Below are 112,807 nucleotides of genomic sequence, written 5' to 3' on the forward strand. Positions count from 1 at the left end.
CTGCATTTAATTATGAGGTATTATTAATCTCTGACTCTTGTCCACGGTGTGTCTTTTGTCTTGTGTCCTTCCCCACGCGCTCAACAGGTCGCAGTAGATGGCTGCCCCTCCCTGAGCCTGGTTCTACCAGAGGTGTCTTCCTGTTAAAAGGCAGTTTTTCCTTCCCACTGTCGCCAAGTGCTCGCTCATGGAGTGTTGTCTTATTGTTGGGGGTTTCTCTGTATTGTTGCTAGGTCTGTAACCTGAAACGTAAAGGGCCTTAAGGGAACTGTTGTTGTGATTTGGCGCTATTATAAATAAAATTGAAAAACACATCAGGGTATGGACACCAGTCCTTTGGGGTCCTGACACTGGCAGACAGGCAGATTCTGTGGAACCTATGAGTTTTACAGTTGAGCCTCTGTGGATCCTGAATTGGATTTGAATGTGTGTGCACACTATCCTGCTAAGGGAGCCCACCGTTAGCAGATGGAATTGCAGTGGGACTGGTGGGTGCATTTGTTATGTATCAAAGAAAGATCCACGTGATTGCAACCAAGGTTTCCCAAGAGAACGTTGCACTACAGTGAGATGCTCAATGCTATCTGCTTCACATCTCAGTGGCTTTAACGATTTGGCTGATTGGTATGTTATGAGTGGCATATGTTTTTTGAGCTAATAATACTGCGGGACAATGTTAGTCCAAGCACATCACCACATATAGTTAGTGTTGTTTGATCAGTTTATTGGACATGCTGCACTGACTCTAATACCTTGGACCAGATTGTTTGTATTTCATTGCAACACAGTGGCAACAAAGTAAAGCCAGGAGGTTATGATGCAGCTGTTTAAGCACCCACTGTAGGGACTTTCTTCCTTTTTTTTTGTTATACAAAAACACAAGTGGGTGAGCAACAAGCGAACAAATCGAATGGCTGCCAAGGTCATGGCTCAGACATAGTTTGGTGCCTCTTAACCAACAGCTGTTAAAATTGCACCAGTTGTGGTTTATTTTCACACAAATCAGATCTAAGTTGAGGTAGCTGGTTGCATGCGTGCATTTCATCGATCAAGTATTTTAATCTTCAAAGGACATGTTGAAAGGTTCTCCCAAGGACAGGACAATGAAAAGTCTCTATTGATTACCAGAGCATTGATCAATCAGTCCCAGACGGATAACAAGATGTACAAGTCTTGAGTAACAATAGGCATGTTGTAGGATATGAACTGCAAGTTTGATCTTTATTTCATATTTTAGCATCCCAGAGTGGAGCCCACACATGAAATCCACAATCATCCTGATTCGTAGGTTGGTCTTGGCAAGTGTACTGCCTCTGCTGCACACAAACCCTGTGCATGAAGCACTCAACCCACGTATGACTTTTCAAATCAGCTGACTACTCCATAGATTAGGAGACCCATACACGTCATTACCGAGACCTGGAATCACACCAGGCCTCATACAGTCTGAATGACAAGCGGGGCTGAAGTTTTGACACAACATGTATGTCCTTGTGCAATATAAAGGATTTCTTTGTTCTTTCGCCAATGAAAAAGTTAATGCAACCACAGCGATGAGAACAGCTGAGCAACTTAATGGCTGAAAGTGCTCCACATCTAAAGACTCTGGAGACAGTCATTCTGTTGTTCTATGCTTACAACTTATGTTGCTAGGGGGTAAAAATTTAATTATGAAAGCATTTCTTTACTGGAGGTTGTATGGCTCTCCTAATAATGACATATCTTATTTGGAAGATGAAAAAATATGTTATTGATATCCCTTTGTAGGAATTATAATGGTATCCAGGCTTCTAATAGCTTCCCTCCAAGCCTCAGCCACTATAGGCTGTATAGACACCTGTATTCTTATTTCCATCAGGATACTACATATCCATGCATACACAAAAATCTGATTGTAAACAATATCTTAGGTGAAATTATCGCTGTGTCTGATGTTTGTTCTTTGGGCTTAAAATGAAGCCATTCCACTGCATGAACCTTTGACACACATGAATGGTGTGGTATGACAGTTATGAACTTACTTATGGCAGTGTCAGGCTATTAAGGAACAAAGAATGAGAGACTAAGATTAAATCTGGAAAATGTTGCTGTTAGTTTGGGGGAAGGAGGAGGTAAATGTGTTCTATTCTGTTGACAACATATTAGAAGCATTATGTGCATTCCTGCGCACTGCGTCTCATTGGCTACAATACCCGTCCGTCATTCCGCTAACGACTCGACTCCGCCCTTGTAGCTCGGATCTGAGGAATGATTGGTTACTCTGTAAAGCAAGATGTCCAATGAGCGTTAAGGAGGGCGGACCCTTTCCGGTGGAACAGGCTCTCGCGCCTACAGTGGTGGAATCGAACGTCCCCGAGCGCACACGGCGTAGAGGAGAGTACAGCGCACGAGTCTGTGGAAGGGAGATAACGGTTTCTTTTTTTTGTCCCCCCTCTCCACTCAAACAACAAGAACAAACCAAACCTGATTTTAGGGGGGTCTCACAGAGTCTTCTGATTATCAGGAGGAGGGAAACGAGGAGCCGCAAGTTTTTTTTTTCTTTTTTCGTTTTTTTTCTCTTTTCCTTAAAAGAGGATTCTGTGCTTCGCGGTGGTTTGTTCTCCGCTCTCGCCGCAAATATGATGGTCGGAGAGGTCGAAGTGAAGGAGCGACCGAGGCCGAGTCCCGACTATTTAATGCAATTATTGAACGAGAAGAAGCTCATGACCAGTTTGCCAAATCTCTGCGGCATCTTCACACACCTAGAGAGGCTTCTGGATGAAGGTAAGTGGCCTTCTGGAGAGACACCCTCCTCGTTGGAGAGGTGGGGGAGTGGGTTAAAGCATGACCACGGTGCAGTCCGGTGTCGGCACGGCTTCGCTGGGCATCCCTGCCGCAAATCGTTAGCGAAACCCGGGGATACACTAGCAGAGGGCACCCCGATATTCCAGGCGGTGGCAGGCGTAGTAGTACCAACTTCCAGTGAGAATTGCCCCACAATACAACCCAAGAAACGCACTAGTATCCTACCGGAGCGAGTTTGTTTCTCCCTGAGCTCCGAGTCCACCGGAGTTTTCTGCTGCTCTCTTGACTTTGTGACGACGAGATGAAAACTTTCTCTTACTTGCCTAAGAAATAAAAATCGCATATCACTGTCATGTTGTCAGACGTGTTAACAGGCAAGTTTATAAAAATAAATAAAGATATAAAAATATCTTTATTTATTTCAGGTTATACAAATGTTGTTCTCAGTTAAAAAAAAAAAAAGAACAATCTCTGGGGCCCTGGTTCCACATGTTCCACACAGCAGTTTAGCCGCTCGGGTTAGCAACATTTTCAGCTAGCCTGTCTGGGTGTCTGCTGAACTCTTCAAGAACCAGGCAGTGGCGTTAACTTGGCCACGTATGTAATAAACAGACTGCAATTGCTGTGCTTAACACTGCTATAAACACACGTTGGGGGGTGTTTGGGTTTGCTCGTGTTCCTCTCCTTTTGCCTTACTCCGAGGGTCGTGTTAGTTGTTGCCCAGCGGCCGAGTCTAACAGCACGGCGGAATGTCTCTGCTTGTTGCCCAAACAATGGCCACTGAGTTGCTGCGAGGAGGGGGGGGGGCCGTACTCGGAAGATTATTTCAGCCGTCTAACTTTTTCATTAAACGCGGCACCGCTGTCTTTCTCCCTCTTCTTTTGGCTACTACAACATTTGCCTTAAAACCTAGAAGGGGGGCTTGTCTGTATTTCCTTCCCCTGCTGCAGCTGCCGTCGTGTTTTCTTTTTTCCCCTCTTTTTTTTTTTTTTTTTTAACCAGTCAAGCTTGCCCTACCAAAACTGCGTCGCCCTTTTTTTTTGTCAGCGGCGCCGTCCAGGCTGGATTTGGCAGCCAGAATTTGTTTCCTGCGCCCTGTCACTGATTTTGGCACCCCCTGTGGCTTTGATAACCCAGGATTGTTTGCCGTTTATGTTGATAGTATCATTATCATAAGCTGGTCTAAGCGGAAGGTTGGACCTGTGGTTTATGTAACTGAGCTGGGGACACTAGAGAGCGCCACAGCCCCCTGGCAGACTGTCCCCATGCATTTTGTGTGTAGCTTTGGATCGGACATCACGATGAATTTAAAAATAAGACTACCCCGTAAGCTACAGCATGAACGGGCTATTTCTTAAGAGGAAAGAGGACCTGAAAGTAGCGCATGCCTATGAGTTTCGGTAACATGTCTGGATGAGTAGGCTCTGTAGTATGTAGTTGCTAAACCGGTCTGCAAAGATTTTCTGGCCGTCTTGATGGGCGATAAACAAGACAAATGCGGAGCTGTTTACTTATTGCCACTATGAAACTAAAGCTTGCATAACGCTAAACGGATGTACATTGACTTTAAGTTTAAGCCTGGGTGCTGCTTTGGTGCAGTAAATAGTGAAGTCTTCTCATTTGCCTATAGGACATTTTTATAGTGCTTTTTTATTAGTAGAAAATTGCACTTCTTCATCTTTTTTATTTAGTTTGAGGCTTGCTAAAGTCTCTTATGCATGATGTTCTCAGAAAATCTGCAGCTCTGCAATGCACACGTATTTTTTTGTTTTTAATGATTTCGGCCTCCAATTTGATCGTCTCCACACCCCATAAATACTTCACAAAACTGATGAAATATCTTGCACTTTTATTGTAGTCATGTGGGACTGCTGGGTGTGTTGGTGTTTTCATTTGAGGGAGAGTTAGGAAGCAGATGTATTCTCCTATTTTTTTTTTCCTCTCATCCACACTGTTAACAGCTCAGCCCTGCTGCTTTTGGTAAACTTTTGAGTTAACCCCTCAAAAAGAAAGAACTCCATGCAAATAATGCATTTCTGTCTATTGACTTTTTATACATGGGGCCAACTAAAATGTATCTGTTTGCATCTCAGGAATACTAAAAAGGCTGAGCTGATAAAGGTTCCCAGTTGTGTTCATTAAACGGACTCTTAAGTCAAGGAGGAGTTGGATAAAAATTGCATTTGCTTTCTGCAAGCGACTCGGTGCTCTGGTCTGATGCTTCGTTGCAGCGCCCGTTGTTAAAAAACTTGCAAAACCATCCAGTCCTCTGGTGTTTAAGAAATCACTTGTAACTTCCCAGTCTCGCTCCTCTAAAACGGCACATCTGATGTTTTTGAGGGTTTCCACGGCACCAGCCCAAACTTTACCCTGCTGCTAAAAGTTGCATGTGTGTATCAGATGATGGTAGTGAAGGCCTGTCTGACTGACTGTCTGGCTTCTTCTGTTGTTTGGTTTCATCTCCCTGTGGAGGGGGCCAAAACTCTGATGTGGTATTTGGAGCAGACCTCCTCTCGGTCCCCTCGTCCCCTTGTATATATTGTAAGCAGGCCCCACCACATCTAGTAGAATCAGGCTTGTTTATGTTGCGTTTCATGTGATGTTGGATGTCTGCTCCTCCCGAAGTTCAGAAAAGTAGTGTAGAGTTGTGATTTAAAAAAAAAAAAAAAAAAGTTTTTAATGGCGGTTGGTAGTTGACATTTGAGTAGTAAAGATAGCATCTCTCTTTCCTTTCTAGTCAGACTGGATAGACTGAGGTCTGACTTGTATTTGACCTAACAAGTTACGCTGTTTTCCCCACGGAGTATGCTACGTGCCTTCGATATCTCAGCCATTTCTTGCACATTGAAGGTGTCCCATGAAGGCAAGTATACTGTGCCAAACAACAAAAAGTTAATGACTGTGCTAATTTGTTGATAAAGCTTTACATTAGTGTTGGACGTTTTTTGTGTATTGTTTAAAACTAATTCTCAGAGGATGGGCTTTGCTTTCTGAGTCTGTTTTGTGGGCTTAAATGTGACTGAACGGCTTAAACGCCTTCCTTTGTCAGATTTAAGTGCTGCTAATGAGAGCAAAAATATAACCAGTTGCAGTTGAATATTTTAAACTCTCCCAATTCCTCCCATCTCTCAGTGCACCCTTCCGACAGCTGCTCATCTCCCCCACCCCACCCTCCCGCCCAGCATTTTGTGCATGTCTACACAGCTGTTTCCATGTGCGCAAGAAAGCCGACACCACCCTCCTGTGTGACCACCGCTCCCGCCCTGTTTTAGCAAGCCTGCGTGCACGGACGACCCCGTTACTTTCCCAGCATGCATGTTGTCCCTCAAGGTCACTCTGGCCGATTGACGTGCCCCCCTTTTTGAAATCCCCTTCCGTTGCAGTTGTTCATCTCCCTGAGGTGACACCTGCTGTGGAGTTTTTTTTATTTCTCTTTACGATCTGCCTGCCAACAAGCTGCTTCAAATTGCTATATTTTCTCTTGGTAGAAGGAGACAGACTGTATAACATCTAGAAATGCAGTCCTAGTAGTGAAGTACGGGAAATGTTGAAGGCAAGATTTTTATTAGTTGTTGCCATGAAGTTTGATGAGTGTCTGTGGGTGGGCAAAATAGTCAGATTTCTCAGCAATATATTTATTCTGAGCTCCTGTTATGATGAAATGAAGATGAAGAAATGTAGTCAGATTACTCCACAGATATAAAAATTGGTCAGTTTTGCAAAGACATGTAAAGTTTTTGAAAACTAACTGCAGCTGCACAGCAGAGCTGCTCAGGACTTTAGACAAAGGCATGTTGTAAAATGGGAGCAATGCAATTCACATGTTAGCTTCTGTTTCAATTCCAAAACCACAGTTTAAAAATGGCTAACATTAGTGGTCTTACTTTCATTTTGTGTAACAAGACCGGGCACCAGCAAAGAGAAATTACACAAGCATTAGCTTGGTGGGAATAACATTGTACTCCCTCTCGCTATTTTGTTATTGTTGCCCAGCTGCTCTTAGTGTTTTTCTTTATAATTGCAATATGTAAACATTAGCAGTTGCTAGTGGTGCTGTTTTCTTTGTTTGTTTTGTGCAGGCCTTCAGTTTTATTTTAATAAGCTGTTTTTGAGTCACGATTTGTCTTGAGTGGCGAGTAAACTAATACATTGACGTAGTAAATCATCCATTAGCCTCCAAAATGGAAAATCAGCATTTTGGGCCACAATACCCAGCCTTAGCAATGTGCCTATTTTTGTGGATTGTTGCTATAATAGATTAAATGTGCAATTGTGCGGTGAAGCCACGTGGTGCAATGTGCCACTTGTTCCTAGCTACATCATTTCCCTTTGCATACAGTTTTAGTGTCTGCTTGTTTATTTCTGTGTGTCATGTTTTAACAGGACATTCCTGTGAGAGCTGTCAGCATTCTGGAGGACAAACAGTCTGCTGTCCACTGTGGTGCGTTTGTGGGGAATTGGTCTTCAGGGAACAGCTGTTTTAGTGAACAGATTGTGATAAATGGGTGACTGCTGGAAGTCTGAATTCTGTTCTCTACCTGACGTCCCACATTTCTGTCAGTCTTTCGTGTATAGCAGTCCCCCCTCTCCTCCCCCTGTATTCCTGTGTCTGCCATTGCTGCACTGCCCTCCCACTGTAGCTTGACCCTTGGCGTTCCTCGGCACAGGGCTGGACCTGCAGTAACCTCTGACATGCAATCAATTTAGCAGCTAACAAGATTGAGCACAGCTCACAAAGTGAGATAGTGCTCAGAGCTGTAAGGGAACACAGATAAAGTTGGGGGGTGTTAGGCCAAGGCTGTTGTTGCAAGCAGAAACCTGTTAAATCCCCTAGAGCGGAATCCAATAACTATTTTGATTGCTCAATAAGTATATTATGATTATTGGTTATTCTGCATATGACCCACACAGTGCCTCTTATATAGCTGTCGGCAGGTAAATTACTCTGAAGGGTTTTTTCTGCATATGTTATCTAACAATAAAGAACTACGGTAAACTGATCATTACTTTGCCTTTCTCGGTGTCTATAGCAGGGATGTTCCTGGTTGTCCCAGCTCCAGATGCTCAGCTAGTCTAAAAGTATTTAACAGTTCTCTAAAACATTTAATTATATTCTTATAGAATAAAATTGTGTTTTAAATGTTGCTGAATTCTGTGGCTCTTTGATCCATGCATCGCATTGCATGCACACAATATTAGATAAGAGCGGCAAGCATTAGCAGCTGCAGTTTTTCTTTCTTCCAAGCTTGCACCCAGACACCTGTACAGTAGCTATATTGCTACTTTTGCGTAGTTAAATACTAGTTTACTGCAGTTGTCATACATCTGGTCATTTTTCTACAGGTACAACAACAGGACCACAATGGTTTCTGTCAGAGAGAGAGGGCGAGAAAGAAGCGCCAGCGTCCATTGGGGCCGCAGCTACGGCTAGCAACAGGCAGTGTCGTAACATGATAGTTCCACTAGTTCCCTTGTGTCGTATGTTAACAAAACATGAAATAATCTCAAGCAAGCTCTATTTCAGATACCAGCTAATGAGGGCAGCAATGTTTAACCTTTTAACTTCTTTGTTTTAACTTCTCATATCTACCGATAATCTAGAAATGCTAGGAGTGTACCACTACAGCGTTTCATTGAACCAGTGTTCCTCCAGTTCTCATGTGCTGAGATCAGCACTAAACTTGGTTCACCTTCCAGCATACGTCCCGTGACTTTGAAAACGTGCTCTTGCTGTTATATGTGGGTTTTTTCAGCATATGAATATTGTTTTTGTTTTTTAAAACACTTTCTACCAAGGAAAAAACTCTTTAAACAGCAGTCAAAGGAGCTTGCAAAGAAAAGCGTCTGGACTTCTTTAAGTTGCTTGAAGACGTTTCACCTCTCATCCGAGAAGCTTCTTCCGTTCTAAGGTCAAATGGTGGAGAGTCCCAGATTTAAACCTAGTGGGAGTATCCCCCCACAGAGGGACAAAAGGACCCCCTGATGATCCTCTAATCGCCTGAGCCTAGGTGTGAAACTGGGTGTGGGTCCCAATCAGCCAGAGTTTCGGGTGTGTTCATTGTGAAACCTGGCCCCACCTTATCATGCGAATTCCTGAGGTCAGATGGCCCAGGATGTGAGTGGGCGTTAAGGTGTCTGGGAAGGGATCTCAAAACTGGATTATAGATGGCAGAGAGTTGGTGTCGTAAACCCCCGCCTCTGTTCAAAGATGGTTGCTCACAGTGGACATAGATGGCTTCTTTCACTCCTCTTTCAAGCCATCTGTCCTCTCTCTTTAAACAGCATTTTTACCAGAAATATCAGGGAAATAAACAGATCTTTGTTTAGTACAGTAACACAGACTCATTCCCTTAACTACATTTGGCCCAGTTGTGCTTGCTGTACATGTGTTTTCATCCACCCCTTCCCCCTAAAGTCCGATTTTGAGACAGGAGAAACTCTGTATATAATCCAGTAGAGAATCATACCTGATGTACCACAAACAGTTGCATATATACGATTGTGCATGCACATCAGGTAGACACACTAGTGGGCCTTACTCTGGCCCTAATGTGGTTCCTTTACGCGGTCTCTCCTCCCTGGTAATAAATTAGGTGGTGGCACAAGTCTGACAGGGTGATGTGGAGGGTTTGTAGAAGGAAACAGAGTCACAGCATTTGCTTGACACTTTCTTCTGTTGTACCTCTGCCTACCCCCACCGCAGCTTCTGGCCCTGGAGCCATCTTGCTCCCCTGGTGCTGCTCTCGCCCTGAGAAAACCACTCCCACCCTGTGGATGCTGTATGATAAAGTCATCCACTGACAGTTCCAGGGTCTTATCTCAGGACTCAATCCCGTGAGTGCTGGGGACTCCTTATCAGCGATTTCTCTGCCTGGCCTCCTGTCTTCGTGCCCTGCCCCAACTGCCTGGCTGACTATCAGGCTTGTGTCGCCAAGACTAAGTGTCTTTCCTTATGATGCTGCTGGCTGTTAGGCCACACATGGCTGCAGGCAGTTTTATCTCTCTTTATTTTTCCCTAAAAGCAGAGCCATTGCATCAGAATGAGCAATAAGAGAGTAAGGTAACCAGATGGACCGGAAATCTTCCTGGAAAATCGTGGTTCTTGTTAAAGTGGGAGTCATACTTGTTTCTGTGTTTCATTAGATGATGACAAGCAGGATTAAAGCGGAAGATGAACTGAGGGATGTCGTAATCTTACAACAGCTTCCTGACACAGACTTGTTCAGTAAATTGGGTTACTTGTTCCCGTCTCTAAAACTAGAGCTCCACCATTGCATTTGACCCAAGTTTTGTCAGCTTTTACAATCTGTCTTAAATTTTTGTGTCTGATGGAATAACATATCCAGGAAGTCATGCCTGCTTCAGACAGGAAAGTGCTATAAAGAGGGGGACTCAGTGGTTTGTTTTCCTTCAGACAGGCACGGGGAGGGAGGGGGAGCTGTTTTCTTGCTGTGGTGACAAGCTCTGTTTTTGTTTTGTTTTTGTTTCCAGACCCACAGAGGTGAGCCTGTCTGTTTATTTTATTTTTATTACTTATTTTAGATTACACAATGAATCACCTCTTATCTGGTTCCTCCGTTGCACATTTATATAAATACGCAACTTGCGCTATATTTCTCAGTTACAGAAGTATGGGCCCCACCCTGCTACATTCTTTGCATGCCTCAAACAGCTCTCCCACTGGCCTCACTCACAGAAGTCCACCTCATTTTCTCTCTTTTTCCCCTTTCCACTCTGTTTTTAAAGTCTGAACTGTCCCAACACATACACTGGTTATAATTGACCAGCACCATATCCTGTTTTCGTCCCCTATTTTTATCATAAAAGGAGATGAGGGGGAAAAAAAAGAAGAGCTGAATGCTCACTCTGTTCCCGTCTCACTCGCCCACCGATCTGCATTCATTTTCTTTCTCCTTTCAGAGGAGGAATGGCAAAGCGAACGTTGGCAGCCAGCTCAGGAATTTCACCGGAGCACAGTCAGAACACTTAACCTCCAGCCTGGTGTTTGTTTTCCCCACACTTGCTCTCATAGAGTGTTTTAGCTCGGCTTAATGCGAATGCCACCGTGACACGTAGGAATTACTCCTTTGCTTTAAATGCCTGGAAATGCTCGATGAATAATTTTGTCTTTGACTCTGTGAAATTTTTTTTCCCTAACAGCCAGCAACAGGAAACTTGATTCAACTCCTGTGGAAATATCAAAGTGCAGAAACGTTCTTTCTTACCCCCCCCCCCTTTTTTTTTTTTTTTTTTTTTTTAGCTTTGTAACGTTTCTATACTCTCATATAACCCCCGTTTGCCCAAAGCGTCCTCTGGCCCTTTCCTATTCATAACACCCAGCGTTAAATCAGTCTGCCTGTGGTTTTCAGCCTTTGCAGGGGTTTCTAACTAGTCGCAGGCTGATGAATCTGAGATGAATAATTTAACTGTTCCTCAGCAGCCCTTGTTGTTTCTGTGAAGCTTGGCAAGAGCAGGCAGTGCTGCCATAACCTCCTGTAGGGGCCAAAGAAAGTGAAGTAGGAGGAGGCAGTGAGATCACTACTGAGCATTTTGCCACCGTGCTTTCAACACGTTTTCCGTCCTTGCATTTCAAAAGCCATACTCTACTATTCACAGTACTGTTGCTTGTTAGTTGTGTCATTGTGCAACGTGCTGTAAAAATTTCACTGTAAATTGCATAATTTTGCAAAATGATGCCTTTAGCCTGTATACTGCGCCATTTGCTTCAATGCCAACTTTTAATCTGGCATCTGCACTGCTGCCTTAAAGCTGCAGTTTTTATATATTGTTATTATGAGTTATTATGGTTTTTGTATTTTTCACCTGTTTCTTATATTTTAATTTCAAACGTGTCATTGTCTTAAAGACATTTCTAAACAAGCTTTCTGGCGTCCAGTTTGATAAGGCAGAGATTGAGATGTCGTTTGATGTGTCCTTCACAGACTTTTTCTGGTTTGGGAGCTCTAATTACACAATGATGCAGAATTTTGCGAGTCGTGTTTTGTTTGTATTTTTACCCAGGGCAGTCGGCTTTTCATCTTGAATGCAGTCGATCTCTTGTAAAGACGCTTGCTGCATTGTTCTTTAGATGTTGTTGTCCCTTTAGATTTCTCCGGTCCTGCTTTGAACAGAATTGACAGTTCTGAGAAAAAAAAACAAACCGGTGCCAGAAATAATGTCAGCATTGTTCCAAACAATTGTAAATATAATAAATATTTTCAGGATGTTGTTTGAAGTCCCAAACCCCCACAAAAAAGTTGAGTTCATCTTGTAGAAATCTCCTCAATGTTAAGTAGGGCTGCACGATTTTGCATAAAATGAGAATCACGATTTTTTTGGCTTAGAATTGAGATCACGATTCTCTCACGATTTTCTTTTCCAGTGATAGGTTTGTAGCTTGAACCCATCCGCTGGAACGTTGAAGGCAATATAATTACACTGCAAAGCAAGACACAAGTAGGCAAGCTTCTTCATGTTTCTCGTGCACGGGAGAGAACCGGACAGGCACCGTTCCTTCGCTTGACCCCAGTTGCTCTCGTCCGTTCTCCCGTACCACTGTTCTTTTATTGAGGTTACATGAATATGCATAAGTTCATTAACATATGACGTCTACATACACACAAAGAGTACCTTGCCTGTGTGTGTGTGTGTGTGTGTGTGTACTGCTGATCAAAGGGTCAAACATCCTTGGTCAGGAAGAGGGTAGCCTCCCCCTCACCCTAGATGGTTCATCCTAGATAACACGGTGAGGAAGTCCTGCAGTTCATCTAAACAAAGAGCACTTAGACTAGAACAGACGCAACTACGTTAATCCTACCATAAAATAATAAGACACGGTATGACCTCTCATGCTCCCAAAGTGCTGTCTAATACACACAAAGTTTGCAGACTATCAAGGATCAAAACCTCTACCAATCTACAACTAATTACAAAACTCTAAGCATATATAAGTAAATATTTCTAAGCATAAATGACAATCAACAATACAAATCTAACATCCAGTATAAATATTTATTGCACTTATTAACTGCACATCAACTTCCTAACAGTTGAGACTGAACATAAAAACAATAAATAAACATAAAAACAACAAATTTCTCACGTTTTGTTGTTGCCGCAAAATGTTGTACTGCTTGAAATTCCGTCTCCACCGTTGCTCGACACTGCATGTATAGAGCAGGTAGTGCAACAATAGAAAAATAGTTGCAGGACGGCACTGTGTAGCGTTTGTCTAGGGTGTTGATCATTTTCCTAAATCCCTCGTTTTGCACAGTGTCGATGGGAGCCATATCTTTGGTCAGGTGATAAGTAATAGCCTCCGTAATTTCTTTGTGCCTGCGGGAGTTCGACAGGTATAGGGAAGCGCTGTATAAGGTTCCCGTTATTGATGTTTGGGTGGTTGACTGGGACGGATTTTCTCCTGTCACTTTCTCGTCATCCCTGATGTGCTCTCCGTTGTTTTTTCCCTGCTAATTTTAGCATCACACGGCACAGCTTCTGTATCACGTGGTATAAGGCTCCGCCCTTGTCATTTGTTGAGCAGGAAGAGTGAGCGCTTGTTTTCATGCAGAGTACGTCCCGGATCAAAATGCGGTACAATCGTCGTCTTTTTTTCTTTTTCTTTTTCTTTTTAAAATCGTTGTCATTTGGAAATGAGATCGCACATAAGTATGAATCGAGATCGCGGTTTTCTAACGATTAATCGTGCAGCCCTAATGTTAAGGATTTCACATGCATGCAGACTTCTCTTAAATGCTTATATACTGGGTAAAAGCTTCGATATTGTGTTATATGAGTACTAAATTACTTTCGTTTTTAATCAAGAGAGGCCTTTGACATATTTAACTTTTACCAGTTATAAAGATAGTTTGAAAGACTGTGAAACTGGTTTTGTCACACATGTCAGCAGAGTGAAGGAGGATGTCCTCTATCAAATCATGCAGGAAGGCTTTTTTTATGTACCGTATTTCCCGGACTACAAAGCGCACCTGAATATTAGCCGCACAAGCTAAAATCAGGGGAAAATCCTGTTTTGTACATACATTAGCCGCACCTGACCAAAAGCCGCAGGTGTTTCAATGTTGACTTATCATATGTAAGAGAATATGCACAAAGCGAATTGTCAGGAAAGAGATGGCTGTTTGGAGACACACCCCTTTTATTAATATTTTGAAAATCAAGTTATGGGTACATATTTGCACATGTGCTGTGCTTCATAAATGAGTAACAAATGTAGTACATAACAGTAACCTACAGCACACCAGAAAAATAGATTCGGACTACCTTTTAGGCTCAGGTGCAGTGACACGGCTTTAACAAGAAGAAAAGTCAGTCATTCACCACCATCTTCCTGCGCACTAAAACCACCAAAGTCCTCTTCTCCAGTGTCGGATACGAACAGGCTCAGGATGGCTACGTCATCCACTCTCAGCTTCTTTCCTTCGTTGTCACTTTCAAAACCAAAGATAATCCTCATTGTCATTGTCAGTGTCGGAGTCGAACACCCTCTGAAGGGCCGTGGCGGTGTCCTCCTCTTCATCATGCAGCAGTCCAGCCCTTCGAAATCCGTTGGTGATCGTGGATGTTTGCACACTTTTCCACGCTGTCAGAATCCACCGGTGGAGTTGAGCACAACTTGCTTTTCGCAAGTTTATCGCCGCTCGTCATCCACGACTCCCGCTGAACGCATAGCGCTACTTTGAAGTTTGTTTTTCGCGCTACTTGTACGGCACTATGTTGCCTGGCGGATGGACATGTGACCAACATACCACTCTTGAACCCCGATCCTTCCGCCAGGCAACGTAGTGCCGTACAACAGCGGAACAAACAAAACAAATCGTCTTACGATATGACAAAAATCATGGAAAATCTATAGAAAAGCCGCACCTGACTAAAAGCCGCAGGGTTCAAAGCTTGTGCAAAAAGTAGCGGCTTATAGCCCGACAATTACGGTATTTATTTTAGGCGTAGATCAGCAGTCCCCAACCTTTTTTGCGCCACGGACCGGTTTATGCCCGACAATATTTTCAGGGACCGGCCTTTAAGGTGTTGCGGATAAATACAACAAAATAAAACTAGTACCGGTACCGAAAAAAAAGAAGATTTATTCATAACACACATGAAAAGACCCAGGAAAACAGAGTTAACGATAAAAACGATAACAAAATAACGCTAAAAACCCTGAAAACCATACATTTCACACCTGAGCCTCAACTCTCGCGGCCCGGTACCAAACGACTCACGGACCAGTACCGGTCCGAGGCCCGGGGGTTGGGGGACCGCTGGCGTAGATGACATAGGCATATGAACTCTCTTAGTTTACAAGCTAAGATGCTGGTAAAGGAGCATCATTTTTTTTAGCAGATATTCAAGTTTAAAGTGTTTCTATTACTAATACCAGGCAACATTTGTCCCTCTTATCTAATAAAACAGCACGTTACCAGTAGCAGACCTGTAACATGTGGTGGGGAAAAGATTTTTATGTGGCATGAGATGGTCTTAATTTTTAGACAGGTTAGAGATTTGGGATCAGGCGCATAAACAGATGTTGTTTATTGTATTTAAATGCACATTTTACAACTTCCTACGAGGATAAATAAAAGCTAAAAATTGCTTTAATGCCCCTGAGTGATAGTCTTACAGTTTTAATGTCATCACAGTGTTACAGTGGTTTAAAAGTGTTACTTCAGCTTCTGTTCTTTCTGCTAATTATCTCTGAGTTTTTCTATTTATTCATCCATAAACGGCTCATGTCTTTGGCAGCCATGTTTCTTGTGAGACTCGCGTGTTGAATTTTGTTAGCTTGAACCAATCCAAGTGTGGTATGTTGTCTCAATATGTGGGTCGGGGAGACGAGGGATAAAAATGCTGTGCAGCCATACATTAAGTGGGACACCTGGTCACACTAATTGCAGGTAGCAGTCCCTGTACTGTCCTTGTTGTTGGTGTTCTCATTCGTGTTTGTAGTGATGGAGTTATGTTGTCTTGGATAGAGGTGCACACATTTCTTTTACAAACAGCAGTCTTTTTTTTTGTCCTCTGTAGATTTTTATGTCATTGTTCCTTCAACCTGTACAGCAGTGGTTCAGTTGATTGAACAGGGTTTACTCTGACTCAGTGACACAGTCACACATAGTAACTGTCTGGCCCAACTCCAATTACATGTGTTGCACAGTTGTATTTTACAGTGGCTGTCTGCCCTGCAGTCTTCTGCTGTAATACAAAACATGGTTTGCTTAGCATAATTTATGCCCATGTGCAGCACATGCAGCCCACGGTGACAGGAGCAGCTCATGAACTAAGTTCTGTGACAGAAAGTGAACCAGTTTTGAGCCTGTTGTGTTCGTTTAGTGTTTGTTGCTGCTTGTCTGTTTGTAGCGAGGCTTAAGTCTGCCTATCCTTATCAGTGCATGGGTTGGGAGGAGATTACACAGCAGAAACAATAGGTGTTTTCATATGATTAGGCTTTAATTGGCGAAACAAAGAGTCCCTGTCACACTTTGTGCAACATGGGAAAGACTGGCATAAAAAACATGGATAACTGGCAGGAAAGAATGTGTCGTCTATATGAAAGGGTTAGGGCATGAGCTTGTCCCCACTCAGTTAATTTATTGTGTTCGCTGAAAGCAAAAAAGGCGAGTTAGGCTTCCGAGAGCAATGGGAGGATGGTGAGTGTGATAAAGAACAGTGGGGGGAGACAGAGGATTCCTATGTGCTGTGAATGAGGTCATCTGGTTGGTTATGAAGAAGGTCACTGACCCCTCCCTCAGCTCCACACGCCACCCCTCTGTCTCCCCATTCCTCCTCTCAGCAAATGATGCACAATGGCTTTTTGTGCTCTAATGGGCCAGACTCACACACTGGGTCATTCCTACCGGTTCACATAGCAGCATGCACACAAGTGCTATCTGTCAAAAAAGCCCAGAGGATTGCAGTTAATTTTTTACACTCTGTATTTACCACTTGGTTAATAATGTGACCTGGATGTACCACTTTATAAAGCTGCTGCATACTGCTGGTGGTATTCCTGACACAATATCATACATTATATAGGTGAGCAGAAAAAAAGACCACCATGGCAGATCAAAGAGTTTATAGTCTATTAATGTCAATTTGTATGTATAAGGCAATTGATATTATGTAACCAATTCTACTGAACTATGAGTTCTGTAATTTGTAACACAAACTATTTGTACCACCAAAAACTGCACATTTGCTAAATTTCACCACCTACATAATGCTAGTTAGCCAAGTGGCAGTCTGAGACTCTGTTGCTACATTCAGAAGCGATAAAGACAGATGGAAGATGAAAAATATAACAGGAAGGAGTTGGGTCAGCTCTTTGTAAGGTTTTCAGTCTCAAAATGAGACTCGTCTTGTCTCATTCCTGGACAGGCTCCCTCCATGCTTAAAGTTCACTGCAGGCGGGGTACAGACAGCTCCAGATGAGGCCAGCATAATGAACATGTTACTCTAGGTTAATAAATGCGCTTCCTGCATTGAAAAACAAACTTGGTACCCACCCTTCCACCAAAGGAAAATCACCAGAACTGTGATTTTTATTTTTTTTATTATTTATTTAAAAAAGAATAAGTAGACAGCTGTTTTGATTTAAGTGTAGTTTAATTTGGATAAGATTAAAATGCTTTATTTTATTTTGTCAAGTGGCCAGAAATAACAGGAAACAATACAGGCTTCTGCTAAGTAAGTTAACACGCTTGTTCCCTTAACTATAAGCGGACCAATCGTGCTTATGAGCGTAACCCCAAAGGCTCATTTTGCCAGGAGAAACCCAGCTAGAGGCTAACAGGTGCTTTTTCCTGGCAATACAATCATTTTGTGCTGCAAAGTTTGGAAGAATAAGTCCAAACAGAGTTTGTTTGAAAGCTGCTCTCGGCTGTGGACACATTAATGCTAACGAGCCAGATGTTGACATTGTTTAAAAACAGTGGCAAACAAAAAGTGCCATTACATCTAACAGAAACCATAACAGGTACTCTGTTATGGCCTGACTCTAGTATTTATTTTGTGTTCAAATCTTAGAGGTTAGAAGAGCAGATTTATTAGTTTGGCCACATGCTTTTATTTTATTATCTCTGTTTAATTAATGTTTTATATTCCATACATGCCTGTCAGAAGAATGAGCCTATTAATTAAATAGTATCAATAAATAATAAACTGTGACATACAGTAAAACTGCCACAATAAAACCAAAAAATATAATTTGGTCACTGTTTAATGATTAATGTGGTTTATTGAAGGAGCTTCAAATCTATAAGCACTTTCTCTGTCAAAGTAGTGGTTGAAAAAGGCTTTTAAGTCCTTTTTTCCTGTATTTGTGGCACTTGTGGTTGCTGGACGAGAAAAACGTGTTGTTTAAATAAAAATAAACAACACTGTTTGACAGTATGCTGAAGTACTGCCCGCCCCTTTGCGTCAGTACATCCTGGGTACGAATACAGCCGCTTCTCTCCGGCTGGTGTGTATAGATTTTATTACAGAAGGTGCCAGCATAAGCTCGCTGACATTGAAAATGGTGATTTAAGAGATTTTTTTTTTTTGATTACCAGCATTGTGTTGGTGTGTGTGTATATATATATATATATATATATATATATATATATATATATATATATATATATATATATATATATATATATATATATATATATATTTTATTTATTTATTTTTTTCTCTTTTTAGTTGCCTTTTTAGTTGCCTTCCTTCCAAGGGAAGAAAAGATTTATTGCAGCTGGGGATGGAAGGTGTGTAGACCCAGCAGGAGAGACAGGTGTGGCCATGAGCAGGGTGCCAAGGTGCCAGCTGCTGTTGACACCTTAAGGTAGAGCTGGGCGATAGAACGATAACGATATGTATCGCGATATAACTTTTACTCGATAGAGAAATTAAGCTATCGCGATAGACCTCGCCGCTCTTGTCCTCTTAAAAAAAAAAAGAAAAAAGGTCAGCCAATCCAAATTAAGCAGCGCAGAGCCGAACCAATCACAGCCGCAGCGTCACGTCGCGTGACTTGTTACGTACAGCACAAGTGCCAAGCCGCACGTGTGTTTGTTTGGGAAACAGCCAGCGGGTAATGGAGCCAGCGCGTAATGGAGGAAATGAGTGTGCCGACTAGAAAAATCAACCGAGCGTGACCGAAGAGAAAACAGATGATGGTTCCAATGCCGGAGAGATTGTCGAACGGAAGAGCCATAGAAGTTCCGTAGTGTGAAGGTATTTCGGCTATTTCAAGTCTGACAAAAACAGAGTAGCGTGCACTGTAAATGTGCCGAAAGCAAGTCTGGAAATACAATAAACTGGTGCATGCGTCACACTGTGCGCCGCGTTATTGTTTCGGTGAAATGAATTTCTACAATACTGTTACTGTTAATTCTACTCTCTGCAGTGTTTAAATGCTTACACATACACACAGTTACTGTCGGTCCACACATACGACTCGGTTCTGCTTCTATGCCCCAGCTTTGTTTACTTTTTCCCACCGAGGCTTCTAGACTTCTGATTGGCCAACATTTCTGCACGGTTAGGAATCTAGCGCCACCTGCTGCTTTGGCATGTTCATAGCAGCGTTTTCCTTCATTTCTGCCTTTATGTGTGGACGGGATTATTTTTTAAAACGAAAACGGAAAATCTCCGTTTTCAAAAATACCCGTGTACGTGTGGACGTAGCCTCAGTCTCTGACTGGAAGCGCTAATTCATCATTCGGCTTTTGTCAGACTAAAGTAACTGTTAAAACTGTTTGAAAAGCTAAGCTATACAACAAGGAGAGATTGAGAATTTCCTTTTAGTTCTCAGTTTATTTGATATTGACAAAGGTTAGTCAGTTTTGTCTGTTCTTCTGTAAAACAAACTAAGATTTATTTTTAGAATTAATACTTTATTTCTAAGTGGAATTGACAATTTAGTTTGTTTCGTTTATTCTATTTTGAAACTTAAACGCTTTAGCGGCTGCCTTTTGTGTAGTTTGCAATATTTGCCTTTATTTATCTGAAAAAGTCTCATGTTCCTTAAGTACATCTACCCTGTTGAACTTATTATGGGAAATAAATATTTAAATAAAAACAAGCTGCTGATTATTTCACATTTTACTTGTGAGCAACGGCACATTTAAATCTTACAAATATAGTTATTTGGCTTATATTGTGATAGATATCGTTATCGCCTGAAATGAAAAAAACATATCGTGATATGAAAAAAATCTCATATCGCCCAGCTCTACCTTAAGGTGAAGAATAGTCTGCTAGGAGATGGACTTGTCTCTCTCTGTGTCCCCTTTAATCCCCTCTCTTCAGCTCCCTGCTCTGCTTTCCTGGAGAGTATTTGTCTGACACTACTTTAGGCTGTTTGTGATGGGAGTTCTTCCTGAAACCTTATTTTTATTGAGCGTCTGACACTCTGAATGAACCAGACCTTGGTTCTGTCTCCTCCTCCCTCATCACCATTTGAAATCTTGCTCTGTCTGCATCTCTAAAATGCACATACACATAGTTTTTTTTCCTTATTTCCCCCTCCCATTTCTTCCTTTCTGCCTCAAACATGTACATGCATCCGTCTCATCTATTTGTGTTACGTTGCCTTCCATTTTGATAACGTGTTGCTCGGCAAAAGCAACGTTTTCATTGTTGGGGAAAAATCGGTATCTGTTCTCCCCAGGGAGTGACTCATTTTTCCTAGTTTTGTCTTTTCACCTATTTATTTTATCAGGCTGACTATACAGCTTCCCATCATTGTTTTTTTCCCCTCTGCCTTTTGTTCTCCCCTCTCATCTCCTGTTTCTCCAGATTTTTTATTTTATTTTCTTCTCCCACTCTCTGCTTCCATTTGTTTTCACTTCTCCAGCCTCCCTCTGTACTCGCATGTGTGGCAAAAATCCAGCCTTGGGGCTACATTGCCTCTTTCATGTGAGGACCAGTGGTGACATTAAAGGCCTGTAACGTTGTCTGTCGGTTTGCATCAGCCCAGCTCTAACTGTCTGCGCCCAGGACCCAAGCGTGCACTCAGCTTTCCACTCACTCACTGCCAAGCTCAATCGTCGTTTGGTAGGAAACAACATGCCTGCGTCCGCTGGCTGTAATTGTGCACATGTACATTGCACTTGCAGATTTGTTAAGCCCACCCCACCCCACACCCAAGCACTTTGAGGCAGATCAGTGTTTAAAGGCTTAAACATTGTGGAAGCTTGGTTAATGACAGTTGAGTCAGCGACAGCGCTTCCCACTTTTTTTTTCTTCTTCTTCATATTCCTCTCCTCCCTTTTTGACACTCTGACCTAGTTGTTGTAGCTCTTCAAAATCTTAAAATCCTTCTGTTTAAATACTCTGAAAGGTACATGACTTGGCAGACAAAACAGATCAAATGGCTGATCTGTGGGGCAGCCAGACCAAACAGATGCATAGCTAAAGTGCAGTTTTTCTTATGATCTACAGATAGAAGAGAGGGTAGGTGAGGGGGAGCCCTTTCCTTTTTTGAAATTTATTTTTTGTTGTTGTGTGTCCTTCAAGATAAGCAATCTGGAAGTACATCCCATAGCAGGAGAGTTTTTAAGTGTGTCTGCATCGTGCCAGGCCTGTTTAGTACATACAGCTACTCTATAAAGAACAGTCCGAGTTATGACTATCTAACACTTACACAATGCGTCCTTGGATACTTAGTCCAGAATAATTCCTGTTCTGGCAGAGGACCATGCATATCTATACAGATATTTAACACATTTGTTTTTGTATGCCTAATTTGTTTTGAACAAGTGTAGGCGTTTAAAGTGGTAAGATTTAAATACTGGAGGAAAAAAAGGGCCCATCAGACTGCAAAGCTGATGAAGAGCCAGCACAAAGACACAATAGCAGCTGGGATGTCTGTGTGTTGTCACACCCAGGGACAGCGACTGAGTGGCTGTTGGACTGGAACTTAAGATGGTAGCTACAAGCCCCAGCAGGCCCAGCGCCTGGGGATAAAAGAAGCTGACATACAGACACACAACATGCATATAATCTGTGATGTAACCTGTTTGTCTTCCTGTATGTATAACTCATATCCTTCTCAAGCTTTTTCTGCACACAGACTATAGGCACGCACCTTACTTAATTTCAGCGTTAGATTGAAATGCTTCATTAAAGCTTGTATTGCTATAATGGCAGGTGAATATAGCTGTCATAGCAGGGTGACTACTAATGTGCATTGGCACAAATTTGAGTTTAGTAAAAAATGTGGAGTGCAGGAAAGAGCAGGGCAAAGCGCCAGCCTTACAGATCATTTGTTAACTTATGGATTGACTAAATGTTTCAGTGGTTTCTGTTATTTGTGGTACACAATACATGCGTAGTCTTCCTGTCTTGTTGTATACTGTCTGACACTCATTAGAGAGGAGGTAAGGGAAGTTAATTGTCATTTTTAAAGCTTAACGTTCTCATTTGGTGGATTAAAAGGCGTTTAAAATACGTGCTCAAACGTCTGTATTGCTTATATGAAAGAGCAGACTGCATTTGTTATGGTTGCACTTACCTATTGAACCAGTAACTGGTTATGACAAGATCCATAAAGCCAGGAGTTATTGCACTGCTTTTTAATTTAATTGCATCATATTTTATTTTGTATTTTCCTCGTAATATTTATTGTAAATATTTTATGTCGGCTTCATCTTTTGAGCCAGATCAAAAGATAAAGCTGACTTGCTTGCCTTGCTTTAAGAAAGTGTTGAGGTTGAGTTTGCTCTGTGGACACCTGAAGAGACCCTTAACTCCCCCCCCCCCCCCCCCCCCCCCCCCCCCCCCCCAATATTGTTCCATGGAAATGGATATGAATAAAACATACTTAGTCTTCCATCTTTTATTCAAAATTATAAGGAAAATGTGTCTATTTCTGTACTTATTTCAATAAGGGTCCTATAACACTGGATATTTGGAGACATCCGGTTTCTGAAATCATGACCAGGTTACTCAGAAATTCACCAGCCAACCCTCTCACCCCACAGAGGGAAGCACACACCTACATGCGTTGAGAAGGGTCATCATCGTCTATAATGGCGTCCATTTTGCCGACTCTGTAATATAAGCTCGGTGCATACCACTTTTGCCGTGGGATGCAGTTTGCTACAAATAAAATCATTTCCACATGAAAGTGCAGATAATGTTTAAATGTTTTTTGAATAACCAGGTTGTGATTTTAGGAAACAGACTTTATTTTTACTTTTAATGAAAGAAAACTGTTCCTACACTAAGTTCCTATATGAAACCGCTTACTAGGCGAATTTAGTATTTTTGAGTTATGATTTCTTAAAATAGAGACTTCTGCTCAGTTTTTTTCGTCTATATTCTTCTGGTATTTTGAGATAAAAATCACTACAGGCAAATGGAAAATGTGCCAATGTGATTTAGAAGTGAAATTCCCCTTTTTAAATAAACATTTTTGTTTCTGTTTGACATTCTCAGTGCCGCACTTCTTGCAAGCTTCTGCTCCCATCTGTTCTTTGCCAAAAATCAGAAGTCTCAGTTGATGTTAGGCTTTGCCCAAGGTTTACAGTTAAAATGTGCATCTGTCTGAGACTCTCTCTGTGCCGTCACTTGGCAGCGTTTACGTGATGGAATGATCTTTGAATATGCCAATCTTCCACTGCACGACCTTCAGGTAAACCAGCTTTTTGTCGGCTTCCTGTGGGTTCTGATCGGTTTGTAGGAAAGAGTTGAAGCATGGGTAAATTGTATAGTCAGGGGAAAAACATCTGAGGAAGAGATCGGTTCACAAAGACGACGTAGGGGGTATTACAAATTATCCAAATAATCCTCCCTTCCATCCTCGCCATTGGTTGTGTGCACTGTGGTCTCCTTAGTTACAGGGGTGGGGACAGGAAGCACAGCGCGTGTTATCTCCTCCAGTCACATTGACAGTCGGAGCCTTTCCTTCCCCTCACTTCCTCTTCTGACAGCTGGACCTTTCCTTGAATTGTTGCGTGACAAAAGGGGGCAGCTGTGTGCACACACAGCAAAAATATATTATGAAATGAACGGCGGCTCACCATCTAAGTGGTTGTGTATTTTTAAGCTCAAAGTTATTCTGCCAGACACTGGGTTGCGTCTTTGAGGCATAGCGTTGTATCTGGCCACTGACAGGAAATGATACTTTTCTTGAACTCCCTCCCGCCCCTTCCAGGTTGTGGAAAGAGGAAAAGGATACCTCCTTTTTTCACCGTCCAGAAGGCGAGCGTCAACACAAAACGGGCCAAGACACACACACACACACACACACACACACACACACACACACACACACACACACACACACACACACACACACACACACACCACATCAGCAAGCTTCCTGACTCTTCATCCTGTTATTCTTCCCATTCCTTATCTCATACTCTCACATCTTGTGGAGCTCAAAGAATGCATCCTGTGCTTCACTTTACATAGCATCCTCTGCATTGTTGTGAGGTGTGTGTGTGTGTGTCTGTCTCAAATGTAAGTCCTGATTTGTAAGCATAATGCCTGGGGCGTTGGCGGATGAAATGCCTGTTTGCGTCTACATTGACTGAAACATTAAAAGTTGAGTTAAATGGGCAACAAGCAAAGTAAGAGAAGGGTTCTTGTGTGTCACCGCACAGCACAGTCAATCTTTTGTCTGCCAGGTGGAGAAATGAGTTCCCGCAGGATGCAGAAGAACAATCTAGTTTTTCTGTGTGCTTGGGTTAATACTAATTAACCCACAAGTTTTAACAGTTCCCATCATAACTAAGCATAGTTTGTAGGGTCTATGTAAGGGAAGCAGATGCGCTTTCTCCTTGTGCTGCTGCTTTTTTGGGGACAAAGTATTTCCTCTCAAATTTGTGAAACCATTTTCAGCTCATGAGGCTTCTCTCTTAAAGCCAGCCTGTTAAATGACTTTTGCTTTGGCTTCCAATTTAACGCTACATATCGTTCCCTCTTTAGATGGCAAAAGCAGCAGTAAAATAGCCTTTGCCTGGTATTTTAGAAGCAGTCTGAGTCTGCATTTGTGTGCATTAGGTTGTCTTTTTTTCTCTTTTTTTTTTTCTAGCTGAGCTAGCATGTTGGGCTACTTTTAAAGGTTAACTGAGGAGAGTATTAGCACCAAACTTTTTTTTTTTTTTTCAAAACTGCTGAATAATTAGCAATGAGAAAGAGGTTTAAGCTTTCTGTTAAGTACCGTGCTCTCCAGTGCTTCCTGTAAGGGAATTGTATCTGTGTGAGTGTGTGAAGGAAAGTAAACAGTTTCCACAGCTTTCCACCTTGCTCACTCCCCTTGGGGTGCCTCCCTGAAGTGTAAATGTGTGAGTGCGATTGCACTTATACGTTTCGACCGATCAGAAGTCCCGCCACGCAGGGAGTAATGAACTTTGGCCCCTCGCGGGCAGCTATTAAGAGTAAACCATTATGGTTCGGTATTGAGCTGCCCTCCCCTGCCTCACTCTGTATGGTAGACCCCACGGAGTGCACAAAACTGGCACACCTCTGGCTCATTGAGCTGCCAGCTTGCCCCCCACCAACAGACAGCCCCATAAAGCAGTTCCACATCATCAAATGTGATGATCCCCTTTTCTAATTTTAGACTGAAGTCCTAATAGCTCTGCAGATACTGTGTGAAACAGTAATTTCAGCCTTGAGCTGAGGGAAGTGAGGAGGATAGGGCTTTGCAGTGTCTCATCTGGGAAACATGTAAATTATTCACCTTGTTATTTTGGCCACATATGATTGATTGGATATCAGACATCTTTTCTTTTTTTCAAATTTGTCATTAAATAATGATTTTATTTCATTATTACGCTACGGTATGCTATCATTTCTGTTTGCGTGTTTCCCCCCAAAAAACTACCACATATGGTGCCTGTTTGGGCTATTTTGTTTAGAATTGGGTTTTAAATGTGCTCACTATTTATTTGATTTACACTGAATCATTACTGTAGGTTAATCAAACCTTTAAATTATCTGAATACTGCTACAAAAAAAATGTCCATCATGCCACTCTTGTATTAATCTATGCGCTGACTGAAGCATATTTGTAGTAATGGATGTGAAAGTTTGCTAATACTATTCTTAAGTATTTTATTTATTGATTTTATTGTTTTATTTATATTTTGATATTGTTAGGGATGATGCACTGATTGGGGACCATTTTTAATTTCGTTGTACCTGTAACAATGACACTAAAGACATTCTGATTCTGATTCTATCCCAGTTGTTGTTATATTTGTCATATGACTTTCTTCTTTGGACACTTTGTTTGCATGTAACACAACTGAAAATGTCATTTTGGTGCAGATGAAAGGCGGTCCTGATGTGAGGACAGGAGTTTTGGAGACATATTCCTCTTTTTACCATAAATTTGGTACTTTGTTTTAAAATGTAGTGCCATATGTAAACAAATATGGCAGGTTTTAAAAAGAAAATGTTGTGGAATGGCAAAAGATGGCAAATAAATTTTCTGCTTGTCTTATTTATTTATTTATTTTTACATTTTTTTTCTTCCAGACCATCCCAAAGGCATTAACCTTGAATGTCTTTGCAGCTTAATAGCTTTAGTAATCACCTTTTAGTAATAATCCTGTTCTTTTTTTATTTGAGATATGTACTAAAACAAAAGGTGCCAGCTGTGAGATCACAAAAGGATATTTGTCTTAACTTTTTCAGGGGTATCTGCACCTGTTCAGCTTTCACTGCTGATGGGAGTTATCAAGTGACAGCAGTCACTCTAATCAAATGGCCTCTTTTGTTTTACAAGGGCTGTTTGCTGCTGTGAGACGGTAAAGACATTTTGTTGATTTGTTAGACAACCCCGAGTCTTTCAAAGTTCACGCACAGAACTATGTGCACGCTGCTAATGTGGTGCTTTTTTTTGACTGTTCACAGCACTTTGCAAGAATAGAAAATGTCACTGAAATTAAAGTGATGATGCTTTTTAAAAATGAGATGGATAGTTTTTTTTATTCGTCTTCGAAATGCTGTAAACAGGAAAAAAAAAATCTAAATCTGATGATTATTGGGTCTGCCCAGTGTTTGTTTGTTTTTAAAATAACAGCAAGCATCCTAGGTATACTTGTGCAGTTTTAAACCCCTTGTAGAGCTTTTTTCTGTTTTTTTGTTGTTTTTCTTTTTTTTACTGTTCTCTGGATTTTAGGCTCTCTTTATTTTCTCTCATTATTATACCATCTGTTGTAGAGCTTGTTGTTTATGTATGTGACGATTTTTTTTTTTCAAACATTACAGTCATTATCAATCTGTAGAAGGAATTTGTGGCCAGTCAAATGCAGATCTGCAGGCTGTTCCTGCTTCTCTATCGCCTCACCCTTGGCCACACCTTTCCTGTGGATCCTCTCTCCTCTTCTTCACTGTCTGTTTACGCAGTTTAATCACCAAACTAATGTGCAATGACACACATTTTTTACAGCATACCGTCACTGTTTGTGTCAGCAGCCGCAGAAAGCCATACTCAGTCTGGCACTTCTTCCCCCTTCCTGCATGCAGTCACTCTGACAGCCTCAGGAAACCTAGCATTTGCTACAGGTTAATGGCTTTACTGATTGCTGTTTTTTTTTTTTTTTTTTTTTTTTTTTTTTTTTGGCCACAAAGACACCTACACACCCCACTTTGAGCATATATATTTTCTTAGGTGACTAGAGAAGGCGGTAAACCATGACACCCGACGTCACAGTGTTCTGACGTATTTGTGTGCAGTTTAGTCTGACTTGATGACTTCTGAGATTAGTTTCGCCACCAACTCTGTTTTCTGTGCACATAAATCTTTTGCTTTCTGTTTCAAGCATGCACACATTTGTTGTAATAATCCTAATGCTCAGCTATTAAAAGTAGATGACGTTATATTAACAGGCTCACCTTTGTTACAAACTACAACTTTGCAGCTCAGTTTTCCCCCTGCTCTCAGTCATCATGATAAAATAAATTCACCAGTCAAGAGTCGTGAGACTGTGGAGAACAGCGTAATGTAGAGCAGCTGTGTGTTTCTCTAATCTCTGTTTTTAATCTGTCTTTTTGTCACCAGACTAAATATAAAGCAGTGGCTATTAAGGCAAGCTAGAGGAGAGATGTAGCACCATTTCCTTCTTGTTTCCTGCTGTATTTGTTCAGCAGATATTCTCCGAGGCAGTTTCCCTCCTCCTTCCGTGTGTAGTGTTATTTCTGTGGGTTCACTGTCTCAGGGGAGCCTTGCCTATAAACACACACAGGCTCATTAGCTTGTGCGTGTGTGGGTGTTTTAATGTTCGGCTGGATGTTTGTTTTTATGTGTATCATATGTGCTTATGTGTGCATTTGTGCGCATGATATCAGAGCATTGGTGAGCCCATAGCTTAAATGTTGTGTGAGTTATTATCTACGTGTGTGTGTGTTTTCGGGCAGCTTCTGCTCATTATTGATAATCAGAGAGCAGAACGTGCTGCTTTCAGGGAGTGAGTTGGCTGAGATATAGACGTGTGTGTACAATCGCACAGCATTTATGTTTGCTGCTGTTTCCCAGCTATAGTTTATGTCCCAGACAGAAATTGTTACCGTTGCTGTATGTAAGGTTTTTTTGTCGTTGTTCGTCCATCCCTAATTTGGCTGAAAGTGTAGCTCCACTCTCTCGTGGCTTGCACTTTAACCAAGTGATGGGTAAAAGTGTGTTTGTGAATGTGTTTTCTGTGTTTCTTTTTTCTCTCCCTCTTTCTTTTTTTTTTTTTTTAAATTTTTTTATTTTTTTAAACCAGGCACAGGCAGGAAAGAATCCAGAAACCTTGTTATGCCAGTCGTTTATTTAGTGGCCTATCTACTTAAAGACCTGACGCTGGAGCTTTCTACCCAGCCTGCCTCAGGAAAATCCCTGACACACAACATAAATCTCTCCCTCTGGCTGCAAACCGCACCGTCATTTCTGTCTAGAGCCTTTTAGTCCCCCCTCAGCCTGTGGGGGTCAGCGCTTATATCCACATGTCAGGGTTAAGCAACTGTGTAGATAAGTCGCTGTAAAGTAAAATTGAGATATACTGTATTTTTTTTGTGTGCTACCTAGAATTTGACAGTTGAGATGCATTAGCATTCACAGAGACCTCTTGGCACAAATTTTAAATTTAATGAGTACTCTTCCGAGCCTTTCTCAGTACTCTCGTACAATAAAAAGTTGTTAGTCGCTGCAGTTGCATATCATTTCTCCTGTCCTGGTAGAATGTTGAGCAGCCCCCTATTATTGGAGCAACCCGTATGTAAGGGATGGGTGACAAAATCCTTTGGCCTCATTCTGCCCCGAAATGTTCTGTGCCAAAGTTTATATTGTGCTTCAGCTGTCTGGGTTGCTCAGACTAAGTGTATATCTTCCAGCAATAAAATTGTATTGTGCAAAATTGCCTCTCTGTATTGCTGTTGCTGCAGGTCAGCAAAGAGACAAACTGTGAATTTTGTGCTTAAAAGACAAATCTTTGTGCGGTCTGCCGGGGACAAATAACACTGTGCTTTGCTCAATATAGCCACATAATCATTGCAAGAAACACGGCTACGCTGCTAATAGACACACTCGGGTGAAGCTTTCGCAAATGATCGGTGTGTTTGATATAGCCATTTCCAAAGGCACAATACTGGCTTAATTGGCTTGAATAATGTTGATCCACAGTTATCTAAATCCTCTTTGTTCAGTGTTGCTGCTGTTTACTTGGAAACCATAAAGTCACATGAGCCGTGATTACCTTATTCACGGGGACTATCAATGCGCAACAAATGACATTTCAGACATAACATTCGGCACTGATTAATAAAGATTAATACACTAATTAATAATGATTAAATTACATTTGTTTCCCAGAGTAAAGAATTTTATATTTCAAAATGTAAACTTATTTTGGTTACTATGTATATAAGACAGCACTCATTAACGGCGCAGGAATAGACTGTGCATGAACATCAAAGGATTTAGCAGTGTAGGCCTACTGTTAAATCAAAGATATGTAAGTAAAAATAAGACGGAAGCATAGGGAAACTTTTTTTTTTCTCCCCTCCACAAACAGGGAGGGGTAGCGAGAGACAGCTGTGAGTTGACGATAAGACCCAGAAATGCATACGTTTTCATGGCTCAGTCAGCCCCACCAGTGCGCGCTATACTTCTGCTCTCTGCTTTAAAAGAAACCCCCGTCTTTCATATGCTTGGCCTGCCAAACCCCTAAACTGTTGAAGTGGAGTGTCGTCTTGGATAAAGTCGTCTGTGCCGTGAATAAAGGGCAGGAATGCATTAAATGCCCAAATCCTTTCGCTTGCAAGGGGTACCCAGGCTTTGTGATTGCTGAAGTGCGCAGCTTTTAAGTGAAAAGGCTTGTTCCTCGCCCGAGTCTTGTTTCACTCGGCACCGCCACATTTAGGTGTATCTTTGATTGCTGTAGTTTTTTGGATGCGACCGCATTCAGTCTATATTTACCCGAGATCCCAGTCACTCCCCCCTCCCCTGTTTAAAACATGAATTGAGCATTCATGCACGTGCAAGCATGAAGAGGATTATTATTATTTTTAACACTACAGGTTTTTGATCTTAAATCATCCTAAACTGGAAGGACTGGCTATGTCTCTCTGCAGGGTTGAACATTTGATCATTTTGGCTTGAAGATTAATTGGTGTTGGACTGGATCTGCTTCAGGTGCCAGATAATATCAGGCTAATGCCAGGCATCACTAGGCATCTAAAGCAGCTTTCCTTAGGCAAAGCTGATCACACTGATTGCTCAACCATTATATTTCTTTTGCTTTCACTCCCGCTCTTGACAGTCTCTCACACATGCAGAGTACTTACTGGGACAGATGTGCTCTGCATGGTCAGAGGACGGTTTGCTGTGAGCTACAGGGTGAAGACAAAGCATTTATGGAACGTGTCTATTTTTGGGCTCTTAATGGACTTGCTCCCATTCTCTTATGGAGCAGGTCTAGTTGAGTGATGTTCACCTGTCCTAAACCTGATTACAGGATCTCCTGCTGGACCTCTCCATTGTTTTTAATTTTACTCTCGCTCTTCTATTTCCTCTCTCTTTGCTCCAATTTTGATCTCCCTTCCTCTCTGTTTCACTCACTGTGTTTTCTTCATGCTGTGGTTGAATACATTACCTCAGATTCCAAACTTGACCTACCTCACTTGGCTATTCTTTCTCGTCGTGTGCCTTTTCTCATCACAGGCTCATGAATTGTTTGCCCTAGTTCAGCATGTGCTGCCCCTGTGTGATCATGTTTTTAAACATCTGGCTGGGTAAATACAAGAAAAGCTTCTCTGTCCATGTCTGTGAGTTTGCAGTGGCCAATTGTGATTGGCTGACAGTGTCACAGACACTTAAATAACTCGATACACATAATGGATTTGCGCTCGATCTTTTGCTTCAGTGTGCACATAATTCCCAAGTCTACCCCCCCCCCCCTTTTTTTTTTTTTGGTGCTGTGCCCTGACAGGGATATGGTTTCTGTTTGGGACTGCTAGTCTGACTTCCTGCTAAAGAACCAGTTAGAAGCAAAGGTGGCACAGTGACGCTGCCTTTTCTCTTCAAGGCTTGTTGTTTTGTTATATGAGAATGAGATTTTTTGTCATTCTGTGATGTAGCTTCACCTAATTCATCTACATTTTCATTAAATGTCGAGGCCTGAGACGATCAAAATCACGAGGCATTATCTTGAGGATCAATTGGCTTTAAAAATCACCACATGTATGGCTTTTGTTTTGTTACACGATGTCACCATATTTTATTTTGCCGTAACTTTAGATTCAAATTAAATCTACAAGTAAATAAAACCAAGAGTCATCAAGTGGCTTATATCTTAAGGGTAAATTAGGATTAAAAACACCATATGTATGGTCCTTATGGTCTCTACAGATCACTTACAGTGACATCAGGGTTCCCAAGAGGTTTTCTGCCAAACAAAAATGACCTGTGCGATATCAGAATTTTTTTTTAAAGGGTTTTATTTATTTCCTCATTACATACATGTTTAATTTATAAAATTCTCCAACATAGCAGGAAATTCACTGACCTCTACATTTACCCAGGTGTGTTTTTAATTGTCAGGGGCAAAAAACACCCCCTGAAATATGTACGTTCTAGTAATATGACCCCTTGAAATGGACACTGAAAATCAGGCATCTTCTTAAATTTCAATAAAACAAAATCAAATGTGATTTCTTTAACTTCTCACAAACTTTGTCAAAGAGTTTGATGTTATCACATGATGAGGCCGTGTACAAAAAAGTGCATTTAAGCCAAATGGAGACAGCCACACACTGATGGTAGGCTCAAATAATTGAGCAGATGTTGATTTAAGATTTTTCTTTTTTCCCGATCAGTTTTTTCTTCCAAGGTCAAGAATGAACATTTCAGTTAATATCCACTCCCCAAACCTCACTGAATATGGGCTCCCATCTTACAGACACTTCCTCTCCCATATTTCTCTGTCCACTGCCTTTTAAAAGCGCTTCACCTGCTCTTCCTCACTCCCACACCCTTCCCTTTAGTTACACGTCTCTAACCATTGCTAAGATCACGGCAAAGATGAGGAGAAATTGTCTCTTTTGCTTGACAAAGGGCAGACAGATATGCAGCCTCAGTCTGTGACATTTTCTTTTTTCACCGCAAAATTGAGAAGAAAGGGCAGAAGCTGAGAGAAACAAAAGAAAGAGAACGATAAAGTGAAATGCTTCTAAAAAAAAAAAAACTTAAATTGAGGCAGAAAAGAGCAGCGTGAGTCTAGAAGAATTCAGCTGCACTCTGCTTGCTCAGCACTGTGGTTATAATTCTCTGTCTTTGTATCATCAAACCCTCCGCTGTGCCCTCACCCTGCTCTCAAGGTCGATACTTGTTTCTTCTTGACAGATGTCTGAGTAAAAAAACTAAACAGATATATTATGCTTTCTTCCTGTGTCTATGTGGAGCCACCCCCACAGGTAAATAAACACACAACTCTTTCTGTCAGAGTTGTCTGTGTGAAGAGCTGAGTCAGGTTGGAGATGACACACTGAGCTGGGTGATGTGTGACCATAGTTGCAGGGTTTACTGTGGCATTAGTAGGGTTTTGCATTTAATACCACTTATCAAGAAAAAGTCTCATTCAGCGGCTAACGTCTTTTCTCACTCCACTTGATTGTCTCGTCTTTTTACCCCCGTCTCTTTTCTTTTCCAAGAGGGTGACACCCTCCCAACCCCCATCCAAGATAGTGATCCCACATGCACGCTTTGTTACAAAATCAGCCTTTTCTGCCGGGGTGGACAGCTAGACAAATGATTTTGTCGGCCGTGCGAGGCAGGGGGTAATTTTTAGGTGAGCGCAGCGCTTCAGAAAAGAGTTGGCGCACAGAAATTAGAGGTTGTCAAATGCCGCACGTCTCCATTGATGGCCCAGCGCGGCCTCCTTATGTTAATGTGACATTTCAGCAAGAGGAAATAGAATTAGAAGAAGGGGGTGGGGAGGCCGCTGGTGGTTGTTGGATTGCATTGTCACATATGAATACCACCTTTGGTTTTCTTTTGTTATCTTGAAGAAAAAAATAGTTCCCGGATGCAGACCTAGTGTAATAAAAAAAAAAAATGTAGATATAGGTGTAATGGTACGTGTATTTTTCTTGAATTACCTCATAACAAGAGTGGTTACGATACAGTTACAATAAGGATAATAATACAGAGGATTCTGCTGATACAGTATCGGTACAGTATCTGTCAAATAGAAGCAACAAGCAGGAGATGTTTATTTATTCACTTCAGTTGTGTTGTTATGTTATGTTGCATTCTTCTTTACTGTGTTTTTTTGTTTGATTTGTTTTATGCTTGACACTAAACCGAGTTTCTCTTCATTGACTGTTCACAGCATTTGAGTGCCTTTATTGTTACAGTTGAACTTTTGCCAGTCGAGCACGTGTGAATGCATTTGTAAAGTTTTAAAAAGTTAATGGATTTTTTTGTGTGTGGATGATTTCTCTGCTGTAGAGAAAACATACCGAACCATGACTCCAAATATAAAATTCATATCAAGCACAGTTACGCCCTCGTATACAGAGAAGTGATTTCTTAATTTAAGTTACAGATCTCTTCTTTAGTTGTCATTGACTTGCTTTTACTGGTGTTGAATAACTCTTTTTTTCGCTCATTGTCTTGAGAAGGCTTATAGAACTTGGTTTTAGTTGCACTTTAGTGGTGATTACTTATTTTTAAGGAACGAAATTAAACCTGCTCGTGTTCAGGTTTTTCTGATTCAAGGGTTCTTTAAAACACAATACATGTTGATTTGTTGTCAACTATGTTGCCTTTCCTGTATGTTGTTTGTTTTGTCCTTCTGTCGTGGTCTACTCCCCGTATAATGTGTCAAACCAAAGCTAAGACGTTGCCTGGCTGCTGTTTTGGTTAGGAGTGATGTAATCTGTTTTCTGTGCAAGATACCATGAGGATGAATTCATCTTTGGGAAGGGCTGGGAGTATCTGTGGTCCTCACAGTACTGAGGTCATGTGGTTTGGAAAGGAGTTGGGCCGAGTCTCCTGGCTGCCTGTTTGTACTCTTCCAATGTCTTCTGCAGGTGCTGTCCACACAGCTGCAGACCAGATGTTTTTTAGCTGTGTGCTGGTCAGTGTCTGTGACCTCACTGGTGACAAATTTTTAGTCTCATTGCCATGTCCGGAGATAACTCTTTTTCAGTTTAGCAGTAAAAATGTTGTATCTAGGTGTCTTGTAGGACATAAAGTCAATATATGAGGAAATATATTTTCTCCACTGTCCAAAAATTAAAACATTTTGTTGGCACTTTTAAACCACAGCACCGGTTGCTGTTCATAATACGAAATTAGATAAAAATGCAGGAAATTTCTTTTCTTCCTGCACCAAGTTTGGAAATGTGTCACAATTATGTGATCCAACAGGAACATTGACGGGTAAAATAAGGATGACTTTATTTTTGACCACTCATTACGTTACTGTGAGTGTAGTAAAAGGTTTCCAACAAGTATTAATCTGCTTAAGATGACAGGAAGAGAAAGACATGCCTGTGAATGTAATTGAGACATCGTCAGGGAAAACTGCTTTGCTGAGATTTGTCGGGACGTTTTTGCCCTTTCTAATGCTGCTATTTTGTCTTTTGTTATAATTGCAAATTTTAACAAGCAGCTGATGATGCAAGTTTCACCCCACCTATCCAGTTTTGCATAGGTGCAGGGTTATGCTTCGCCTGTCATGCATGCCTTACTGAGGGCATCTATAGTTGAGTGTCAGGTTCCCCTGCTGCAGTTTAATATAGAGCTCCCTACTGCCAGAAGGTCTCATGGGTGATGGAAAAAGTGCCTAGCAGCCGCCCCCACTCCACCCTGCACACACGGTTCCTTGAGGCCTCGCCAGCTCTACAATTTAGTTCATGCTGTTTCATACTAGAGGTGGGTGACATAGCCACAAAATGATATCACAGTATTTCAGGAAAAGTTGCAATAGTGATATTTATGAAAATATAGAAAACAAAACTACTGAACAATGTTTTATTGCTTGCAGCTTGCAGGCAGCAGCATTTAGAAGTGCAAGAAATGAAGGGTATTTGTCATTAATGACAAACTGCCTAATTCAAAGTGTGACTCTATTGGGGAAAAAAGGTGTCAGTGTCTTGGGTTGAGCTCTTTAACATTGCTTAAAGGTCTCCTTTACAACCATGTACCTGCTACAGTAACATCCATTCACTGTTTGCTCTTCTTGTCATATGGAGTGCAACCACTGAGTTCTCTAGCAATGCTTGGTTGACTCATTTGTTTACTTTGGGGTCACATATGACCATCTGCTAGAATGTGCTCCTCACGTGCCTTCTTAGCCTGGTTGTACTCGAAGGCGTGTTTTCCTGTACGTGCTATGGTGGAGAATGTTGAAGTAGCTTAGTTTTATGTGCTAAATCATCATCAGAGGTTTGCTGTCAAACATGTAAGAGCTTGTCTTGTTGTGCACGCTGGGGGAAGGTAAACACTGTCTTACTATGTCAGTGATATTGTTATATGACAATTAATTTTTTAACATTTTGTCACGTTAACTTGTATACCAGTGTTATCGCAGATCATATGATTATGGCACAAACGTCAGAGTGCGTCGTCTTTGCACTTTTGGATTCACTATGACCGTACTCTGAGGGTAACCTGGAAAGCAGAAATATGCCCTGCAGCAGCTGACCCTCGTTTCACTGTCACATACCAGGACTTGCAGACACACTGGTTTGATTGTATGCATCGGGCTACACATGGAGTAAAAATGGGGTGTGCTGCTTGAACATGTGTATGAGTGAGTCGGCAGCATGTGCGTGTGGAAGAGAGAGAGGTCCATTAGTTTTATCTGATAGGGGGATCAGATCTAAAGGCGGCATATACTTAAGCCTTAGTAATTCCCCTGTATCTGGTCTCCTGCTCAGGCTCTTGCACAGGCTGCTCTGTTAGAGAACAACCTCTGAGGGGAAAGAACAGAAAGTCGGTGGCCTTAACTAGGGCTGGGCGATATATCGAGTTTTTTTTAAAAATATCGATATATTTTCATACGAGATATAAGATGTGACAATATCGTTTATATCGATATAGTCTATGTTACGTTATAATTATACTTGTGGAGCCGCAGGTTTGCCTCTCTTTCGTCCACTTTTGTCTCTACGCAACGTTACTCGGCCTCGCCTCTCCTTCACTGAACACAACTCCGCCTCCCCCATAGCTTCACCTGCAGGCAATGACAAGATGAAAGCGGAAAATCTTCGTTAGCGAGTTACCGTGCGTGGGGCTGGACGGCGTCAACGTGTTAGCGAGCTAACCGCGCTAACGAGCTAACCGCGCTAACGACATGCAGCCAGGAGGGGCTGCACGGCCTAAAATCCTTTCATTTTCTCAAAACTCGACAGTGCGCCTTATGTATGAATTCTGGTTGTGCTTACTGACCGCGAACCGATTTTATGTGGTATACAGCGCTCAGCAATCTGTCAAAAAATGTTTTAATATGACTTTGCTAAGCTACGGAGCTGCACCGCTTGATGGATTGTCTTGGGGGATTAGGGCTACCGGGGAGGAGCCTCGCGGAGTGATACGTACTGTGCTTCAACGTAATATTACCGTACTGTGTGTGTATAAGGACCACAAACGGCACCTGTTCAGAGACGTGGTGCAGCTGTGAAATCTGTCTCTTTGTTACTATGCTCAGCGTCTATTAGTTTACATTTTGACTGCACAATTGTGAGCTTTTTGTTATGCACAAAAAAACATTGTTTTCTTTTATTTATGGACCATGATTATTTAATAAATGCTGATAATTTATTTTTGAATAATTTCTTCATGTACATCTACGCTGTATATAAATAAAAGCGCCCACATCTGGGACACAGTGTGACTAGAACTCTCTTTTTGTTCTTAACTTATGGCTTTAAAAAAAAAAAAATCGAGATATATATCTTATATCGCCATCCAGCTAAAAAATATCGAGATATGAATTCTTGGTCATATCGCCCAGCCCTAGCCTTAACCTGTAAATAGTGCAGTGTTTAACTTTTGTCTCCGGCTCATAGACTAACTTGCACACAATCACAGATTTGTTGTTTCTACTCAGAGCAGTTTGTAGTAGGAAAAAATGCCTTTTTCTGTAGAAAGCAGGAAACATTAATGCTCACACGTTTTTATACTCAAAGGCTATGTTAATATTAGCCAAGTTACGCAGTTGTTTATCTGTAAAAGACAAACATTACGCAAGGCAAAGATTTGTATGCTACATTAGGCTTTTCCCCATAAGTCAAAATCAATATGACAGTGATATATCTAGCACCGTTCTTTTTAAGTGTCACTGCTCTGTTTTTATGCAGTTGCTTACCGCACTTTACATATTTTTGTCTTTCAGAGATCAACAGAGTGCGTAAAGACATGTACAGCGACACAGTGAATGGCCTTGTGGACAAACACCCACTGGAGCTGCCCGAACCAGTCGGACCCATCGTTCACCTGCAGGAAAAACTGTTTGTGCCTGTCAAAGAGTACCCAGATGTGAGTATCAGGGTTACACGTCTCTCACATTTGCTGTTGCATCACATTGCTAATAATATCAGAGCATTTGCCTGAATGGTTGCTGGATTAATATTTAGACTGGAGCCAGAGGAAAGTGTATTAAAGAAGAAATCTTAATCTTATCGAGAAACTAGATTTTATTTTTCATATAAGTTCATGTTAACAGATAAAGACATTCTTTCACATACTGGTCCTTGTGCAGAAATACCTCTACACACACTGTTGGTCCTCTTGCCTTAGGCCATGTGTCTTTGTGATGTGTCATCATGGGAACGACAGCTGCTGATAGTTCTGCAGTCTGTCAGCACTGAAGACATATCTCATGACTGTTGTAAGCACTTGCTCACTGCTCATGCACTCTGCTCTCAGTTCTGTTCTTTTTCCTTTCAGTTTTTTGCTCTTTTAAAAAAATATATTTTAGTTGATAAACATGCAGTCCTTGACTTGTTCTTTTTACTTTATTAGCTGCCCGACTTACACTGTGTGCACCAAGTTGTTAATGTACTACTGATACAACTTTGTCAGACTGCACACTAATTTGGTCCTGGTCTGTGGAAAACGCAGCATGCTGGGGTGTTTATGAGCCAACTCAGCAGCAGATTAGTGCTGCGAGAGAAAGCGGGGGATTGAAAAAAGAAGCATCAAGAAAAGTAAACTGCAATTTCATAAATATTCAGTAAAAGGGAATGAAAATCTTTTAGAGTAACCACTTGGTTTTTACTGTGATGGAGAGATGGATACACACAGTTGGGGCAGGGGGGGAAGCAGCACACGGTGGAGGTACCATGGTGTTTCTAGAGATGAGGAGGATGGTGGCAGCACAGAGCAGAGTGATATGTGTGTCTGCGTGTAAAGCTTTGGGACGTGTGTGTAAGGCGTTTACCACAGTCGGCCACATTTATGTGCTCATGGTAATCTTTGACGCACACATGAATGATTGTGTCACGTCCTGAGAAACAGCGTTTCTCTTCATAATCCCAGCAGCTGGCAGCAAGGAAATGAATGGAGGGAGGTGACGAGGATAAGAGACACCGTAGAGCAGGCCAAGGCTCAGTCGGGCATGGATTGCATTTTCCCCCTGACAGAATTGATAAAAGGCACCAGGGACTGGCTAGGATCAGCTTAGCTCCATCTCACCCTGAGACCAGGCCCAGCGTCTGCGCTCAGGCTCTTAAGGGACTTCCAGCCAGTTTAAGTGACCCTTAAGTGTTTGCCTTGTAATTGTGACATGTGTGGTCATAGCTGATGTGCAGTTGCCTTTAAGAGCATGGTGGTCGTCTTAGCATGTCACAGTCGATGATCTCACTGTTTAGAGATGATGCCTGCTTTCAGTTACTGCAGAAGTTTCTGTGTTCTTTGTGTGTGGGTTTTGTGCTGCACAGGAATGCAATTTTTTTTTTTTTTTTAAGCGAAGAAGTTCAATAAAAATGTGTGAAGCAGTGGGTGCCACCTGTGACTGTAGAGATGCTAATGAAATAACACACACACAATCTATTAAAAGTGCAGCATCCGCAGATGACCCTTGGTGTACCCTTCACTCGCTTTGCTGCACTGCTTTGAGCAGAGCAGGGCTGTAACTCTTGTATTCTGTTTATAAGCTGTTTGGAAAGCTACTAAATTAATTAGGCTTCCCCCTGGTGGTCAAGATGACTCACTGATGACCTTATCAGACACAAATTAGCACACCCACTGACATGCACATAAAGAAGTGTGAGCACAGATGAACACTGAAACTCAGTGACACAAAAATAGGACATTTTTCAAATTATTTGTTTTCTGCTTTCATTTGGTGAACACATTCAAGCATGGCCATTCAGTCTGTCAGCAGGGAAAGAGGACAATGGCAGACTTACTGTTAAATTTAGATGTGGTGACTGCAGTTGGGAGAAATCAGCAGCAAGTCCAGATTAAATGATTGTTATTTTATTTATTTATTTCTTTATTTTAGCTCTCCTGTTTGGAACACGTGCAAAACTTCCTCAGCATGATTGCCAAATCATATTTGTGTAGGTGCCAACAGTAATCTTGTGCCAGATATGTAATTTTTTTTAAGGCTACCAGTTGAAGTTGAAGAGTAGTCATCCGTTTGATTGTGCTGCTGCTCTCGCTGCTGTTTAGGATTTTTAAGTTAGTGGACAGAGAGGAAATGAAATCTGGCATTGACTATTTGAGCAGCAGACAATAGGAGATAAAGTGTTGCTGCGCGTTAAACTGATTTCCCAATAAAACAGTTAAAATGGTTGTCTTAACACGGAGAGACAGCGGTTCTACAGTTTGTGCTTTTAAAGATGATAAAAAGAAGAAGCCTTTAGTCTTTTAAGAAAAAGGGGGAGGAAGCACGAGAGGATAGAAAAGAAGCAAAAGGGAAAAATGTCCCTTTTATCCCCATCTGCCCACTTCTAACGGATAGGAAAGTGTAATGAAAGATTATTAGACTGGGGAATTTCACCATCCTTTTTACATTTCTGTCTGATTTCCCAGAGTCCTCCCACTGAAAATCCATGTATGTGTGGCTTGCTGATACAAGTCTAGGCTCTCCCAAGAAAACGGAGAATGATGTTCCAAGTCTCCTGTTTTGTGTTGTTGGCATCTACTCACCTGCCGTGGAACATTTGTCATCATTCATGCCGTTTCCCCATCTGTGGAACTCTTGGCATCTACTTTTTCTCCTCTCAGTTTTCACTTCCATTTAAAAACTCCCTTTATTCATACTATATCCTTAGGCTGAGGTTACGCGCTCTCTTACGCTTTCTCTGTCAGATCACCTATGTTTACCCTGCTCAGGTTTCACCAGTAGATAATTAGATTGTCCTGGTGCCTGGATGCAGTGCGGCATGTCAATTCTACCAAAATAACTTGCCTCGCCAGCACACTCCTACTCTAATTCCCTTAAGTGTGTCCCTCTTCTGGCCTGTGTGCCCCACATCTGTCTGTAAATGTGTTTGTGTATGCGTGCGCCTCCATCACTCAGTCTGCCTGCGCGTCTGTCTCCCCCACCCCCTCGCCATTCTTCAAAGTCAGCCATTTCCCGATGTCGTCAGCGGTGCAGAACACTGCGAAGCGTCACTGTGGTGACTGCATCTTGACTGACAGCTGAGTCGCAGGCTATCTGATAACTTCAACCTTCAATTAAATGCTATCTGTGGCTCCGCTTCTCTTCCAAGCACACGCTCGCATACACATTGATAGGCAGCTGACTGACAGCTCAGCATGTCATTTCCGTTGACCTTGAGGCGTCTGATAGGATGTGTGACATATCTTTTTAAGATGGTGTCTGTCTCCACTTTATTCCCAGTGTATTTGTATGTGCCAACTCTTAAATGCCCAGGTGGGTTGTGGGCAGGTCACCTGGTGTTGAGAAATGCTTAGGACTGAAAACACACGCGAGAGGTGGGGGGAGACACCTCTGCTGTGCTGACTCTGTGAAATGAGACCCTCAGTTGGATGTAAGCTGTTGAGCAAGTGGTAAACAGGACCGTCTGAACTTGTCACAAGCTCGGGGGCATCCACAAGACGAAAATGATCACTTGTATAGCCAAAATTGTTTATTTAAAAAAAAAGGGGAAAAAACCTAGCTAGGGACACCCTAGCTAAGTCTCTGCTGTTGGTCTTTTCTGTTTGTCTAGTGTTCTGGGTGTTGTCATGGCACTTAAGGTTGTTTAAGCCCCTGTCCCATTTCCGCTCTCTCACCACACCAGCTGTCTCCAAACCAAAGAACCTCACAGGAGCAGATGTTTGAAGTCCATGCGAGTTTCTATTTTTTCTTATTTTTTAAAGTTTCTAAAAGCAAATTAGTCGATCTGTAAACTGCAAATAACTCGTCTCCTTAATAGAAGCAAATATTTTCTCTCCTTATATTTGGAGAAAGCACCGGGGGGATCACCAGCCTTTCATTGTTCCAAAGAATTTAAGCTTCAAATGAGGTTTTTAACTGTAAATCTTGTTGCAAATAAGAAAAAAAAGACAATAGAAAGATACTATATTTTCTATACATTGATGAGTTGGTTTAAAAAAAAAAAAAAAGGGAGAGAGAGGGAGAAAAAGTCCATTAACTATTTGAATTCTGAGTGTGTTTGTGTGTGTGTTCATGTGTTCTGTTGGATCATGGTGCTTCACTGCAAGGCACCCAGATTTGCGAACAGCAAAGAAAGAGGCTCTGGTGGTTTGAGCAGACAGAATGTCCTGGCCCTCTCTCTTTCACTGCGGAAAAATTGCCCGGCCAAACCAGCCAGGTCCCTGCACAGGGAAAGTCATTAAGCTTGCTCCCATGAGGGTGTCATCACTTATCATGCCAGCTCCTGATATCCTTCTGACCCCCTTAAGTCATTACGAGTCCTGGAAATGTACCGCCCCGCACCTCACCTCGACACACTGGTAGAGCGGCAGAGAGGAGGATTTTGATAACTATAGCTAGCCAGCCATGCGTGATGCTGATAATTTGATGAACGGATGGTTTTCCAGTTAGCCGTTTGATAAGAAGGTAATTACAATAATAATTTAAGCAGCGAGAACTCTATTTGTTGTTGTCAGTTAAAATGACGAAGAGCAAAAGTATAAGCTATTAGACGTGCTTCCGTTACCGCACTAATGCCAGCTTGTGTAGCAGCAGCGTGTGCTTGCATACTTTGGGTGGATGGTGCCACGTGCTGCTTTGGCCCGTCCGTCTGTGCATCATTAAGCTGACAGATACGGAGGGTGAAAAGTGAGAATCAAGGACAAAATGAAGCAGGTCGACCACACCGGAATCAAAGACTGCACTGCACTGTCGTGTTAGCTTGTACCAATAGTGCTACACTACCTGCATACATATACTAGATCACACTGATACAGGATTTTTGAGCAAATACTAATATCCATGCCTTTGACTTAAAAAAAACAAAAAAACAGAGATAGCTGGCAAGACCTGTCCTGTTTGGACTCTGGCTCAGGTAATAGAGCGTTTCGTCTAACAGTCGTAAGGTCAGTGGTTTGATCCCAGAGTGTCCAAGTCACCCCTGATGGGTCCATCAATTTGCATGTGTGCGATAACTGGAAAGCACTTGAAGGCACTGAAAAAAGCACTGTATCAATGTGTGGGAGAAAATCACTTTTAATGCTTGAAGAGTGCTGTGTAAGTACCAGGATTTTACTGCTGAACAAAAATCTTGGATGTAAATATCAACTATACTAATTTGATATCTGTGTCAGTACCAACATTATTTGTTTTATTTTTTATTTTTTTGAAAGACAATCTCCTGAAGGAATCAACAATTTATTGGAAATAGCTCATAATGAGAGACACTGCTGGGAGATCTAATACGCCAGGATAAATGCTGGATATCAACATCAACATTACCGAAAACTTAACAGGAAGTTGTTGCTAGAAGCAGATAAGGCTATGAATGTGTATGACTAGCTGTTATCAGTTACATGGTTGGCTGTCATATTATGAATCAGTACAAGTGAGTAAAGAAGCTGATGACTAATCAGCTGATGCAAGTGTGATTTCACAGCTTTACCTGAATTTGCATAATTCTGTTAAACTGAATGGATATTGGTGAGATGTAACTAACCGGCATCAAGTTTTCCTGAGAAAGCTAGCATCACACGAATAACAGTAATCCACATCTTTCTCGGTCTTCTATTGATTCATTGTGATTATGTAACGTTTAACCATAGGGGTGAGGCTGAATGTAACTGAGCATGTTTCTACTTGTTTATTTTTTATCCCAGCTTCTTGTTTATCTAAAGGGTTACAAACTTTGCTCGCTGCTTTCTTTACTCACATCTTCCAAACTTTGAGCCAATATCAATCTTTATGCTTTCCATCTCTCCGTCCTCACTCGTCTGTATTTCCACCCTGCCTGCAACCCCGAAATAAACCCAAACAGAATTAAAGCTGCAAGCAGCGTTATGAGGGCCCTCGCACCCCCGGCGTGTCGAGCCATGCCCAACACCTGAAACCAGCACGTCCGATCTGATGTCACATTGATGGAATTCATGCATTTAACCACCAGTTAACATTTCATTTGGTTCAACCATGAGTATAGTCGTCCCACTAGGTGGCGCTCTAACCATTATAGACAAAGGGCATAACAAACATTTCCGAGCTCGAGTCTCATCACGCCTGCGACCTTTGGGAGAGATTGGACTTTGTGTCTTTGAGTGACAGCATATTACTGCTTTTTGGCGAGTGATTGAAACTCCACGTTCCGCCATGACCACCCCGTTTCCTTGAACGTAAAAAGCTTCGCAATTTAACATCACAAAGGTCTTTAGATTCCACACACTGGAGAATGGTTCAATATGATGAAATCCCTTGGAGGAGTTCGTCAAAGTATGAAGCCTGAAAAGAGGGGAAAATGTCGCCAAAATTACACATTAATTTTAAAATGGCTGACTTCCTGTTGGATTTGGGATATTGCTCCAAGAGACTTTTTTGTACATCTTGATATTTTCCATAAGCTTACCAGGTTTCAGACTCATAGATGAAACACAGAGCTGGGGCTGACTTTTTGAAATTTTGTAGGGGGCGCTGTGGAGCAATTTCGCGCTATTCAATGAAAATGATCACATGACAACAAAGCCTACACCCATTTGGAGGTGTGTGCCAAATTTCAAGCCTCTATAAACTTTCCAAGCCCCTCAAAAGCCACTTCATCTTTCATGGTGAACCGCGTTGCCACCAGGGTGCGCCGTTCAGTTTAAAGTCACAATTTTTGCACTGAAGCATCACGAGGGACTGATGTTGATATTCACCGCTTTTGAGGTGGCCACGATGAACCTGTGAAAATCAGTACAACAAAGTGTAAGACGTGACATTTCCTGTTCCCACTAGGTGGCGCTGTACGTATTCCCGACAATGGGCACATCAATCTGTTCAGGGCGGGTCTGACATCATGCCTGTAAAGTCTGGTACTGATCAGACTGGATTTCATTGAGTTATACTAATTTGTTTCTTCATGGCGTGACATCAAAGTTCGCCATGCCGCTGGTGTCACACCCTTTTGCGAAAAGTCACAGTTTTCACTGTAACCCAAGACCAACTCCTTAAGGCTTTCCTGGAGAAATTTGAGGCTGCAGATGTCACCCATCACAATACTGTACCCCAAAGTGTAAAACATGACATTTCCTGTTCCCACTAGGTGGCGCTGTCCCTGATGTAAAATATGGCAGTTGAAATATGTTCAGGGATGGAGCCTTATCATATGTGTTCACTTTGGTCAAGGTCAGAAAATCTATGACAGAATGAGAGGCAATAAGATTTTCATGGCGAGTCATCGAAATTCGCCATGGCGCCACGGCCTCATGGTATTGTGAAAACTCAAAAGCTCCGCAATTTAACATGGCATAAGGGTGTAGTTGGCACTGACCAAATATGAAGGTTATGAAATCAAACCCCAAGGAGGAGTTCGTCAAAGTTCGAGGCATGGAAATGGTAAAATCAGAGCCAAAATGTCACCTTCAATCCAAAATGGCGGACTTCCTGTTGGGTTTAGGACATTGCCATAATAGACTTTTTTGTTCGACTCTGAACATTATATAGGTGTACCGACTTTCAAACATGTAGGTCATACCCATACCGGGGGCTCGCGTTTTTCATTTTTCTAGGTGGCGCTACTGAGCTAATTTTCCCTGGCCATGTCTGAGAACATTAAAATACGTAAATTTTCACCAGACCTGACGCGTGTGCAAAATTTCATGAGTTTTCGAGCATGTTTAGGCCCTCAAACGGCCAATTCATTTGCCGAAATAATAATAATAATAATAATAATTAAAGCTGCAAGCAGCGTTATGAGGGCCCGAGCACCCCCGGCGCGTCGAGCCACGCCCAACACCTAAAACCAGCACGTCCGATCTGATGTCACATTGATGGAATTCATGCATTTAACCACCAGCTAACATTTCATTTGGTTCAACCATGAGTATAGTCGTCCCACTAGGTGGCGCTCTAACCATTATAGACAAAGGGCATAACAAACATTTCCGAGCTCGAGTCTCATCACGCCTGCGACCTTTGGGAGAGATTAGACTTTGTGTCTTTGAGTGACAGCATATTACTGCTTTTTGGCCAGTGATTGAAACTCCACGTGCCGCCATGACCACCCCGTTTCCTTGAACGTAAAAAGCTTCGCAATTTAACATCACAAAGGTCTTTAGATTCCACACACTGGAGAATGGTTCAATATGATGAAATCCCTTGGAGGAGTTCGTCAAAGAAAGAAGCCTGAAAAGAGGGGAAAATGTCGCCAAAATTACACATTAATTTTAAAATGGCTGACTTCCTGTTGGATTTGGGATATTGCTCCAAGAGACTTCTTTGTACATCTTGATATTTTCCATAAGCTTACCAGGTTTCAGACTCATAGATGAAACACAGAGCAGGGGCTGTTGTTTTGAAATTTTGTAGGGGGCGCTGTGGAGCCATTTTGGGATATTCAATGAAAATGATCACATAACAACAAAGCCTTCGTCACATTGGAGGTGTGTGCCAAATTTCAAGCCTCTATAAACTTTCCAAGCCCCTCAAAAGCCACTTCATCTTTCATCGTGAACAGCGTTGCCACCAGGGTGCGCCGTTCAGTTTAAAGTCACAATTTTTGCACTGAAGCATCACGAGGGACTGATGGTGATATTCACCGCTTTTGAGGTGGCCACGATGAACCTGTGAAAATCAGTACAACAAAATGAAAGCCATGACATTTCCTGTTGCCACTAGGTGGCGCTGTCCGTATTTCCGACAATGGGCACATCAATCTGTTCAGGGCGCGTCTGACATCATGCCTGTAAAGTCTGGTACTGATCAGACTGGATTTCATTGAGTTATACTAATTTGTTTCTTCATGGCGTGACATCAAAGTTCGCCATGCTGCTGGGGTCACACCCTTTCGCGAAAACTCACAGTTTTCACTGTAACCCAAGACCAACTCCTTAAGGCTTTCCTGGAGAAATTTGAGGCTGCAGATGTCACCCATCACTATACTGTACCCCAAAGTGTAAAACATGACATTTCCTGTTCCCACTAGGTGGCGCTGTCCCTGGTGTCAAATATGGCAGTTGAAATATGTTCAGGGGTGGAGCCTTATCATATGTGTTCACTTTGGTCAAGGTCAGAAAATCTATGACAGAATGAGAGGCAATAAGATTTTCATGGCGAGTCATCGAAATTCGCCATGGCGCCACGGCCTCATGGTATTGTGAAAACTCAAAAGCTCCGCAATTTAACATGGCCCAGGTGTGTAGTTGACACTGACCAAAGATGAAGCTTATACGACCAAATCCCAAGGAGGAGTTCGAAAAAGTTCGAGGCATGGAAATGGCAAAATTAGAGCCAAAATGTCACCTTCTCTTCCAAATGGCGGACTTCCTGTTGGGTTTGCGTCAATGGGCCCACAGACTTTTTTGTTCGTCTTGGCATGATACACATGTGTGCCAAATTTCATACATGTAGCTCAAACGATGTGGTCGTAGGGCTGCATTTAACAAGGCATAGGTGGCGCTGTAGAGCCATTTCCCAGTGCTCATATGTAAAACCATTAAAATACAAAATTTTTCACCAGACCTGGCATGTGTGCAAAATTTCATGAGTTTTTGAGCATGTTTAGGCCCTCAAAAAGGCCCTTGTTTTGCCTGAATAATAATAATAATAATAATTAAAGCTGCAAGCAGCGTTATGAGGGCCCTCGCACCCCCGGCGCGTCGAGCCACGCCCAACACCTAAAACCAGCACGTCCGATCTGATGTCACATTGATGGAATTCATGCATTTAACCACCAGCTAACATTTCAACTCATTCATTCATGATTAGTTAGTCGTTCCACTAGGTGGCGCTCTAACCATTATGTACAAATGGCATAACAAACATTTCCGAGCTCGAGTCTCATCACACCTGAGACGTTTGGGAGAGATTGGACATTGTGTTTTTGAGTGACAGCAGATTACTGCTTTTTGGCGAGTGATTCAAACTCTAAGTGCCGCCATAACCAGCCCGTTTCCCTGGACGTAAAAAGCTTCGCAATTTAACATCACAAAGGTCTTTAGATTCCACACACTGGAGATTGGTTCAATATGATGAAATCCCTTGGAGGAGTTCGTCAAAGAACGGTGCCTGGAAAGAGGGGAAAATGTCACAAAAATTACACATTAATTTTAAAATGGCTGACTTCCTGTTAGATTTGGGATATTGCTCCAAGAGACTTTTTTGTACATCTTGATATCTCCTATAAGCTTACCAGGTTTCAGACTCATACATAAAACACAGAGCTGGGGCTGATGTTTTGAAATTTTGTAGGGGGCGCTGTGGAGCCATTTTGCGCTATTCAATGAAAATGATCACATAACAACAAAGCCTTAAGCACAATGGAGGTGTGCGCCAAATTTCAAGCCTCTATAAACTTTCCAAGCCCCTCAAAAGCCACTTCATTTTTCACGGTGAACAGCGTTGCCACCAGGGTGCGCCGTTCAGTTTAAAGTCACAATTTTTGCACTAAAGCATCATCAAGGACTGATGGTGATATTCACCGCTTTTGAGGTGGCCACTATGAACCTGTGAAAATCAGTACAACAAAGTGTAAGACATGACATTTCCTGTTCCCACTAGGTGGCGCTCTTCATATTCCTGACAATGGGCACATCAATCTGTTCAGGGCGGGTGTGACATCATGCCTGTAAAGTCTGGTACTAATCAGACTGGATTTCATGGAGTTATACTAATTTGTTTCTTCATGGCAAGATATCAAAGTTCGCCATGCTGCTGAGGTCACACCCTTTCGTGAAAAGCCACAGTTTTCACTGTACCCCAAGACCAACTCCTTAAGGCTTTCCTGGAGAAATTTGAGGCTGCAGATGTCACCCATCACTATACTGTACCCCAAAGTGTAAAACATGACATTTCCTGTTCCCACTAGGTGGCGCTGTCCTTGATGTCAAATATGGCAGTTGAAATATGTTCAGGGGTGGAGCCTTATCATATGTGTTCACTTTGGTCAAGGTCAGAAAATGTATGACAAAATGAGAGGCAATAAGATTTTCATGGCGAGTCATCGAAATTCGCCGTGGCGCCACGGCCTCATGGTATTGTGAAAACTCAAAAGCTCCGCAATTTAACATGGCACAAGGGTGTAGTTGGCACTGACCAAATATGAAGGTTATGAAATCAAACCCCAAGGAGGAGTTCGTTAAAGTTCGAGGCATGGAAACGGTAAAATCAGAGCCAAAATGTCACCTTCAATCCAAAATGGCGGACTTCCTGTTGGGTTTAGGACATTGCCATAATAGACTTTTTTGTTCGACTCTGAACGTTATATAGGTGTACCGACTTTCAAACGTGTAGGTCATACCCATACCGGGGGCTCGCGTTTTTCATTTTTCTAGGTGGCGCTACTGAGCTAATTTTCCCTGGCCATGTCTGGGAACATTAAAATACGTAAATTTTCACCAGACCTGACGCGTGTGCAAAATTTCATGAGTTTTCGAGCATGTTTAGGCCCTCAAACGGCCAATTCATTTGCCGAAATAATAATAATAATAATAATAATAATAAACAGAGCAATTACAATAGGGCCTTCGCACTGTCAGTGCTCGGGCCCTAATTAAAGCTGCAAGCAGCGTTATGAGGGCCCTCGCACCCCCGGCACGTCGAGCCACTGCCAACACCTCAAACCGGCACGTCCGATGTGATGTCACATTGATGGATTTCATGCTTTTAATCACCAGCTAACATTTCATCTTATTCAACCAGGATTATAGTCATGCCACTAGGTGGCGCTCTAACCATTATTGACAAATAGCATAACAAACATTTCCAAGCTCGAGTCTCATCACACCTGCGACCTTTGGGAGAGATTGGACATTGTGTTTTTTAGTGACAGCAGATTACTGCTTTTTGCGAGTGATTGAAACTCTACGTGCCGCCATGACCACCCCGTTTCCCTTAACGGAAAAAGCTTCGCAATTTAACATCACAAAGGTCTTTAGATTCTACACACTGAAGAATGCTTCAATATGATGAAATCCCTTGGAGGAGTTCGTCAAAGTATGAGGCCTGAAAAGAGGGGAAAATGTCATCAAAATTACACATTAATTTTAAAATGGCTGACTTCCTGTTGGATTTGGGATATTGCTCCAAGAGACTTTTTTGTACATCTTGATATCTTACACAAGCTTACCAAGTGTCAGACTCATAGATGAAACACAGAGCAGGGGCTGATGTTTTGAAATATTGTAGGGGGCGCTGTGGAGCCATTTTGCGCTATTCAAGGAAAATGGTTACATAACAACAATGCCTTCATCCATTTGGAGGTGTGTGCCAAATTTCAAGCCTCTATAAACTTTCCAAGCCCCTCAAAAGCCACTTCATCTTTCATGGTGAACCGCGTTGCCACCAGGGTGCGCCGTTCAGTTTAAAGTCACAATTTTTGCACTGAAGCATCACGAGGGACTGATGTTGATATTCACCGCTTTTGAGGTGGCCACGATGAACCTGTGAAAATCAGTACAACAAAATTAAAGCCATGACATTTCCTGTTGCCATTAGGTGGCGCTGTCCGTATTTCCGACAATGGGCACATCAATCTGTTCAGGGCGGGTCTGCCATCATGCCTGTAAAGTCTGGTACTGATCAGACTGGATTTCATTGAGTTATACTAATTTGTTTATTCATGGCGTGACATCAAAGTTCGCCATGCTGCTGGGGTCACACCCTTTTGCGAAAAGTCACAGTTTTCACTGTAACCCAAGACCAACTCCTTAAGGCTTTCCTGGAGAAATTTGAGGCTGCAGATGTCACCCATCACTATACTGTACCCCAAAGTGTAAAACATGACATTTCCTGTTCCCACTAGGTGGCGCTGTCCTTGATGTCAAATATGGCAGTTGAAATATGTTCAGGGGTGGAGCCTTATCATATGTGTGCTGTTTGGTCCAGATAGGAACATGTATGACAAAATGAGAGGCAATAAGATTTTCATGGCGAGTCATCGAAATTCGCCATGGCGCCACGGCCTCATAGTATTGTGAAAACTCAAAAGCTCCGCAATTTAACATGGCACAAGGGTGTAGTTGGCACTGACCAAATATGAAGGTTATGAAATCAAACCCCAAGGAGGAGTTCGTCAAAGTTCGAGGCATGGAAATGGTAAAATCAGAGCCAAAATGTCACCTTCAATCCAAAATGGCGGACTTCCTGTTGGGTTTAGGACATTGCCATAATAGACTTTTTTGTTCGACTCTGAACATTATATAGGTGTACCGACTTTCAAACATGTAGGTCATACCCATACCGGGGGCTCGCGTTTTTCATTTTTCTAGGTGGCGCTACTGAGCTAATTTTCCCTGGCCATGTCTGAGAACATTAAAATACGTAAATTTTCACCAGACCTGACGCGTGTGCAAAATTTCATGAGTTTTCGAGCATGTTTAGGCCCTCAAACGGCCAATTCATTTGCCGAAATAATAATAATAATAATAATAATAATAATAATAATAATAATAATAAACAGAGCAATTACAATAGGGCCTTCGCACTATCAGTGCTCGGGCCCTAATAATAATAATAAGAAACGGAGCAGATACAATAGGGCCTTCGCACTCTCAGTGCTCGGGCCCTAATTAAAGCTGCAAGCAGCGTTATGAGGGCCCTCGCACCCCCGGCGTGTCGAGCCATGCCCAACACCTGAAACCAGCATGTCCGATCTGATGTCACATTGATGGAATTCATGCATTTAACCACCAGTTAACATTTCATTTGGTTCAACCATGAGTATAGTCGTTCCACTAGGTGGCTCTCTAACCATTATAGACAAAGGGCATACCAAACATTTCCGAGCTCGAGTCTCATCACGCCTGTGACCTTTGGGAGAGATTGGACTTTGTGTCTTTGAGTGACAGCATATTACTGCTTTTTGGCGAGTGATTGAAACTCCACGTGCCGCCATGACCACCCCGTTTCCTTGAACGTAAAAAGCTTCGCAATTTAACATCACAAAGGTCTTTAGATTCCACACACTGGAGAATGGTTCAATATGATGAAATCCCTTGGAGGAGTTCGTCAAAGTATGAAGCCTGAAAAGAGGGGAAAATGTCGCCAAAATTACACATTAATTTTAAAATGGCTGACTTCCTGTTGGATTTGGGATATTGCTCCAAGAGACTTTTTTGTACATCTTGATATCTCCTATAAGCCTACCAGGTTTCAGATTCATACATAAAACACAGAGCAGGGGCTGTGGTTTTGAAATTTTGTAGGGGGCGCTGTGGAGCAATTTCGCGCTATTCAATGAAAATGATCACATGCCAACAAAGCCTTCATCCATTTGGAGGTGTGTGCCAAATTTCAAGCCTCTATAAACTTGCCAAGACCCTCAAAAGCCACTTCATCTTTCATGTTGAACAGCGTTGCCACCAGGGTGCGCCGTTCAGTTTAAACTCACAATTTTTGCACTGAAGCATCACGAGGGACTGATGGTGATATTCACCGCTTTTGAGGTGGCCAAGATGAACCTGTGAAAATCAGTACAACAAAATTAAAGCCATGACATTTCCTGTTGCCACTAGGTGGCGCTGTCCGTATTTCCGACAATGGGCACATCAATCTGTTCAGGGCGGGTCTGACATCATGCCTGTAAAGTCTGGTACTGATCAGACTGGATTTCATTGAGTTATACTAATTTGTTTCTTCATGGCGTGACATCAAAGTTCGCCATGCTGCTGGGGTCACACCCTTTCGCGAAAACTCACAGTTTTCACTGTAACCCAAGACCAACTCCTTAAGGCTTTCCTGGAGAAATTTGAGGCTGCAGATGTCACCCTTCACTATACTGTACCCCAAAGTGTAAAACATGACATTTCCTGTTCCCACTAGGTGGCGCTGTCCTTGAGGTCAAATATGGCAGTTGAAATATGTTCAGGGGTGGAGCCTTATCATATGTGTGCTCTTTGGTCCAGATTGGAACATGTATGACAGAATGAGAGGCAATAAGATTTTCATGGCGAGTCATCGAAATTCGCCATGGCGCCACGGCCTCATAGTATTGTGAAAACTCAAAAGCTCCGCAATTTAACATGGCACAAGGGTGTAGTTGACACTGTCCAAATTTGAAGCTTATACGACCAAATCCCAAGGAGGAGTTCGTTAAAGTACAAGGCATGGAAACGGTAAAATCAGAGCCAAAATGTCACCTTCAATCCAAAATGGCGGACTTCCTGTTGGGTTTGCGTCAATGGGCCCACAGACTTTTTTGTTCGTCTTGGCATGATACACATGTGTGCCAAATTTCATACATGTAGCTGAAACGATGTGGTCGTAGGGCTGCATTTAACAAGGCATAGGTGGCGCTCTAGAGCCATTTCCCAGTGCTCATATGTAAAACCATTAAAATACGTAAATTTTCACCAGACCTGACGCGTGCGCAAAATTTCCAGAGTTTTCGAGCATGTTTAGGCCCTCAAAAGGCCGATTCATTTGCCGGAATAATAATAATAATAATAATTAAAGCTGCAAGCAGCGTTATGAGGGCCCTCGCACCCCATCGCGTCGAGCTACGCCCAACACCTACAACCAGCACGTCCGATCTGATGTCACATTGATGAAATTCATGCATTCAACCACCAGCTAACATTTCATCTCATTCAACCATGATTATAGTCGTCCCACTAGGTGGCGCTCTAACCATTACTGACAAATGGCATAACAAACATTTCCCAGCTCGAGTCTCATCACGCCTGCGACCTTTGGGACATATTGGACATTTTGATTTTGAGTGACAGCAGATTACTGCTTTTTGGCGAGTGACTGAAACTCCACGTGCCGCCATGACCACCCGTTTCCCTGAACGTAAAAAGCTTCGCAATTTAACATCACAAAGGTCTTTAGATTCCACACACTGGAGATTGGTTCAATATGATGAAATCCCTTGGAGGAGTTCGTCAAAGAACGGTGGCTGGAAAGAGGGGAAAATGTCACAAAAATTACACATTAATTTTAAAATGGCTGACTTCCTGTTGGATTTGGGATATTGCTCCAAGAGACTTTTTTGTACATCTTGATATCTCCTATAAGCTTACCAGGTTTCAGACTCATACATAAAACACAGAGCTGGGGCTGATGTTTTGAAATTTTGTAGGGGGCGCTGTGGAGCCATTTTGCGCTATTCAATGAAAATGATCACATAACAACAAAGCATTCATCACAATGGAGGTGTGTGCCAAATTTCAAGCCTCTATAAACTTTCCAAGCCCCTCAAAAGCCACTTCATTTTTCATGGTGAACAGCGTTGCCACCAGGGTGCGCCGTTCAGTTTAAAGTCACAATTTTTGCACTAAAGCATCATCAAGGACTGATGGTGATATTCACCGCTTTTGAGGTGGCCACTATGAACCTGTGAAAATCAGTACAACAAAGTGTAAGACATGACATTTCCTGTTCCCACTAGGTGGCGCTCTTCATATTCCTGACAATGGGCACATCAATCTGTTCAGGGCGGGTCTGACATCATGCCTGTAAAGTCTGGTACTAATCAGACTGGATTTCATGGAGTTATACTAATTTGTTTCTTCATGGCGAGATATCAAAGTTCGCCATGCTGCTGAGGTCACACCCTTTCGTGAAAAGCCACAGTTTTCACTGTACCCCAAGACCAACTCCTTAAGGCTTTCCTGGAGAAATTTGAGGCTGCAGATGTCACCCATCACTATACTGTACCCCAAAGTGTAAAACATGACATTTCCTGTTCCCACTAGGTGGCGCTGTCCTTGATGTCAAATATGGCAGTTGAAATATGTTCAGGGGTGGAGCCTTATCATATGTGTTCACTTTGGTCAAGGTCAGAAAATGTATGACAAAATGAGAGGCAATAAGATTTTCATGGCGAGTCATCGAAATTCGCCGTGGCGCCACGGCCTCATGGTATTGTGAAAACTCAAAAGCTCCGCAATTTAACATGGCACAAGGGTGTAGTTGGCACTGACCAAATATGAAGGTTATGAAATCAAACCCCAAGGAGGAGTTCGTTAAAGTTCGAGGCATGGAAACGGTAAAATCAGAGCCAAAATGTCACCTTCAATCCAAAATGGCGGACTTCCTGTTGGGTTTAGGACATTGCCATAATAGACTTTTTTGTTTGACTCTGAACGTTATATAGGTGTGCCGACTTTCAAACATGTAGGTCATACCCATATCGGGGGCTCGCGTTTTTCATTTTTCTAGGTGGCGCTACTGAGCTAATTTTCCCTGGCCATGTCTGGGAACATTAAAATACGTAAATTTTCACCAGACCTGACGCGTGTGCAAAATTTCATGAGTTTTCGAGCATGTTTAGGCCCTCAAACGGCCAATTCATTTGCCGAAATAATAATAATAATAATAATAATAATAAACAGAGCAATTACAATAGGGCCTTCGCACTGTCAGTGCTCGGGCCCTAATTAAAGCTGCAAGCAGCGTTATGAGGGCCCTCGCACCCCCGGCACGTCGAGCCACTGCCAACACCTCAAACCGGCACGTCCGATGTGATGTCACATTGATGGATTTCATGCTTTTAATCACCAGCTAACATTTCATCTTATTCAACCAGGATTATAGTCATGCCACTAGGTGGCGCTCTAACCATTATTGACAAATAGCATAACAAACATTTCCAAGCTCGAGTCTCATCACACCTGCGACCTTTGGGAGAGATTGGACATTGTGTTTTTTAGTGACAGCAGATTACTGCTTTTTGCGAGTGATTGAAACTCTACGTGCCGCCATGACAACCCCGTTTCCCTGAACGGAAAAAGCTTCGCAATTTAACATCACAAAGGTCTTTAGATTCTACACACTGAAGAATGCTTCAATATGATGAAATCCCTTGGAGGAGTTCGTCAAAGAACGGTGCCTGGAAAGAGTGGAAAATATCACAAAAATTACACATTAATTTTAAAATGGCTGACTTCCTGTTGGATTTGGGATATTGCTCCAAGAGACTTTTTTGTACATCTTGATATCTCCTATAAGCTTACCAGGTTTCAGACTCATAGATAAAACACAGAGCTGGGGCTGTTGTTTTGAAATTTTGTAGGGGGCGCTGTGGAGCCATTTTGCGCTATTCAATGAAAATGATCACATAACAACAAAGCCTTACGCACAATGGAGGTGTGCGCCAAATTTCAAGCCTCTATAAACTTTCCAAGCCCCTCAAAAGCCACTTCATTTTTCACGGTGAACAGCGTTGCCACCAGGGTGCGCCGTTCAGTTTAAAGTCAAAATTTTTGCACTAAAGCATCATCAAGGACTGATGGTGATATTCACCGCTTTTGAGGTGGCCACGATGAACCTGTGAAAATCAGTACAACAAAGTGTAAGACATGACATTTCCTCTTCCCACTAGGTGGCGCTCTTCATATTCCTGACAATGGGCACATCAATCTGTTCAGGGCGGGTGTGACATCATGCCTGTAAAGTCTGGTACTAATCAGACTGGATTTCATTGAGTTATACTAATTTGTTTCTTCATGGCGTGACATCAAAGTTCGCCATGCTGCTGGTGTCACACCCTTTGGCGAAAAGTCACAGTTTTCACTGTAACCCAAGACCAACTCCTTAAGGCTTTCCTGGAGAAATTTGAGGCTGCAGATGTCACCCATCACAATACTGTACCCCAAAGTGTAAAACATGACATTTCCTGTTCCCACTAGGTGGCGCTGTCCTTGATGTCAAATATGGCAGTTGAAATATGTTCAGGGGTGGAGCCTTATCATATGTGTTCACTTTGGTCAAGGTCAGAAAATGTTTGACAAAATGAGAGGCAATAAGATTTTCATGGCGAGTCATCGAAATTCGCCATGGCGCCACGGCCTCATGGTATTGTGAAAACTCAAAAGCTCCGCAATTTAACATGGCACAAGGGTGTAGTTGACACTGTCCAAATTTGAAGCTTATAGAACCAAATGCCAAGGAGGAGTTCGTTAAAGTTCGAGGCATCGAAACGGTAAAATCAGAGCCAAAATGTCACATTCAATCCAAAATGGCGGACTTCCTGTTGGGTTTAGGACATTGCCATAATAGACTTTTTTGTTCGACTCTGAACGTTATATAGGTGTACCGACTTTCAAACATGTAGGTCATACCCATACCGGGGGCTCGCGTTTTTCATTTTTCTAGGTGGCGCTACTGAGCTAATTTTCCCAGGCCATGTCTGAGAACATTAAAATACGTAAATTTTCACCAGACCTGACGCGTGTGCAAAATTTCATGAGTTTTCGAGCATGTTTAGGCCCTCAAACGGCCAATTCATTTGCCGAAATAATAATAATAATAATAATAATAAACAGAGCAATTACAATAGGGCCTTCGCACTGTCAGTGCTCGGGCCCTAATAAACAGAGCAATTACAATAGGGCCTTCGCACTGTCAGTGCTCGGGCCCTAATAATAATAAACAGAGCAATTACAATAGGGCCTTCGCACTGTCAGTGCTCGGGCCCTAATTATCAAAGGAGCTATGGATTAGGCACTAAATGCTGGGTGTGCTGAATAGAGAGCTTTGAAGTCTGTAGGGCTTTGAGGCGTAAATGTCACCACTGGAATCTAAGTCTAATTTTCACTCCTTCATCAGCCTATGGCCTTGTCCTCTGTCCCTCCCAAACATCAGGTATGCAGGTTTCAGTAGTTTATACACCCGTCTGCTCCATTTCATATTCCTTCTATACTGTTTTTTGGCAGGGGTAGGGATCAAGCAGTAGTGTGAAGGTAAATATGATGGATTATTTCAGTGATGCAACACTAGAGCCCAAAGATAAATGAGTGACTAAAAGCAGGGAGCTTGTCTGTGATTAAATGAAAGACCTGTCCACTACAGGGGTGGGGGTCACAGATAAGCAAAGGAAACGCCAAGGTCCTGACAAAGAGGAAAAGGAAGCCCGCAGAGTTTCCAGAAGCTATGAATGGATACAGAAGGGAGGATATGGAAACAAAAGGGATGTATTTTACCAACTAAGCGGGCTGGTAACTTCTGTAAAGCCTCCATAAACTGGATATCATTGTTTCGCAATAATGCTTTCAGACTTTGAGGGAGGTTTAGAGTAAAGTAAGTGAAAAGATGGGGAGAGATGATGGTGCCTGGTGTAACCAGGTTCCTCCTTTCCATGATGCATTGCACTGAATGAACTATTCCTCATTTCCATAAGCCCAGCAAGGCTGGTTAATAAGTGATTGGTATTCTGCTCCTGGCCTTGCCCGGCTCTTCGATAAGCCTTCCACGCACACAGTCAGAACCCTCAGCATGATCTCATTTCCTGTCTCCCCACCACCACAAACAAACGCCGTCAAAGGCACAATTGTTCTGCTTCTGTGAGCATTGTTGGTGGAACTGCTGTTTTTTCTCAGTAGTTCACACAAAACCAGAATGCCCGTGCACACAAACCCGTGCAGCTCTGTATGCCGAGGGTGTCTGTAAGAGTTCACCCCATACATTGTGTCACACACGCTCACAAACACACAGTGACAGAGACGTAGATGCACACAGCATAACCCGCCTGTGGAGTAGCGATAACTGGGACTAAACAAAGGCCCTTTAATGTCAGTGTAAGCCTTTGTCCTGGAGGGGGCTTTGTGAGTATGAATGTGTGCGCATCTGTATGTCTTTGTGTTTACACATGAGCTATGTGTGAATACTGTATATGTTTGTATTTGTATTTTGTTGTTTGTTTGTTTGTTTGTTTTTTGTGGGGGGGGGGGTGAAACTTTGAGAAAACTCAGATAACGTGACACTGAACTCAAGAACTGAAGAGAAGACTTCCATTGCAATTTTCTACTACTGTAAATAATCGAGCCCAACCCCCCTCCTTTTTCTTTTTAGTGAGGAAAATCATAGATCTGTTGACGATAATCAATAATAAAGCTCTGGAAGTCCAGACGAGAAAAATGATGGCTCCCAGATGTTTTTTAAGTCTGCAGAAGCACGGAGTTGATTTAACAGCAGGAAGACAGAAAATGAAAGCTAGCTTGATAGTTTAGCAGGCCCGGGTGAAGACTGGATAGTGCATTTGGCAGTCAGGGCACAGTATCCGTCCTTCTCCCCTGTCTGGCTGTACTGAGTGTAGTTCCTGGCAGAGTCGAGGGCCCTGTACCCTTCTGATAACTCACCCGCTTGGCTGTTCATTGTCTCTACATTCCAGTGGCTGAAAATGGAGGTCGCTTTTTTGTAAAAGCATATCAACATCCATGAAAAGAGTGTCAAACCCTCACTGCAGACCAGGGAGCAAAGCGAGCCATCCACTACAATTAAAATGCTGAGCTTTATTCTGTTACTGAGTAAATGTGGCTTCACTCTTTACAGCAGTGTTACATTTCAAATTGCAAAGTTTAAATATGATAGGTGGCTGCTTTGTTGAAATGCTCGCGTAGTCACGTCACAGCAAAAAACTGAGGTGTACTGCCAGCTTAACATATATATGTATTTTTGAAACTTACAGGAAGAAACGTGAAGTGTGCAAACAATATATGGACATGTGAGACAAAGCCAGACGAGGCACGTGGCGTTTAAATGGTAAATGGCCTGCATTTGTATAGCGCTTTTCTAGTACATAGGACCCCAAAGCGCTTTACACTACATTCAGTCATCCACCCATTCACACACACATTCACACACTGGCGATAGCAAGCTACATTGTAGCCACAGCTGCCCTGGGGCGCACTGACAGAGGCGAGGCTGCCGGACACAGGCGCCACCGGGCCCTCTGACCACCACCAGTAGGCAAACACGGGGTTAGTATCTTGCCCAAGGATATTTGGCATGCAGCCAGGATGCAGCCTGGGATCGAACCACCGACCTTCTGATTAGTGGCTGACCTGCTCTGCCACCTGAGCTACAACCACCCCGTGGCTGTGCAGAGTGCTCGCTGGGTTTTCTGCTTTTCCACCAGTCTTACTCAGCTGTACACAGGAACCCCTGCAACTCAATAGAGACAGCACCACCGCAAGAGGGCCTGGGGCCATAACAATCCGCACACTTCTTTTATCTGCAAGGACCCGTCAGATGGAGTTGAGTAGTTAGCTTGTCTACCTGCACAGTGTGAAAAATACGAGAATGCGCCGGTGCTGGCCTTTCTTACTCATAATCATTTCCCAAGTAGTGGTAAAACAAGATGTGGCATCATAACTTTTTCCTTTCTTTATTTCTTCCTGCTTTCCTCCTTCGTGTCACTGCTCTCTGACAAACACAGCATAATCATGTTCACATTGTACACCTCTGCTGTAAAAAGGTGAGTGGTTCGACTAGTTGCCACCTCAGAGTTTTAATCAGATATTCTCCTACCCCCTTCTATAATCCGATGATTTAAGCTTGGTGTGTAATATATATGTATTTAATATATTCACGGTGAATAAATCTGTCAGTTTTGGGACTGATGGGTTATATTGTAGGTTTTAAGGCCAATTGGAGCTGTCACATGTCATATCTGCACAGAAATCTACATATACATTTAGATTTTTTTCTTTCTCTTTAACCTTGTATTTGCTAATTTGATAGCAAGCATTTTTCAAATATGTCACCACTGTTGTTAGCAGAGTGTAACACACATCACTGTAGCTTGAGTTTAGTGGGTTAGAAACTGTGTGTTTGTGTGGTATGTGTAGGAGTACCACAGTACTCAGGGTTCACCCTCGTCTGCAGCGGGAGCTGTGATGCAGACAGACAGCTCTCTCTTCTGTGCTTCTCGAGGCTGTGCATGCATCTGTGTGTTTATGTACAAGTCAGAAGCAGGCCACCATACCTCGTTGGTGGCTGACCTCCGAGGACAGGTGTCCTTACATCCTTCAGCTGGCACACACACAAATGTAGCCCCTGTGCCAGTTTCCTGCATTCGAGTTAACCAAACGGACAGTTGCCTTGTGACAGAGAAAAGCACGCTTGCAGCCTGTGTAGCAGCACGCCATGATCGTCTGTGGGAGACTCCAGTCACAGGGTGTGTCTTTCCTGTTAGAGACAGGCCAGGGATGCAGGCAAAACCCACCGACAGGGACTAGAAAAACAAAAGGCCCGGAGTTTTCGATTGTCCTCAGTAGCATTTATGTTGTTTAGGGGAAATACTGGCAACATCACATTAAATTTGTAATCCCTCTGTAATTAAATGTGACTCCTCTGATAGCCTTTTGGATTTTGCAGAGGCACTGGTGCGGTGGCGTGCGTAAGCAGATGTGACTGCGTTTTAAGAATTTAATGCTGTGGTGTCACAGCTCATTGCGACAGCCCAAGAGACGAATAGTTGTGCTTCTGATTGTCAAGGAAAGCTTTCCGCTATGGCAGTGAGCATTTTCAGGTAGAAAAAGAAGGGGGGAGGGGGCATCTCTTACCCGTCATGCTCTCCACCAGCATACGTTATTGAAACCTGGGTGGTTTGTTTACCTTTTTATACATCACTGTGCTCCTCCTTACCCTCTGTTTTCGTTCTGGCTGAAAATTGATTTGGATTATTCCAACATGTTTTCTCTTTATCCTGTTGGAAACCAGTTTCATGTCAAGAGGATTATGTTGGCAAATTTGTTTCCTTGTGGTACAAAGCTCCACAGCCACTCACCAGTGAAAGGGGGGCCATGATAATAAAATTGTGTCAAAACACACTGCCATACTTCACAACCCCTAGCACACTTTCCACCTCAATTTCCCTTGTTCTTTTTCCACCATGCCCACCCAGACTACACCCTGTGTAGTTAATATTCTATTTTTTGTTTGAGATCATTTTGACATCTATTGGGGCAAGCCAACCTCACTGTCGTCTTTGATCGTGCTCTCATTGTGGTGAAGGGACAAAAAATACAACCAGTGCAGCTATTTTAGCACAGTTTCCAGTCAAATAGGTGGGAAAAAACTGAAAAAAAAGAGGAACTGTATCTGCTGGTTACCAACTTTTCCTTTCCTACATTTAGTAGACAGCAGATTGTTTGTGTCAGACAAGGGAAAAAAATCTATTTTGGGTTAAGCATGGCCTGGTAGATCACAGAAAACACATGATGGACGGCACCTGCACGCGTACTTGCTTAAGTGAAGTGGACATTACACTGCATAGGGAACTGGCAGGGTGGGGTCAGTTTAATATCCTGTCAGACTGATATGGACTTTTGTGTTCTCAGACACAAATCCTCCAGTGTTGTTGTCGAGAAAAGTTCAGGTCTGTAGTGCAGGTGTGAAAATGGCTCCTGAAAGGCTGAAAGAGGGTAGTTTTGGCTGTGCGTGTAGTCTTTGTAGCAGAGGCGTGATATCCAACAAAGCTGAGGTCATGCTTTTTGAAAGCTCATGGAAACTGCTTATTGCTTATGAAGGGTTTCTCTGAGGTAAATAAAATGTAAATTTTTCTGTCTTTTATGTGTCTGTATATAGACTCACAAGGTTTTCTCTCTCTTTTTTTTTTTTTTAATTTTATTTTTTTTTCCTCTCTCTCTTTCTGCAGTATAACTTTGTGGGGAGAATCCTTGGCCCGCGGGGACTCACAGCCAAACAGTTGGAAGCAGAAACGGGATGCAAAATCATGGTGCGAGGAAAAAGCTCCATGAGAGACAAAAAGAAGGTAAGATCATCAGTGGCAGTGTGCCTGGTATATACAAGAGGAAAACTCATATTTTTTTTAATTTTCACACAATATTGCGAAAGTTTCTGGGCCAGTGGTCACACAAAAAGCTTCCCTCTGGTCTTGAAGAAACATGAAGCAGACACATGCTTAGCTAATGCCCAGTGGCTGCATCCTGATATCTGATAGTGCTGTTTGCAAAACGCTGCGCAGTGGAAAGTATTGAAGCCAGTAGTAAACCAGTCGGCCAAGGCCAGGAGCAGCCACTATTTCTGGATATACCGAGCTGACTTTGGAGACATATAAGGTCTCTACATATCCACAAAGGACTGAAGTTATGCAAAACAATGCCACCTTTTGCATTATTTTATTTACAAACTGTGCTCTTTAGGTAAATAAAATGAAATGATGTGAAACATTTTGAGCCCACAGTCATAAAAGACCTGGAGTATTGATGTTGTCTCTCTGTGCGAGTGACATGGACACGATTACTCCAATGAGACGACGTAGGATTTTCAAATTGATATACCATAGGTGTGTGTCCTAAAAATCTCAGACGCGGTCAAAGTCAGACGCCAAGTTTGCTGAAATTCCTATCATAACACAATCCCAAAGTATGGCTGACAACAAGACAACAGCAACAAAAATGCACCCTGAAGTAAGATTTCGAGTCTGTCAGATCAGGTTTAGTGATGCCCTTAAAATAAGAATACTTTATTAATCCCTGAGGAAATTGTGTGGAAGTTAATATAAGGACAAATTGACAGTTTTAAGATGTGTTGTTTCAATTAACTGCAAATTTTGCCCATCTGCCTCAAAGCCTCCTATAAAGGCTGCTTTTGACTGTATTTAATTAACTCATTATTTATATCTCATTTTTAAATTTTCCTTTTCTTTGTGCTCCCAATTGCTCATCATCATATCGGTGACTCTTTAGGTACACCTTGCTAGTACCAGATCAAGCCCGCTTTTGCTTCAGTAACAAGGCACTTTTACCCAGAGAACTGCCTCTCACTTTGTATTTTGTCTTTTTCTGACCAATTTCTGTAAACACTAGAGATTGCTATGTGGGGAAATTCCACAGATCAACAGTAGATCAACAGTTTCTGAAATACTCACACCAGCCTGTCTTGACAACAACAAACATTCCATTTTCAAAGTCACTTAAATCACCTTTCTTCCCCATTCTGGTGCTCAGTTTGAACTTCACCATGTTGTCTTGACCCAACTAAATATTTTGAGCTGCTGCCATGCGATTGGCTGGTTAGATATTTGGCTTAACAAGCAGTTATACAGGTGTACTTAAAAAAGTGACCAGTGCATTGACACAGTGTGATGAAAGCAGCTGTAATTTAACAGTTGCAGAAATGTCTTTTGTCCATGTCCAAATACTTACCTTTCTCCTACATAAAAAAAAAAAAAAAAAAAGTCCAACAGTTACAGAATAGTCCAATAGATCATACAGATTCCAGCTGAGTCATATGTTAGAGGATCCAGTTTGCTGCAGGCCCAGTGTTTTTGCTCCACTTTCTTTTTTTTCCCCTCTTTTTTTATGGCTTCTTTCATTCGTATTTTAATTTCTATCTTTCCTTCTCATTTCCATTTGAGTAAGTTCATTATCACAGAACAAGATGGAGATGCTCAGCTGCGGCGTCTTCTTTGGAATTAGATCCCGAAGTTGTTTAATGGGACCAAGCATGCTCACACATGTACCAGCCCACACATCCTTTTGTTTTAGCTCATTACGTGAATCCATGATTGCCTCCCTTATTTCTTACTGTGTTAAAAGTTAATGACGTGTGCCAGTTTGTTTTGTGTGTGTGTGATGCTGTGATGGGACCTGTCAAGGCAAATATTACACACATAAGCAAGCAGGATCATTTCTCCACTTGATATTTAGAAATTAAATGATCTCATGTTCAAAATGCTTCATAAATGGTCCTGAATACTGTGTATACATAGAAAATCTAAGTAAATGAGGAAAAGGTTTTGTTTCCTCCTCCAAATCCATTATAGTTATTATTATTATTATTTTTTTATTTCATTTCTCTCTTTTCCCCCCCTAGTATTGTGCTATGATTTTAACGTACACCCATGTAGGGCTACAAAAAAAATCATTATTTGAGAGGATTACTTATCGAGACTAAAAACATTATACATTTGTGGAATTTAAAAATGTTTAAATTTAAATTAAATTTAATTAAACTGAACAACAAATAAGTGAATGGAAAAGAAATTAGGTGGTAGGGTTACAGGATTGTTTTGATGGAAGTTGAGCTCACTAGTCTCCACTTCAGGAGTTTGCTGGTATAGTTTCACCTTTGTTGGGGAAAAGGCATTTGCTGGACTCATAAAAAGAGACAAAACCAGAACACCATTACAAAATTGATTGCAGCACAATAATTCCCTATTTCGATTATCTTTCTTTAAACAAAATTATAACTGAAGATTTAATTACATTAATCACTCAACACTCCACTAATGTTGTTTTTTTCCCCCCATTAATGTTGCGTTACAGTGCGTAATGAGGAAAACGCCTAATAATGTGACTGTTTTTGGATCCATAAATCATAATAGATACTATGAGATTTGTTTACAGGACCCCAAAAGCTTTGAAGCGTCTCATGGCTGTGGCTCAGCTGCAAATAAAGCTGCGTGAGGAGCTCCCAGTCACTGCATTCTCAACCTCAGTATTTTCAGCTTGATGCCCCGTGGCAGAAGAGGATGCCACGGCAGCAGCTTAGCCAGTGTGTTTATTCAGGATCCATTAGCAGCAGCATTTTTATGCTCTCAATAATTCAGCTGGTTACTCCCTCTTGGGTCGCACTGCCTGACAGGGAGTCAGTTCACTGGAGCTATGGAATGGGAAAGAGAAGTAAAGAACAATAGTGAGAGAAGAAAAGCAGAAAATAAAATAAGAGGGAAAGAAGCAGGTAAAGAGAACAATAGGGTAGACTGATGGATGACGAGTGATGGAGATTTTTGTAATCCTGAACATCTAATCACACCAGATTATAATTATTTGTTGTATGTTTATGTACCAACACATATCATGTTTTGTTTTAGGCTGCCTGACACAAATTTACGTTGCATTGCAGTCTTCTTTTGTTTGCTGTAGTATTTTGTGTGCAAATTAAAAACTGTAGTCATTTAATTGTTTCCAAGCACAGTATTTAAGCATAGTTAACAAATGTCTTTTGTCTAATGGTGCAGCATTGGGTTATTTAGAATAGAATATCTGAAGTAGAAATTGAAACATGTTGGACAAGATGGAAAAATAAAGTGATTTTCATGAATTTTCCCTAGAACAGCTGCATTTCTTGCCCCTAAGTAATAATCGAGTGCAAAGCATTCTTTCTTAAATGTTAATTTTTTTAACATAAGAAAAAAAAACATTAGAGAAAAATCTGTTTTGTGCCTCTGACCGAGTCACCATCGACATTTCCTCAGGACTGAGGCAAGATATTTCTGTAATGACACACTCTTTGTCAAATGAGTTGCAGCACGGCCTGTGATGTAACGATTGCAGGCCTGCACACCGTAGTGTTGACGCTAAAATGATGTTGGGCAGCTATAATGGACAGAGCCCAGCAGAAGTATTTTTATCATTTATGGTTTGGCATGGTAGGCAAATACAGAATATGAAAATAGTGAACTTACTACAAATGTCTGTGTGTATGTGCAGGCATCTGAAATCCAGCTTAGGCTGAGACAGGGGAGTCTAACACATGAAAATAACTTGTGAGGTCTCTATAAGAGTGACTGGTACACGTAGATTTTTGCAACATCTCTTAATAGAGAAGTATGGTTGGAAAGATGAAAGATTTTCTGACACATTTGAGTAATTATTTTTCTGACAGCTAAAAAGGACTCTCTTTGCAGCCATATTCCAATCAGATTTTCACCTGACGTGGAAGCTTTGGTCTCTGTTTTCCACTCCCGCAGTCGCGCTTAATGCAAAACAGCAGCAAGAACAACTGCAATTAAATTACAGGTACGCTGTATCGACCGCTGCACAGGCAGAAAAGGGATTTCCCTTCCCTTTTGCAAAACCAATTCCCTAATTCTATTTTGGCTGCTACATGGTGAAATTACGTAGATGGCTGTTTTATTTAGAGTCGCACTAAATGTCCTTTCAGACTTGCACTTGAAAAATGTTCTCTATCAAGTGAATTTGCTTTGATTTGTATTTTTTGCTGATTGTCCCAAAACATAATGGCTAAAACTGTGCTATCAGCATGGTCACTGATGGAATAGAATCGGACTCCAATTTGAGCCATCAGCTTGTGCCAGCCCATAGACAGAGTCACACTACAGCTCCTGCATTTATTGCTTAAGAGTTAATATGTGACATTGGCAGTCAATACACTGAATTCCATTAGCCTGCTGGCTCTGCAGCAGACCTACTTGTTTTGTTTACATTTTAATTAATTTTTTTAGCTCCTCATCTTTGGATGCACTTCGATAGAGCCACAATAGCTTCTTTGTACTTAAGTCTTCAGAGTCCAGGTGTTACTTTAGTTGCCTTGGAGTTTTTCCTCTGCAAATAGCTTTAGGGGGTTAAAAGGTGACTGTCATAGAAAAGGACTAAGGCGGATATTTAGTGTTGTACATTTCTAAATTATATATAAAATCCAATTTAATTTGTGAACATTAATATTTGATTGTGGAAGAAGCACAGGCTGCCAGGCTGATTACACACCAGAAAAGCTGGTAGACATCGGGGCTGCGCCTTGGTTAACTTGGCACCATCCAACCGCAAAAGGGCACACTGTGAGAATAGCAGAGTATACATGCAGGTATTACGGCTTCATGCTTTCAGTGCACAGATGCTGGTGCATGGAGAGAGAAAGCAGTGAATAATTTAGTCTACCTTAATTAGTTAATATTAATGGCTGGTTATTAGCAATGTTTACCTTAAGCTGAACAACTTAAGGGAAACAATGTCGAGTCAAAATATCTGCCTGGTTCTTTTCTCTCATTTTATATTTATAGCTCTAACTCTTTCAAGCTGTTTTTATGTTTTTGAATTTATACTTAATCACTGTAATGACCAACTGTTAACAATAGTTTAGTAACATTAGTTTAGTTGTTGTAGCTAATGGATAAAATACACCCTAAAAACAATATGTCCCATTGCTTAGAGCCTGTGGGGTCACTTGAGGCCTGGTTTGCAATACACTGACTGAAGCCGAATACCTAATGGACACAAAGTGTCGCACAAAGTCACTTTGACTTTAAAATGAAATCAACATCCATATGGTATTGATGGCTGAGAGAATGATTTGTACTCCCTGCAATCTGAAAAGCCTTATTTGTAACGGAGTTGTGTTGCAGGCTGTTTTTGGTCTGTTTTGAGCACCCTTAATGTGATTGGCATTGAGCAGAGGGTGCCGTATTACCCAGTAATTCATGTCTTTGTTTCCTCTGTGATAGGTGGCTATGTCCTTTAGCCACAAAGATTTAAAGGTGACCTGTTTAGTAATGTCATGTTCAATCTGTCATTTTTGATCTTGTTTATTGATAAGTTGAGTTTTTTAACCACTGTCATCTACATTTTGGGGGTGGATATGTTGGTTTTCTGTGTTTATTCTGTAATCTGGCTCATTTTCATTTAATATGTAGTTATATCTTTTCCCCTCAGTGCTTACTGTTCTTCTCCAGCGTTGCTTATCTTCTCTTGTCCTTCCATGTCCTTGCAGCTCTCTGCTGCACCTGTTTGGCCTGCTTGCATTCAGCCTCAGTTGTTCTGACCTTAGTTGGGAAATCCTTTAGGATCAAAAGCAAATGGGCCGTTCAGAGTAGCAAAGGCAGAGTTGAAACAGTAGCTAGACTGTCAAATACCAACAAAATAACAATAAAATTGTGGCGCCGCATGGCCAAAGATCCTTTTGAGTGTACCTGACTGTAAAGAATAACTACTCAGATCATGAAATAAGTTTAAAAAGCCTACGTTGAATCACGATTTTTAGGACAACCAAAAAAGGGATCGTCAAAAATATCAGTGCTATATTTTTGTAACCTTTTAACATGTGGTGAGAATTGAGGCCTTAAGTTTTCTGAGAGGTGTGAAATGCAACGGGCTAACAGGTGCTGCACAGACGTTGGAAGTCGGGCAACATAGCTGACTAGCAGCCTTTCCCCTTGATCCTGTTCTTAGATGGTGTTTATAGATGCAATCCCCATGCTATTTTTTTCATGCTACGTGCTTTGCCAAAATCCATTGCCCTCCGGTACGTGGTTATTGCAGTGGCATTTGATGTTGGCCAGCATGGACATTGTCTTCAAAGGCCTTCCCAATATTCCTGGTAGGTCTCCTCTTACCTCCCCCTCCAGCCTTCCTCCTGTTTGTCATGCTGTCACATTCTCTCAGAGGCACACAGTGACCTTGTTCTCAGGCAGTCATGCTGGTGTGAGATGTGTGGGTGTACGCATCGCCCCCACCCCCCGATATATTTGGATAAAATCCTTACCAAATCTGAATCTGTCCGAGCTTTGGTGGTCACACTTTGCACACATATGTGCACGAGCATGTGACCGACTAATCTTTTTTTGGTTCCAACTTGAGCAGGAGTCTGTCAGTGTAAATACTTTTACGTGTCAGCCATGTGTTTTCATACTGTGTCCTGCATACAGTGGCAGCCCTTGTGGCCTTTCTGTCTTGTCCCCTCCAGAAAGTGCTGAGTCACGTTCCAGTCCCCATGTCCCCTAATAGGCCATAAGCAAACAGCCATGGTGAAATAATGGCCTGACTGCTGAAAACTAGCCCCCCAACAACCCTCCCACCCACACCCATGTGTGGAAAAGGGGAAAACGAGAGTGGAATATTGAACTTTCGTGTGTGTGTGTGTGTGTGTGTGTGTGTGTGTGTGTGTTTGTTGTAAAGAGCAGTGCCATGGCAACAGCTCTCTGTGGAGTAGAAAGCAGGTGGGTGGCACTCAGCTCAAGCTCTTAGTACTGTGCGTGCGTGCGTGCTCCACCTCACTTTGAGGTGCTCGTTGAGTATATTGAAATCATGTCAGGTGGACCCCATGCAGAGCACTGCAATGCATTGTTTGTAATTAGACATCCTTGCAGCAGTTCGCCTACTACTCAGAAATGAGCCGTGATCTGGAGTTGAGGTGGTTTGTATGGGCGGGAGTAAACGATACAGTATTTATGAACAACAGCAGGAGAGTATGCAGCTGACTCCTCAAGACTCTGACCTCCTTTGGAAAAACATTTCTGATTTTACAATGCAGTCAGATTCATTTTCACTTTACACGTTTTGTCTTCACGAACTGAAACATTTGAGCATTATTATCCCTTTTTCCCCTTTTTGGTGCTATAATGTGGTGTCACACATCAAAATCTGAGGTTGTATCTTTTACAGACAACCTAGACCTCAACTCCTCACCTCAAGGGGAAGTAGTCTGCTTTCAAACCACTGGCTTTCATGGTTGTACGCTGACATGCGATCCAACCTCAAAAGCTTTTTAGAGCGCTCTCAGTGTCTGCTCGCTAGATTTACTGTCAGCCGGGCAACAAGAAGAGGGAGGAAAGTAGCTATGCTAAATTGAAAATTGATCCCATTTTTTATTTTTTTGCTGCAAATGTAGGATTTTTTTGTCTGTACATATATCCCATTTTACCTTTTTCACACGACTTGGGTATGACTGGGCTTTTCATGGAGGCAACTGAAAACATAAAGCTTCTCTAAACTTCAGTCTGCCAAATTTCAATTTTGAGCCTGCTTCCTATTTAACTGTGTTGAAAGGCTATCTAGCAGTGATGGTGGTTTTGAATACAACCCATTTTTTCCTTTTAGATGCTGCTATTGCTAGTTTGGGACCCTGAGAGTACTGTGCTGCTGCCTTTGTAGGAAGGAAAACGACTCCTTCATCGAACCTTTGTTGCCCTTACAGTGTATGTCAAAATGTGTCAGAGGCAGATGCACACTCATGTACTTTCACATACTCTGAGCCCTAGCTATGTTATAATTTTATTCCAACAAGTGAAGTTGCTGCGGTTTAAAAAATAAAATAAAATAAAAATATCCCCATCCATCTCTCTCTGATCCATCCATCTTTCACTGATATTAATTGCTGCAGGGCTAGCTGTCATCTTTGTCTCTGCGAAGCGAGGGATCTATTAAAGAAGGGTGTCCTTTCAAAGTTAAAGCTAAATAGCTGACTAAAGGGCCGGCCCTGTCATCCCGCCTCTCTTCACAGGGCCCCGTCGTCCTCTGTGTATGCCTGCCTCTCGCCTCCACTTTCTCTGATATGCCGTGTTACTGCACTGGTACTCTAACACACCCACACTGTCACATTCACTCAACGTCTCTCTCGCTCTTCCTATTTCTCTGTCCAGGAGGAGCAGAACAGAGGAAAGCCAAACTGGGAACACCTAAATGAAGACCTTCATGTCCTCATCACAGTGGAAGACACACAGGCTAGAGCAGAGATCAAGATGAGGAGAGCAGTGGAGGAGGTCAAGAAGCTCCTTGTACCTGCAGTAAGTACATACTGTCCACAAGTTTATACGTACACATTTTGTACTCTGCCTCTTGCCGGTCGGATGGATGTATGGATGGATGCAATGGTAGCAGCTTGAGGTTTAATGAGAGATTTAATGTTCTCCATTTGAGTTTCCCAGAAGATGAAGGACTTATATTGACTCTAAATTTATGGTCCTATGAGAAGCTTTTGGTCAAAACAACAAGATTACCGACCTACATATGGCATACTACCTCTATCCCGCTGTTAGCATCCTGTTTACTTCCATATATAGTTGAGGAGAACAGGTTGGCTGTACCTCCAGCGGAGTGGAAAAACATAGCTAGCTGTACACACCTCCTGTGACTGCCACATTTCATCTCCGCTTCCCCTCTGCCAAGACTTCCTCTTACATGGTGCCACTGGTGATAGCTGCTGGTAGTGCTTTTGGCATGCAATGCATATTTTTGCTTTTAGCTGTGGTGACCAGGTGGGCAGGGCAGCTGAAGGCACAGGTTTACCAGCAGGTGGCAATGCACAGGGTTGGAGGTCTGTGGAAATGGGGCCAACCAATATCAGCCTTACAAGGTTAAACAAAGTGTTACTTGCATTTGTAACCTTGTTAATCCGCTGTCCTTCATGCATTCTATCGTGCTAATGCATAATTATTCCTACATGTGTGCTTCACATTAAGATTCTTTCGCCCGGGGAGGGACATACGCAACAAGGACAGCGTTTGTCCCAGTTGTAACTGTATTACAATTACAAGCATGTAATGTTTGAGTGTCAGAGTTATGATGCCTTCGATACCCCAAGAAAGTCAACATTTGTGGAAATGAGCTCAATAGTGGGAAAAAATTTGATCTGAACACATCAATATAGGGGTTATAAGATTACAGGGATATTCAGATGCACACCAGTAAGAGCTGTATGTTAATCAATCTGTCAAAAAGTAGCTGAACAAACTTCTCTTCAGACTTATAAAATGGAAACCTGAATCCCAAGAGTTAAGTTGAAGTCACCTATTTAGCTCTAAGACCAACATGTTTGAAACTTTATATAGAAATTCTCATGGGAAAGGCTCTCTGAATCCTGGTGTTGTATTAGGAAAAACAAGCATAGACTATAAATTGCTATATTTTAATTCAAATGTTTACATGTGTCAGCTCAGGGTTATTAGTTATTTTATTGGGTCTGCCACATCAGGAAAGTAATTGTTAAAACAAATGGGGTTTACCTCTTTACCCCTTGAAGCTCCTTGAGTGCTTTCTCTCATATTTCTGGTCTGCTTATAGAACAAAATGACTGGGTGTGCATCAGAAGTTAGTGAGGGTAGTCTCTGCCTATGCAGCTACTGTATGCTTGAAAAGACCTGGAAACCATCCTAATGGTCGTCAAACCACATTTTTATTGATATATACTGAGGTGTCAAAACTCATAATGGGGGAGACTGTAAAATGTTGTTTTATAGTGTAAAGAGTTAAAACAAATCCTTGTCATTGCATCATTCTAGGGCCCTGAACGGTATCTTTTCGTTTAGACCAGTTTAGAGTAGGGCTGCTCAATTAATCGAATTTTAATCATGATTACGATCTGGGCTTTCAACGATCATTAAAAATGACTGAGCCGATTATTAGCCCCTCCCTCATTTATCCGTGACACCTTAAACGCCGGTCTGTGAAAATATTGTCGGGCATAAACCGGTCGATGGTGCAAAAAAGGTTGGAGACCGCTGACTAAGAGGACCCGAGGGAAGCTCGGAAAGCTAAGCAGAAGTTATTTGGAGAGGAGAGTGACTGCTGTTGGTTGAAAAGAGAGGTAAAAAAAAAACTTCAGTGGTGTTGCACACTATTTTATATTATTTTTTAAAGTCATTATTCAATACGTTGTTATTGTTAACCCTTTAAAGCTGGTCAGAGCAGCACGCTCTGTTTTGTGTAGCTATTTTTAAATCCCTGTAGAACTGGAACCGCGTAAGCTAGCGCAATAATTTGTTTTGCATATGAAACCAGAGGAGTTGTACTTACATCTCATGCCATCAGCTTGTCCTAGGTCACTGTTTCCTTCCACATAAAGCTTTGCAAAAATTGCATAAAAAGCGCTTGCAGGAACAAAAACATAATATTCCAGAAACACGCTTTGCCGATCCGATCAGCTGTTCGTAACACTTCCCACAGTGAAACAGACGTCAGCGCGAACTATCGCATGTCCGCCATTTCCTGCCCGAAACCGGAAGTGACGTCATTTTCGCGGAAAATGTAGTTTTTTACTTGTAGGCCTTAAAAGCCTATACTGGTCATGTTTGACTTTTCTGAATAGTTTCTGGGATGCTTAGAACTCGAATTGCACAGCTGGAAATAGTTTATTTTGATGCACCTGCTGTTTTCTTTGCAAATTTGCATCATAGGATTGTTTTTGTTTTTCCTGCAGTATATAAAAATTGGTGTATCTCCAAAATAAAACTATGAAGACACTCAAAATAAATTTCCTGTTGTTGTAAACTATTTTTTGCAACTTTTTTGTATTTAAAGTTTTGAGGGATAAACCTAAAAAACAAAAAAACAAAAACGATTTTCAATTTTTTTTTTGTAGTTTATTGCACTTTTTTGCAATTAATGTAGTTACTATGGACTTAATGCATACATATTATTAAAATATGGGCTATAACAGTTGTATAGCAACTTGAAATGCTCCCACAAATGGCACTACAACATGTAAAAAAATAATATAAGCTCTGGCGTACTTGGTTCTATGGTAGGTATTAAAGGGTTAAATAAATATCGTCAAATAATCGAGATCTCAATTTCAGTGAAAATAATCGTGATTATCATTTTTGCCATAATCGAGCAGCCCTAGTTTAGAGCTTCACGTCTGCCACAGGAAGCGGCATCATGCATCTCCTGTCTTCTGTGATGTTTCTAACTTGTCTGTCAAAGCGGTATAAGGCCCTTTTGAGACAGTGTGGAAGGCGCTTTAATTCGTGCCATCTTGCCGGAGTATTTCTTGTCTGTATTCGGCTTACTTGTCATTTGTTTAGGCGCTGACTGTTTTGAATACTGAAGTGTTTCACAGCTCCTTAGGGAACTGATATGACTTCACTGATACCACACTTAATTGATTTTTTTTTTTTAACCTTATTGGTTGAATTCCCTTATTTTATTGTAGCAACAGTCAGTCAAAACTTAAAATGGATGCAGTGAGGGGGGGAAAAAATGTTGTTTGAAGTCAAAGAAGAAAAAAATTGCTAAGCTCGCCTGTGTTGTACGGATATACCATGCAGTATTTACCCTTGTAACATGTGTGCTGCCTAGCTGAGAAGCAATAGTGTCTAATGGATTCCTGTTTTAAGCCCAAGTTGTGTAGACAGATGTTTCGGCATATTGCTGGTGTTTCCACCCGTACTTGAAATGATCATTTTAAAGCCATTAAAACTAGCACTGCTATCCTTTTTTCTCTCAAATGAAGCCATGCTTTGCACCGTTTCCTCCTTTTCATCTTGACTCCTTTTTGTTAGAAGTTTCCAACAAAGTAGATTCATGAGTTTAACAACATTGTTTTTGCAAGACTCAACAGTCAGAAAAACACATTGGCATCAATAAAAAGAAAAAAGTAACCCAGGGAACATCCTACTCTGATGGATTGGACAATTTGGAACCGGTTCTCATTTCCTGACTTTAGTTTGGGGACTTGTAATTATGTACAGAGGATATTGAAAGACTTTTATATTCACAGTTGAAGATGAAGGCCATATCTGGAAGCTGCATTATTATAAGTAGAATGAGTCACTGGCACACGTGTCAACACGACACAGCAACACCTTTTAAGATAATGGCAGCTGCTCAATGTTAAAACTAATCCGAATCAAGTGCCATGAAAATAACTTTATCACTTTCCTAGAAATCTCTGTGCATTTTGCACCCTTACAAGTACATTACACACAGTCTTTTAATTTGGTACCTGAACCACTGAGTGGGGTAAAGAGCCGCTCTTTTATTTCTCAAACACAAGAAAGCTTCTTGCTCTTTTGAGACACTAATGAAATCTCTTTGCTCATAAAGTTTCTCTCTTAATTTGAATAAGAGTTTTATGGATCTAATTAATGACCAGATGCAGTTTGCCAAAGGCTATTTTTCCTTCAGGCAAAGCATCTTTGTTCATTTAACCATAATGAAAAGTTTTTTCCATTAGTTAGACATTAGATAGATAGTGTTTTTTCTGAACCTATCAAATTTGCATATAAATGTTCTGATTTCTCAGGATCCATGTGTCCTGTTTTTGCTTTGGAATATAATGAAATAAGGGAAGCACATTTTCCTCACATTCATATCTATTAAAAAATGCTAAAGCTTGTTCGGCTAAGACATATTTTTAGTTAATACTCTACTTTATATTGACGCAAGAAATAAACCAAGTTTGACTTTGTTATAGATTTTACTTACCACAGAGGACTCTGACTGGCCCCTGGGTTCAATATAATTGTCTGATGTTCCTAAATACTGGGGCAGTGCATTATCTACCCAATAATTCTTAAGGGCTCTGCATTTCTTTCTTTCTTTTCTTCTGTTATTTCCTGCATCTGAATGCATACGTGTCGTGAGTATGTGTGGGACTGGGTGGCTGTAATGCCCTTTATCATGCTAAACTAAATTGGATTAAAGTATGGACACGCTGAGTATGCACAGTTCTAATGAAGGGCATCTCCTCTACGTTTGGCAGCGTAAAATCGCCTTTATTACATCGCACAGGACACAAAATGAGGTCATGCTTTTTATTCCCTTCCAAGGAAAAGGCTTTACTTGTCATTGACGAGGTCCCTGCTGCAGAAAGGAAGCAAAGAGGGGAGGATGCGGGATAACCAAAGGTTCTTCAAATCTGGCCTTAAATTGAAGTTAAAGGCTTTATAATAATAATAATTTTGCTCTTAAATAATCTCACAATTGACTGAATTGGGATTAAAAGCCAGGATGTCTGGCAGTGAAAATCCTCTCCTCCCACTTGCTTAGCCAACTAAACTCAGTCACGTTCATACTATTTATTTTTTTTAGTAAGAAAATAGTTTGTAGAAGCTTGTTTAACAGTAATGGTTTCGTTTAATTATTCAAAATGAAACTTTTTCCCCTAGGCTAAATAAGTGCATTTAACAGAAACAATATGAGCTTATTTCTCATGTAATTTTCTTAAAAAGCATGACTTGTAAAATCATTCGGCTCATTTGTGGGTTTGTATGATGTATTTACATTTTATCTGTCATTTAGCCAGTGGCTGCTGCATTGCTCATGGTAGTTCTTCATCTTTGCCCCGTGTGTTGCTCTTTCACTCCTTAGTCCTGTGAACTCTTCAACTCTAAATGAACTGGGAGCAGGGGAACGACGGCAAGTTGAGAGGCAAAAGGAAGGGAGGCGGGGGGAGATTGGTGGAAGAGCTTGATTGAGCTACTCTTTCAAGTGTGGATTTACTTCACTGATCCTACGCTAGTGCGCACACACACATGCGCTTGCACAGAAAAATGCGTCCACGTGCGTGTGTTCGCATAGACACCGACAAAAATGCTGCTCTCATCTCTTGAGTCCTTCGTTAAGGCCTCAAACAGAGCAAGCAGCAGAACCCCAATGCACTTTCGGTAACCTCAGCTTGCACAGTTGTATGCATAAACCCTGACTGGCTCATTGCACTTCTCCCCACTATCCTTAGAAGGGCAGGAGAGCAAAGATTATCAGCCTATAGGAAGGCATTATCCTGTGATTGACAGAATATCATGGCCAATTAAGAGAGAGGCAAAAAATCCCCCCCAAAACCCTGATTTTTGTGTATGCCAAGATTATGTAGAATGATGTTGTCATCACAAATAAGAATTGGCTTGCAGCTGACTTGTGTAAACAGACATACGCTTAGGTCCAAATCCATCTGAATTACTTCCACATGTTATTAATGATCTACTGCTTACTTGTACTCACAACCTCAAACAAAGCATCGATGGAAAACGTTTTTTCTGGTGTGTAATGAAGTCTTGGCTTGGCAGCTGCACACACAGGGGGTGCCACAGCAATTTCTTTATAATCCCCATTAAATACAATAACATGACCTCTGTATGAAACATTTAGGCACGCCGCACCTTTGGCCACACCCCTTCTTAATCAGGCCGGTGTAGGTACTTTACTTTTCTTAGGAGCAAGTGCCTGCTGTGATATCACTGATTGAGATGTGGCCTGACTGTTTCACTGCAAGCTGTGTGGCAGACGTGGTCTCCAAATTATTTAGTAGAGATTTACTTTTTAAGGGCCCCGAAAAGCGCTATATAAATGCAATCCATTATTATTATTAATAACTATGTTAGCCAAGAGATGCATTGTGTAACATTCTGTGTATGAGAGTGTGCAGGAGGAAGGAAAAGAGAGCAGCAGTGTTGCCTTTTTTCTTTTTTTTTTAAACTCTGCATAGAGCTCACAGATTTCTGATACAGGAACTGGATGAGCTGTCTTAATGTTTTTGTTCCAGACATAAATGTGGGGTAGCTGTAATTCAGGAGGTAAAGCAGGTCGCCTATGAATTGGCCGTTCGATCGCTTTGCAGTATCACAGCTTCATTTATGGCGTGATCTGTGTTTATGGCTCATCTCACCAGAAATGCTAATTCATATTATAGATATAGCAAAGCAAGAAAAACAAAAATTGGGCTTACCTTCATTTTTAGTAGAGGAGTGAGTTGATATGTCCTGCAATGCACAGGGAATCCTTTCGTGAACCTCCAGTCTAGACACGATTGGCTAGTATGTTTCCTTGTTCGACTTCTGATTGGCTCTTTGGAGACCGGGTGAGACAGCCTGCATCTGTGCCGTTATGGATTTCGCCAATAATCTACTTTTTCAGATTCTTTGAGAGCTATATTTCTGCCTTATAGTGTGTCTGCTCAATCCCCAAAAAAACACTTGGCACTTCACTCTTTCTAACAAAGCAAAATGTTCTGCTGTGTAGTGATAATTGAGCTGCTTACAAAGTTTATACTATTTAGAAAAAGTGAGTCAATTCTGTTTTAAATTTCAGGCATTTTTATGACCGTATCTGGTCTACAGGCTCTCATGTCAGCAGGGTCTACATCTGATTCAGTGCAGTGACAGTAAAGCACTTACTGTAAGGTACCCATAGTATATTAATAGGGGTAGCCGGCTAGCTTTGATTCCTTTGACATTCTTACACACATACACATTGAACATCCAAAAAGCAGGCAGGGTTGTGTTTGAAAGGAGAACAGCAAACAGAGAAAGAAAGAGCTGGTTGGTGCAGGGGCACGTTGGCCCTGGGGAGCCGAGTGCATGCCTCTCTGAATGAAACTGTCATCGCAGAGAACAAAGTGAGCATGGTAGCTGCCTGAGCAGCCCATGGCCTTGAGCACTACTCTCCATTTGTGGGATGGTGGAAACCCAGTCCTGACTCAGACTTACTGCTCCCTCTTGTGCTACATCTCTCTTACTTTCCACTCCATCCTACTGTTGTTGTTTTTTTGTTTTTTTTAACTTTAGAAGTTCTAGTACACATAATGCAAAATAAGACATTGTTTTCAGTCCACTTTTCTCTCTTCAATTTTATAAATGCCTGAACAGCAAGCAGCAAAGTGAGAGCCCAGCTGGTTGTCATTTGGAGTCCCTTCATGCCAACACTAGGGTTCTTTCCCCCCCCAAATCCACTCAACCCCGTTTTTCTTGTTCCTGTCTCTTGCTCTCCTGAGTCTCCTGTCACTCTTCTCTCTTTTCTGTTCTCTCCTGTGGGCCACCTTTGAGAAAGAACATACAGTAGAGGGTGTTTTTGTGAAAGGCAGACAGATGGACCTTAATGGATGCCAAGCTTGGCTATCTGTGGGGTGTTGGGTCTGTACTCACCAGTATGCATCCGGCTTGGCAGAGTGTACAATGGCAGCACCATCAGAACCACTCAGTCTGGAAAGGCACAGAGAGAAGACGGTGCAGAACAAGCGGAGGTAGATTTGCACAGTAAAAGTGTGTTCTAGGCAGCAGTGTGCAGATTTTTGCAATCAATAAACACCTTTTTCTTCCTTTTTCTCTTTCTGGTTCTCACTCTTTCCTCTTTCTCTGTCAGCAGTGTATGACAAATGAGCACAAAACACCATCTGGCTGTGTCCATCCATGTGTGCCTCCCCAATTAATGATGTTTATTCTTTGTTGGGGCTACCTATCACGACCATCCTCTTTTTATTTACTCTTAATCTGCTCCCCTGCCTCACATTCTCAGCCATGCATGATATCGGCTATACCCATGAATAGAAGCTCACATTTCTTCATAATGTGTTTTGGTGATGCATGCACTTAACTGTGCTCAATGAACATGACTTCTAAAGAAAATACTCTGCAACAGGTGCTACGTAGTTGTGTAAAAGTATAACTTCATGGTAGAGTTGGGCAGATTGATCCAAATATTGATGGTATCGATACCAATGTTGGTGTTGGTATTGATCAGATAGGATGGATATGTTTTTTAAGTTTAATATTTAGCCAACTAAATTTGCATTGCATAAATTTGCACCTTAATGTATTGTTATTGGTGTTTGCAATACTGGCTCTGTATTTATGTGCAGTATCGCAAATGACTGGTTCATCATTTCTTCATATACTTTTACCTTTGTCTTCTTTAAGCTAGCTGAAAGGTCTGCAGTACAGCTACGGAATGAAAGGGCATCAGACTCACACATCGCATGACGTCATGTCAGTTCTCGTTCCATGTTTGGTTTGTCTGCATTTAAATGCGGTGAATGACAAAAGTAGCTATTATCTCACTATGCCAGGTAGCTCAAGTAGGCTTGCAGACGTTGCTTTCAGGTTGTGGGTATATGGTTTTAGTCAATCTGGCAGCCCTTCCTTCCCTGTAGGCTGTTATTACCTTCATCAGTCTAATGAAAGAGCTGGCTAGGATCATATTAACCTCCTGCTCTCCACCTCCCAGGACATCGCAGCTACAACTGGCTGGACTGCAATATTCAGTGCACCCATTATATAGATATATGTGTGTGGGTGTGGGTGGGTGGGTGAGTGAGTGAATGGTGTGTGGTCCCACCTGCACGTCAATGACGCTTCTCCCACATGAATGTTAATCATCTTTTTAATTGGCTTCCTTGGCATGGTGACCCCTGCTAGAGACTGCAAGGCTGCATCACTGTGCTCCTGCTTCAGTGCAATTGTGCTGTTTTCTTGGTTTGGCTGTGTGTATGCATGTGTGTGTCTGCGTGTGTGTGAAGTGGTAGAGAATGTGGCCTGGAGGCACTGAGACCTCTGACTTCTAACCATCCTCTTGTCTTCCACTTTCATCATCATCCATCTTCAGCGCTCACACTCTTTACTCATTTATCCAACCTTTTCTGTGCCCTTGCTAATACATTTGAGACAAGTACCACACAGACTCGTATTGAAACCTTGTAACCAGGAGAGCAGTGAAGAGCAAACACTAAAATAGTGATGTATAAAGCAGCTCTGATTAATGGTCTAGATGTGATAAGTGGGTAATTGAAATGGAACACTTGAACTGTTACCACAGGAAACAGATGTGGATTTTCTGACACTTATGCCAATAATGATTACTAGTGCATGTCATTTAATGGGCTACTTTTTAAGAAGTGACCGTGATCGGCCATGTCAGGTTGAAGCGCTCTTTAATCAAGCGTGCAGACTGACATTTATACATCCCCTCCTCAAAGACTTTCCTTTTAACTTTTTGGATTGGCTGTATAAATCACAAACTTATCCCCAACACCCATTCTTCAGTAATACTTTACACACCAAATCAACAATGAAACACAGCCATCCTCCGTTTGGTGTTAACTTACTACATTTGAAAGCGGGCTCAGACAAGACCTTCGCTAACATTTCAGTACAGCGGGGAAAGCTGGGTATAAAATAAATGACCACACATCTGGAATCTCTGAGCCATTTGTTTTACCCAAACCTTCCTTCTGTGCCATTCTAAGAGAGAAGAGAAGGAAATATTTCTGTGTTTATTACTTCTGAAATGTGCAGAAAGGGAAGCCATCAATCACCATGAAAGGCCAGCATTGTTGGCATATAAATCTGTTTGCATACGTTTTAATTTCTTTTCTTCTTCTTCTCGTTTTTTTTCTGAGAAAAAGGTTTCCACTTCTCACCTGTAATTGTGCTGGTCTTGCTGCGCGTACGCTTGATTTTGTAACACTGCTATTTATTGTGTGTTCACAGTTGCACAGTTACATCAATTCATGATTTATAGCGAAAGACATTTCTTTCATTGTCGTTCTCATATTTTACTCCATAAAGTATGAGAACAGAAGTTCTCTTCTGTAGAAGTGATTGAAAGGACAAAGGCTATTCAATACTTTCTTCTATTCCTTTATCTGTTACTTGTTTGGACCCAGTTTTGATCATCTAATTACACACATTCCTCCATTTTCTATCGCTCTACTATATGTGGTAATCGGTGAGCTTCTGTGTTGTGTGCCAGGTCCCTCCTCTCAGCTCAAATGCTGACCGGAGGGACTCGGTCTGGTCTTTCCCCTTAGGGATCCTCCCCTGCCATCTCTCCCCTCCACATCTCCATCTGCCCATCCCTCGTCATCTCCAGTTCTACCACTCTCCTGGGCGGCAGACAGGTGGTTCTGACCCTAAAGAAACTGTAATCCCGTAGGGAGCAACCTGTCTAATCTTGGCTACCTTCCCCGGCCTTGTCCTTTTCTTCTTTAATTTACTGGCCGTAAAGCTCAAAGGCAGGCAGGCAGACTTCTTCAACCAATTTGAGTTGAACTAAAATTGGCCATTTTCCCCCCTATATGTAGATTAAAATACAGGGAAAAACAGGGAACACTTCAAATAAGATGTGATGAAAATATAGAATAGTCTAACATCACATCATATAGCCAGGCAGCTCACTTATATTGCGTTTTGGTGATCTCGTCTTACATAACAAAGCACATCGACAAGTACAGATAAGGTTGAGAACACGTTAGAGTAACCTTACATAGTCTTGGACTAGTTAATGGTTACATAAATCTGCTGAACAGCTCTGTTCTCATGCTGTGCTCCAACTTTATCCTCACCGGTGTACTGAGACTCACCGCTGATAGAAAAGACGAGGGCCTGGAAGGCTTCGGCTTCAAAGCCTAGTTTCATGTTGGACACGAATATTCAGTAGAACTTTGGTTGTACACATAGATATTATTTTTATTATTTTTTTCATTAGAATATTATTTGATTGTTGAACTTTAACTTTATCTCAAGATTTAGCAATTTGGTCTACTCCTCGCTTCTCCACCCACATAAGCTTTTCTTATACATTCACTTTTAATGGCACCTTACGGATAGTTTATGCTATGAATTTAGTGTTGAAAAATACTATAGTTAGTCTGTCAGCGTATTGACCACAAACAGAACATTTTTGCAAAGAGTGAAGTAGCCTGGAATTAAACTGGGACCATATTTTTAAACAGTCTTAGTCTAGTTTGACTGTCAGCTGTCCCCACATCTGGAAAGAAGTTGTCAAACGGTTTTGATAAAATTCCTTGCATGTGTGCACCTACCTAGATGTGCACCTGTAGTAAGCTGCTTGCACGCACTTAGTGACATATGAACAAGGAATAATGGTTTTGTTGCTTTGTATTCCACTTTCCCCACTGTTCCTTCATCGTCAGTCTGCTCACAGAGCCAACCACAGGAAATGTTGAAAACCCAAAGCAAGGAGAAGATTCAGATTACAATAATATTCATGCTGAATGGTGTGTTTCATCTCCTTCCCCACCTCCTGCTTGTTTTATCCCTCTGGCGTTCACCTACTCACGGCTGGGAAGAGTTGTGGAAAGAAGAAAGAAGCGCACTGCCATGCATGTGTGCTGCCATGCAAATTACAAATGAGAGCCAAGTAAATTGGATGTAAAATGAGGATAACTATATTCTTAGACCATCAAATTTCACAGTGGGTAATTGGTCAGTAATTAATTGTCAATATAAACTAGCTGAACAACCGAAGAGGTCTCATTTGTGATGGCTTGTCCTTTGTTGTTGAACCAAACTCGCCACACTTAGCAGCTTCTCTCTCACGCGCTCTCTTGACTTCTTCATTTCTCCTTGAAACCTCATCCTGTTGCTAATCCATCTAGTTCATTTTTTCTGTCTAAGGAGAATTAGGCCTGTTTCTTCTCCTGTCTCATTCATTTAGATTTCAGTCACCCATGATCCCCTGTGAGGGTGCATTCTGTGTACACAGGCACCACTTATGAAATTGCCTGGCCCACTTGTACTGTCCTTTTAATTTCAGTTCACACACATACACGTGCTCTTCGGTCCCCATCCAGGTCCCTCACATCATTGTAAAATAACCTCCTTCCTAATCCACCTGGTTGTGCTCGGCTCCTCCGGGGGGAGTTTCAAGTGTCCTAATACACTGCGCAGAAAGCAAAGGCGGGTAACAAGGCAGGCTGAGCAGCCCGGGCACTTTTAATCTGCCCTGGTCCTCCAGTGGTGAGGAAAGGGACCCTGCAGGCCCCTGGCCAATCTCTCTGCCGCTCTTTGAAGGTCCCTTTAATCCTTTTACAGAGAGGCAAGGAAATGCAGAAATGTGCACATGGCTGCGAGTCAATTTCAGGGGAGTTGCAGTTAGAACTCTGTCTCCGACAGCTCAGTGCTGATCAAGACTTGTGCACATTGTCTCTTTGCCACTTTGTCTTTTTGTCTCTTGCACACGCCACTTTATACTGTCCACCCACAGTATGTTCTGAACTTCCTCAGGGCCCATACCAGGGCCAAGCTGCAACATCTGTGAAGAGGAAGCACACACACAAACACGCACACACTCGGAGCTTTCATCTCTGCCTCTCCAGCGACAGTGTGTCCCAGTGTTTAGGCAGGAAAATAGGATTGTGTAGAGCTCAGCGCTTTGAAAGCCCAAAGGCTGCCCATCAAATTCAGCTCCTACAGGCTTTGATGCCTCGCTTTGCCAGCCATCGTTCAAGTCATTTCAAACTCCATTCTCTCAGTCCCACCAGCCAGCTCTGGACTGATGGCTTTCTTGCCTCCTCCATGGTCTCTTGAGAATAAATGCTTTCCCTCAGATTTTTGTTTTTTTTTAAAAATCTCACTTGGGTTGGTTTGATTTGTTTATCGCAGGGCCCTTCTTTTGTCTTTCTCTTCCACGCTGCTTTTGTTTGTTAGGGGTGATGTTAACTTGTTGGCGATTGCTGACTGGTCGTCCCGTGGTAGAAGTTGAGTTCCGTTGCCTGTTTGGTATTTTTCTTCCAAACAGCTATGTTGAATGTGGTTTTGCATGAGCAGAGGATGCAGTCAACATCTGCAATACTGGCATACTAAATAAAACTAAATATACTTTTCAACAGTGCATTGTAGGAAGTGCTAGGATGCCTCATAGCTCTGTGCTACTTAGTGAATGAAATCATCAGAATCATGGTAAACCCTTTGCTTTCTTGTTGATGTTGGTAATTAAGAGTTATAGCACAATGAGTGAACTGAAACTTGTTCCTTTATTGAGAGTCACAGTTCTAGCTTTCCCAGGTTGCACTGAGCCAGATAACCCAAGGACACCCAAGGAAGTTGTCTTAAAATATAATTGCTGGCCTGCACATGTGCACATCCATCCAAATAGTTCCAGGGTTGAATCCACATCTTGCAGCAGGTACTTGGATCCCTGTTTCGGGAGAAAGCTCCAGTGATCAGCTCTGAGTCAGGATCTCTGAATCTGATGCAAATCCCCTAGCAGTATTTAAAGCTCCCAAATCATCCCTGGCCAAATCCCTTCAAGATATTCCCTGCTCGATTGGATGGCATTAAGGGATCGCAGCGACAGAACAATACACCGTCTGGCAGTATGCTGGAATGAGGGATAAAGATAGGGGCAGGAACAGAGTGCAGCGCAGAAGGGGGGGGAAATGAAATGGAAATGGATGAATAAGGTAGAGCTTGTGAGTGAAAATTGGGAATGTGGGAGCAGGCAAAGGGAATTTTATTGTCAGGCAAGCAAAACGAAGATGAGAGTGTTCAGGAGAATCCGACAGCTGTTAGTTAGGTTGTACAGCACGGTGGGACTGCACGATCCTTTATTCTCTTAGCTTGTAACGTCATTGGTTTGTCAAAGCTAGAGCAGGCCAACAAGCTTTAATTATATCTGAATCATTCTGTTAAATCTGTGTACATTTTTTTCTCTAGGTTATTCATATGAAATTTAATCTGCTTTTAATGCTGATATGTTACATGAAATACCAGCCCAGTTTCTAAGGATAAACATGATCACTCAGAATTTCTGTGTGGCTATTTCCCTATTACTGGAAAAGCTTTTCATGGAAAGAAAAAAAGATATATTTTTTTAAAGTTCTAGTTAGTTCAGTAAAAAAAAGTATTTCTGTTTCCCTTCTTATTTTCTTGTCCTTTCTCCTGTCCGTGGCAGAGTCTGTATGGGTCTGTCAGTTGATATTGATGGGGCTATCGGCAAGCACCAAGGCTGCCCACTTCGCTATTCTCCAGTACAATAAAAGGCTGTAATAAGCCCCATAGATCCAGTAACCATTTCCAGTTCCATGGCTCAGGCTCTTTCTACCACCCATACCTACACCACATGCTATGAACAACCCCAGAGAAGCTGTAGGAATAAAGTATGCAATTAAATTAATACCCTTTTGCAACATATGTCTTACATACTGAGCTACAACCGATGCTTCTCCAGACGGAGCAGAGTTGGCACTTCTGAGCCTGAGCTTTTGGCACTTGAGCTTTGTTATGAAGTAGAAAGAGAAGTATTAACAGAAGAGTTAGCGCCTCACTATATGTGCCACTTTCAACCGTACCTCGATAAGCTGTCTGATTGACAGCGATGGGGCGGAGCAGCCGTGATGCGTTTGTAATAATCTGACTGGAGTCAGGTTCACTTCTATGCTAATGAGCAAGTGTGTTGGTGGTTTAGCATGACTAATGGCGCACATCGCTAACAGAGCTGTCTGGTTGTGAGGACGGGAGCAAAGAAGTTCAGCAGAAATAAAGAGGCTTTACGGGAATGTTGTGAAGGCATGAGGCTGCGAGAAAGCAAAGTTGCAGGAGATTGCATTGTTAGTCTTTGGGGAAAGGGAAAATACAGTTGAGGCCTGATTCTCTTGGCAGATATGTTCACAAAAGCTGAGGAGTAAGGCAGAGGCAAGAAAATTGCCTTTGAAAGTGCAACAGTGAATTTGAAAAAGGGCAAACAGCACTTACTCTACTAGACCCTTTAAAGGGCCTTTTTTAATGAAAGAGAATAGATAAAAATGTGATGCCCATTTATAAGACTTTTTTTTTTTTTTTTCCCCTGTAGTTGATTGATACATGGTCTTGTTGCTGAAAAGTGATAAAGGTCTAATATGTTTTTATTCTGTGCGTGCATGTTTGTGTCTTTCCCTGGTGGAAAGACACACTTGTATATATGAGTGGCATGTTGGATTTTTTTTTTTTTTCATTTCCAGAGCATCTCTTTGATTTACAGTCTTGTCCATGAAAACACTGGAATTAGGTTTGCTGCACAAGTGTTTTCATTTCTTCCCCCCCGTCCAGGTTCCAAGTTTGCTTTAACTATCTTGCATTGATTAAACTTCTTGTCACTATTTAGTGTGGAGATGTTTTGAAGCTTGCTACAAGTACTCATTCCATCCTCTTCTCTCACACCCTCCACTTCTGGAGAGTGTGGAATTGTTGATAAGTCGTCTTGGCAGCATAGCAAGAGTAATCATTTCCCTCCAGATGTTAGAGTTTGGGAAGGAACCAAAAGGGAGTGAAAAGAGGGAGGGATACGGGGGGAGAAACCAGCTGCCGCCACTGCCAGTTCCACCCATATACATGAAGTCACCTACTCCTCCCTTCCCGAGACTCCCAATATCATCTCCTTCACTCCCCTCTGCTGAAAAACTTACCCTCCCTTCTCATTCTCAGTTCTACACATACTGCCTCCCTATACCCCAGGAGGCAGCTAGGGCAGGCAGTGTTTACCGCTGAGGTAATTGGAGTAGTTTGGAGACAGCCTGACCCTAGCCCTGCTAAGGCCTAAGGTGTGTGTGTGTGTGTGTGTGTGTGTGTGTGTGTGTGTGTGTGTGTGTGTGTGTGTGTGTGTGTGTGTGTGTGTGTGTGTGTGTGTGTGTGTGTGCGCGTGCGCGCTCGTATACTCACATGTGTGCGTACGGCTGTTTGTGATGACTGGCAGAGAGGCCAGGGAAGGAAAGCAGGCCTTAGCCAGTGTCATCCCACTAGGGAGCAGACAAATTGGCTTTCACTACTCTGCCTGTCTTTTCTCGTTTCATATTCTTCAGCTATTCCTTTCTTCTTCCTACCTATCTTTCCATCTCTCCACCAACTCAAGGACAATCTTTCACGCTTTCTCTTGTACTTGCTCCGCAGCGCTTTTTCTCCTCCTGTTACCCTTTTGTTCCACTTCTCTTTCTGTATCTCTCACTGCTCATCATTTCATCTCTCTGAGCTGAGCTGCATAGACTGCGACTCTTGCCAGATATGAGCAAAAACTCCCCCTCAGTTGCAGTCATAGACATGAGGAAACTCATCCAACCTAATCCAGGCGCCTGTTGCATTTTTCTGTGGGTGAGAGGGGAAAGGAAAGGGCCTTCAATCGGGGTGTCAGGGCGAGAGTGAGTGTACACAATCATTCATGGGATGCACATGCAGTAAATGCCATTAAACACTATTGTCTAATAAAAACTAGCATTAGCTACAGTTTGTTTTCATATAAAAGGCTGACACGAGCTGTGATCAGAAGAGGCACGGGAGAGTGAAGCGTGACAGTAATTTAGCATGCATCTAGTGACCTCATCGCCGGGTTGTCAGGTAGGCATTGGGACATGGCTCACCTGCTTTAGCTCATCACACTGCCTGCTCCTCCTCCGCCACCTTCCCTCATCCCTCCGTCTTGCTTGTCCCTGATAGCTTTTACCGCTCTGCTGATTTCACAAATAGGCCTCATTGATTGAATCTGATTCTTGTGGATAGAGCAGCTTTATTGAGTGGCTTTTTCACTGATGGACAGGAGCGTGTGTGTGTCTGTGTGTGTGTGCGTGTTTGTTACACACATTCATGTGTGCATGTAAGAGATGATAAGAGAAAACTTCCTTTCCCCATCCCTCTCATTCTGTAATCCAGGAGCTATTCATCTCTAGGGAATTCCAGCAGCCAGATCATTACAGACACACACAAAGAAGCTCTCACACACACTTAGTGCAGCATCAGAATGAAGATTTTATTATTTATTGTGCATGCCGACTGAGGAGTCTGTTAATTGTGACGACACCTTGAGCAAGACAACATTTAAGTGTTAACTGCTCTCTCAGGTACCGTTCATCATTTATCTAATCTGTGCTTCTGCGGGGGGAAGCAACATGATTTCTGCAGTACCGTCTTTTGTTTCCTGCCCGTGTAAATGGCTGTGTCTTTAGCCATTTTGAGCCTGTCATTTTTCAGTTGTTGTTTTGCTCAAACTGTAGCACTAATACAACCAGCACTTCCCAAAACCTACTACAGAGAAAAGTGGTGGCAATGCTGCAAGAGGGATTTTGTGTTTTGATGCAGAAAATGAGCTTGTTTCAGATGTAAAACAGAAATGATCTGTCTTGCGTTTGGGGGGTTTAGTGAGCAAACTGTTAGAGGCTGGAGCTATATCGGCAGCCCTCCACTGAGGATGTACACATTTCACACACAGCAATGCACACCTCATCCTTGCAGCAGCAGCAGCATCTGTGCTTTTCCCCTCTCGCTGCCCTCTATTTTGTCTCTCTCCTCTCAACAGGCAGTGTGCCACCTATGCAGAGTTGGATGGATGGTGGCACCCCCTTCCCCTTGCACCCATTTAACCCCCACAGCCCTGCAGATCCATCATTGCTCAACACACACAACACATGTAACACCCACATCCCTGAATGCATATGTCCTGATCTGTAGCTTCCTACTAAGTAACCCCTAATCGTTTTGTCATATACTTTAGAGTCTCACCCCTGAAATGTGCTAATTATTATGTCTTTTTCTTTTTTAAGTCTTAGTCTGTTGCAACCAAACTGATGCTGTGTTCTTTGCACTAAGCTTGCTGGGATGCTATGTGCTCATTAAGGGCTTGATCTTAATATAAGAGACAGTTCATTTAAATTACAGTTAGAGGTTTTTCTGCTTGTGTGTAAAATAAAACTTGAATGCAAGTGTGGTTTTAGCAGAATTGGTATTCTTTATCCAGCTCTCCATGTAGGGACACGGGCAAGATTGTGTGATTTATTATTGTCAGAATAAACATATTGAGCTTTGAAAGTATTACACATGCAGCCCCTCGTCATGATTTTCCTCTGCAGTAGTTATGTGATTCATTTTGTATTTTTTTCTCTTTACTTTTCATCCCTCAATTTGACTGCCTTGATTATACTCTGTTACGGATACAGACCCGGCAGCCGAGTAGTCATTCTTCTAATATTTTATTTCAAGTCTTCTTGAAGTCCTCCACCCGGGGGCGCTTGCGTAGTTGGTGCATTACAATGTAAATTCTCTCCACGGTTCCGGAAAACAGGCAGGTATGTAGACATTTGCACGAACCCTCATGCTCTGGGTCTGATGATGAAATTTACATCACTTGTACCCGAGCATACTTGTGGACGTGGGAAGCTTACGTTTGCTTAAGCCAGCTCCAGAGAAAGGATTATGGACTTTTAGGGAGACCCAGACACACACATAGAGGGAAGCAGGAGAATAAATGGTTGTTTTGATTTATGAGAGTCATTAGCAAATAACGGCAGGCTTGTCCCACTTTCTGGACTGCGCAAGGTTGTAGACACTATGATTATATTGACTTTGTAACGTAAGTAACTAAAGGTGATCCCAGAAATGGAAGAAACGGAGATGATATTGGATTTAATGTTTATTGGCAGGGCTTGTTCATTCACGTGTTCGGTTGTTTACGTAGAGATTGCAGCATCTAATTAGTACTGATTTTGTCTCTCTATTGAAGAGGGTTTATTGGTCCATGTTAGCGACTGACCTGGGCCGTGTTCAGTTAGTGTTGAAGCTGCATGTCAAGCGGCCCTTTGCTCACCTCCAAAGCTAATGGCGAGGGAGTAAAATAGTGCTTGGCTGCTATTTTAACACCTTGTCTTGACTTGTCTGTCATACAGCACCGTTCAAGCCTGTAGCTTGATTTATTTATTTATTTTTAACCAATTTCTGAATGTGCTAGTTAGCATAAGTTGTCATTTGATTAGATGTAAAATATTTGATTCAGAGGTGAATATTAGAACGCCATTTTGAATGAAATTAATGATCATTTAGATGTTAATTATTGGTAATGTAAAGCTGTTTGTTTAATCAATCAATTTCTAATTACCTGGAAAATAAAAACATGTCTGTTGAATCACTAGTTATTGTTTGATCAGCCTTTGCAGCTTGGAATAATTCTGTGTCGTTTTCATGCTTTAAGACCTCCCTATTAAAAGAAAAGAGAGACAGATCACAGTGGAGGTAGCGAAGGAAAAGAAATTTCCTTGCTTCATTAATTGGCAGCTCTGTGGTACACTAAACATGCCGTGTGCACACAGACACACACACGCAGACACACTGTTGAATGCTGTGACTGCTCTGAAGCCACAGCTTTATATTTAGTCAAGGGAGACCAACCTCTGTCACTTTTTCTCTTGCTTAACCTCGCTCTTTCTCTTCCTCTCTCGGTGGCTGTGTTGAAGAGGAGTCTCAGGGGAGGGCTTAACTCTGAGCCCTCGTTCTTTTTCCGTTTCTTTCTCTCTCTCCTTCCACGTCTTTTCTTCCCTTATCGTCCTGTGAATGGAGCTGCAGGCTGTTGTTGAACTGTGAATTAGTCCAGGAGACACACTCTGCACCTAGACAAAATAGAGAAACGGAGGAGGTTCAGTATCTGCCTTTCTGCTTTCATTCCTGCCACCCTGACAGGTTTGCCTTACTCTGTGCACACATGAGGCGTTTAAATGCTGGTGCAGAGTGTATGTGCCTACGAGATGAACTAGTGAGGGAACAAGTGTCACAATTTTACCTTGAACCAGCAAAAGGTATAAAATCAATAACTGACTTGAGGTTAACCTGAGGTCAGCAAGGCTTCACGTGCACCCTCGGTTTTGTGAATAAGCCACGTAAGACTGTGCCTATATTATGACGTACAACCTGGAAAATCACAGGGAGGGGTTTGTGTTGTCATGGTTATTGGATGTTCGGTAGCTTAAGGGGAAATTAAGTTTGGGTGGGGTGGGGCGAGGTGCAGAAAAGAAACTGGGAGGAATGGATGGGTGAGAGGGAGGAGGAAGGAGGGGTGCTATCTTAATTGCTTTCCGTGAATAATTTCAGTCCCCTAATTTGGCGATAATAACAGTGGCTGCTGCTTTTGTATATATTTATCCAAACATTAATTGACAGGACTGACATTAGCCAGTGCGGTTATTGCGCATTTGATTGCGCACAAGGGAGCAAAGAAAATTACAGTAATTATCATTCTGATATGGATTATGAATATGCATTCCCACACTTAATGTCTCTGTCAGCATTTTAGTAACAACAAGGCACTCTGCCACGACAACAGCCCTTTAGCTTATCTCATATCTGCTTCCCTAAACCCAGTCCAACCAGTGCTTCTGGAGAGCAGATGACACGTCGTGTCCAAATGATTTAACGGCAACAGCCAGACATGCGGTTAGGTGAAATGGTCTTCATGTGGATTGTTTTAGTTGTCCGATAGTTGTCGGCTCATGTTAATTAATGTAAGGTGTGTTAATGTGAGTATTAAAATGTTTTGTTTTTTAACAGGCGGAGGGAGAGGACAATTTGAAGAAGATGCAGCTGATGGAGCTAGCTATTCTCAATGGGACATACAGAGATAACAACATCAAAACACGTAAGCGAGCTGCAGTGAAAAGCAACCGCATCCCCAATTTCCATAATCCATCAGTTTTCTTCCATACATAATAAAAACCTTTAATATTTTAATGATATTTTTCCAATATTTCCCATTAACTCATACTTTTGGTTTTCATTAAATAAATGTGCAGTCAGCTCCACTGTGTGCATACATCATATTATCTCTGACTATGAGCAGACCTCTTTTTCAAAACTGTTTTCCAACCATAAGTAGGAATACCTCTGTTCCATTTTTCTCCATATTTCTTGTCCTCTCTGCCATCCTTTCATCCACCCATCCTTTCCCCTGCAATCCACATCCATTCACCCTGTTTTACTCGCTCCTGGCAGACTTTAAATATTAAGCACATTGCTGTATTTCACCTGCTCAGTTCTGCATGTCAGTTGCTGATTCACGTGTGTTTTGTAATCACCAAATTATGTTTGAAAATGTAAATCATATACAGCCCCAATGTTTGACTTAATGGCAAGTTAATCTGAACTTGTGCATGTGATTATTTTCTTAATAATTAATCAAAATTTAATTAAAAATGTCTCTAAAAATTGGTTATTCTGTACACATTTTTTTTTTTGTTAATGAAAGTTTAAGCGATTAATTTCTTTGTTGAATTTTTCTCGTTTAACATCTGCCTAAATGGGAGCCATGATGAAGTAGCCCACCACCCAACTGCAGTTACAAAAGCACTTTATTTAATAGGCTTCCCTTTGGGGAAGCTTGTGTGGCACAGCTTATAGAACATGCTAATGCTTAGCCTCTATAAGAATTATATTTGTATGTCCATTTGTCATCCAACACAAACTGAGTGCTGACTTTGCAGAGGATGGGCATTTCTTTAAGTTTAAATGCTCCCACTCTGACCTCCACATCAAGTTCAAAATTCTCCTCATTTTGCTTATTTATTTATTTATGCCATAAAAACTGCCTCCTCCTCTATATGAAGTCAACAGCTCTGTTTCTGTTGGCATGCGTGTCGTTTAACTCACCCATATCATTTCCAGTAGGTGAATGTGTAGCTGCTGTGGTGATCGGTCTGCTTCAGATGCACTGGGATGATGGCGTTATTTCAGTATTTTTGTGCTTCTTGTGTTTTGGTGTGTGGGGTGATTTTATTTTTTTAAATTTTGTTTGGCAATGTTGGCAAAAGATTGTCGCTTTTGTGGTTCACCACCATGATCATTGCATGGACTAATTTTCCCTTTTGCTCCTCTCCCCTTTCTCTCTATCTCTCTCTGCCACTTCCTGTTCACCCTTCCTTTCCCCCTTTCGTATTTTCACACTTCACTTTTCATCTGTGATATTGTTCAACCACACTACACTTTATCTCTTGTCCTCTTTCTTTCTGTTCCTGTCCTTCACTCTCTTGCTTATGGCAGCCACCCTTGCGTTCTCTCTTGCAGCGGCGGCAGCAGCCGCTCAGGGCCCTCGCCTCATAGCGACCTCCACAGGTCAGGTGTTGCCTCCCCAGGCACTGCGGCCTCAGACGCCAGCCGGGGCCCCCATCATGAACCTCATCCGGCCCACTCAGATGGCTGCCATGCTGCCCAATGGCACCCCCACCCTGGTGCCTCCCACACCGGATGGCGGGCTTATCTACACCACCCCCTACGAGTACCCTTATGCCTTGGCACCCACCTCCCTGCTGGAGTACCCCATCGAGCATAGTGGGGTTCTAGGTAAGAGAGCCTGGGGAAGCATGGGTGCCGCAGGTACAGCGACCAGCTTTAGCCAGCCTGGACAAGAGGCCAGCTTGTTTTACCCCGGAGCTGGGGTGCTGGACGCGGCTTCCATGAGCCACAGTCAGGACTTGTTGAAAGGTAAATATGTCGTGTCCACCTGAGGATCAAAACAGACAAACTCACAGGGTGGATGTACTGATGAAGCTCTTGGTGATGGGATGACCAGCTATGTTGCTCATGGACACTTTGTTAAATGGCAATGGGGGGCAATAATTACCTTGTGTGAGGGCCAGGCTAATGGGAAGTTCTCTATAGACTAAAGATATTCACTGTTTAGTTACGTTCTTGCCAAACAGTTGCGCTCTCAGGTTTATATTGCCTCTTGTCTGCAAGGTTTATTATAGGTGGACTTGCACTTGCCTCAGCGTGAAACGAGGCACACTGACAGTAACACACTCGCATACACGCAGGTCTGCTCCCTAACCCTTTCATGCACTGGCCTAGAGGTTTATTCAGTCTGGCGGCAGATCCCCTTGGATTTCTGCAGCTTTTGAAATTATTTCTCTGCGCTGTTGTCTGCAGGCAGGCCTCAATGCCTGCAGATAGTCCCTCTCTCACTCCCACTGGGGATGTTCATTAAATTCCCCCACTCACTCCCTTTTTTCCTTCTCTCCATTGTCTTAGCTCTAGCCCCGTTGAACCGGAGCGCTGTGCTAACACCTGACGCTCCACTTACTTTTTGTGTCAGAAAAAAAGTCCAATATGGAGGGGGGTCTAATATATGTTGTGTTTATCCCCGACGGTGCTTTAAGCTCAGCTCATCTGCTACCAAAGAAGAAAGAACTAGGTTTAGGCCTGGTACCGTCCCCATATGTTATATTAAGGCTCTAGTTAACACAAAAGAAAAGCCGTTTCCCGCGTTAGGCAGGAGAAACCTTTGTTAGCCGCTTTCCAGATTTAATTTGACACTGCACTTCACTAATGTTCACAGATTCATTTGGCAGCAGCAGACACAAGTGTGGTTTTAGCTGACCTGTGTATTTGAGGTGCCTCTGGGAGTCATGTGTAGAACAGACAGGGGCAGCTGACTGGCTTTTCTCTCTTTAACTTGCAGGGTTACACCAGCTTAGTGCATTTTATTTACTCACACTATCGATTGGTGCTTTCAGCAACACAGGGCCCTGTGGAACACGTTCCCTCTCATACTCGCGCGCACACACACATACTCACAGACTTGGCTCAGTTTCCTGCGCTACTGTATCTAGCCACCAACGGCTTCTCTGAGAATAAAGAAATGTCAGGCCATCTGCTACTTCAGAGTAGTGTAGTTAGCTGTGTAGTCATGGGCCAAAAAAATCAGCTCTTGATAATGCCAGAAGAAAATCTTTTTTTATAACTTATTTCGCATGTCCTCGCTTCCTCTGGGAAATGTTTTTCTATTTCATTTTTTTTGTTGTTGTTTTAAATCCATGCACACATCTAAAATTTGTAATACTTGAACATAGTGTGGCACACAAACAGTTTTTGTGATGCATACGAGGCGGTGTCAACCGCTGCAGTAGAAAGAAATCAGTTGTGACAAATATAGGAAGGAAATGACAGCCTGTGCCGCTAGTGAGCAGATTGACCTGGAGAGAAATGTTGAAAAGGGAAAGAGAAAATGAAGGAGAGAGGGAGAGGCAGGTGGTGTCTGGCACTATTCAATTACCATCAGAGCTGTATTGGATTTCCCCACCTTTCAAAATGAAGAGACAAATTTCTCTCTGTTCCCCTTTTGGATCCCACAGGAAGAATCACATTATTTTTCTAGACAGCCCTGGAGCCTGTACCCTTTACCTACCACCCCATCCACCCACATATATAACTCTGAGCACTGTGGAATTTTAGTACTTAAGTTATGAATTTTTAAATACCAAGTAAATCTCCAAAAAGTTGTATAATTTTTTTTCTACTGCATTTTTTCTACATGTAAAAGGAAAAAAAGAAGACGTGCTTGTGTGTATATGTACTATAATCTGTATTATGTTATTCTGTGTATTGTTGTGTAATCCGAGCATTATAATGGTTAAAATGTGAATGTTATCACTGTACAAATGACTGTTTTTGCCCTCCTCAAAGTGAACGGTTTCTAACCCTGTGGACCTGTTACAATCTAGGTGCAATGGCTACTAAAGTGAGACGGCATGACACGCGGGTCCATCCTTACCAAAGGATTGTGACCGCTGACAGAGGTCAGTTTAGTCTCTTAGCTACACTTTGATGTTGACTTATGCATTTCAGTGATTATTGTATTATGCCTCGATGCCTTAGTTGGGAATTTCTACATTGTCTGTATTGCATTTTGTTTTGTTTTCCTGTCCCCCTGCCACCTTTCCTACCCCGTATCGCCACACGCCAGCTAAATGGTTGATTGTGGTATGCACATTTTGTTTACATTTAGTACTTAACATATGCAGTATGTGCAGACTGTGTATATGTCAAAGCTCAGGCAAAAGTGATGTTGAAAGGTTTGGGTTTTTGCAGCTGTGAAGCCAGGACAGGTAGTACTTTGCAGGCAGTGTTGAAAGTGTATAATGACATTCCTCTGATGTGAGATTAGAGCCTAAAATGGGGCAGGCTTGTTCCCATACATGATTTATCTCCTCGACTCATAGGGAGCAGAGAAAAAGGAGACTCATTTCTATACTGTATCGTAAAGACATAGCAGGCATAAGGCAAGTGGCCGTGCTGCTACCAGGCCCCATTTCACCTTGAAATTTACATTTATTTTTGATTTTTTGATTTTTCTCTGGAAGATAGGCACGCACAGACATAAGCTGAGGTAGCTTGCATTCTCTCCAGTGTATTGCAAATATATTGAAATAAAGCTAAAGTACATTTTTAATATTTCAGTTGTACATGAGGTACTGTCATTTTATATTTGAGCATTTTATATCAAATGTATTTATGGTTTTGTGTATATTTATATTCTATAAAAATATACTGCTAAATAAAGAGAACGAATCGGAAAACAGCGATTCATCTATTCATTGCACATATAACACTAGTCTTAGTTATGCTTCACATAACTCTAGTTATTAAGTCTCCTTAACACTAATCACACTGTTTGGAGCTTGCATTCCAACTCGAACGACACTAAAACACTAGATTTTTGTTACTTTGTTTGTCTGTTCGACCTCTCTTTGCTTCTATTTTTGGTTTTGGGGGCAATGTGCGCTTTATTTAAACCACCAAGCTACCTGATTCAGGGTGGGGCTTAGTAGTTTGGATCATGCCGTTGCGGCGCCATGATCGCAGTGAGATTAGCTGGGTTCACCTCATGTTGGCAGGGGACTAAGAGCAGGGGGCGACGTAAGAGATTGCATTCATTTTATTGTTAAAATGATGTCATTCCAGTCTCTTCTTGCTGACACTAATATCCTTTCTATCTTTTTTTTTCTGTTTGTTTTGTTTTTGTTTCTAACCACCTAGCCGCCACCGGCAACTAACACATGACCTTCTGACCTCTGAACTCTTCACCCAATGACGAGCCGCCCCAAGCCTGCCTGCTGATCAGTTAACTGGTAATTGCCTTTTGCTAGCCTCTCGGACGCAAGTGTGAGAGAGAGAGAGAGAGAGGCGCCTGCCCGTACAGTTACCCTAACACATTCTGACAATAAAAATAAAAAAAAAAGAAGAGAGAAAAAAAGTAGAAACCAACGCAGAATCTTCACAGAAACACAACGAAAACCCAACAAAGTTGTGTGATATTCATAAATATTTTTTTCCCTTTGTTCATTGAGTTCGATTCCCATTCTTTCTCTTTCTTTTTCTTCATGAATCACACACTGGGTGGACGTGTTTGTGGTATGACTCATAAATCTGCACTGAATTACATAGCAATAAAGACCCCCACCCCACACACCCCACCCCCCTTCCTCTAATTACTCTGATGTGGTGACCTCACTTGTATGAATCAAAGTTGAGTATTTATTTGACGCAAACCATTTGGTTTCAGAGTAATGGCCCTCAGATTGACAGCCCCTCCTCCCCTCCCTCAAAATATAGATATAAGAGCGTCTACCTGCTCCCACCCTGTCCCAAAACCCACCCACGGGGAGAGAAAAAGAAACAGAAGGAAAGAGAACATACACTCACATTAACTTGTTTAATTTCTGTCATTTTCACGTGTAGTTCAGTTGTTGAGCTCTAAGATGTACTTTTGAGCTGACACATTCTGGGTGTGCCCTCTAAACAGCTTTCTGTCTTTGTTTTTATTTAATTTTTTAAAAAGCATGGCTGAAATGATTGCTAAAGGAGCTTTTTATGATTTATGTGTTTTGTTTTTCTCCTGTCTGTTTTTAATGCTTTTTTTTTTTAGTCATTTTCTCCACTTGATTTTGTCCTTTTTTTTCCCCCTGTTGTTCATATTTGACTAATTAGCTTTTGCTTAAACCTGACCAGCCAAAACCAAGGCGAGGTGGTTAGCTCTAAAGCAGTACGCCAACTGATGTTCAAAGCAGGCTGCAGAAGCTTAAGAAATGATGAAGGGCAAGATGGGAAGGTCACTACTTGGGCTGATGGTTCTTTGTGTGTTTTTGTGTGTGTTTTTAATTAATACTACAATGAAAGTAGGGTGTGTTGAGGCTTCGGGGGGAGGGAGAGGGAAATTGCCCCCCCATCCACACTACATCCACTATACAGTGCCTGATGTATTTTGACAAAAAAAAATCTCAATGAGTTAGCTGAGCTGTGATCACAAAGACAAAAAAAAAGTATTAAGTGTGCATATTTAGCCAAAGGGTTTGCCAGTGAATTATATATCTGCAGTTATGCATCTGTCTCACAGAGGGCTCTCTTTGTGATTTTTAAGAGTTTAAAAGGGTGTGAATTTTTAGTGCCTGCCTTCAGCTGTAACAGCCAGCCAGCCAGTCAGTTTAGATGATTTCTCACCCATTACTGCTCTGTTTTCTTTTAAGGTGAAGAGATGCTAATCAACACTAAATCAACATGTTACACAGTGACAGCAAAGGGGGGAGGGGGGCACTTTGAAGTTCTGTACATAAATGCTTTTGCCATGTTACCTGGATTCTATATTAAGTTGTTTCATCAGCCACGTTGCCAAACAGATGTTTTATTTTGCCATTTTTTTCCATCTCCACGTTTGACTAATTCTTTTTAAATGTATTTTAAGTTTTAACCCCAGTTTGAAGACTTTACATGAGTTGAATCGTGCAGTTGGCATAATCTGAGCCTACTTGCATTTTTGTGTTTTGTTTTTTTTACTGATGAAATTTCTTTTTTCTTTTTCTTTTTTTAAACTCGAGGTAAACGATCCAAAAGCGCATCCACAATGTGTCACACCTCCCTGTGATCATAGTCTAGCTTCTGAGCCCACAATCTTTTGTTTAACTCTCTCAAGAAAAAAATAGGATGTGAAAGCCATGCCTGCCTGTTCAAATTGCTTTATACATACGTCTTATATATATAAATATATATATAAATATATAAAAATGTAGATATGTCATTGCATATTCAAATACAGAAGAGAACAAAAAAAAAGATAATTTTACAGGGTGCTGGAGATGAGAAAAAATAAGATCTATTTTTGGCAATTTTAGCTTTTGATACTTTACTTGCAGTTACAAAATCAGAAAAAAATAAAGAAAAAAAGTTTAAAACCGTATAGGGGAAATGGGGGGGGACCAAGTGGGGAAGGGGAGGGGGAGAAGTGCTGTTGACCTTGAATATGATTGGAAAAGGAAGACCAAAACAGTCACGACCCTTCGGAAAGTTAGCGAGCATCAGAGTGAGACGGACGCCTAGAGAGCTTAAAAAGATCAAATCAAAGTGCCTTATCGACAGTGGTTTCTGTTTTCTAGTATTCCAGTTGTGTTCAATAATATCCAGCACCCACCAAGATGGCGCAGAGAGGAATGGCTGGTGTTACACGCTCTGAAAGGTCGAGCAGGGTAGCCGCCACCGTATCGTGGCGTTACCGAAGTTATTCTATGCAAAAAGAATAGCAGTCGTTTTGACCAGCTACAAACATGTGCCATGGTTTTGTCTTCCTGAAATGATTTTTTTTCTCTTTTCCTTTTACCTGATGGCCCTTTACTCTGCTGTATGAGCAGATTGTGTTCTCTGTTTTTTTAATTATTATTATTGTTATTTCGATTCTAACGATCAAATGAGATATTGTCTTGATTTTTGGTGACTTTGACTAACTTCCTAGAACAAATTGAACTGCCAGTCGTGACCCAGTAGTCTGCCGGAACATGGTTTTTTTTTTTGGTTTTTTTTTTTCCTTTTTTATAGTTTGTTTGTTTGTTTTTATTATGAGCTAAGAAAAATACATGATGTTCAAGGGAGTGGATGGAAGAGCGAACAGCAGGTGGGGAGGGTCGTCCCCACTACGCCTGTTTGTTTTTGTTTCAACAGCTGCAAACTGAAAGCATCCAGTCCACGTCTCTCAGCGTCAGCTTGACAACAAACTATCAATACAATCATGAGGTTTAAATTGGACAGCTGAAATGTTGGAATAATGAAACAAGCGAGGCCCGCTTCACCGCCAAACAGTTCTCAGCTGTTGAAATAACTGACAGTTTATTGCTGGAAGGTGAAATAATATTAAAATCGAGGAATTCTTAAATCCAATATAACACTTGGCGGTTTTGGTTTTTTTTGTTGTTTTTTTTGTTGTTTTTTTTCCCCCTCTATTCATAGCTCTTTCATCACGCTGTTACAGTGAAAGGTCAATGAAATATTCTTTTTCAGTGTTATTATTTTTATTAAATTGAAATGCAATATTAAAGTGGAGCAAGAGATGGTTATTCGGCATTTGACAGTATTAAGAAAATTCCCTCTGCAATGTTACAACTTGCTGTGTCATTGTGAAAGGCTGGATAAGACCATCAGGGGAAAGGTTGACTCTTATGCCTACCGTATTCTCTCTGGCCTGCCTACTACATGTATGATAATGTAATTAACAGCCATTGTTACAGGTTTATAATGTATTTTTCTAATCTCATTTTATATGTATATTAATCATGTTTCTGAGTGCTTTTTTTTTCTTCTTCTTCTTTTTTTTAAATGAAACCCACTGCAACCCCCCTCGCCCTTAAACAACCCTCTCTCCTCCTTCTCCCCCGCCCCCTCCCCTCATCTCTTTTACATCTCGAAAACTGTCTCTTGTGGGGAGTGTTGCCTTTTTCCCTGTTACGTTTTGTTTTGTTTTCTTGCTGATTCCCAGCTTGTTTAACTCATTAGCTACTTTATTAGTTAATTTTTTTTCCTTGTCACGAGTATTTTTACATGCTTGCATTTAGTTTTCATGGTGTATGCTGTTATTTTTTTCTTATTAACCTCTTGGCATTTATTTTAATAAAACATTCTTAGTAAGAATTTTACTAACTTGCTGATATTTTGTCTTGTGTTTATAACCAGTTTCATGAATGTATTACCTCTGGTCTGGTTCACGGACTAACACGATTAAAACCAGTTGTCCTGCCACCACTTCCACTGACTGACAACGCACATTACATGAACGCGTGTGCTCTACATAAAACCACACTACACACACGCACAGATCTAACTGGAAACTGCACGAGTTGATAAATGTCCCTCACTGCCGCTCACGCGCTCTCACCTCTGTGCTGACTACAAAAAAAGAAACCAACAAAAAAAAGTCTCTTCATACTTGCACCCAACACTGCTGCTATGTCTTGTCGTCTCTCTCCGAAGCAACTTTTTGTTAGTTGTCCTATCCGCCTGTGTCACTGACCCTCCGCCGCCCCCTCCGTGAGACGGCAGGAAGTGTCGCCCTGTCTGAAACAACAAGCCCCACATTGCTCGAGGTCACGGGTTAACCTCTGGGTCGGCTGTTCTCTCTCCAACGAGGCGCGCACTGATTAAAAAAACAAATACATCTCCACACGCAAAGTCAAAACGTCCTAATCCCCAGAAGATAAAACTCCCATTTCCTCCCTACACACACACAGACACACACACACTATCTCTAACCATTAGTTAGTGCAGGACTAATCGCAAGCTGTGCAAAAATACTCATATTAGTCATCTCAAAGGGATTAATTTTACTGTGAATGTGAAGAGCAGAACATCTCATCACTGCACATTATAGATGTAGTGAGTTATTTACAACAGACACTCGGGCGGGGGGGCAAATTTACAGATGGCAGTCGTGTGAACGTCTAAAGCTGTATTTTATTTTATTTTTTCCCCACTTTCCCTCTATTGCATCCCTGGCTTATTATGCCTGGATTGGAGCATTACTGTTATCACCAGCTGTTGCCTGTTTGGTGAACACTTCTCCCCATTCAGCTTATTGATATAACGGCTAATACTAGGCCATTTGGGAGCATCTATAACGCTTAGACACACACCAGTACACCACGCCAATATGAAGTGCTCTGGGATCAAAACAACCGTACTATTTCTTCCAGTGTAAGAATGCTGATATGGCTTTCAGCTTGTTAGTATTTATCACCTTTTTTCTGTCCAGGGTGGATTTTCCTCGTCTGAAACACTGCCAGTGTGTGTGTGGTTTCTTTTTTGTTTCGTGTTTTTTCATCCTCCTGCTGACATTAAACTCGTCCTGGGGTTCATTGAGCTTTCTTCTCCTTTTTCTTTATTCAGCTCTCCCTCCACTCTTTACTCGAGGTATTGACACTGACACACAAGCAAAAGATTAACTTCATTAATCCCGATTATTACTTTAACCCGCTGAGTTGTTGCCTCCAGATCATTATTTTGGGGGGGGGGGTTTCCTCCTTTTTAATATCTGCAGCAACCAAAACAACTTGGCCTTAACTTGTTGTAATTCTCTTCTTGTCTCAGCGAGCGGAGAGCAAGAATTAAAGTGTCTAACATCAAAACTAACATTTCTCGACTTGTAAAATTAACATTAACATGTTTTTATTTTACTTTAACCTTTAACACCTGCTTATACACCAGCAAATAAAGGCAGAGATTACATTACAGGCAAGCCAAAAAATTGTAATATTATTTTTTTCGCTGTGCATTTTTGATTGTTAGACATAAGCTTTTTATTTATTAATCTAGGATTGGCCTTTAATGTGGTTTTTTTTTCTTTTTTTCGATGGGCTTGTCTGTGTCGTAATGAGCAATTTGAGCTAAACATCCGTCCACTAGCTGTCACAAGCCTTGCCTTTTTATATGTCGGAGAGGTTTTCAGTGGCTCCCGTCAACAAACGAGCTGATGAAAAAGACAGTGAGCCGGTGGGAGTTCTTGTCTGAAGCACAGTAAACTACAAACGCTGCCTAAAATACCGCGGCTGTGTTTAAAAAGTGCCTTTTCTTTCTTCGATTGGAAAATTATATATTTTTGTACTTTATCATTCAAGTGCCAATTTTCTGCCTCCCTTTATCTCACCAAAAGCTGTTGTTTTTATTCTTGGCTTGTTGAGCACACAAAACTAAATACCCAAGCACAATGCACATTTTTTTTTCTTTTGTTTTTTTTCTTTAAACTGGGAAATTTGACCAAAAAAAGAGGGGGGAATTTGGTCACAGATGTTTCCCACCATTAAACTTTGGCTTAATGGGTCCTGTTTTCGATTTGATCCACTGAGAACTTTCTAATCGGACCACAGTATGCAGTGAACTGCTGCTGGTTGCATACTGCTGCCATCTCTGGCAGAGTTCTCACTGTCTTTTCCAAATCTGTCACAGGACATTCAGTGGATTTATCTACTAACTACCTTCTCACCTGTCAATCTCTTTTTCTTCTTCACCTCTGTTTAACAAACATTCCTCCAATGAGTTAAATGGCAGGTTTAACCAATCAGTACTGGTCTCAGCGATGTAGCACTCAGGTGGTTGAAAGAAAAATGCTACCAAAATACAGAAATAAATTCGCCCCACTGGATTTTTCTTCCTTTTAAAAAAAAATAATGATAATGATATATATATATATATATATATATGCATTTAATAGTATAAAACAATTTTTTTCCTAAAAAAAAATACTAGTATGATATATTGTAAGTTTCTCATCCATTTAGTGATGCAATATCTGTGAGATTTCCTTTTTTGTGGAGTTGTAAGTTTTTATGTGAAGTAGTCTTTATTTTGTTTTGTGTTATCTTGTTTTTTATTATACGGGGTTAGACTGAGAATTTTTCAATAGGGTGTAAAACATGTAATGCCAGTTTTTGTTGCTCACACCAAAAAAGAGGAAAAAAAAAGAATAAATATGAGGAGAACAAATGTCATGTGTGCAATAAAGAACGATATTTACAAGCTTCCCTCTGACTGCTCTACCTGGACTCGTCCTTTTCACACTTTTTATCGGTAACATCATTTCTTTGGATTTGCTGTGACTTTGGGGAGTTGAAAAGGTAGGTAGGTGTGCTATACTTACAGGAAGTTTAAAAAAAAAAGTGAGGGTTCAGATCCTGGAAAAATAACTCACCTAAGCCTTTAAAGTGAGATCAAGCCCTCTGCTGGATTTGAGTGTGATGTTGGTAAAATGTAAAATGCTGACCTTCAAAGAGGGTCACACAGTTAAAGCTTTCTCTCTGGAGACGGCATCCACACTGACTTTTAAAATCTGTGCTGACTACTGCTGCACCAAATCCTCGCGCTTCACTCCTGTCTGGTCCAGTCAATCGTTCTCGACCGCTAGTAATCAGGCGTGACAGGTGACACCAAGTATACTGGCGTCAGGTTAAAAAGTTGACACTTCTACAGCAAACTGAGCAGTGATACTATTTAGAGGCGGATCTGTTTTAATAAAGGCTGACGATGCGGAGTGATGTGTCATCTTGTCATTGCTGCACACGGCGAACTCATCACGAGGTCGACCGCTCGCTAAAAGGCTGCGTGTCGCACTGAATGAGCAGCATGCAGTGTTTACATACTCGCTTCCTATAAATAGCTGTGTTTCACTCATTAAATGTCACGCGTGCGTCTGCCAATGCTTTCAAGACTGCAAGGGGTTAGATTATCTTACCGGTGTGTTTAAAATTTAATACGTCACGCCTCTGCTGCCATACACGAATTGATCTTTGAGTTTTATGTTTTCCATTTTAAACATAATGTTTTACTTGGAGTCCTGGAGGCCACTTAACCTTCTTAACAGCTATAAAAGGAAAGGGGAGGAGGTTGTAATCAGTAGGGTATTTTCTGACCTGTTGGAGTTTTTACTGTTTTAATTGTGCAAGACGTTTATCTGGTTTTCACTCAGTAGCACTTTAATCCAAGGAAGATGGTTAATATTTCTGTCTGCAGTCATTTATATTTGATGGGATGGCTCTGTGGTGGGGAGAGCAGCAACAAGGACCTCCTGCACAAAAAGCACCAGGCGTCAACACTGACCGCAGGTATCTCATTAAATCAGATACAGCATGAGGAGTTGCCACATGTATGCAGAACTGCAGGCACTGAAATGCCACATGCTAAATGAGATTTAGCCAGTCTGCAGCTGAGCCCAACTCTGTGAACAATATGCCTGTTTTAGTGCTCATGCACAGGCCACTTTACTAGGTACACCTAACCAGCCAATCACATGGGATTCAAGTGTCCACATGATGAAGAACTGTGATTTAAGTGAGTTTACGTGGCAGTTGGTGCCTGACACACACAATCATTTCTAGGGTTTACAGAGAAAAATAAAATGTGAGCCACAAACATATCTTGAACATCTCTGAACGCGCAACAGCCTTAAATAAGCCTTAAAGCAGATGGGCTACCGCACAGAAGGCCACACCGGGTGCCACCTATCAGGTAAGAACCGGAAAGTGAGGCTACAGTTTGGTCAGGCTCACCAAACGTTGATAATCAAAGACTAGAAAAATGTTGTCTGGACTCGATCGTAGGACCCGAATTTGTGGATCCATCCTGCCTCGGTTCAGGCTGCTAATGGTGTGGGAGATATTTTCTTAGCGCACTTTAGGCCTCTTTGTACCCACTGAGCATCATTTAAACACGACAGCAAACCTCAATATTGTTGTTGACCATGTTGACCCTTTACCACAGTGTACCCACCTTCTAATGGCTGCTTCCAGCAGGATAACACAACATGTCACAAACTGGTTCACTGTACTTAAATGTCCTCCATAGTGAGCAGATCTCAATCCAATAGAGCACATTCGGGATGAGGTGGAACTGGAGATCAAACGAGCAGCTGGAAAATCTGCGAGAACTGAGTGATGCCCTCATGTCAACAGGAACAAAATCTCTGAGGAGTGTTTCCAGCAGTTTGTTGAATTCAGGCAACATATTGTAAAATGTCTCATTTGGAGTCATTAAAATGCCTGATGGTAATTTCTATGTTTTGTCACATTTATGCATTGTGCAAGTTCAGTTTGTGGCAAACAAAATAAGATATCACTTACATCTTTTCTTTGTTTGACTTTAAAAAGAAAAAGGGGAGAAAAAAGTCCTAATTTTAAAAAAATATATGGTTATTTTCAGAGTAACACAAGTTAGGGCCGTGGTCCTTAAACAGTGAGCGAGTAAAATCATCGAAACCCCCTAATTTACATCCATAATGATATCAAAGCTCCATGAGTTATTATCTAAATAGTACCCTGTCAGGTGCAGATGACGGCCTTCAAAATTAAGGTAGGAGCTTAAAATCTCGGCTCTTCCTGGAGTCGTATAAATAAAAATCTTTGTCGGGCCTGGAGGCTGAAAAGAGAAGCATAATCCTGTCAAGAGAATGACTAAAGGTATGTATGCTTACACATTAATCTGCATTTTCATTCTGTACACACGCCAACTGGATGTGAAGTGGTGTTTCCGTACACAATCAGCTCACGGCAAGCCCAGGTGGAAAATTAAATTCATCAAAACAAACAAGAGTCCCTCTCCTTTTCCTATTTCATGGAGCCAATATAAGATGTTTGCTGTTGGCTGCTGGGCATTCTCCCAGGTATTTACCCTGATTATCAAACATAACATGTCTACTGTAGGTTACTGAGGAAGGCCCATCTGCTAAAACCAGAGAAATTTTACAACCTGCAATGAAAATGACCCATCTTCGCTGGGTAATTAGAGCAATCTAAAACTTCTGGGTGCTTCCCAATGACTTATTGTCACCCGTAAGTAATAAAAACAAATGGGTTTGAAGTGGGCGTCTCATTCCAGCTCAAACTGGCATCTCTGCAGGAAAAATCTAGATCACAAGGCATCTTTTTCTTTTCTTTGTCTTCTTCTGTCGTCCTCGCGCTGGAGCACAGAGCTGCCGCAGAATGGGACGGCAAGTTCACGACTTTCAATGTCACGCAGGAAGCTGCTGGTGGGGAGACAGAAAGAGAGCAGAGAAGTGGAAGGGAGGAGAAGGAGGAGGAGAATGCCGATGGTGGCTTTGGCCTCCGGGAAGACGCATCAAAGGAGCATTTGTCGCAGAGACCAGCTGGGAGTATAATCAGAGAAAGAGAACTGGAGTTCAGTATATGTGTGTGTGTGCGCCTGTGTGTGTTTTTGAATGAGGAGAGTGGAAGGGCTGCATCAGTGGTGACATATGAACCGGCTTCCTGTGGAATGAATGTAGGGCATTCATCAGGGTGCAGCTGTTTCTCCCTCTCTTGCTGTGCATGTGTGTGTAGTGAGTTGTTTTAGTGGGTGCAGTTGTTGTAGGTTTCAAGCTCAGACTGATGAATGAAACTCTATAGTTTTTTGGGCACCTGTGCAGAGTGACACAGTCCAGCAGCTGGATTGTGGTCATCCTGAGACAGCGAGATAGCGGAGAGCACAAGATCGGAGAAGAATTACTTACTTGGTGACAGACGTGGGTATTTCTCCCTGTCTCTGAAATCAGTCGCTTGGTTTCGTTGCACAGGTGACAAAAAACACAGTAGGTGGCACACGTGTCACCAGATCCCCTGCTTTCAATGTCTTCATAATAACTTATTTTGAATTATGCATCCAAATGACTAAAGGCCCGCTGACATTTTCCTCGTCAGCCACATACGCACCGATGCAAAGATGTCGCTACAAGACATCAAATTGCAGAACCATCTGTCACGGCGCTCTAGTCTGGGCGAAATGATGAATCTTCGTCGCCAATCCAACAGGCCTTCCCACTGCTTTTTGTGCTGTTTCTGTGTTGAGCGATCTAGACAGGTGTGAATACTGCAGGCCTGCTGTGTCACCTATTGCTGACAGAGGATGTCTAACTGGTGTGCGTGTATGTGCGATTTCTTCTGTCAGATCTGTCGCTTTTCTGTCCCCGCTGACTACATGTCCCCCACCTCAAAACAGTTTAAGAATGGGGGGGGGAAATATAGTGACACGGGGCATTGCTGCATTCACGTCAAGTTGAGTTTACTGTAAATATAAGTTGTGGCGGCGGAGCACAAAATAACAGGGTATGTCAGCCAGACTGCGATAAAGAGATGTGCAGGACTTTTGGGAGGAGGATGGAAACATTTCTACTATCGAGGAAATGTGTCAACACAGCGAATCAGAAGACATCGGCAGCCTAAGTGGATAATAATATGTGTCATTCCAAGTTTTAGCAGGTGAGACATCTTTTAGAAAAATCGTCTCCCCTTTTATCAAGCTGAACTTGGCCCCTCTGGAGCTTTTTGCAGGTGACAATCCCCTCAGCTTATTTTCTTCTTGCGACTCCAAAAACATTTCCAAACCACGGTAAAAAAACAAACAAACCTTAGTTATCTTGAATAATTTTGAACGACAAATTGATATTTTTCACTTGCTGCTAATATTTAGTTTAGTTCAATTCAATTTCATTTATTTAACCAAATCACAGCAACAGTCACTTGGAGGCAATTTACATTGTAAAGTAATTACTATTATATTAGCCATAATACTGAGAACCTTAGACAACATTTGGGTGACAACGTTTCTGGTTCCATCCTCATAATGTTTACTGTGATACATCCAGTGATGCTGTCCTGGAGTCCAGACAAATGGCACTTACAATCTACGATGTTAAATCTATCCTTTAATTATTTTCTTCATGCCTGTATCATCAAGTTACAGACCCCTGAGCACAGGTTTTGGTGAGCCCCAGCCAACATGCCAACATGATTTGATTACTTCAGTAATGAGACATGCTACTGAAGATAATAAAGTAGTAGTAGATTATACTGTAATGTGAGATAAAGACAAAGTGTAAAAAAACAAAACAAAAATATCACATAAAGTACTTTTATTAAATTGAATTTGAAACAGCCAAAGTTCTTTTTAAAATGCTTCTTACAATCCTAATACTAGTGTAAACATACCACGGCAGACCCGATGACGTGCACGTGAACATGCTATTCAGCACACTCTATTGACACTTTTACTACCTCACAGTTGCTGTCACAAACACACAACAACAGCATTAAACAGTCAGCATAGACTTGAAGCTGGCGAGGCATGATGCTGCTCAGGTGTGTCCACCTCCCCTGCAGCAGCACTGCAGACCACTCCCCACCACAACTATGTTTAATGTAAGTGTGTGTGTGCACACTTACCTGTTGTCTTCTTCCTGTATCATTTTCTCTGTCTGGTTTCCTGGTGATCTTGTCCTCCTTTTTCTCAATTCAGCGCCTCCTGCAAACACTATATTCTCGCTCTTGGATGGGTGTTGAAACAACAATAAAGAAGAACTTTTGAGATGTGTTCACTTAGGAAAATGATATTTTCTTATATATATATATATATATATATATATATAAAATTCCCCACTTGCCCCTGTGGGCGGTTTATCCTTCAAGCTCGGGTCCTCTACCAGAGGCCTGGGAGCTTGAGGGTCCTGCACAGTATCTTAGCTGTTCCCAGGACTGCGCTCTTCTGGACAGAGATCTCCGATGTTGAGTGCTCCTAGTGCTCCAATTACCACGGGGACCACCATTACCTTCACCCTCCACATCCTCTCGAGCTCTTCTCTGAGCCCTTGGTATTTCTCCAGCTTCTCGTGTTCCTTCTTCCTGATATTACTGTCATTCGGAACCGCTACATCGATCACTACGGCCGTCTGCTTCTGTTTGTCTACCACCACTATGTCCGGTTGGTTAGCCACCACCATTTTGTCCGTCTGTATCTGGAAGTCCCACAGGATCTTAGCTCGGTCATTCTCCACCACCCTTGGGGGCATCTCCCATTTTGACCTCGGGACTTCCAGGTTATACTCGGCACAGATGTTCCTGTACACTATGCCGGCCACTTGGTTATGGCGTTCCATGTATGCCTTGCCTGCTAGCATCTTGCACCCTGCTGTTATGTGCTGGATTGTCTCTGGGGCATCTTTACACAGCCTGCTCCTGGGGTCTTGCCTGGTGTGATAGACCCCAGCCTCTATGGATCTTGTACTCAGAGCTTGTTCTTGTGCTGCCATGATTAGTGCCTTTGTGCTGTCTTTCAGTCCAGCTTTGTCCAGCCACTGGTAGGATTTCTGGATATCAGCCACCTCCTCTATCTGCCGGTGGTACATACCGTGCAGGGGCCTGTCCTTCCATGATGGTTCCTCGTCTCCCTCCTCTTTCTTGGGTTTCTGCTGCCTGAGGTATTCACTGAGCACTCGGTCAGTTGGGGCCATCTTCCCAATGTATTCTTGGATGTTCGTTGTCTCATCCTGGACTGTGGTGCTGACACTCACCAGTCCCCGGCCCCCTTCCTTCCGCTTAGCATACAGCCTCAGGGTGCTGGACTTGGGGTGAAACCCTCCATGCATGGTAAGGAGCTTTCTTGTCTTTATGTCAGTGGCTTCTATCTCCTCCTTTGGCCAGCCTATTACCCCAGCAGAGTACCTGATCACGGGCAGGGCGTAGGTGTTGATGGCCCGGACCTTGTTCCTACCGTTCAGCTGACTCCTCAGGACTTGCCTGACCCTCTGCAGGTACTTGGTGGTTGCAGCTTTTCTAGCGGCCTCTTCATGGTTCCCATTCGCCTGCGGGATCCCCAGGTACTTGTAACTGTCCTCTATGTCTGCAATGTTGCCTTCTGGTAGTTCAATCCCCTCAGTTCTGACTACCTTCCCTCTCTTTGTTACCATCCGACTACACTTCTCCAGCCCGAATGACATCCCTATGTCATTGCTGTATATCCTGGTGGTGTGGATCAGTGAATCGATGTCTCGTTCACTCTTGGCTGACAACTGCTCCGTTCTGTAGTCGGTATCCATAGCCAGTCTTGTCAATGATCGCACTGAGGGGGTTCAGGCCTATGCAGAACAGCAGTGGGGACAGAGCATCTCCTTGGTAGATCCCGCACTTGACGGTGACTTGTGCTATGGGCTTGGAGTTGGCCTCTAGTGTTGTACACCACATACCCATTGAGTTCCCGATGAAGGCTCTCAGGGTCCTGTTGATCTTGTACAATTCTAAGCATTCCAATATCCAGCGGTGGGGCATTGAGTCGTAGGCCTTCTCGTAATCAATCCAGGCAGTGCACAGGTTGGTCAGTCTGGTCTTGCAGTCTCGGCTGACTGCTCCGGTCTATATATACATATATATATATATATATATATATATATTTATATATGTATATATATATATATATATATATATATATATATATTAGGGGTGCAACGATACACAAAATTCACGGTTCGGTTCGGTTCGATACTTTGGTGTCACGGTTCGATATTTTTTCGATACAAAAAAATGTTCATGCATTTTTAATTTGTCATTTATTAAAATTATAAATATATATTTTAACTCAAAAGTACAGTTTTTAAATTTAACCCTAACCCTTGTGCGTGTTTTTTATTTTGACAGCGAATGCGCACCTGCGGACCACTTATGTGCAGCCCTGGTTATTTAGCTCGTCATATTGCAGCCACAGAAATTCTTTTGTCCATGAAACCATAAAGCTGCACTTTCTTTTTGCCTTATAGTCTGATTTGTCATAACTTCTCCGTTTTGTGGTAAGCTTTTTTTTAGGCTGTCACTTCTTCACCCTGACCTGTCTTATTTGGCTCAGCAGAACTGAAATGCTTTTACACACTCACTCACATAAGCTCAGCGATTCTCTGCGCGATCAACCTCTCACATGTTTAAGCTGCGGGAGATTTCACTTGTCATGTTTGCATAGTAAGCTAACGATTAATAAGACGATGTCAGAGGAATTGGTGCACAAATTATCATCACTCACAGATCAGTGCTGTCGCTCTCTATACACAGTTCGCACGATTGCAAAGTGAAAGCAAAAAAACAAGCGCAAATTCAAACGCGACTTCAATATGTCACATATTGACAGTGGCTCACCGATGCCAATGACATAATTACCCAGCTACATTTCTGAAAGAATGCAAAAGCATTGACATATATTTTTCCTACAATAGCCCGACGGGCAGGGAAGAGATAGATTTTGGTAGCCCGACTGAAAAAATCGCTAGCTCCGGGACGTCGGGCTAGCGATATTGCAAGCCCTGTATCTGATTGAGGAATCACTCATCTTTGGAAAAGAGAGTTTATTACAGAGAAATGGCTCTTTCCAAAATAAAAGCTATACTATCCGCTTCTTCTGGGCTATATTCTCAGCAGCATAAGGAGAATCATGTGCTAACAGCTGTCTAAATGACTCGGCTAAAGTTAGTAGCATGCTTGCTTTTTTTTGTCTGCTTCCACTTGTCTTTGCACTAGGATGATGTCGGCGTAAATGTGCAGTCATATTCGTTGTGTTCCCACTAGTGCTTTCAGGTTAATCTCGTTGAAATGACCTTAACGCCACAACACGGCAAATCTCCGTTAACGAGCTACCGCCGATCGCTCCGTGCATGGGGCTAGACGGCCAACACGTTAACGAGCTAACTGCGCTAGCACACTAGTTCACACCAATGTAATTGAGCATTGCATGGCACATCCAACATACTGTTTTACTTTAGTCCATGACTCGCTTACCTTCAGGGTCATACGTCACATGAAAACCAAAATAATTCCAAACGCCAGATCTGAATGAGGGTGGGGGAGGTGCCCTGCGCTCTTCCTTCTGACTATGCTGTCTGTGTTGAGCGCTCAGTGGATCTGCGCTGGACAGTGCAGCCTAGGCGGAGTAGTCGAACACAGATTCACTGAGCGCTCAACACAGACAGCATCGTCAGAAGGAAAATTGATAAAATAAATTACAAATGTTGTATTGTTCGATACATATGCGTACCGAACCGAAAGCACTGTATCGAACGGTTCAATATCGATACGAATATCGTTGCACCCCTAATATATATATATATATATATATATATATATATGTATATATATATATGTATATATATATATGTATATATATATATATATATATATATATATATATATATATATATATATATATCAAGCTGTATGCCAAGAGTGAACGAGACATCGATTCACTGATCCACACTACCAGGCTATACAGCAATGACATTGGAATGTCGTTCGGACTGGAGAAGTGTAGTCGGATGGTAACAAAGAGAGGGAAGGTAGTCAGAACTGAGGGGATTGAACTACCAGAAGGCAACATTTCAGACATAGAGGACAGTTAC

At 42.0% G+C, this 112,807-nt stretch overlaps 1 protein-coding gene across 5 annotated transcripts; it reads left to right on the forward strand.

Moving 5' to 3' along the window:
• The first annotated feature begins 2,331 nt into the window (after window positions 1-2,331).
• qkia (QKI, KH domain containing, RNA binding a) lies at window positions 2,332-97,286 on the forward strand. Of its 5 annotated transcripts, none has more exons than XM_080870745.1 (8): window positions 2,334-2,763; window positions 37,629-37,771; window positions 62,194-62,310; window positions 70,660-70,803; window positions 91,585-91,672; window positions 93,070-93,510; window positions 95,529-95,603; window positions 96,844-97,286. In XM_080870745.1, exons 1-8 carry the CDS (start codon window positions 2,619-2,621, stop codon window positions 96,858-96,860), a joined length of 1,170 nt encoding a protein of 389 aa, XP_080726871.1. In that variant the 5' UTR covers window positions 2,334-2,618; the 3' UTR covers window positions 96,861-97,286. The 5 variants fall into 5 exon arrangements, with proteins under 5 accessions (XP_080726872.1, XP_080726871.1, XP_080726874.1 ...); XM_080870748.1 differs by having other exon boundaries at window positions 93,070-93,369; XM_080870746.1 differs by lacking the exon at window positions 96,844-97,286 and having other exon boundaries at window positions 2,332-2,763; window positions 93,094-93,510; window positions 95,529-96,383.
• The last annotated feature ends 15,521 nt before the right edge of the window (window positions 97,287-112,807 follow it).

This window comes from Rhamphochromis sp. 'chilingali' (assembly GCF_963969265.1).
Source record: "Rhamphochromis sp. 'chilingali' genome assembly, chromosome: 21".
NCBI lineage: Eukaryota > Metazoa > Chordata > Actinopteri > Cichliformes > Cichlidae > Rhamphochromis > Rhamphochromis sp. 'chilingali'.

What these genes read in the sequence shown, in the direction of transcription:
- qkia (XM_080870744.1), top strand. Translation starts at nt 2,619, where the DNA reads ATGATGGTCGGAGAGGTCGAAGTGAAGGAGCGACCGAGGCCGAGTCCC. An exon ending in AGAAGCTCCTTGTACCTGCA is followed by an intron (nt 70,804 to 91,584) that starts GTAAGTACATAC and finishes GTTTTTTAACAG; the next exon opens with GCGGAGGGAGAGGACAATTT. An exon ending in AGATAACAACATCAAAACAC is followed by an intron (nt 91,673 to 93,069) that starts GTAAGCGAGCTG and finishes TGCTTATGGCAG; the next exon opens with CCACCCTTGCGTTCTCTCTT.